The sequence below is a fragment of the Petromyzon marinus genome, unplaced genomic scaffold (genome assembly GCF_048934315.1).
Source record: "Petromyzon marinus isolate PM22_M1 ecotype Great Lakes invasive population unplaced genomic scaffold, UKy_Petmar_22M1.pri1.0 PM_G_Scaffold_25, whole genome shotgun sequence".
NCBI classification, from domain to species: Eukaryota; Metazoa; Chordata; class Hyperoartia; order Petromyzontiformes; family Petromyzontidae; genus Petromyzon; species Petromyzon marinus.
Genome location: NW_027422817.1, coordinates 2,390,037 through 2,534,215, shown reverse-complemented (window position 1 = coordinate 2,534,215; position 144,179 = coordinate 2,390,037). Strand labels below are relative to the sequence as shown.

Below are 144,179 nucleotides of genomic sequence, written 5' to 3'. Positions count from 1 at the left end.
ATATAATCGCTCATTATTTGGTTGAAAAATCTTAATATATTGAGATCAGCAGAGCTTGGGCAATTTATGAATGCGCCCGCTCATCTCGCGCAGGCTGCTGTCTCTTCCAGCTCGTCTGTAGTTCCACGGCGATTGTGAGGCGTAATTTGCATGAACGACGCAGTATGTAAAACTAAACATTGATGGGTTTTTTATGAAATGCAGATGGCACAAACTCCCCAAAAAAATTATGAAATGCGCACACGTGTCGCTGAATGGTAAGATAAAGGAAATACATACCGATGGTGCATCGCGCACCCATGTATCCCTTGGAACAAGCACACCGGTTACTGTTCAAGCGGGTACCTCCATTGTAGCACGGTGGATAGCAGAGGGCTACACACAAAACAAAAGACAGAATTTGAAACATGTTTTTTTATATATATAATAACAATGATCATTTGAATCCCTTTTTCAATCCAGTGCTGGATGAAGGCATCCCCATGCATGTCGGTCATTAAGGTTATTTGACCATACTTCACCACGCTGGTCAGTGTGGGATGGTAAATGGGGGAAGTCCCAGCGACGATGAATAAATATGTAACTCTTCACTGATGTGAGTCACGGCTGCGAATTCAACTCAGATTTCTGGGTTCATGTGTATGTTCATCATTTTCATCAGCCATAATCCACTCTCAAAACCGTTGGCATCTCTCATGGTCCTGGGATGTAGCGATCCATTTAGCACCGCGTAAGAACAGGACGCCTTCTTGATTCGATAATTACTCGATACAAGACGTACACAAGCTGAAGAATCAGACTGGCGAACGAGAGGCACAATTGAAATAAATACATCGTGACACGGTTGGCATAGATGAGGTGAGAAGGAAAGGAGAGCACCCCATACCTCTGTAAAGGAGTTCCCGACGACTCACTCGGAGGCTAAGGTAAGGTAGGGGCTTCTACCAAGGTTTTATTACAAATCTTTAACAATACACAGGGGTGAACAACTCCCCAGGGGTTAGGGGTCCCGGGCTAGGTCCCGACACAGCCGGCTGCCCTGTGCTGTCTCCTCTGCCCCGGCCGTGGGATCAACCAACACGGCCGAGCGAGGAACATAGCCACGTCTAGCCTGGCACTGTGCTCTCCCCTATCCCTACCCTTTTGCCCCTGGCTCCCCGTTTCACCCTTCTCAGACCCTACTCTCCAGCTACGACCCCTCTTACGTCCCGGGGTCCCCTTTTTATCCTTCAGGAGCCGTGACGTCACTCTGCTGCCCCGAGCGCATGACGTCACGTCATCGCCCTGGACAGCACAAGTGATGCCACTTCCCCATTCTACTCCTCTACATTACCCCCCCCCCCCCTGTGAAAAAAACAGCCGACCCGGCTGCAAGAAAACCCCAACCTTAGGACAGCACGGCATCCCAGGCATCACAATAACAACAACCAAATGAACGGGAAAAAAAAAGTAAGACAGCTTCTTCCGGCCGGCAGTGCCGAGCGGGCGCCGGGGCTGGGTCCGACGAATGGCCGCCCAGGCCATCACTGGAGCCGCATCCCCCTTGAACGGGTATGCGCTGCTGGCCCGCTTCCCCGTGTGGCGTCCGCCGCCGGTGCAGGTGGGCTGTTCGCAGGCAACAGGCCCACCGCCGTAGCCTCCGGTGGCCGGGGGGTCCCCGCCGCCGCTACTTGGAAGGGCCCTGGGGGCACACAAACAAGGCGAACGCCGCCCCTGTCAACAGGACCCGGCCGGACAGGCACGACGGACGCATCACCCGCCGGCCGCCCCGGAGTTGGGGGTGGATCCCCCAGGGTAGATGGAATATAGCGTTTGAGCTGGGACGGGTGCACTATCTACTGCCGGCGTCCGAACCGAATCCGGACGCACTGCGGCCGGGGGACTTCCACGACCTCAACGGGACCCTGCCAAGGGCGGTGCAATTTGGCAGATGTGCCAACCGGGACCTGGGGACAATGCAGCCACGCTTTCTGGCTCGCTACCCACAGGAGGCCCGCTGCCTGGTGTTTGGGCAGCCGCTTATTAGCCGCCTGCCGGCCGGCGGAATTCTCGACAGCGGCCTGCCGTGCCTCGCGCAGCCGGTCAAAGGGACCGGCACAGCCGACCCCTTCCTGAAGGACCCCACGTCCAGTCGGACGTGCACCGGGGGCTCCGGCTCCCTCCCGTACATTAAATAAGAAGGCGAAAATCCCGTTGAGGCATGAGGAGCCAACCGATACGCTGCCAAGACCCACGGGACGAACAGGTCCCAGTCCGATTGAGACGTGTTTACATGGTGGCACAGCATGGAAGTGAGGGTGCGGTTCAAGCGCTCTACCATCCCGTCCGATTGGGGGTGGTAGGGCGAGGTGCGGATTTTCTTGGTGCCAAGGAGGTCACACACCTCCTTGAGCAGCTTAGATGAGAAATTCCGACGCGACCAACTGGGCCGCGACGTCCCCTGGGGCCTTGCAATGGCTAGAGCCCAGGGCGCAAGCACACCCGCCGCCTGCCGGCAATCTGGACAAACCGTCCGCATTTCCATGCAGTGCCCCCTTTCTGTGGATTACGTCAAAGGGGTAATCCTGGAGCACCTCGAGCCAGCGGGACAGCTGACCCGAGGGCTGACCAATCCTCAGCGAATATTGCAGGGCCGCGTGGTCGGTTCGGACTGTAAACCGCCTACCGTACAAGTAGGGCCTATACAATTGAACAAAAAAAGCTATGGCCAAAAGCTCCCTCCGAGTCACGCATTATCGCTGTTCCGTCGGAGACAGAACCCGACTGCCGTAGGCTACCACCCTCTCCACCCCGTCGACCACCTGGGCCAGGACTGCCCCAATGCCCATGTCGCTGGCATCGGTGTCAAGCAGAAAGGGCTTCGAGAAATCGGGGTACCCCAAGGGCGGCGCATCCGCCAAGGCCGTGCGAAGCGTCGCAAAAGCAGCCTCCTCCTCCGCGCCCCAGTAAAACCTTTGGCCTTTGGCAGAGAGGGCGTGCAGCGGCTTCGCAATCGTCGCAAAATCGCGGACAAACCGGCGATAGTACGATGCGAAGCCGACGAAGCTACGCACCTCCGCGACAGATATGGGAGTCGGCCACGTCCGGACACAAGCCGTTTTCTCCGGGTCCGTGGCGACACCTGACGCACTAACAATGTGTCCCAAATATTTCACCGATGGTTGTAGCAAATGGCATTTCTGGGGTTTAAATTTCAAGCCCGCAGCGCGCACTTTGGCGAACACAGCCTCGAGGCGTTGCAAGTGCTCGTCAAACGGACGCCCAAAAACAATAACGTCGTCCAAGTAGATTAAACAAGACTCCCACTGCAGCCCCGCCAAAACCATCTCCATGAGACGCTGGAAGGTGGCTGGGGCCGAATGAAAACCCATAGGAAGCTGATTGAACTCGAACAGCCCCTGGGGCGTGCGGAACGCTGTCTTGGGTCTAGAGGCTTCGTCCAGCGGCAATTGCCAGAAGCCGGAGAGCAAATCTAGAGTCGAAAAGAACCGCGCGCCCGAGAGGGCGTCCAGGGAATCATCCATGCGAGGCAATGGATATGCGTCAGCCACCGAGATCTTGTTCAATTTACGGAAATCAACACAGAACCGGAGACTCCCGTCCCGTTTCTTGACTAGCACAATGGGGACACCCCAAGGGCTAGTGGAAGGGGAGACGATGTCCGCCGCCAACATTTCGTCGACAGCCGAGCGGACATGCTCCTTTTCCGCAGGGCTAAAGCGGTGGGAATTAAGCCGAATAGGGGCTGAGTCGCCCGTATCTATGTGGTGTTCCAAAAGAGTAGTGCGACCCAGATCAAACTTACTTTGGCTAAACACATCGGTGAACCTCTCGATGAGTTCGCGGAGTTGCTGACGCTCCCCGGTGGACAACGAGGCATTCTCGTCGCACAACGTGGCGATCCACGATGCGTCAGAGTCCCCCGCACGCATCACGCCTGCCACGACTCCTCCATCCGGGGCAGCGCTCTCGGGTGGGGGAGCCGGGGTCGCGTGCGCCAGGACGGCACTGGCCGGGATTACGATCGGCGTGGGCTCCGAATTGAGGACCTGTAGAAAAAGGTCCTGGCCCCCCGACACGGCCGTCAAGGCGCCCACCAATTCCATCGTCCTTGAAAAGTAACTCGACGGGGACAGGAGGATACCTGTCTCCGTGGAGCCCCCTTTGAGCGGTCTGCGCAACCTAAGGGGTACGCTATAACTTGGCCCAATATGCCCAAACTGCTGCCGTTCGCGGCGACACAAGCCCCACGAACCGGCCCTAACGGACCGACGCTGTGGGGTAGGAGCTTGAAAATGGCCTCTGAAATAATGGTGGCAGACGCCCCCGTATCCACCAAGAGGCGAACTCGCACCCCCTGCATGCAACCCGCCAACGCTGAGGAGCCAGCAGCTGCCGCCACCATCCGATGTGCCAGCGTGTTCCAGTGGCGGGTCAGCCTGGGCCATCCAGTGGGTGACAATGGTGGTGCACCCGACCCCTTGAGGACACCCACCTGACGATGAACCCTAGCCCCGCTAGATGCATGAGGTGAGGGGGGCGGCCGCGCGGGTGATGCGTCGCGACTCGCCTGGGGCCCTGGGCTCGATGCCGATGAAGGTCCGGGAGGAGTTGGAGCCCCTTTGCTGAAGGCCCCCGGGGCATTCCTACACCCCCGCTCAATGTGGCCCTGCTGACCACAGCGGAAACAGGTCACCGTGGCAGTGTCCTGCGGGCGGGAAGGTCCCGGTTGCCCCCGCTGCTCCGGACGGCGACCACCCGCCCCCCTCCCGCGACGACCGGGCATCGCCAGGGCCGCGAGGGTGTCCACCCCCTGAGAGGCGGACTCCTCTTCTGGTGCCGGGATCCCCGCGCACACCACCATCCGGGGCTGTTGGCGGAGGGAGAGGTGCACCTGGATGTTTTCGGCCACCGCCAACGACGTGATCTGGTGATCGCTATTTATGGATAAAGCGATCCCCAGCTCACGTGCCAGGTCGAGTAGCCATTCCAGGACCATCGAGTCCAGCGTCCTGCCCTGTATATCAGGGTATGTGGCCTGTGCCAAGGCCAGGAGCGTGCAGCGGAAAACCAATGGAGATTCCCCCTCCTCCTGTCGCCGTAGTGAAAACTTCTGGCGTGTCCTGGACGGCGGCTCGAGTACATCGGCCATCCGGAGGTACACTGTCGGAAGCGTAGCCTTATCGGCCGGGGGAATAGACTTGAAGACCAGCATCGCCTTCTCATCCATCTCATCCATCAAGGTGCGGTGGCGCTGCGGCCCCCGTAGGCCACGCCGGAGACGCGGTGGTATAACACGGCCCCGCGGTGGCCCCTGTGGGCCACCCCGCAGGCGCGGCGACGGATCGATCTGCAGCCGCAGCCACAGCAACCTCCCGCGATGCGGCGAGGGGCGGCGGCGTTGCGGCCTCCCCGGGCCACGCCGTAGACGCGGCGAGGTGTGGAGGCGCCACAGCACCCGCGACCCACCTGTCCGCGGCGCCGTACGGAGCCGCTGTGCCGGCGTGCGTGCCTGCGCCGGCCTCCGCATCCGCGGCATCCTCCCGCGACGCGGCGTGGTGCGGCAGCGTTGCGGCCCCCGTGGGCCACGCCGGAGACGCGGCGAGCAGCGGCCGCATTGCGGCCCCCCCGGGCCACGCCGTAGACGCGGCGAGGTGCGGAGGTGCAGCAGCGGCCGCCGCCAACCCCGCCGGCGCGGCGGAATGCGGAGGCGCACTAGCGCCCGTGACCCACCTTGAAGGCGCGACGAGGTGTGGGCCCGCGGCATCGCCAACGGCCAGCCCAGCGGCCCCGCCCGCGAAGAGGGCCAGCGGCGCTGCGGCCTCCGAGGGCAAGCTCGCAGACACGGCGAGGCGCGGAGCCGCGGCGGCATCCGCAGCCGCATCCGCGGCCGCCACAGTCGCAACAATGGCAGCCGCTTCCGGCGTCGCAGCGGAAATGACGTCCGCTTGCGGCTCCCCCACCAACATGGCCGCCACTTCCGGCGGCGCATGAAAAATGGCGCCAACTTCCAAATTGGCGGGCGGCAAAGCGGCGGGAATCCGCCGGTGCCACGCGGAGTGTGGGCCGGGTGAGTGCGTCCGCGCTCCCACCTCTGTAAGGGCGGCGGTGAGCTGCTCGATCGCCCGCAGGAGCAGCTGCGACTGCTCCTCGGCATCGCCCCCCGCCACCGGCGGTGGTGCGCTGGGACCCCCAACCGCCGACACCACCTGCCCCGCCGAGTCCATCTCCATGGCGACGGACTGCCCCCGGGTCGCAGCCGGAGCCTCCCCGACATCGTCAGCACTCTCCCGGCGTCTCGCTGGTGGATTCTTACGCCGCCCGCCCGATTTAGGCATAGCGACGGCAGCGTAACCACTCCTGACACCAGTTGTAAAGGAGTTCCCGACAACTCACTCGGAGGCTAAGGTAAGGTAGGGGCTTCTGCCAAGGTTTTATTACAAATCTTTAACAATACACAGGGGTGAACAACTCCCCAGGGGTTAGGGGTCCCGGGCTAGGTCCCGACACAGCCGGCTGCCCTGTGCTGTCTCCTCTGCCCCGGCCGTGGGATCAACCAACACGGCCGAGCGAAGAGCACAGCCACGTCTAGCCTGGCACTGTGCTCTCCCCTATCCCTACCCTCTTGCCCTTGGCTCCCCGTTTCACCCTTCTCAGACCCTACTCTCCAGCTACGACCCCTCTTACGTCCCGGGGTCCCCTTTTTATCCTTCAGGAGCCGTGACGTCACTCTGCTGCCCCGAGCGCATGACGTCACGTCATCGCCCTGGACAGCACAAGTGATGCCACTTCCCCATTCTACTCCTCTACACCTCTGAAGAGTGGCATAACCTTTCCTATCATAGGGGCACAGCTGACAGTAATTCTAGAGGAATGGGATTATATTATTGCTGTCTCTGAGAATCGCACATCGTGTTTGATCGCTCTCATCGGATAGGGCGACCTGAAAAACTGGTGGTGTACTTTCTCACTCTCGCTTGTGTACAATTACGAGTCCTCCGGTTTTTCCCTCCCCATTCAGAAGCATGCGTTTGGAGTATTTGGCTGCTAGAAATTTTCACGCGATAAGCCACTTCGTTGAGCTATCATTTGTGGCCAGGTCGCTTCTAAAAAAAAGAGTTTTACAGCTCAGTGGGCCCTGGTAAAATAAAAAATAGTTTTAATTTTGTATGAGAGCGCAACATTCTCGTCGGCAATGGCATAAGACAGGAGGCGGCAGTGTATACGTGGTGCATCTGCGTTCGAGGCTTAGCCAATTTTCACAGCCTCAGATTAATCCACTGCTGGATGATGCCTTTCCCCATATTATATGGGTTGCTTGACCATACTGCACCACACTGGCCAATGCGGTTTGTTTGAAGGGGTCCAGATATCACTTCCAATTCATGTTATAGTCATTCCCTGTAATCGAACTTACAGTGAGGGAAAAAAGTATTTGATCCTCTGCTGATTTTGTACGTTTGCCCACTGACAAAGAAATGATCAGTCTATAATTTTCATGGTAGGTTTATTTGAACAGTGAGAGACAGAATAACAACAACAAAAATCCAGAAAAACGCATGTCAAAAATGTTATAAATTGATTTGCATTTTAATGAGGGAAATAAGTATTTGACCCCTCTGCAAAACATGACTTAGTACTTGGTGGCAAAACCCAGGAGTGTCCCACTTTTGTAGAGGAAACCTTTACAGCAAAATCATCAAACACCCACCACCCCCACCACACTACCGTTCCCAAAGTCCGCCGAGTGGAAGGTCATGGCAACGCAAGAAAGTCCACTGATCTTTCACGAGGCCAGGACTCCCCACGCCCGTGTCTGAGGGTTCTGTGGTCAACTGTAGTTTAGATTAAAAAAATATCTGAATGCAACCGCAACTCACAAAATAACAAAATTAACCCAGAATGCACCAAATCTCGTCAGATCTTTGAAGCTCAACCGGGGAAGAGCCTGGGTTTAGTGCTTAATTTGAAGACTGTCTGGGAAAAGCAGACGTTTTAGGCCTTGCGCTGCAAGTTGGCCAACAGATGTCGTATGCACAGGTAATCTCCGAGTTACTCCGGTTTCCTCTCACGAGCCAAACAAGTTACAAAAGAATTGGTCGAACATCTGAACGCTGGAACTTCATGAATACAAAATCTCAGAAACAGTCAGGATTTCCTGAGTAAATGAACGGGAAAAAAAAGATTCTGACAGTATTATTATTATCACCCACGGGTGCGCATGTGAGGAGCGGGGCTTTAATTTCAACCACATCCCACACACGGCACACCACGTCCAGTACGCACTTCTCACACTACGGCCGTGGCTAAACAAACAAAAAAAATCACGTGTGCCTCCTCTGGTCTACCAGCGACCCAGAAAATATTCCATGAGAAATGTAAGGCCTCCTCGTGTGCGGGCGCGCCACGCGTGAAGACTGAATGGACTGCGGGGGGCTCTGGTCCTCTGGTTGTACGTGGAATGTACGGGGGGTGTGGTGGTTCGCCCAACTGGATGCGGACCGCTATAAATTCCGTGCACTGCACAAACCCCCGGTATAAAACCACGGCCTCTGCCGGACCACTGGGGGCAACCAGCGAGCTAAAAAGAGGTCAGAGTTGGAAAAGGTCCACCCCCCCCCCCCCTTCTTTCTCTCCCCCTCACTTGTGAAAATGACTGAACAATTTGTTCGATACAATGCCATTGTTTCGAAGAGATCAACCGGATTATCTTTCGTCTTGGCTACACAGCCATACGTGTGCGTGTATACATCCCCCGTTTGTCAATCCACTGCTGGATAAGGGCTCACGCCACCCAGCAGTCGGTAGTGAGGGGTTATCTGACCACACGTCAGTGTGTCTTGATAAAGCTCAGGGGGAGTACAGACACAAAATGGATTTAGCTGCACTGCCCGGAACGCCCACTACTACTGCACCTGTGTTTTGTGCAAGGTGGTCGCCCATCCGAGCAGTATCCAGGCTCAAAACCTGCTCAGACGAGATAGGTGCGCGGTTAGGCCGCAGGCCATTAGGGGTCGCATGCAGACACTTCTAGAACACAAATCGCATGTCATTGTGGTTTGCGTTGACAACACTGCACGTCGGCGTCACGAGCGACTAGTCGCCATGCTGTGGACCCTGGGCAATAATCATTGGCAAATAAAACAGATAAGTAGCTGGATATAAGCACACCTGCTATAAGCACAGTTCTTATATGGCAACACATTCTTACGTTACACTGGTGGCCTTGCTCTGTAAAGGGTGTGCTTATATCCAGATTCTACTGCAACTGGCGGGCGTGTTAGGAAAACTTGATAACCCACACAAGCAGCACACCTTCGTGAGAGGTAGGGCTTTGTAAAAGAGAGTAAGGGGATGGAAGAGATGATGCGAGCGAATGTTTTAAGGCCACTGTGCGGAACATCTGTACGGGGAAAGTTGTATTGTCAAGCGCTTCAAAGAAGTCACACGTGGGGTTAGAGAGAAGAATAATAAGTGTGGGTTACCAGGTTATTCTGGGACACCCCTCGATTGTGGTGCAATTGCTAGAGACCCTACAACAGCACCGTCACATTTGATCATCAACCGCAACTAAATCATTATTAACATCTAAAGATTCCAGTAATAATAAGCGAATTAACATAACCATTCATGCCTACCCAATCTAATTACAGTGGCGAGTAAGTTCACCGAGCGAGCGATGTCAATTATAATGATGTTCTAAAGCGTTTGGAGAGCTTAAAATTTAAAGAACGACAGCAGAGTCTCGACATTTACGACTTGGAAAAATTGAAAAACCGCCATTTTAATGACAGGCCCCTCAAATGTAAGACCAAAACATTTTAGACTTGGGCGTCTTATTTTTTCACAAACTCAGACTTAATCAAGTTTGCATCTGGAGATGCTGAAGGGTGACACATTCCAAACATGACATCAGATTTTAAAATCCGAAAACTGCGATTTGCCCTCTTAAAAATTCCGTGGGCTAAAACTTGTGTGTGTGTGTTTGTCGTTTGCAAGCTTGGGTCCTGCGAAAGTATTGTCTGGAAGTGTTGAAGGATGTCAAATCCAAACATGACATCAGAATTTAAAAAATTCGGCATCCGCATTGTTGCTTAATTTCAGCCTAAGCCTGTTCAGGTTTGCGTGTGTACGTATAGACGGTGCTTTGAAGGGGGTTGGCATTCGAAACATGTCGCGTTTTTCAATAACTGAATTTTCGGGGGATTTCTTTTTGTAAGTGCGTGGCACACAGGGTGGTGCGCTGCTATGCAGGATTTTCAAATGGATACGCGCGACATTGACAGCATAATTGGAAATCACATCGACAAGCGCCATAGGGAATATCTTCTTTAACATTCATTTATATTTTTGTTATTTTTTCGATTTTTATATTTTACGTGCCGAAAGTTGTTTTTGCACCAATTTTTATTTTGCTTCTCACCTGCGCCAAAAAAAAATACACTTAACGTGAAATATATTCGGGGAGGGGGGCGGGGGGGGGCAGGAAACTAAAGCAACACGACACAATAGTTCAAAGCTAGGCACACGTTGCACGCTGCACTGAAACTCTGCGTGAACTACATGTGAACTACATGTGAACTGTGAACGCCGTTTTGTCAACAGCGCTGGATGCAGCAACAATACGTTCCTAACGCACGAGCAGCTATGGCAGGGAGCAATGTTGGGATTAACCACAGGTTGTCGCCCCAGGAGGTAGCCGTGCAGAGGAACGCAAGCATCGTTTCCGGAGGATAGCTCTCCGCAGCTGGGCCGCTCGCGTCTCTCCTGTTTTGTTAAAAAATAAAGGCACTTTTGAAGGCGGAAAACTGGCTACACGCGTTACGCCAGTACTATCCTGTGCGCGCAGGTTATGCATGTAGGTAAATATTAGGCATGTACGAATAAGACTACCCCCCCCCACCACCCAGCAGTTCGACGTATCGTCATCACTCGGGCGCTGCGATAGATTCAAGATTAAACAATTTGGTTTTAATTACCAAATGTGGTGAACGCGGCACCTCGAGTGCCTGCGGTGGATTAGGTGACCGGATCAATTAGGTGGATTGCACGGATGGAATGCAAGTGGTTTCCCACCATCCATCACAGAAGAATTCTCTCATCAAGACTCTGTATCATAGAGCCCAATGCATATCCGACCAGGAACACATAAGCAGTGAACTCAAGCACGTACACCAAGCTCTTAGGGCTAATGGTTACTCCGACTATACAATCCGCAAAGCTATCACTCAAACCATGAAGAAGAACCCTCTTGAGGAGCCTTTCAAAACCATCACTTTACCCTACATTGCTGGGATCACAAAAAAGATCTCCAAAATCTTGAATAAACACAAGATCCAGGTCCGTTTCAACACATTACATAAAATCCGTGATCTGGTTCCGTCTGTAAAAGATGTGATTCCGGACATACAATACCCTGGTGTCTACAAACTAAGTTGCCTCTGTGGTAGTAGTTACATTGGAGAAACCAAACGCCATATCTCGGACCGCATTCGTGAACATAAAGCAGACCTTAAACACGGTAGGACCAACACCTCGGCCGTAGCAGATCATTGTTCTAATTCAGTAGGCTCACATGCCATTGACTTTTCCAAGACGGAGGTTCTTTGTAAGCCATCTGGCTTCCATGAGAGATTCGTTCATGAGGCTATCCACATATACAAGCACAGAGACAATTTCAACCGAGAAGATGGATTATATCTTAGCAATCATTGGAAAGATTTGATAAATCATTTCAGTTCTTGATTGATTGTTCACGCTTACAGTGGCTTTCAGACAGCATACATAAAAACAAATTTCGTCTCCCCCCTCCTCTTTTCAAAAAATAGATGGACTAGTCCTGGGCAAACTGCCAATCGCTGCGCGTGACGCAAACGTTATTTGTTTGTATAAATAAATAAATAAATATGCCGTTTTCAAAATAAATTTATGCAAACCGACACACCTGATGATGACCGTTTGAGTTATGGTCGAAACGTCGTGAGAATTTTTTATTGTTTTATATATATTTTGTTATTTTGTTGTTTCTCTTCAACGTGACTTTACCGAAAAAACTAAGAATATAACCATTACAACAGTCTACATTATAGACTGTCAGTACACTCACCCAGCTTAATAACCAGGCTACAGTCTACATTATAGACTGTCAGTACACTCACCATACTTAATAACCAGTCTACATTATTATTCACAAATTAAATCGTTTGTATTTTGTCAATGGCCATAGCCTCAGCACTGTCCCATAGACTCAACACTGCCCCATAGACTCAGCACTGCCCCATAGACTCAGCACTGCCCCATAGACTCAACACTGTCCCATAGACTCAGCACTGTCCCATAGACTCAACACTGTCCCATAGACTCAGCACTGCCCCATAGACTCAGCACTGTCCTATAGACACAGCACTGTCCCATAGACTCAGCACTGTCTCATAGACTCAACACTGCCCATAGACTCAACACTGCCCCATAGACTCAGCACCGCCCCATAGACTCAGCACTGCCCCATAGACTCAGCACTGCCCCATAGACTCAGCAATAGACTCATCACTGCCCATAAATTCAACAGTGTATATTTAAACTATCTGCGAATCACGGGCTGGACATTTGAGGCCACTTTTTACCTCACGTTTTCCCTCACGAGAGGCGATCTCACACCCCTGGGGGGTCGTCATCGTCGTTAATTTCTGCTCTGAAATAAAAAAAAATTCAAATCCGCACCTCACGACTCTCAAAATGGCGCCTGGCCGAGGAGGAGTCTCAAAAATTTGGCGGGAAAAAAAATCCCGCGTCACGTGGCTATGGAGGAACCAAATCTGATTGGCTCCAAGTCGCCGCTTGGACCAATCAGAGAGCTCCAAGCGCCTCGCCTCACAGCAGCTCCGCTCCTGCACTGATAGATCACTGCAGAAGGTCTCTCGTCTATAGTTGAATAGTGTAATAGTGTGTGTGTGTATCTGTGTGTATGTAGCTGTGTGTATCTGTGTGTATGTGTGTGTCTCCGTGTGTATGTGTATGTGTGTGTATGTGTGTATCTGTGTGTGTATCTGTGTGTATGTATCTGTGTATCTGTATGTACGTGTGTATGTGTGTGTATGTACGTGTATCTGTGTGTATGTATCTGTGTGTACGTCTCTGTGTGTGTATCCGTGTGTGATGTGTGTGTCTCTTTGATCTTTGTGTCTGTGTGGGTGCACATAGCCTGGCACAAGCGTCGTGGTGACGTCACCGCCACTTAGTGGCGAATGACGGTTGTTGTTTGTGTGTGTCTCTGTGTCTCCGTGTGTGTACGTGTGTGTGGTGTGTGTCTCTGTGTGTGGTGTGTCTCCGTGTGTGTGTCTCTGTGTGTGTATCTCTGTTTGATGTGTGTGTGATGTGTGTGTGTCTCTGTGTGTTTCGTGTGTGTGTCTCTGTGTGTGTGATGTCTTTGTGTGTGTGTCTGTATGTGTGTGTCTCTGTGTGTAATGTGTGTGTGTCTTTGTGTGTCTCTGTGTGTCTCTGTGTGTGTCTCTGTGTGTCTCTGTGTGTGTTGTATTGCCTCGTTACGCGGTAAATGCTGCGGCACAACAGGAGGGCACTACAGGGATGAGGCTCTCCACTCTTGGTGCCGTGAATTAAAACAGCGCCAGGGTGGAGAATCCCGTCCCTACAGCTCGTAGCTGTGACGGAGCGAGAGTGATCAGCGGACAGCCACCATGGTTGCCAGGTAAGGGGAGACTTCACCCGGAACTCTCCTCCACACGTGTTCCCCTTGAACATTGTCGCAATAAACGTACGATCAGGAATCTTTAAAATATCAGATCTTTGTTGTTCCGCAAGAATATTAACGCTCAAACTCGTATCGAACTCTTCATGAATTCACTTGGTCAAACAGTTCAGGTACTCGGCAAAGCATTTCACCACCCGATATGCAACAGTTAAACAATCTACTCCAAATCAACACCGAAATGTCAAATCATCATCCACCATTGACTTCCACATCGATGGAAGCCATTTGCCATGACGTCCAAGCCATTAAACACCGGAACAACGAACGTGCCATTCAAGTACATCTTGAAACCCATTATCTGAAGTAGTTGGCATTAAACAACAATAACTAAATAATAGAAACACGTTTACAATACTGAGCGAAGTTATAGTCACGGACTCTTTCCAACTTGATCTCAACAGGACCACAAAAGCTCAGATGTGTTGCATAATAATGAATCAATCTGATTGAAATCATCAAACACTTTCCGATTTCAACATCACCTTATAAAAGAATAACATTTTAAATATAAGCGCACAACTTTATCTATCTGTGATGAGAGCTGCACTTTCCGTTGTTTTCATGCAGGGGGCACTGCAAACCTACGCACCCCCTGCATGGACGACGGAGGCGCAGGGACAGACATTCGATTACATTGGAATCGATCTGCAGACGGCGGTCTTCTCTCACGGCCAGCTCCGTGGCGCCTTATCTCGATCCCGCAATCCCAAACAGGTGAAAGTCCGCATCGAACCGAACCCCCGGCAAGGCCATCTACTTAACGACGAGAGAAAATTCACACGAAATGTCCTTTTCAATGAAGTCTTCCAGATGTAAATTGATACAAACTTTTAATGAAGAAATAAAATCATCTAATTCAAAACACAACACAATTCAAAGATGTTTCATTTTAAAACTTCAAAACGGAGCATGGGGTACTTGCGTGAATGCGTCCTTCGCGTGCAAATGTTGTGACTTTCCTGGCCTGAAGGCCGTCAATGTGTTGGACCATTATTGGTGCACAGCGTCTCAACAACAGCAGTGGGGTTTGCTTCAACCGATAGGTATGAACATCCAGACGTGAATCAGCAAGGTGCATTTCTAGTCCTAGTTAGACAAAATCTACGTCAACACGTAAGACAAAACTACAATTCGTGTTGTAGAGAATGTACCTCCTCCTATACGTGTAACTTTCAAGTGGTATGCCTTGTAACTGATGAATGATCCGAGTGTGCTACCTATTTCAAAGACAATGAGTTGCTCCAGATGCTTCGTGGAACACAAAAACACCGTTTGACCTGTATCACAAGAACAACGGGTCTCACCTGAGTTCTCTGTACAGGTTACTTCCAAACAGACACACACACTTTGTCCTAACATCACTTATTCAATGTTTGACCCTTACAGATCAAATGTTACAAGTATGCACAAAATCAGACAAGTATTCATTCTAAATTATTGACAGGCATATTAACAAATTGGATTACTGCAGTGAAATATACTGCATCACGTTACATCGTATTAACAAGAAGCTTTTTAAAAAATGCACAGTCTGCTTCACAGTGTATGTAAAACATACTATTGTGTCATTCAAAATGAGTTTGGCCATTGCATGCTGGCGTCTGAGTGAAAATGTAGCAAATTCTAAACATTACCTACAAACTACACAACTGAGATGACACATCAATCATCGCCCCCTACTGACAGGCTCTTGTCCACATGCAGGCCGGTGCAGGGCCACAACCTTGTACCACACAGGGGCAGCTGCTACTTGGGGATGCTCTTTGAGTGTTTCAGACGAGGTACGACACGAAACTCCGAGTTGCTGAGGGGATTAAGCAAGCACCATGTAAAAGCAATTATTATGATTACATAGTGAATGCTTGGGAGCTTATTGGCTCTTGCTCCTGGTTAGAGATTTACCCAACCCACGGGCCCACAAAGTGTTTAACTTCACATTCTTGTCATTAAAGGCCTGTGACAAAGGTGCATCTATTGGGGCAACATCGTCTCTGGCTTACATATCTACCGGGTCTCCACTTGACTTTGTATTGTCTAGGAGCAAGTCCACCCACACCTCCACCTCCACAAACTGCTGGGAGTTGCCTCACTCCGACTCACAGTCAGAATTCTCCTCCAGCTTTACGATGTGAAGGTCCCATTTTGGAGTTGAATCTTCATCTTCACATTTTACCTTCACTTCGTCGCTCATCGCTTCTTCACATTTCACCATCACCTCTTCATATTTCACCTTGATACCTTTAAAAGTGTCCAAGCTGGGATTTTCGTCCGGTTCTTGTTTCATGAGGGATGGGCTCATTGCGGCACTTTGACTTTCACAAGCTGATTTCAGACTCCGACTCCGCTCCTTGTGGATCTTCTGATGCTGTTGTGTTCTCTGGTGTCTTCGAAGAGTTGATGAATCTGCAAACGGCTTCCTGCACAGAGTACACTTGAAGGGTTTCTCTCCTGTGTGTGTTCTCTGGTGTTTTACAAGATCAGATGAATGTGCAAATGTCTTCCCACACACACTGCACCTGAAGGGTTTCTCTCCCGTGTGTGTTCTCTGGTGTACTTCAAGATTTGATGAACGTGCAAACGCCTGCCCGCACAGAGTGCACCTGAAGGGTTTCTCTCCCGTGTGTGTTCTCTGGTGTGTTACAAGATGACATGAATCCGAAAACGCCTTCGCACACACACTGCACTTGAAAGGTTTCTCTCCTGTGTGTGTTCTCAGGTGTTTTTTAAGAGCAGATGACCGTGAAAATGCCTTCCCATACACAGTGCACTTGAAGGGTTTCTCTCCCGTGTGTGTTCTCTGGTGTATTAAAAGATAACATGAATCTGAAAACGCCTTCCTGCACAGAGTACACTTGAAGGGTTTCTCTCCCGTGTGTGTTCTCTGGTGTTTTTTAAGAGCGGATGACCGTGAAAATGCCTTCCCACAAACACTGCACTTGAAGGGTTTCTCTCCCGTGTGTTCTCTGGTGTTTTTTAAGAGCGGATGACCGTGAAAATGCCTTCCCACACACACTGCACTTGAAGGGTTTCTCTCCCGTGTGTGTTCTCTGGTGTGTTACAAGATGACATGAATCTGAAAACGCCTTCCCGCACAGAGTAAACTTGAAGGGTTTCTCTCCCGTGTGTGTTCTCTGGTGTTTTTTAAGAGCAGATGACCGTGAAAATGCCTTCCCACAAACACTGCACTTGAAAGGTTTCTCTCCCGTGTGTGTTCTCTGGTGAATTACAAGATAACATGAATCTGAAAACGCCTTGCCGCACAGAGTACACTTGAAGGGTTTCTCTCCTGTGTGTGTTCTCTGGTGTTTTTTAAGAACAGATGACCATGAAAATGCCTTGTCACACACAGTACACTTGAAGGGTTTCTCTCCTGTGCGAGTTCTCTGATGCTGTGTTAAGATTCCAGTCCGGTGCGTGCTGTATGCACGCATTGTTCACTTGTCGTACCGAGCTGCTGCCTTTGCTCCATGAAACCAATTCTGCAGAGGAAGCGTCAGAGGAAGCGTCAGCTGCAGACAGAAAATAAGATTATCCACGCCATTTACAAGTCAGTTTCGAGGCACAGAGGAATGCATATATACACAGTGACTTACACATCTATACTTATTACTATATTCATGATGCAGTGAAAACGTTTTCCAAATTCATCACGAGAGGGCAAATGTCATAAATATGCCTGGAAGCCCTCATATCTTCAAAATGAATGTTAACCCAAAACTCCGAGCACACAATTTGGGCTGTCTGACTACAAAAGGAATATTTATGAAAGCTAAATTCGGCTGACATAGCAAAGGGTGTTGAAAACAATACCATTTCTGTTATGCAGAAATGCATTAATCAACGTTCAATCGCAACTCAGGTGTGAATCCAAGCTCATATGTCCATGCTGGGGATGAACAGTTCCGACTTCAGCTGCATGTGTGTGCTGTGTTCACATCCTGTTTCCATTCTTAGTAAGAGTTCCAGAGGAAAACAAAAATCAACTATTGTTTTGATATAACCTCCGTGTTCAACAGAGTTAATAGACTTTACTTCAAACACAAACTTGACACTGTCACACACTGCCATGAGTAAACAGGTGGCAGTGTGACCAGAACCATGCCTGGCCACCTTCATCAGCTCAGCATTAATTCTTCTTCACTCCACCAATGAATCGAGGATCATCAACATAGCCGAGGCTATCCGTGTCTCTGTCTCTCTCTCCCCGTGGTGAAGGTGTTCCCCTCCACACATTCAGAGTCAACAGCGGCACGCGCTTAGCGTCTTTGACCGATAGATACATTGACACACGTATTGTTGGTTCTTTCAGTAAAGTCACGTAGATAGAAAATAAAAATAACAGATTAAATTTAATAAGATAAAGACCACTTGTGTGGCGATCAAAACCTCGTGGGTTTTTTTTATTTATTTTCAATTATTCATTTAATTTTATTCTTATTTTATTTTCTATCTACGTGACTTTACCGAAAGAACCAAGAATATTAATTCCTGCAGTCACCAAAGTTTTAAGTCAAAACATTCACACACGTTGACAAAGCCTCACCTTGTGTTGTGGGCAGGTCGCTTCTGATAACAAGAGCGGTATAGGAGCTCAAGCGGGCTTGGCCTGGTAACAAAAGAAAATAAAAACTGCGTGAATATTTACAATAAAACAAAGTTACAAAGTGGCGAGCCGGGTGAAGACAAATTAAATTTAAGCGAGATAATTAAAGTGAATGCAATCAGGCGAGGGCAGGAGGCAAGGCCCCGCGTGGCTAGGCCCTGCGTTGTAAAGTTCCAACCTGGACATCGATTCCCATGCTCGCTGCTACTCAACTGACATCCCTACGAGAGAGAGGCTCTACCTTGGTAAACAACAACCACCACCACCACAACCATGAGAATTTCTCACCTCGGATTTCAGTGCAAGCGCGGATCGGCAGCCTCCTGTTACCTCGCGACGTTACGCTGGTAAGCAGGTAACATGACGTCACTTCTGGGGTAAGAGACACGCCCCTCCCATGAGCAGCTCTGTAACTGAATAAATTATGTTAATGTTAACTGGCCATATGTCGAGGGATGGGGCGTGGCTGCTTAACCCGACGGCTTCAACGGATACATTATGTTAATGAACCGCCGTCACTGGGCGTAGCTTTGCCCAAATAAGGATTGCCACTGGATTGATATCCGCAGTGACCCAAGGGGAGGTGACGTCACGCTCAAGAGCGCCGTGGATGGGGTTGGGGGAATGTGAATACCTTGGTGACATGACGTCACTAGCGAGGTACACCTCCCGCTGGCACTTCATGCCGATGAGGTCATGCTGAGTGGTGACGTCACAGAGCGGGGATGGAGTTTAAGTTGATTTAGATTCATTTTCCATTGCCCCCTCCCTTGGGTGCGTGAACTCAGCAACAACAACGTGGACATTATTGTGTGTGTACGTACACACACACACTGTGTGTGTACGTACACACACTGTGTGTGTGTGTACGTACACACACACACACACATTTGAGGCTGAGTCGACCTAGGGGAGGCCCAGAACCGGTTCAAATAATCGTCACTGGGTGTTGGCTGTGAGTGGGAATCAGTGCACTAACCGCTAGACTACCACCACACACGTTACATACACACACGTTATACACACACACACGTTACACACACACAGTACACACACACACGTTACACACACACAGTACACACACACACGCACGGTACACACACATGCACGTTACACACACACAGTACACACACGCACGGTACACACACACAGTACACACACAGTACACACACACACGGTACACACACACAGTACACACACACACAGTACACACATACAGTACACACACACGGTGCACACGCACGACACACACACACGCACAGTACACACACACGGTGCACACACACGCACAGTACACATACACGGTGCACACACACGCACGACACACACGCACAGTACACACACACACTCACAGTACACACGCACAGTACACACACACACACGGTACACACACACGCACAGTACACACACACAGTACACACACACAGTACACAAACACGCACAGTACACACACACACAGTACACACACACGCACGGTACACGCGCACAGTACACACACGCACAGTACACACACACACGCACGCAGTACACACACACACGGTGCACACACACGCACGGTACACATGCACGGTACACACACGCACAACACACACAGTACACACACACACACGGTGTACACACACACAGTACACACACACACACGCACAGTACACACACAGTACACACACACGCACAGTACACACACACAGTATACACACACGGTACACACACGCACGGGACACACACACACACGGTACACACACACATGCACGGTACACACACACACAGCACACACACAGTACACACACGTACGCACGGCACGCCCACACTCCTTCAGTCACGTGACTAAGGTTGACGCGCCGCCCCGTCTCCCGAGGTGACCTCTTGGCTCTCTCGTCTCTCCTCGACACGTAGATTCATTTCTTACTCTTACCTAGAAACGTCATTGTCTGTCTGTCTGTCTCTGTGGACGCAACTTGCGAGGAATTGTACCCACAAACTGTGGGGTTTACGTTTCAAATAAAGTGCCCAGATACCACGCGATAAGCCCCGTGGTGAGCCAGTGCTATTCCTATTTCCAATCCGTCAACATGAAAGTAGTTTAATTAACAATTTATTACTAATCTCCATATATCAAAGGCAAAGTTGTGAATGTATGTCTGTTCAAAATGTTTAGCGTACTTCCCGACACGCACCAAGCTTGAAATTTGCCATGTGAGTAATTTCCAGACTGTACACCATGCAAACATAAAAATACACTTTTGTATATTTTTTTGGGGGGGCGCGCAATAATGGATAAGCATGAAAACACCACGATACATAGGACTTACTTTGATTAGAATGTTGGAATTGATTGTGTACATGTTGCAATTGTTAAATGAGCATTTTGAGCACACTGCTGTTTTAATAAATGTTCATGATTCTGAGAATATAAGTGTAATTCTGAGCATCATAATGACCACATTGGAATTGTCATCATGAATGGGGGGTACAATTATTTTTATAACAATAGGAATGCGGTTTTGAGCATGACTATTGATATTTTGGACTCATTTATGACAATAGATTCACGATTAAATTGCGATTTTGTTTTGCTCATCAATCAGGACACTGTTAATGATGCGCATGCCCATAAATTGTTGAAATGACTAGAAATGCAAGTTGTGTATACTCTCCAACCCCATTCCTCTACCTACCCATTCCCTTGACGGGCTCCGTGCCCACTTAAACCCATGACGATGGCGGTGACGATTCCACCTCTCGCTGTAACAATCAAAGCACCTCCAACTTCTGAATGCAAAGGTGCTGGTTGGTGTAACGCCAAAACACATCGTCAACGCCGCTCCCAAGCCCGCCCTACGTTAGTTACATCGTTAGGATCAACAAAATAAAAAGTTCCACAGAGGAAACTAAAATGACATTACGCAATCCCCAAAGTGGCACGCGGTAGGCTACACGACTCGGAGAACAACGTCAGACTTCAAGACTTGCATTGCCATCATCATCGTTCTTCCTCTCCACAAGTCATCGCACGTCAATATTCAACAAACTGCACACACGTGCAAGTCACCTCTCGACCCGCCACCTGCACAGTTAACGCGATCAGACCCGGGGGTCAAATTAAAATTGTGTCGTCTTTGGTGACGTATTGCAATCGGTGTAATTTTAATGATGTACGTACAGCAACTGCTGTACGTACATCAAATTATATAATTGACAACGGGGTCCGCTTTTGCGACGTCTGCGTGCGGTCTTTTAATTATATAGATACGTAGTCAGTTCATTAGTATGGGGTTCCTCTATAAGGAATTGTAATTGTAAAATGTATTACTTAATAATACGATTCCAGGCCGCACTTAGCTTGTAGCAGTCAGAGGAGTTAAAATGACTGTACATGTGTAGGTATTAAATAAAATAAATTTAATTTAAATAAAATACATTTTAGTTATTAAAACATTTAATTTAACGTAGATATAAAATAAATTTAAATTAAATAAATGTACTAAAAAATGTAATTTAACATAGGTATAAAATAAATGTAAATAAATGTAATTAAATTTTTTTTTTATTTAACGTAGGTATAAAAGAAATGTAATTTAAATAAATGTAATTTATTAAAAATTTAATTTAACGTAGGTATAAAAGAAATGTAATTTAAATAAATGTAATTTATTAAAAATTTAAATTAAACGTAGGTATAAAAGAAATTAAATTTATACAAAAATTCAATTTAATTTAACGTATGTATGAAATAAAATGTTATTTATTACACATTTAAATTAAATTTAACGTAGGTATAAAATAAAATGAATTTAAATTATAAAAAAATATTCATTTATAAAAACAATTACGTAGGTATAAAATACATTTCATTTAAATAAACATTTTAAATTAAATTTAACGTAGGTATAAAATAAAATGTAATTAAATTAAATAATAAATAAATTTTATTTTCTACCTCCGTGACTTTACCGAAAGACGCAAAGAGTGTGGACCCACGTGACATCAAGGCTGTCCTAGTCTAGGCAAGGCCTCAGGGTGTACCGGGCCTTTCACAACAACAGCCGCAGCAACAGCAACAACGGTTCTCTTGAGAAAATGCTTTAAAAAAGTCAACGTAGCTTACCTTGACACTCGCGAACTTTAATGATTAAAATAATTAAAACAAAACTAAACACTCACACGCACATGGGCGCGCGGCGTTCAGCGTGTAGGGCATTAAAAATGGTAGCGACCTCCCGCGATCTGATTGGTCGCCGCGTGCCAAAGTGGGGAGGGGGGCAGGGCCAGCGATCCGATTGGTCGAGAGGCAAACCTGGGCGCGTCTCCGGCGATGGTGCGCAGCGATTGGTCAAAGGTTATCCTATGCTAATTTTGGTATGCTAATTAATTTTAATCTGTGTGTGGGATGAGATCATCTCGGGAGCACGTGGACTCGTGATGAGCACGCCGTGATGAGTAATTTGACAAACAACAAGATCTATAAAAGGGCCCTCCGCTGACACTGCGGGGGTGTGGATTCCACTGCCTGCCTGCCCGCCTGCCTACCTGCCCGCCCACCTGCCTGCCTACCCGCCTGCCTGCCTGGCCCACCTGCCTGCCTGCCTGCCTACCCGCCTGCCTGCCTGCCCCACCTGCCTGCCCTGCCTTCCTGCCTGCCTGCCAGCCTACCTACCTGCCTGCCAGGCTGTGTACCTGCCTGTGCACCTGCCAGGTGAGACTGCCGACGACGGGGAAACTCGTCCACGGCCCGTGGAGCACGTCCCAAAGTGTCGCACCGTTTGCAATCGGCGTCTATTTAATTCGGAATGGCGCCACATTGCGGGCGAGTTTTTTTCGTCTTCACGCGAAAGGATTTCGCTCCTTAGCCGCTTCGCCCGAAGGGAGCGAGCGAGTGGTCAAACTTCCGGCCTTAAAAATATAAATCTAACGAACGTAGGTGGGGTCAATTCTTGACCCGATTTCAGTTCCCTCGCTCACGGCCAACGCCAGTGACGATTATCTGAACCGGTCCTGGGCCTCCCCTAGGTATACTCGGCCTCAAATGCGCACACCTGGTGCGATGGGTAGACCTCGCCACAGGGGAGACAAAGGCGGCCGAGCGTGGCGCCGCTACTCGCTAACGGCACTTGCCTCGATGGTCTAAGGCTTGCACGGGGGACCTTTGTCTTTGTGTGTGTGTGCAAGTGTTTCACGGTGGGGAGCATGAAACTCCCCGGCCCATCGCGCTCTTCAGACGATACCGGGGAGTCTCATCATCCTCACATGCCCTCACCCCCCTCCACCAGCAGCCACGCTCCATTGAGACTACCGTAGTTTCAAGCATGTCACCCGCAGAAATTCAGATAGCCCGCACCTCCATATACCCCGCATGCATTCATAGATTTAACGTCGTTACCGCAGCTTTATTCCATCGTACTAATACGAAGTTTACATTTGTAATACTTTCCACTGTCAATTGTTAACATTAAAATCATAACGTGCACAAAGACGACAAACTAACCGCAAACGAGTGAACTTTAAACGGTAAACAAGTAACAAAAGTAAATATCCAATAAATAAGTAACACATAACTGGTAGATAAGCAAGTACAGTTATTTGTGATAGCCACGTCGCTTGTGAACAAAAACATCTCTAGCTCTGTGGGCCTTGCCTGGTAAGAACTCTAAAGTTTATATTCTTGGTTCTTTCGGTAAAGTCACCACGTAGAAGGGAAACAATAAAATACTACAAATATAAAACAATTAAATTCTCACGACATTTCGACTGCAACACAAGAAGCAATCATTACCAAGAATGTGAATCCCTGCAGTCACGAAAGCTTGAAATCAAACTCTAAAGTTTTTATCTTTAGAGGGTGATATCTGAAGCACGCCTGTTTCACCTCCCCACGTTTATGAACAAGCACTGACCAGCGTGGTGAAGTATGGTCAAACAACCTCTGACTGACGCAACATGGGGGAGGGAGGCCTTCATCCGTTGTGTGTGCTGCTCACTCTGCAAGTCGATGTTCTTACAAAGCGCCCTCTTTAAAAAGGACATTAACTGTACTGTGTATTAACCTAATCGCATTTTGTTTATTATTAACAACGCTCACGAACGGTGCTGGATGGCATCTGGTTATACGTTTACAAATGTGAACGCGGTGAAATGTAACCATATATTAGTGTCGGTAAGACATGTGCTGAAACATTGAGATATTTAATTTAAAAAATGTAAAAAATATTCATGTTAACGTATTTTGCATGTGCCTGCCTTTATAAATACTAATTTGACTTGACATAGAATTTCTTCAAAAGTCGTTCTGTTCTATGAAAATCCAATGCTATCGAGAAAATGTAATTTTAATAAAATAAATGCGACAAAGATGTGTGTGTGTGGGGTATCATCTTACAAGGTTATATTTGGCAATCGGATGTTTCACTCTATTAACAATGATTTAACAATATTCTGCACAGAGTTATTACATTATATATAAACACATTATCATGCCGTAATAGACTAAAGCGCAGCCCCAACGATGACTACATTGCATTTTATTAAAACTCCTCTCAAATGTGACTTTATATACGAATGCGTTGAACGTACTTGATCGTCATCGTTGTGTTTGATGAAACAATTAAAATTACGATCACGTGGTCATTTACCTACAAGCATCTTGGCAACACTAATCCGGGGGGGGGGGTGGGATATATTCAATGTAATGGACCTGGAAACACTGCTTTCAATCTGAGTAAAGTGCAATCGCTTTGCACCAAGGGCTCCTTCATGCACTGTCGAGGCTTGCAAGGCGTGTGCTCGTGTGTGCTCGTGTGTGCTCGCCTACCACTTACGGGGTTTGAGAATTAATTGGCCACCAATAAAGGAAATCATCTTTCCCACCCTCACCCCTGGCTGAGAATGAGACGCCTCTGGATGAGCAGTTTGGACACAAACAAAAAACATCATCCAGTATGAAACGGGCAAGACATTTGAATAAAATCCCACAAATGTAATCGGAGGAGTCCAAAAATGTTTTACCATCCAGGAGAAAAGCCCCAGAGCTAAGAAAAAATGTTCAATGACTTGGGCAGCAGACAACATCACAGCATTCCACAATTACAGATTTAAAAAAACAACAACACTCATGTTGCACACTCATATGATGCAGAATTGCAGTGATGGGTCACTTGCAAAATGCGTCCTCATCCCTGCCGTCGCAATCTGAGCGAGCGTTTTGGAACCTCACAGATACAAAAAATAAATGTTACTTTTCCATTTTACATCGCAAAGATTGAGACACCGCAGGGGATTTACCGACTGACTGCACGCAGCCCTCTCGTTGACCCTTACCTCTGTGACCTTTAAACGGGTCACTCCTCTTCCTCCTCCTCCCTTTTCCGTTCATTCTTCCGCATGCCTTCTGACACCAACCCCTCCCAAACCCCATCTCAGACTCTCTCGCAAATCCCACAAGCAGATGAAACGGCAGCAGCAGCACAGCCATGCAGACCGTTTGGGATTTGCAGGGTTAAGACGGATTGTTTGAGAACTGAGAGGTTTTTTTTTAAGCCCCCCACCTGGTATATAACACATTGTCAATGTGTGTATAACACTTTCTGTGTGTGTATATATAACACTTTGTGTGTGTGTGTATATAACACTTTGTGTGTGTGTATATAACACTTTGTGTGTGTGTATAACACTTTGTCTGTGTGTGTATAACACTTTGTGTGTGTATAACACTTTGTGTGTGTGTAACATTGTGTGTAACACTTTGTGTGTGTAACATTGGGTATAACACTTTGTCTGTGTGTGTATAACACTTTGTCTGTGTGTGTAACACATTGCCGGTGTTGCAGGCAGGAGGGGTCTCTACCCGACTGGATACATTCACTGCACGACGTGGTTATGAGGTTGGTCGGCTGCAGAGCCCACCAGAGTGATGGCAGTCGAGTTGGTCACGATCACGGTGGCTAGGAGATGTTAACTCCCTCGCCTGGTACGCAAGCGGTCGTGGGTTCGATCATCTCCCAGCCACCGTGGTGATGATGATGATGAGCGAGACGTGAAAACTCAAAACATACGGCAGCGGGCATCGTCAGGGTCTAACCCACGACCTCTTGCGTACCAGGCGAGGGAGTTAACATCGTCACCACCGGGCCGCTTCTCTTCTGCGCAGCGCCGCTGACCACGAGGATTGCGATGGGTCCCCTGCGACGTGTGGGCTGGTTCCCGCTGGGGCTCTGCGCCTTGGCACAGCTGTGGGCAGTCGCCAGCGCCTCTTTGTGGTGACTGCAAGCCGCCGCCACCGCTGCTGTCTTCGTCCTCACTGCTGCGATGAGAGCTCACAAGTTTCGACGTCGATTTGAGCAACCTTCTTACCTTGCCTCTATTTTGCACACCCCATACGGTTGTTGTACGGGATTTTTTTTTATCGTGTGCGTGTATATACATCACATATACAGTATCTAGCGCGGTATATTGGGGCACCATGGCGGCTAGGAGATGTTGACGACCTCGGCTGTTATGCAGGAGGTCGTGGGTTCAATCGCGACCTTGACACATGCCGTATATTTGGAGTTGCTATGTTTTCCCCGTGGTCGTCTTAAGAATTTTTATTCCGGGGTCCTCCGATTATTCCCTCCACATTTAGAAGCACGCGTTGAGAGTGTTTGCCTACTGCTGTGTCAGCGTGATGATCGCCAGGTCGCCGCTGAGGAAAGAGCCACTTGGCTCGGCCGGGGTCTTGCGCGCTAAAAGACAATCGCTTGTTTCCCATCCTGCGCCCATGTAGCATCCTCCTCCGCCGTGCGGCACGCACACGCACAGTCGGAGACGATGCAGTCGCAGGAGGCACCGTCTCTTATTTCCGTTACACCAACTCCGGCCTCTCTCTCGACCACGCTGCCGTACAGCCGCGGCCCAGACACGACCCTGAACCGCGTTGCGTCGACCGAGACGACCAACCGCTGTCCGGCCGCACAATTACCGGTGAAGGCGACAATGAGAAGAAGAGTCCATTCCCAGTACCGGCAGCCCGGAGCGCTCTCACCGCTGCTTTTATATTGCCCCTTGCCCCGCCCTGGCCCCGTCCCTGGCCTCACCTCCCTTCTCAAACCAACCAGAGGGTTCCAGGGGCCTCCCTCCCTGTGAGGTCTTCCATGACCCTTGCCCCGGTTCCTCCGCCCTGCCGGCACGCAGCGGCCGTGTGTAGACTCTCGACGGCGTGAGTGCACTCGCTGTCCACAGCAGTTGCCGCCGCTGGACAGCGGTCGGCGCTGTGTCACTACACAACTTCAGAGAAGAATAACTCGTGTGTGTGTGTGTGTACATCGCGTAATATTCAAATTTACAAACCTGTAGAAATTCCACAGATATTTGCTCTATTTAACTTTTTATCATGTAGCACTTTTTCAGGAGAGGCCTGGCTATCGCACTTTATAGCTCAAGCAAGTGGCCGATATCATCATCACGTGGTGATTTATAGCAGCAGCCAAATCACTCCAAACGCGTAGAGATGTTGATTCTAAAACCAGAGGGACCTGGAGATAAATCCACGCAACCACGGGGAGAGACATGCAAACTCAAAACGTACATGCAGCAGCAGGCATTTTTTAAGGGGTTGGGATCGAACCCACAACTGCCTGCGTACCAGGCGAGGTAGTCAACATCCCCCGTCCACCGTGACTTCCGCCCCCATCCCTCTGCAGGTCGCTCGCACTGTGGGCCCCCAACTTTGACCCCTCCGAGTATCGGCCGCTGTGCATTTGGGTGCCGGGGCTGTCCCCCGCACAGCGCAGAATATGCCTGCGGCACCAGGACCACATGGCGCACGTGGCCGAGGGCGTCCACCTGGCGCTGTCCGAGTGCCGGCACCAGTTCCAGGGCAAACGGTGGAACTGCACCGTGCCTGGCGCGGAGGACACGCTGGACCCCGTGGCCAAGTCGGGTGAGGGGTCAGAGCGAGCCCGCCACATCCACTCGCACTTAAGGTCCCCGACCGGTTCCCCGAGACACGCACACAGAAGCTTTTTTGGGGGGGGGAAAGGGGGGGGGGAAAGGGGGGGGTCGCCCACCTCCCTCCCCTACGCGACTCTGCTTCGGAGTTCCCGCGTTCCTCCTCCAGGGGTTTCCCCCTCCCCTACGCGACTCTGCTTCGCAGAGTTCCCGTCCTCGGGCAGCGGGAGATGTCCACGGGCGGCCCAAGCGGCCGCCCCGTTAACCCGATGACAACCGCCTTCGCTCTGGGCCAGTGCCGGGCTGCGGCTCGCTCGCTTCACTGCTCTTGACGCTCCTGGCACGCCTCTTGGGGGTCCCGGACGTCCCACCGGCCCTGGTTCGCTCCCCAGGTCGGCCGCTATAAACGCAGCAATCGTAATACCCGTCACCTGATCGTTTCCCTGTCCCGAGATCTATTCCACGGAGTTGGAGACGGCGTTCGGCTCCTACCCGCGGCGACGATCCCCCTGGTCCACACTCGTGTCGGTCCTTGAGGGTGGGAGCTCTCCCCAGCCGCTCGTGCTGCTGCCGCTTCTGAGCTGCACGCCCCCACGCCGCCGATTCGGGGGCTCTCCTTTCGCAGGGCCGCGGAGCCCATTGTTCGGTCCCCGGGCAAATCCCGTGAGAGGGGTCTGTCTCTAAATAGGCGACGTTTTCCCTACCACCTGCTTGGCGTGTTCTCCCCCAAAACCCCTTCCCACACCGGCCTGGCCGCATTGTCTCCAGCTGACGGGGCGGGCTTCACGCACGACGCCCCCCCGGGAGTCTCCCCAGGCTCGCGCGAGGCCGCGTTCGTCTCCGCCGTCACCGCCGCCGGAGTGGCCCACGCGGTGGCGCGCGCCTGCCGCCAGGGGGCCCTGCAGGGCGGTTGCTCCTGGGTCGTTCCCCACGCCATGAAGCTACCGCCGGGTGCTCGGCGGGGCGGCTCCGGAGACGACGTCGAATGCGGATACCAATTCGCCAAGTGGTTCGTGGATGCGGGCGATCGCAATCGTGGCAGCGGGCAAGGAGGGGAGTCTTTGGCGTTGAATTTGCACAACAACGAGGCCGGCCGGCTGGTGAGTGGGTGAACGGGTGGGTTGTGCATGTGTATGTATTGTCATTAAAAAAACAAATGTAATGGAAAAAGGTTATTTTTTGCGATCAATGCAAATTAGGTTCGGCTTCGTCGGCTCGGGTTGTATTACCAATCGTGATTGATGCAATGATTCTCGCTTTAACTTTCACCGGTTATATTCTTGGTTCTTTCGGTGAAGTCACGTAGAAGGGAAACAATAAAATAATAAAAAATAAAAATATGAACATTAAAATTCTCACGACGTTTCGACTGCAACACAAACAATCATCATCAAAATTTGAAGAAAAAAAACACAACTTTTTCCAAATTTTCTTGCTGTGGTTTTCACACCTGATGATTGCTTGTGTTGCAGTCGAAACGTCGTGAGAATTTTATTGGTTATATATTTATTAATTATTTTATTGTTTCCCTTCGTGACTTTACCGAAAGAACCAAGAATATGAATCCTTGCAATCACGAAAGCTTTAAATCAAAATTTTACCGGTTTATGTTTCAAGTACAATAACGTCTGGTCGCAGGATACAGTTCTTACATTTAAGATTATTGTTATGCATGAATCTTGATTTGAAGCTTTCGCGACTGCAGGAATCCACACCCCTTTGGGTTCTTTCGGTAAAGTCATCACGGAGGTAGAAAAAATAAAACGTCCACGCCGTTTTGATCGCAACACCACAAAGCGGTCGTCTTTAGGGCGAAAAAACATAACCCAGCAGTTGAACTGCTGGAGCAGCGAGAGAGCCGTTACACACAGCAAGAGGTGATGTTTGTGGCGAAGGGCACGCTGGGTCTGAGCTGGAAAGGAATTCCATCCCCGGACGCAGGCACAGGTGCCGTCGTGACGTCACCGCCACTTGTTAGCGAACGGCGGTTGGTAGTGGCGATTATGATGGTGGCGGTGAGTGTGGTGGTGGTGGTGACGATGATGACGGTGCTAGTGGTGGTGCTGCAGGCGGTGTACAATCTGGCGTACATGGGCTGCAAGTGCCACGAGTTATTTGGCACCTGCATGCTGAAAATCTGCTGGCAGCAGCTCGCCGACTTTCGCAGCGTTGGGAACTTTCTGAAGGTGAGCTCACGGCTGCAGGTGATGAGACTGCACCCAGAGGAGGTGAGTGTGGGGTGGGAGTGACGAGGATGAAGCCTTCTAGATTTGAAGTTTCATGACCGCAAGGATCTTTCGGTAAAGTCACGGAGGTAAAGAAAATAAAAAATACAAATATTTAAAAAATCACGACGTTTCAATTGCAACACAAGCAATCGTCATCAGGTGTGACAACCACAGCAAGAAATTTTACTGAAGTGGGAAAGAAGCCGGAGTCAAGGGGTTTATACTGGGCATGGTGGGGGTGGGGGAACCATCACGTTACCATACATAGCAGGCGTTACCAAAAATATTTCCAAAATCTTAAAAACAAGCACAAGATCCAGGTCCGATTCAGTACAGTACACAATCCCTGATCTAATCCCATCTGTGAAGGATGTCATTCCTGACATGCAATACCCTGGAGTTTACAAACTGAGTTGCATTTGTTTCGATTGTTACATTGGGGAAACGAAATGTCATGTCTCAGACCGTATCCGCGAGATTTGAAACACGGCTCGAACTAACTTTTCCGCCGTGGCTTATCACTGCTACAACGCCGTGGGCTCCCATGATATTGTTTTCTCCGAGACCAAAGTGCTCTGCAAGCCGTCTGGCTACCATCAAAGATTTGTTCATGAAGCCATCCAGATATACAAACACAGACATAACTTCAACCCAGAGGACAGATACAAACTGAGCAATCATTAAAATGTGTTATTAACCAAGTAAAATTTAACAGTTCATAGTTGTTCCCTCTTATTTACCGGATGCTAGTTTATTTTACAGAGTTAATTACATCGTCAGCGCTTGGCAGTGCGGCTATTTTGTTGCGAGTGCCACCATCCGTGTTGGCGGCAATCGTTGTAGATGCGTGGCTCTCTCCCCACTGGCCCCTCCTCCCGCACCTACAGCCCCGCCCACTCCCCCCCCCCCACCATGGCCAGTATAAACCCCTTGACTCCGGTTTCTCTCCCACTTCAGTAAAATGTTCTTGCTGTGGTTGTCACACCTGTTGATAATTCCTTGTGTTGCAATCGAAACGTCGTGATTACATTTTTTATCTTTTATTTTCTTTACCTACGTGACTTTACCGAAAGAACCAAGAGTGAGGATGAATCCATAGGAGGGTTACAGACGGGGGGGGGTGGGGGAGGGGGGGGGAGGGGGGGTCCCTCACAGCTAAGGGAGCTCCCCGCATTCACTCAACAACCACCACATCCCCTGATGACGACGATGATGGTTGCTGCAGGAAAAGTACGACAAAAGTTCCGCCGTGCAGCTGGTGAGCCACAACGGTGGGGGTGGTGCCGGAGGCGCCAACGGCAGCAGGGGCGGCGCCGCCCGCTGGCCCCGCCGGCGTCTGGAGGCGGTGAACGAGTGGTTGACGGTGCCCACGGTGAGCGACCTGGTTCACGTGAACGCCAGCCCGGAGTATTGCGAGCGCGACGAGACTGACGGCGTCCCCGGCACAGTGGGGCCGCAGTGCAGCGTCACCTCGGAGGGGGCCACCGAGGGACGCTGTGTCACGTGCTGTGACAGAGGATACGACACCTCTCAAGGTGCGCATCTCACCCCACCCACCCCCCCCTCCCCTCCCCGAAAATAAACTAAAACTATTCATTAAAAAGCGGCAACTATTTCATATTACACAAAATCCGTGATCTAATCCCATCTGTGAAGGATGTCATTCCTGACCTGCAATACCCTGGAGTCTACAAACGAAGTTGCACATTTGGTGATTGTTACGTTGGGTAAACGAAACGTCATGTCTCTGACCAGATCCGCGAGCACAAGGCAGATCTGAAACGCTCCAAACATACAGCAGCGGTCATTGTCAGAGTTGGGATTGAACCCACGACCCCTGCATATCAGGCGAGATAGTTAACATCTACTAGCCACCGTGATGATGATGAGACGCAGACTCCAAATATGCAGCAGCAGGGGCCGGCATCGAACCCACAACCTCTGCTGTCTCTCTCTCTACATGTGTGTCACATTTCAGTGAAAGGACATTTTCTGAATTTTTCTAATCTGGTATCGAGCAAAAATGTACAACTCAAACGTAGCAGCATTTATCGTTGAAATTACGGACGGCCGAAACACGGAATTGGGAGCCCGCGATCTGAAACGGAGTCAGCCATTTTGATTCCGCTCAGCCACTCGGCTTTACACAAATAAACCACGGTAAAAAAAAATGATCTCGTCCAGGAGCATGAACCGTTGGAACAAACTCCGGTCATCTTGGTAGCAGCGGCTTTTTGGCTCGGCCATCGAACAAAGGCGGTGGTCACTGCATCATTGCGCAGCGCTCTCGGATGTGCTTCTGCGGCCGTCTGGAATGCTCTTCCGATATTAGAAGGCGCTTAGATTTAAAGCTCTTCTTTAGAAGCACTTTTAGTGTTTGCCCTTCCCCCGCACCTCCTGAGCATGGTTAGCTACGTACGGTGTGAAGAAGTTCAGCATGCACACTATACACTGCAATGCACGACTACACTATACATCACACACTATACACTACGCTGCATGCTACACTATACAACTATACACCACTCTACACTATTCTACACTACTGTAATGTCCCTCGGAAAACTTGCCTTCGTTCTTTTTTTTATTAGGGCGCATCGTGCAGATAACATACTTTCATATCCTATGGTACTTCGCTATGACCAGCATATACAGCGCTTGGGCTAGGATAGAAACAAAAACTTGGGCTAGGATAGAAACAAAAACTTGGGCTAGGATAGAAACAAAAACCTGGGCTAGGATAGAAACAAAAACCTGGGCTAGGAGAGAAACAAAAACTTGGGCTAGGATAGAAACAAAAACTTGGGCTAGGATAGAAACAAAAACTTGGGCTAGGATAGAAACAAAAACTTGGGCTAGGATAGAAACAAAAACTTGGGCTAGGATAGAAACAAAAACTTGGGCTAGGATAGAAACAAAAACCTGGGCTAGGAGAGAAACAAAAACTTGGGCTAGGATAGAAACAAAAACTTGGGCTAGGATAGAAACAAAAACTTGGGCTAGGATAGAAACAAAAACTTGGGCTAGGATAGAAACAAAAACTTGGGCTAGGACAGCCACCCAAGCAACGCCGGCACGGAGACGGCGGCGTCAACGGCGATCGCAAAATTGCGATCAAAAAAATCTCGCGGTCAAAATGACGACGTGGACCGATCAATTCTTGTGCAAGTAGCCTCAAACCGCAGCCTAGGGGTGGCCTCGGCTGAAATCGGACTCCATCTGGTTTCAGCCCCGGGTCCTGCGGGTGTTTGGTGACCCCCACGAAGTTTGTTTGGGGCACCACGGCATCCAGCATGCCCATCGCTACGAGCCACGTTACACTATACATTACACTACTACAAACGCTACACTTTGATACGCTACACTTCACTGTCCTACTATACACTTGCCAACATCCGCACGTGGTGAATTTCCACAATGCAGAAGCACCGTTGTTTTTGACCGTCACCACTTGAATGCGGTTAGTGACTAAGTGGCCTTGTTGTTCCTTTTAACTCCGTTCTTGTTAACGCCGCGTTTTGCCAAATGTTAGAAACATTCACTCGGCACACTGAGGATTCACAGTGCGGTTCGGTGACCCCTACAAAGTTGTTTAGGGAGCCGCCCCTGCAGCATCCGTCATACCCTTCACTGAGCAGCGTTGCACTGTATACACTTCACGCTACACTTGTAGACAACCTTGCCTATAAAAGTAATTTTCTGTGTGTCTATCTGTGTGTGTGTGTGGACGTCGGGGATGCGTTCCTGAGTATCGAAACGGCGTTATACCGAAGCGATTGATAGTGTGATGGTGGTGGTGGTGGTAGTGGTAGTAGTAGGTGGTGGTGGTGGTAGTGGTGGTAGTAGTAAGTGGTGATGGTGGTAGTAGGTGGTGGTGGAGGCGAAGGGGCTGAGAGGCGATGGATAACGAGAGAGGACGAACGGTGATGCTGTCAGCGACGTGAGTGTGGGGGTTGAGGCGACGCAAATCGGGTGGCGATGTTAATAAAGTGACGACCTAATTTGCGAAGCGACGTTAAATCAGAGTATCACTGTAATTTCTGTGCGTTTTGGATCTCGATTAAGTCGGCTGTAGTGTTCATGATGGCGTATAGTGGTGCACTAGTTCTGCATCGATTGCAAATGATAACCAAGGGGGGGGGAGGGAGTGGGCGTACTCATGGATCCCGTAACGCTCTCCAGCAATGCCTTATCCCACTGGAACAGTTTCATTATTGATAAACTAGAATCGCGCAACATTCGCGAGTTTCCCCTCCATCTGTCCATACGCGCAGGGGCGGAGCCAGGATTTTTACTTTGGTGGGTTGCTGACTTCAACATTCTGAGATATCCAGTTTATGTTTTCCAATGGGCGCCACAAATGTATGAAACACATTTTATTGGATTTGAACGCGGAGTTTATTAATAGGTCGTAGCCGCTGACGTGGCTAATAAGTTCGATAAGTTCGAATGGCTGCCGCTCAAGCAGCCTGCAGGGCAGCACAAGGTGACATCACAAGGTGGCAGCCTGCAGGGCAGCACAAGGTGGCAGCCTGCACCCTTTTGCAGCAGCCGCATATCCAGTTACCCCGATGACCGACTTTCCCAAACTTTCAGGGGGGGCTAGGCCCCCCCCAGCCCCCCCCCCCCCCCGTGGCTCTGCCCCTGCACGCGCATGATGCCTCCCCAAATCGGTACGTCAGACGACAGCAAAAAAAAAACCAACTGGGTCCGGAGTGTAAATAATGATAATTAAATTATCCAGGAAGTTACGCAGTGTCACGGGGACTCTCCACTCAGTAGGGCACCTTCGACATTTGGGTGTTTTTTATTTATTTTTAATCGCAGGATATTGTCAGCCAATGAGTGAGTCGTGTGAACAAGCGTAGGAGGAAACCTGAGCACCCGGAGAAAAGCCGCTCCTTGTGCGAGGGGAGAAACACTCCACCCACGCCTCTGATTTTGCACAGTTGGCTACGTACGGTGCGATCAAAAGCTCAACGCGCGCAGCATTTTTATACGAACGAATAGCAACCGAAACGCATGGCGGTTAATCCACGATTGCTGCACCGCCTTCTGCTGGCGAGCCGGGGGTTATGGGCACCTCCTCGACGCTCACGGGCGAGGGAGTTTCGCAGCATTCGTGCGGTGATCCACCTCCCCATCGCTGCCGCCCACACGCGGCCCGCATCACGGGTCACGTGCACATCGGCCGCCGCCGAACGATCCTGAAAGCGCTCGCACACGTGACACCTGCGTCTGTGTGGCTGTGGGTGGGGGGGTTTTTACGATGTCAATTTTGGAGGGTTCATCGTCATTAAGTGACCTCGCCCAAACATCGATTATGAATCATCTTCATTAACTCCTCATCATCATCATCGTCGTCGGCAGCAGCAGAAACAGCAACTTTAACTCTCAATGCCATCATTATCACGGACACCGATTGTGCTCACTTGTTTTGACTTGGGTCGTAGGTCGTAGGTCAGATATAGCCCATCAATAGTACCGGTCAGAATGTGCCCTTGGCTCTGTATGACCAACATGACGACCAACACTGACTCGCAGACACACGGGCAATCAACGCTACCAATGATGTCGTGTAAAATTATGCCCACAATGATGAGGCCGAGTTGCCCATGGCTGGAATGTGAACTCACGAATTATTGATTGATTTGGAGACACGCAGCTCAAACGGCCAAGTTGAGTCCCTAGCCCCGGTGAGAGTGAGCGGTGTATCTTGTTGACTCCTGTCCATTTTAATTGATACAAATACGACACGGTTCCTAATCTCTCTGGCTTGCGTGCCACCATGGGAGATGGAAAATTCGGATTTAGTAGGACTCTCCTCCTCCCTCCCACTCCCCCTCCTACCCTCCCTGCCTCCCTTGACCTTCCGGCCATGGACAGTTCTGAAGTCAGAATAATAAATTGGTTCCCGAGTAAAGGTCACAGAGCTATACTCTTTAGTTTTTTCGGTAAAGTCATGTATGTAAAAAATAAATAAAATATATGATAACTAAATTTAGTTTGTAAATAAATAAAATAAAATAAATGAAAATTACATTTAGTTTTATTTTATTTATTTTGAAAATAAAACTAAATTTAGTTTTCATTTATTTTATTTATTTTTCACCTACGTGACTTTACCGAAAAAACCAAAGAGTATGAATCCTTTCAGTGATGAAAGCTTCAAATCTGAAGAGTCATTGAGCTAATTTGTTTTAAAGGGTGCTGCGACTCTGCCCGCAGGCAACATCAAATCCATTTCAAGGTTACATACACAACATTCAAATAAACTCAATTCAACATCACGCGCCTTGTCCTCTGATGACGAGAGATGTAACAATAAGTTATTTAGCGATGTTGTTTTATGGGTTTATGTTATTTACCAGTGCGGTGGGGGGGGGACCCTGCATGCGTTACCGTCCAGTCGACCTTCCTGGCAAGGGGGCTGCCCAGTGGAGAGAGAAAAACCCCGCGGGATTTCCACCCCCGGGGGATCCGCAAGCCTCGCGTCCTCGGGGGGATGGAACGCGAAAATCCGCGAGGCAACAAACTCCCAGAGCCCCCCCCCCCACTGCCCCCCCGTGGTGGGGGGACCACTGCCACTTTGCGAGCACCAAATAGTGGCGGTGGAGCCTGCAGAGAAGACCTCGGTGAGTCCCAGGACCGGTTACACAGAAACACAGAGACACACAGAGACACTACACACACAGACAGAGACACACACCACACAGAGACACTACACACACACCACACACACAGACACGCCACACACACACAGACACGACACACATACCACACACAGATACACACAGACACAGACACACACAGATACACACACAGAGACACTACACACCACACACACAGACACGCCACACACACCACACACAGACACGCCACACACTACACACAGAGACACTGCACACACACAGACACGCCACACGCACTACACAGACTACATACACACACTACACACACACATACACGCCACAGACCACACACAGACACACCACACACACACATACACGCCACAAACACCCCACACACAGACACACAGATACACACAGATACACACACAGACACACACACAGACACAACAACAACAACCGCCATTCGCCACTAAGTGGCGGTGACGTCACCACGACGCTTGTGCCAGACCATGTGCACCTTGAGGCCACGTGAACTGTCGAACGCCCGCGGGCAGGAGGTCACGGGGCAGACCCAGGTGCCACGGGTCGACTGACTGAGATGACTGGCTGGTGCACCACCTGTGCCCCCTACTGTGTCAACCTGCTGTGCTTTAGCCACCCGGCGCTCCGCTCATTGTTGTGAGCATCGCTCCTCCGCCCTCCGTTGTTGTTAGAGGGCGACTGCCTCCAACTGCCCAATAGCATCCTTCACGAGCCTCCTGCACAGAGGCCGATCTTGACACCGCTCGTACCAGTCATCGGCAAGTCCACTCAACTCCACGTCCTCCTGTACCACATCACTCCATCTCTTCTCTAGCCCGTGCCGCGCCCGTTTAGCCCCCTCGATCCGGCCGAACAAAAGCTGTTTCGGCATGCGGTGGCTGGGCATGCGGGATACATGACCCAGCCAACGTTGCCTTGCCTGCCGGAGGAGCTCACCGATGGGACTTTGCCCAGATCTTTCAAGGATTTTTGAGCTCCTCACACAATCCAGCCTGGTTAAACCCAGGATGGATCGTAGGCAGGCCAGCCTAAATGTTTCCAACCAGCGAAGATGCTTCATTAAGGGGGTCCACGTTTCGCAAGCGTAGAGAAGGGAGGGAATGACCGTGGCCGAGAAGACCTGAAGCTTAGTGCGGAGCGACAAACCAGGTAGCTTCCACACAGCGTTACGCAACCGATGAAAAGATATTGCCGCTCGACTGATTCGGAGTGAGACCTCTGCTGTTAAACTGGAGCCTGTCATAAGCACACTGCCCAGGTATGGGAAACTCTCCACTCTCTCCACAACTGCCCCATCACCGAATGGGAGTTGTGGGGGTGGAGTGTCCGATGGTACAAAATATCCAGGCAGGTGCTTAGTTTTGGTGGGGCTGATGGTAAAGTCTCAGCAGCAGCGTCTCCAACTCCTCCTCTGAATGAGCAGCTATTACCAAATCATCAGCATACATAACGTGGTTGAGCAATAGGGAGCCATCACTTGACCGCACCCGGGCATCAATCAGCCTCCATTATATCTGTACCAAATGGAGATTCCCCCGGTACAGCTATTGAAGGCTTCATGAACTACGTGGTCAAAATAGATGTTAAATAATGTGGGAGCCAGAGGGCATCCCTGTCGCACCCCAAGGTGTACAGGGAATGGCTCTGACTCCCGGCCACGTAGTTTTACCCGGGCCCGCTCACCATCATGAAGGTCCTTAATGATCGTGAGCAGAGGGTCAGGGACTCCAAAAGCACGAAGAACAAACCCAGAGCCCAGGCCTACTGATGGTATCATAGGCCTTGACCAGGTCAATAAAGCAGAGATGTAGGTCTTGTTGGAATTCCCTACACCTCTGCTGTAGTAGACGGACAGAAAATATGGCATCTGTGCAGGACCGCCCTTTCCTGAAACCGCATTGGGGCTCTGCAAGCCTCTCCTCAGCGTGCCTGGCAAGGCGATGTTGAATAATCCTTGCCAGGACCTTTCCTGGCACACTGAGGAGTGAGATGCCCCTGTGGAACCGTCCAGTGGTCCAGATTGTTGTTATGATGTCATATAGGGCAGTCTGTGCACAAACGCCACCCTCACACACACAGACACAGGCACACGCACACACACAGACACAGACACACACACAGAGACAGGCGCACACACAGTGTGTACACACACACAGTGTGCACATACACAGTGTACACACATAGTCTGTACACAATTTTGTACACAATTCTAGATTTATTGCCTGTCAATACCGAATAGAACCAAAGAGTATAGTCTGTATACACACACACACAGTGTACACACAGAAACAGTGTGTACACACAGAAACAGTGTGTATACACAGTAATGTCCACGTTGTAGTTGCTGAGCTCACGCACTCAAGGGGTCTCTGTTCAAGAGATGGAGCAATGGAAAATGAATCTAAATCAACTTAAACTCCATCCCCGCACTGTGACGTCACCACTCAGAATGACGTCATCGGCGTGAAACGCTGGGGGGAGGTGTGCCTCGCTAGTGACGTCATGTCACCTAGGTATTCACCCCACCCCCGTCCACCGCGCCCTTGAGCGTGACGTAACTGAAGTAGGCGCCTACTTCAGTTTCGTCTTCTTGCTGTGCTTGTCCCACCTGATGACGATTGCTTGTGTTGCCATCGAAGCGCCCTCATCTATTATTTGTAGATAATGTTTAGAATTTGCTACATTTTGACCCAGACGCCTGCATGCAACGACCTACTCGTCTTGAATGACGCAACAATAGTACGGTGTACATACACTGTTGATTTAAAGCTTTCGTGACTGCAGGGATTCATATTCTTGGTTCTTTTGGTAAAGTCACGTAGAAGGGAAACAATAAAATAATAAAAATATAAAACAATAGAATTCTCATGACGTTTCGACTGCAGTGAGAATTTTATTGTTTTATATTTTTATTATTTTATTGTTTCCCTTCTACGTGACTTTACCGAAAGAACCAAGATTATGAACATACACTGTTAAGCAGGCGGTGCGTATTTTTAAAAATAGCTTCTTGTTAATACGATGTAACCTGATGCAGGATATTTCACTGCAGTAATTAAATTTTGTTAATATGCCTGTCAATAATTAAGAATGAATACTTGTCTGATTGTGCGTGTACATGTAACATTTTTTCTATGAGTGTCAAACATTGATTAAGTGTTCAAATCTAGCTTAAGTGATGTTAGGACAAAGTGTGTGTGTGTGTTTGGAAGTAACCATAACTCGGGTGAGACCCGTTGTTCTTGTGATACAGGTCAAAGGGTATTTTTTGTGTTTCACGAAGCATCTGCCTCTGCAGCAACTCATCGTCTTTGATATAGGGAGCACGCTCGGATCATTCATCAGTTACAAGGCATACCACTTGAAAGTTACACGTATAGGAGGAGGTACATTCTCTACAACACGAATTGTAGTTTTGTCTTACGTGTTGACGTAGATTTTGTCTAACTGGGACTAGAAATGCTCCTTGCTGATTGACGTCTGGATGTTCGTACCTATCGGTTGAAGCAAACCCCACTGCTGTTGTTGAGACGCTGTGCACCAATAAGGGTCCAACACATCGACGGCCTTCAGGCCAGGAAAGTCACAACATTTGCACACGAAGGACGCATTCACGCAAGTACCCCATGCTCCGTTTTGAAGTTTTAAAATGAAACATCTTTGAATTGTGTTGTGTTTTGGTTTACATTATTTCTTCATTAAAAGTTCATTTTACATCTGGAAGACTTCGTTGAAAAGGACATTTCGCGTGAATTTTCTCTCCTCGTTAAGTAGACGGCCTTGCCGGGGGTTCGGTTCGATGCGGACTTTCACCTGGTAGGGGATCGCGGGATCGAGATATGGCGACACGGAGCTGCTGGCCATCTGCAGATCGATTCCAACGTAATCGAACGTCTGTCCCTGCGCCTCCGTCGTTCGCATGCAGGGGGTGCGTGTAGGTTTACAGCGCCCCCTGCAGGAAGACGACAAAGTGCAGCGTTCATCAAGGATAAAGTTGTGCGCTTATATTTTAAATGTTATTCTTTTATAAGGTGATGTTGATATCGAAAACTGACACATAGCTGACATGCCATAAATAGGAAATTAACTCTGCTTATTCGAATCAATGTATTCATATATGTTGATGAACTGTTTTCAAGCAGATTTTGTGTCTCTAACGGCGACTACAGGGACCACGTGATTGTTTAAAAATGTCTTTGATTATAACTATAATTGCCTACAATTCGTCATGTGTAGCTTATTTAGACTATAATGTATTCACTACCCAAAATGTATTTACTTGAAAACATAGAGCTGATGTTTATTCTTGGTTCTTTCGGTAAAGTCACGTAGAAGGGAAACAATAAAATAATAAAATATATATAAAACAATAAAAATTCTCACGACGTTTCGACCATAACACAAACGGTCGTCATCAGGTGTGTCGGTTTGAAGGCCGGAACGGTACACGAGGGGGTGGGTGGCCAGCACCACGCCCGACCGCCTTTGTCTCCCTAGTGGCGATGTTTACACACCGCACCAGGTACTCATTTGAGGCTGAGTCGACCTAGGGGAGGCCCGGGACCGGTTCAGATAATCGTCACTGGTGTTGGCCGTGAGCAGGAGCAGCGTAGCGCTAATCACTACACTATCGCTCCCCACACACACGCCTGCACACACACAAACACATCAGTACACACACACACACGCCTGCACACACACACACCAGTACACACACACCAGTACACACACACCAGTACACACACACACCAGTACACACACACCAGTACACACACACACCAGTACACACACACACCAGTACACACACACACCAGTTCACACACCAGTACACACACACGCCTGCGCACACACACACACCAGTACACACACACACCAGTACACACACCAGTACACACACACACCAGTACACACACAAACCAGTACACACACACACACCAGTACACACACCAGTACACACAAACACCAGTACACACACACCAGCACACACACACACCAGTACACACTCACACCAGTAGACACACACTAGTACACACACACACCAGTACACACACACACATCAGTACACACACACACACCAGTACACACACACACCAGTACACACACACACACCTGTACACACACACACCAGTACACACACACCTGTACACACACACACACCAGTACACACACACACCTGTACACACACACACCTGTACACACACACACCTGTACACACACACACCTGTACACACACACACACCTGATGATGACCGTTTGTGTTATGGTCGAAACGTCGTGAGAATTTTTATTGTTTTATATATTTTTTATTATTTTATTGTTTCCCTTCAACGTGACTTTACCGAAAGAGCTAAGAATATGAATTATTGCAGTCACGAAAGCTTTAAATAAAAATTTAACTTGGAAGTTGACAAGTAGGAAGGAGAGCGATCTGTGTGTGTGTGTGCGCGTGTGTGCGTGTGTGCATGTGTGTGTGCGCGTGTGACACTTCACGTGGCCTCAAGGTGCACCTAGCCTGGCACAAGCGTCGTGGTGACGTCACCGCCACTTAGTGGCGAATGGCGGTTGTTGTTGCTGACAAAAACAACTCCCTACCTCCACGTGGTGCCGGACGGGCAACGTTGTCGTGGACAGTGCTGTGGGGTGGAGGGCCAATTCCAATCGGCCTCTTCTCTCAGGGCATTTGCGACCACCATAGCGGCTAATTAATTGAAGGTGGAGGGGCTGGTAACCCCTCCACCTTCATTTACTTAATTGAAGGTGGAGGGGTTACCCACTCACCCACCCACTCACCCGCCCACACACATCCACTCACCCAGTCGCCCACACACCCAGCCACTCACAACAATCGCCACTAATTGGCGGTGACGTCACCACGACGCATGTGCCAGGCTCACGTGGTTAGCAGTAATTAATTAAGCCCCTCTCCACCTTCAATTAATTAACCCCTCCACCTTCAATTGATTACCACTAACCACGTGACCCTGGCACAAGCGTGGTGGTGACGTCACCGCCAATTAGTGGCGATTGTTGTGAGTGAGTAGCTGGGTGAGTGGCTGGGTGAGCGAGCAGGTGAGTGAGTGGGTGAGTGAGTGGGTGAGCGTGTGGGCAACTGGGTGAGTGGTTGGGTGAGTGGGTGGTGAGTGTGTGAGCGACTGGGTGAGTGAGTGTGTGGGTGAGTGGGTGAGTGAGTAAGTGTGTGAGGTGAGTGTGTGAGCGACTGGGTGAGCGACTAGGTGAGTGTGTGGGTGGATGAGTGGGTGGGTGACTGTGTGAGTGAGTGAGCAACTGGGTGAGCAACTGGGTGAGTGAGTGGGGTGTGAGTGTGTGTGCGACTGGGTGAGTGAGTGGGTGTGTGAGTGTGTGAGCGAATGGGTGAGTGTGTGAGTGAGGGAGCGACTGGGTGAGTGTGTGGGTGGGTGAGTGTGTAGATGAGTATGTGAGCGACTGGACGAGTGAGTGTATGAGTGGTTGGGTGAGTGTGTGGGTGGGTGAGTGGCTGAGTGAGTGGGTGAGTGAGTGGGTGAGCCAGCAGGTGAGTGATTGGGTGAGTGTCTGAGTGAGTGGGTGAGTAAATGGTTGGGTGAATGTGTGAGCGACTCGGTGAGTGAGTGGATGAGTGAGGAGGGGCACTGCGAGGTGGGGGGTGTACAGGGGGTGAGAGGTAATGATTATTATACAAGGCGGTCCAAAAGTCAGGACACAGTTTTTTGGGTTTCTCTTTAAGTTCATTGTGATTTTTCGAGTTTATAAAGTTTAACACGTAGGCTTTCGCGACCAATATTATTCATAATAAAGGTTTTTGGGTTAGATCGCGTTATTTATAAATGTGTTGTAACCCTCCACCACCCGACACGGCCAATCAGCAAAAAAAGTGTCACGTTGACAAAAGACAAATAGTTCACTACTTTAGCCCACCGGTGTGTTAAAGAGTGAATCCACAACATTTACAGTTTGAGTAGTGTGACGTTTCGCTGGTAATTACATCCAGCATCATCGGGCAATTCGCCAGAATGGTAAAGCCCTCTCCACTTGCTCCCGGTCTTAAATAGAGCAGCAGCAGGGTGACGTCATCATTTAACTCATATCAGGTGCAGTGATTTGAGGCGGAGGGGGGGGGTATTGTAATTATATAAACGAATAGTAATCAGTCAATGGTTACGATTAGTAATGAGTTGTAGATTAGTAATTAGTTGTAATGTGTTAGTGATTATATGCTATGTTAGTAATCCGTTAATTAGTATGTGTTTCCCCTATAAGGAATTGTAATATGTATTATTTAATAATACGCTTCCAGGCCGCACTAAGCCTGTAGCTGTTAGAGCGATTAAAGTTATTTTTATTCCTCTCAATTTCAATGGATTCTCTAATTAGTCTTTGCCAGTAATAATTAGTTTTACACAACACTTCAACGTCATCAAAATGAATTGAGTGTTCTTGTTGACAAGCATGTTCTGCCACTGCCGACAGTTGTGTTTGAGATAATTTAATATTTTTCTGATGTTCTTTTAGTCTTACGCTGATGTTACGTCCCGTCTGTCCAATATAGCATCTGCTACATAAACAATCCAATATACACCTTCTGTTGATAATTTAGGTAATGCGTCTTTAGTGCAAGATACTAGTTTTTGAATTTTGTGTACTGTACCAAATCTTACTGTAATGTTTTGCTTTTGCAAAACACGGGTTAATTTGTCAGTTACTCCTGAGATATATGGAATTTTTATTGTTTTAACAATCTGATCGCTTTCAGCAGTATTGCTTTGCGATCGTGATTTGGCATTCAGTGCTCTGTTGATTTGCGCATTATTGTAGCCATTCTGTCGTAGTGCGTCTTTAACATGTTTGATCTCTCTCACTAGACTCTCACCATCTGACACTGTTTTAGCCCGATGTATGAGCGTCTTGATAAGAGAGGATTTCTGAGCTGGATGATGATGATGTGAATCTGCATTCAGATAGGCATCAGTGTGCGTTTGCTTTCTGTCAACGCTGTGTGTTATTTTACCGTTTAGGCCATGTCCAAGCAAAATATCTAGGAATGGGAGTGTGTTATTCACCTCCATTGCCATGGTGAACTGGATGGCCGGGTTTTGTGCATTGAGATGACTTAGAAAATCATTAAGCGTATCTTTACCATGTGGTAAAGATACCAAAGTGTCATCCACATATCTAAACCAAAAAGATGGTTTTAATGTGAATTATTTGTCTTTTGTCAACGTGACACTTTTTTTTGCTGATTGGCCGTGTCGAGTGGTGGAGGGTTACGACACATTTATAAATAACACGATCTAACCCAAAAACCTTTATTATGAGTTTATATAGATAGCTCTGCTTAAACGCGTCTCTCTCTCTCTCTCCATCAATCTCTGTCTCCACTCTCTCCCTCTCTTCCTATCCCCTGTAGGTTCGGGCCCGAGCGAGTTCCTGCTGGGGATTTGGCTCTTCAGGGGTTGATTCCCCCCGTGGCTTTGTCGGCACGAGGCGACCGCGCAGAGCGCCAAGGGCTCCACCGGGCCCCAAGCCGCTGCCCCAGCACCACCGTAGTAGCCAAACCACCGGTGCTCGGCATGGCCTGCATGAAGAAAGTCCTACTGGACCTCATGTTGCGCACGGGGTACAACATCGTCCGGGAGAACAGACAGAGGAGGTTCGGACCGCCGCCCGACTGGCGGGGGCCCCCTCCCGCCCGTGGCTGCGATGTGTTTCTGGGGAGGATCCCGCGCGACCTCTACGAGGATGAGCTGGTGCCCGTGCTGGAGACGGTGGGGAAGCTCTACCAGCTCCACCTCATGATGGATTATAGCGGAGAGAACCGCGGCTACGCGTTCGCTACCTACGCGACGCTCGCCCAAGCCACGGATGCCGTCAAGAAACTCGACAAGGTAGAGATCCGTCCCGGACGCCGCATTGCAGTCTGCATCAGCGTGGACAATCGCCGCCTCTTCATTGGGGGGCTGCCAAAAGACAAGAAGCGAGTGGAGGTGATGATGGCGATGAGCGGTGCCACGGAGGGCCTGGCGGACGTCAAGATGAGCATCTGTTGCTGGGACAAAACCCTCAACCGAGGCTACGCGTTCATCGAGTACGGGAGCCATCGCGCGGCCGCCATGGCCCGGAAGAAGCTCCTTCGAATCGACTTCCGGCCGTGGGGCCGGACCATCAAGGTGGACTGGGCCATCCCAGAACGGGCGGCCGCCGCCACGGCGGCGGCGGCGGAAGACGAGGAGGAGACGGAGCCGGCGGTGCCAGACCTACTGCAGCCGGAGTGCACAGCCACCGGCAAGGCCGCCCACAGCCTGTTTGGGGGCTGCAGGTGTCACATTGTCATGTCAGCAGGTGTCACCCTGTCATGTCAGCAGGTGTCACCCTGTGATGTCAGCAGGTGTCACCCTGTGATGTCAGCAGGTGTCACCCTGTGATGTCAGCAGGTGTCACCCTGTGATGTCAGCAGGTGTCACCCTGTGATGTCAGCAGGTGTCACCCTGTGATGTCAGCAGGTGTCACCCTGTCAGCAGGTGTCACCCTGTGATGTCAGCAGGTGTCACCCTGTGATGTCAGCAGGTGTCACCCTGTCATTGCACTTTAATTAAAACCAACAACAGAATCCTTGAAGAAAAAAACGAATTCAGGTGTTTGACATGTCGACGCCATTTCGTTTTGAAAATGTAGCGGAGAAAAATATATATTGTTCACATCGCATTCTGTTTTGTCAATGATCTCTGTAACGTGCGACTGCTCTGCAAGCCATGCATTAACCCCTTTCTGTCTCAATTTAATTCCCAGCATGCAATTCTCCAAGCCTCAGATTTTATAACATATTTCGCACAACTTTAATCCTGGTAAATATATTATTTTCTTTAAAAACACGAGCATTATATTTAGTCTATTGCATGGCTAAAGTATTCTAAGTAAAAATATAAATTGTATTAAACCAATATTTGATCATCGCTATGATAAATATATTTCTACCCTACAATATACAAATCTACATTGTGCTAATGTTTCAATTCTACTTTTATTAACTTCCAAATATAGTGTCTAGGACACATTTTCAAAGAAATATTTTCATGTACCCAGACAATATTTGCACGTGCCCACATAAAAAACTTGCAGACTGCATACGTAACTACGACAACAGAATCCTTTAAAAAAAACGAATTCAGGTGTTTGACATGTCAACGCCATTTCGTTGTGAAAATGTAGGGGAGAAAAATATTTTGTTCACATCGCATTTTGATGTCAAAACATTTGATTCTTTATAAAATTGAAAAACCCTTGAACAACTTTGCTGCACACGGAGATGTCCGTGCACCGCCTCGTTTCCACAGCCTCTATCCCGGTGCCATTTGTATTTCATGCGCATACCGCTGTTAAGAGTTTGATGTTTTATTGATTTTCAATTTAGGTGTTTTTTTCCTGTAATGTTTTTTTGTTACTTTTTTAGTGGAAATAAAGTCCTGAAAAGCCTCTTCCTCTCTCTCCACTCTCTCGGCCGAGTCTCTGACACTTCTGGTTATGAGTGTCGCATGCTTGGGATCCTTCTTTCCCTCCTTTGTGGATTTAATTTGACATGCTAATTTACACGCCAACATATTTCAGACTTCCCTGTTTTGTTAGGGCATTTTCCTGATCATTACCAACGTTCCCATGGCCAGGCACTTTAGAGTAACTTATTACCTTTTCCCACAGCATCATAATATAATTTTCCTGGATCATCGCCTTAATAGCTTTGATCAATCACCAATGGTTTACTGGTTCGTTTTTGTATTTACTTATGCCACCCTCTTTCCCCGTGGGACCATGTGGCGTGAAGTTGTGTCGCACATAAACAGAATCGGTGCACATCACGATTTTCCGTACTCGACTGTCAGTTGCCATCCCCGGGGCAATGTGCACATTTGTCGACTCGGCGAATCGATTTGATTTCGGGGCCCCGTTGGGTCGCCCCTTTTGTGCTTTTGCGCGAGCCGGATTTCAACGCAATTCCCGATCCGTTGTGGTGCCACGGTCTCGGAGCAACTCTGCCATCGCCTCGACTCCCCCGTGCCCCCCCACACCGAGCACGCACCTGCAGCGCGCGCACGTAGCGTCCTGGCGGGGGATTGCCCGCCACGATGGGTTTTCATCCGAAGGGTCTCTAGGATGAAAGTCCCGCGGTTTCCCGGCGCCAGGAAAATGGCCGACCCTCGCGGAGCGAGTCACATTGCGGCGCCCCTGAGTTGGCTTCAAATTGTTTGGGCGCGCGAAGTTTCACCGGGTCGGCAGCGACGAGTCGCGCGCGACGCTCCCCGCCTTCTCGAGCCGCTCGCGGCATCCGTGCGACGCCGGCGAGCGCCGCTACGAGGCGGCAATAGGCAAAGTTCCCTTTCGTCTTCGTCCCTCCGACACTCACGGCGTCCGCGCGACGCCGTGAGCACGGCCGCGAGGTACGTGACGGGGCCTGCGAGCATTTGCGGACTTGGGTAGCGGTAGGCCTAGGGTCGGCTCGTAGAATATTCCCTCCGGGCGGTGCGGGGTTTGCGCCACGAATAAAAGTTAGCAGAGAGCATCGGTGTGGTGCGCGTGTAATTCCCGTGCGGAGCGGCTCCGTGGGCGGATGCGCGGCGAGAGCGAGGGCGGAGCCGCGGCCGGAGCTCGCGCGTTGAGATCATCGCCCGTCGGCGTGGACGCGAGTGGGCCGTCGCGTGCTGCGTCAGCGTCAGCCGTAGTGGGCGCGCGGCGTGCACGGACGTGCGTTGAGATAATCGCCCGCAGGTGCGAGACCGTTCGGGCCCCGTGTTAACGACGGCTGCGGTGCGCGCGGATGCTCGTTTGAGGTAATCGCTCGCCGGTGTAGGCGCTAGCGTGCCGCTGTCCGCTGCGTTAGCGATAGCCGCGGTGCGCGCGGGGGTGCGTGGGTTTACTCCGTGCGGCCGTGAGCCAGCAGCACGAGTCTGTCCCTCGAAGAGGGCGCTAGCGCGGGGGCCCCGATCGCTCGGTCGGCGGGGGCCCGGCGGGAGCCGACCGACGCGGTGGAGGAGGCGGCGGAAGGGGCGGACGTCGCGCCCCACCTGCCCAGCGAGGGCGGTGGGGTGGACGTCGGCCCCCACACCGCCATGGCCCTGTACACGTTAAGGTATTGAGCACAAACTCAAGGAGCAGGGAAAATGGTAATGTTGCTTGGATTTAATTTTAATATCATTGCAACTGTATAGTTTTGATATGTTTTATTGAAAAACATTCACGTGCATTGGCATGTCCCTCTGTCTCAAACATTAATAATGTATCATCTGCAAATGACCTTTAGCAATGTAAATGTTTGTTCAACATTGGTATGCAGCTTGAAGAATGACGGAGTCTTATGACTGTAGACACTTCGGATTTTCAATCAAAATTTACAAATAAACCACTCTACCATAAACATGCTACATTCCAGCTAAAGTATAGTAGTATATTACTGTAAAGTAGTATGGTGAATAGCACAGATATTTTGTACAAATCCGGTGAGATGGGAGTGCTGCTTTGATGCATTACGCTTGGATCCGATCTCATTGGTTCAATTCAGGCTAACCCCTAAGGGTACAATTTTATTTTTACAGTTTCAATCGGACCAAGTACCTGGGGAGGTTTATCCCAAGTCAACATGGCTTAAAATCTGCCATGCTGAAATAAAATAGCTGGACGTTATTGCTTCTGACGTGAGTGCAGGACTCGCTATCCATGCCAAGGTGCGGAGGCTCATTTGGGCGACCAAAGGAATTCCGAATGCATGTTACAATAACATTAATTTCAGATGACTGGATTCATTGGTAGAGTGCTCCAACTTGGGCAGAGATATCTGGCTGGAAAGTGATGTGGTTAAAACGTTTGTCTCGCAGTTTTAAAGGTTGCAATTTCAAAATACAGTTTGGGCATCAGAGCTCAATAAATTGAGTACTACTCTGTGTGAGGTTAACAGGAGTCATCCAATGGAGAGACTGGGCTACGCCATATAAATGTGGAATTTATATCAGTTGACAGGTCAAACGTAAAATTTAGATTTAAAGCTTTCGTGACTGCAGTAATTCATATTCTTAGTTCTTTCGGTAAAGTCACGTTGAAGGGAAACAATAAAATAATAATATATAACAATAAAAATTCTCACGACGTTTCGACCATAACACCTGAAGACGACCGTTTGTGTTATGGTCGAAACGTCGTGAGAATTTTTATTGTTTTATATATATTTTCTTATTTTATTGTTTCCCTTCAACGTGACTTTACCGAAAGAACTAAGAATAGGTCAAACGTACTCATTGTCCTTTTTGGTCACTTTATTATTATAGGCTAGTGGTGTTTGTGTGTTTTAATCACAGAGATGGGGGGGGGGCATTGCACCTCGCTACACCCATCCACTGCTGATGGTAGATGTGTCACACAGACACAGTGTAAACACACACAGTGTAAACACACACACAGTGTACACACACACAGATTGTACACACACAGAGTGTACACACACAGTGTACACACATACACACAGTGTACACACACAGTGTACACACACACATAGTGTACACACACAGTGTAAACACACACAGTGTACACAGACACAGTGTACACACACACAGTGTACACACACACATAGTGTACACAGACACAGTGTACACACACAGTGTACACACACACTGTACACAGACAGTGTACACACACACAGTGTAAACACACATAGAGTGTACACACGTAGTGTACACACACAGTGTACACACACACAGTGTACACACACAGTGTAAACACACAGTGTACACACACAGTGTAAACACACAGTATAAACACACACACAGAGTACACACACACACAGTGTAAACACACAGAGTGTACACACACAGTGTAAACACACACAGAGTAAACACACAGTGTAAACACAGTGTAGTGTACACACACAGTGTACACACACACGCATTGTGTACACACACAGTGTACACACACATTGTGTACACACACACATTATGTACACACACACACACCTTGTGTACACACACAGTGTACACACACACACACACAGTGTACACACTGTGCACACACAGTGTACACACACACAGTGTACACACACACACACAGAGTATACACACAGTGTACACACACACACAGTGTACACACACATACAGTGTACACACACAGTGTACACATACAGTGTACACTGTGTGTGTGTGTACACACACACAGTGTACACACACACAGTGTACACACACATACAGTGTACACACAGTGTACACACACACAGTGTAAACACACATAGAGTGTACACACGTAGTGTACACACACAGTGTACACACACACAGTGTACACACACAGTGTAAACACACAGTGTACACACACAGTGTAAACACACAGTATAAACACACACACAGAGTACACACACACACAGTGTAAACACACAGAGTGTACACACACAGTGTAAACACACACAGAGTAAACACACAGTGTAAACACAGTGTAGTGTACACACACAGTGTACACACACACGCATTGTGTACACACACAGTGTACACACACATTGTGTACACACACACATTATGTACACACACACACACCTTGTGTACACACACAGTGTACACACACACACACACAGTGTACACACTGTGCACACACAGTGTACACACACACAGTGTACACACACACACAGAGTATACACACAGTGTACACACACACACAGTGTACACACACATACAGTGTACACACACAGTGTACACATACAGTGTACACTGTGTGTGTGTGTACACACACACAGTGTACACACACACAGTGTACACACACATACAGTGTACACACAGTGTACACACACACAGTGTACACACACACAGTATATACACACAGTGTACACACACACAGTGTACACACAATAATGTCCACGTTGTTGCTGTAGCTGAGCTCACACACCAAAGGGAGGGAGCAATGGAAAATGAATCTAAATCAACTTAAACTCCAATCCCGCTCTGTGACGTCACTACTCAGCATTACTTCATCGGCGTGAAACGCCAGGGGGAGGTGTACCTTGCTAGTGACGTCATGTCACCAAGGTATTACACCGCGCTCTGGAACGTGACGTCACCTCCGCCTGTGTCACTGCCGATTGCGTTCCAGTGCCAATCCTTATTTGGGCAAAGCTACGCCCAGTGACGGGAACTCATTAACATAATTTATTTGTTAAAGCCGACGAGTTCATTGCCCACGACACATGGGACAAGTAACATTAATATAATCTATTCACTATTTTAGTTACGGAGCCGCTCATTGTGGGAGGAGCGTGTATCGTTCCCCGGATGTGACGTCATGTCACCTGCTGCCGCGTGACGTCACGAGGCAACACTGCACTGAAATCCGAGGTGAGAACTTCTCATTGCGATTGTGGTTGTTGTGGTGGTGGTTGTGGTGATGGTTGTTGTTTACCAAGGTAGAGCCTCGCTCTCTCTCGTAGGGATGTCAGTTGAGTAGCAGCGAGCATGGGAATCGATGTCCAGGTTGGAACTTTACAACGCGGGGCCTAGCCACGCGGGGCCTTGCCTCCTGCCCTCGCCTTATTGCGTTTACTTTAATTATCTCGCTTAAGTTTAATTTGTCTTCACCCGGCTCGCCACTTTGTAACTTTGTTTTATTGTAAATATTCACGCAGTTTTTATTTTTTTCACCAGGCCAAGCCCGCTTGAGCTGCTATACCGCTCTTGTTATCAGAAGCGACCTGCCCACAACAACAATAACAACAAGGTGGGACTTGATAATTGTTTTTTTACCCTTTTATCTGACAACAAAACTGACACCTTTTTTACAAGGAGTCATGTTTACATTGACCACAATACCTGCGGTCGGAACGCAAACACAAAACAACAACTCTGATAATGTATGTGGCACTGTCCTTGAAATTGATTGGTCCACCCCCGAGACGAGGCTCTAAAGAAAGCCGTCTCGGGTGTGGACCAATCAATTTCAAGGACAGTGCCACATACATTATCAGAGTTGTTGTCTTTTGTTTACGTTCTGACCGCAGGTATTGTGGTCAATGTAAACATGACTCCTTGTAAAAAAGGTGTCAGTTTTGTTGCCAGATAAAAGGGTAAAAAAACAATTATCATTTTGTTACTGGCAAATGAGGTTTCCAATGGTGTAAGGTGGGGCTTGTCAACAGCATGGTGGTGTTCACTCTAGACGCGTGGCGGTGTTCACTCTAGACACGTGGTGTTCACTCTAGATGCTTGGTGGTGTTCACTCTAGACACGTGGCGGTGTTCACTCTAGACACGTGGTGGTGTTCACTCTAGACGCATGGCGGTGTTCACTCTAGACGCGTGGCGGTGTTCACTCTAGATGCTTGGCGGTGTTCACTCTAGACGCTTGGCGGTGTTCATTCTCTACATGTAGAGGAGAGACCGGGGGATCGGGAAGGAAATCCACACGACCACGGGGAGAGAGAGAGAAACGCAGCCTCGGCTGTGTTGATTGATCCTCAATTAACTACTTGGTGGAGTGAGGAAGCATTAATACTGAGCAGGTGAAGGTGGCCAGGCGTGGGTCTGGACACACCACCACCTGTGAACCATGCCAGTGTGTGACAGTGGTGGAGCCAGTGGGGGTGGAGTGGGACGTGCCCCCCCAACGATCCGATAGAAATCCCTAATTTTGATAGGATCATTGGGGTTTATTAGAAACGAGCTTCACTACCCAGCTTCGCCCGGGACTTGGATTCTTGTCTTTGGTTAACTTCGCATTCCCTTCTATTTCACTGAAAAACCCTGGAAAAAGTTGATGCTTGCAAGAAAGAAAAAAGCCGAAACAAATCAATTTTAGATTTAAAGCTTTTGTGACTACTAGGATCCATACTCTTTGGTTCTATTGGGTAAAGTCACGTAGGGGAAAATAAATAACAAAAAATCACGATGTTTCGGCCACAACACAAGCGGCCTTCATCAGGTGAAGGGACGAGACTGTCTGGAGGACAGCGCTGGAGTGGAAGAAGCCACGCTTAGATCACGACCTTTAAGCTGTGTGAGAAGAAAAACACAAAGCGCCTTGACAAAGGAATTAGCATATAATTTAGCATTGAAATGGCTCATTGAAATAGCTAAGTTAAAGTATACACATCCGCAGAGGTACCCCTTGACAAAGGAATTAGCATAGAATTTAGCATTGAAATAGCTGAGTGATTAGCTTGTAACTGGTCACAGAAATAGCTATGTTAAAGTCAGAGCATAGGAAAGAGGTGGTGTACGTGCCGTTTGGCGCAGGGGGGAAGGGGGGGAGGGGGACTTTACCTATTGATGGTGTAAAAAGGGTATTTATAAGAGCTGCGAAAGTTTGGGGTACCACTACTTGAAAAATATACTGTACCATTGAAATTAGTTTAATGTTTAGTTCGGTTTAGAACATCTTTCCAATGGTTGCTTAATTTGAAACCATCCTCTCGGTTGAAATTGTGTCTGTGTTTGTAGATCTGAATTGCTTCATGAACAAATCTCTGATAAAAGCCCGTGGGTTTGCAAAGAACCTTGGTATCGGAGAAAATTATATCGTGATCCCCCACAGCGTTGTAACAGTGATCAGCCACGGCAGAAGAATTCGTTTTGCCGTGTTTCAAATCTGATTTGTGCTCGCGAATTCGGTCAGAGACATGTCGCTTTGTCTCAACAATATAGCAATCACCGCAGGTACAACTCAATTTGTAAAGTTTAACACGTAGGCTTTCGCGACCAATATTATTCATAATAAAGGTTTTTGGGTTAGATCGCGTTTATTTATAAATGTGTCGTAACCCTCCACCACCCGACACGGCCAATCAGCAAAGAAAAGTGTCACGTTGACAAAAGACAAATAATTCACTACTTCAGCCCACCGGTGTGTTGAAGAGTTAATCCACATTTACAGTTTGAGTACGACGTTTCGCTGGTAAATACTTCCAGCATCATCGGGCAATTCGCCAGAATGGTAAAGCCCTCGCTTGCTCCCGGTTTTATATAGAGCAGAAGAGTGACGTCATCACTTAACTCATCAGGTGCAGTGATTAGAGGCGGAGGGGGGGGTAATGTAATTATATAATCGATTAGTAATCAGTCATTGGTTATGATTAGTAATGAGTTGTAGATTAGTAATTCTTTAAATCAAAATGTAATGTGTATTATTTAATAATACGCTTCCAGGCCGCACTGAGCCGGTAGCTGTCAGAGCGATTAAAGTTATTCTTGTTCCTCTCAATTTCAATGGATTCTCTAATTAGTCTTTGCCAGTAATAATTAGTTTTACACACCACTGCAACATTGTCAAAATCAATTGAGTGTCCTTGTTGACAAGCATGTTCTGCCACTGCCGACAGTTGTGTTTGAGATAATTTAATATTTCTCTGATGTTCTTTTAGTCTTACGCTGATGTTACGTCCCGTCTGCCCAATGTAGCAGCTGCCACATGAACAATTAATCCGATATACACCTTCTGTTGATAGTTTAGGTAATGCGTCTTTAGTGCAAGATACTAGTTTTTGAATTTTGTGTACTGTACCAAATCTTACTGTAATGTTTTGCTTTTGCAAAACGCGGGCTAATTTGTCAGTTACTCCTGAGATATATGGAATTTTTATTGTTTTAACAATCTGGTCGCTTTCAGTAGTATTGCTTTGCGATCGTGATTTGGCATTCAGTGCTCTGTTAATTTGAGCATTATTGTAGCCATTCTGTCGTAGTGCGTCTTTAACGTGTTTAATCTCTCTCACTAGACTCTCACCATCTGACACTGTTTTCGCCCGATGCACGAGCGTCTTAATAAGAGAGGATTTTTGAGCTGGATGATGATGTGATTCTGCATTCAGATAGGCATCAGTGTGCGTTTGCTTTCTGTAAACGCTGTGTGTTATTTTACCGTTTAGGCCATGTCCAAGCAAAATATCTAGGAATGGGAGTGTATTATTCACCTCCATTTCCATGGTGAACTGGATGGCCGGGTTTTGTGCATTGAGATGATTTAGAAAATCATTAAGTGTATCTTTACCATGTGGCCAGACAACCAAAGTGTCATCCACATACCTAAACCAAAAGGATGGTTTTAATGTGCTCGAGGCAAGTGCTTTTATTTCAAAGTTTTCCATGTACAAATTTGCTATAGCAGGGGATAAAGGAGAACCCATTGCTGCTCCTTCCTTTTGTTTAAAGAAATCCCCTCTCCATAAGAAGTAAGTGTTATTTAAGCAATGGCCAGCAAGTTTCGGAATATCTTTTTGTAAACCGGTATTCTTTACTAGTGTATCAAGTAATTTAAGCGATTCGTCCACTGGAACCTTAGTGAATAGAGAAATCACATCAAAGCTTACCAGAATATCATCAGGAGTAAGTTTAATATCTTTAATCACATTCACAAGATGTTCTGAATTTTTTATGAATGAAGATGTCTTACCGATGTAGGGCTGTATTTGTTTGGTTATATATTTTGCCAATTGATATGTGGCAGAGCCAATTGTACTGACTATGGGTCGTAATGGGATGCCGATTTTATGAATCTTTGGTAGCCCATAGAGTCTAGGTGGTTTTGAGGCCCTTGGCTTAATTAGGTATTGCTCATTTTTAGGGATTAATGAGTTTGCAATTATTGCAGTGGTCTTACGTTCTAAAGTATTAGTTGGATCTCGTTTAATTTTAATGTAGGTACTTTCCTCTAGTAAATTTCTAATTTTATTATCATAATCGGCTCGTGACATCAGTACAGTAGTGCGGCCTTTATCAGCTGCTAGGATTTGGATATCCTTATTTACACGCAGCTCTCTTAAGGCTTTTGCCTCGTTAGAGCTAATATTTACTTTTGGAACTTTGCTATTCTCAATTATTTTAGCAACCTCATGTCTAGTCATCTCTGCCTCATTATGTGGAAGGAGTCTAACTGCTGATTCTACCTCAGCAATTATCTCATCCACTGGAATTGTGCGTGGGGTAACGGCAAAGTTAAGGCCTTTAGAAAGGATAGAGACCATGTCACCGGTTAATACAGTGTTGGTCAAGTTCAGTACAGTTTTGTTTTTACATTTTTGGTTTTCAGTAGGGATTTGTTTATTATGTAGTCTAGAAAATTTATTAATTTGGTTAGTTTTTGTTAGTTTAAACACATTATCAGCCGATTGTTGTGTTATGTTATCGATTATATTCCAATAATGCATAGATACACTATTGCTTATATCTAAGTGTAACTGCTTTAGCGATTCCGAAATGTAAGATAATTCACTCCTATTGTGCTGTATTCTCTCTATTAATAATAATTCGCTAGCTTTGTGTAGTATTTGGTTAGCTTTAGAAGACTTTATGTGATGTGTTATTTTAACTGCGTTTGGTATTACCTTTGAATCTCTGCACCTTTTGAGGAACGCCAGTGAAGATATCAATTTCATCCGCTTAATGCGAAGCTTCTCCAATTTTCTGGTTTTAAGAAAAGTATCCTCCCCATAGAGGTTAGTCAGTTTAACACGTAGGCTTTCGCGACCAATATTATTCATAATAAAGGTTTTTTGGGTTAGATCGCGTTTATTTATAAATATTTTATTTATAAATAAATAAACGCGATCTAACCCAAAAACCTTTATTATGAATAATATTGGTCGCGAAAGCCTACGTGTTAAACTGACTAACCTCTATGGGGAGGATACTTTTCTTAAAACCAGAAAATTGGAGAAGCTTCGCATTAAGCGGATGAAATTGATATCTTCACTGGCGTTCCTCAAAAGGTGCAGAGATTCAAAGGTAATACCAAACGCAGTTAAAATAACACATCACATAAAGTCTTCTAAAGCTAACCAAATACTACACAAAGCTAGCGAATTATTATTAATAGAGAGAATACAGCACAATAGGAGTGAATTATCTTACATTTCGGAATCGCTAAAGCAGTTACACTTAGATATAAGCAATAGTGTATCTATGCATTATTGGAATATAATCGATAACATAACACAACAATCGGCTGATAATGTGTTTAAACTAACAAAAACTAACCAAATTAATAAATTTTCTAGACTACATAATAAACAAATCCCTACTGAAAACCAAAAATGTAAAAACAAAACTGTACTGAACTTGACCAACACTGTATTAACCGGTGACATGGTCTCTATCCTTTCTAAAGGCCTTAACTTTGCCGTTACCCCACGCACAATTCCAGTGGATGAGATAATTGCTGAGGTAGAATCAGCAGTTAGACTCCTTCCACATAATGAGGCAGAGATGACTAGACATGAGGTTGCTAAAATAATTGAGAATAGCAAAGTTCCAAAAGTAAATATTAGCTCTAACGAGGCAAAAGCCTTAAGAGAGCTGCGTGTAAATAAGGATATCCAAATCCTAGCAGCTGATAAAGGCCGCACTACTGTACTGATGTCACGAGCCGATTATGATAATAAAATTAGAAATTTACTAGAGGAAAGTACCTACATTAAAATTAAACGAGATCCAACTAATACTTTAGAACGTAAGACCACTGCAATAATTGCAAACTCATTAATCCCTAAAAATGAGCAATACCTAATTAAGCCAAGGGCCTCAAAACCACCTAGACTCTATGGGCTACCAAAGATTCATAAAATCGGCATCCCATTACGACCCATAGTCAGTACAATTGGCTCTGCCACATATCAATTGGCAAAATATATAACCAAACAAATACAGCCCTACATCGGTAAGACATCTTCATTCATAAAAAATTCAGAACATCTTGTGAATGTGATTAAAGATATTAAACTTACTCCTGATGATATTCTGGTAAGCTTTGATGTGATTTCTCTATTCACTAAGGTTCCAGTGGACGAATCGCTTAAATTACTTGATACACTAGTAAAGAATACCGGTTTACAAAAAGATATTCCGAAACTTGCTGGCCATTGCTTAAATAACACTTACTTCTTATGGAGAGGGGATTTCTTTAAACAAAAGGAAGGAGCAGCAATGGGTTCTCCTTTATCCCCTGCTATAGCAAATTTGTACATGGAAAACTTTGAAATAAAAGCACTTGCCTCGAGCACATTAAAACCATCCTTTTGGTTTAGGTATGTGGATGACACTTTGGTTGTCTGGCCACATGGTAAAGATACACTTAATGATTTTCTAAATCATCTCAATGCACAAAACCCGGCCATCCAGTTCACCATGGAAATGGAGGTGAATAATACACTCCCATTCCTAGATATTTTGCTTGGACATGGCCTAAACGGTAAAATAACACACAGCGTTTACAGAAAGCAAACGCACACTGATGCCTATCTGAATGCAGAATCACATCATCATCCAGCTCAAAAATCCTCTCTTATTAAGACGCTCGTGCATCGGGCGAAAACAGTGTCAGATGGTGAGAGTCTAGTGAGAGAGATTAAACACGTTAAAGACGCACTACGACAGAATGGCTACAATAATGCTCAAATTAACAGAGCACTGAATGCCAAATCACGATCGCAAAGCAATACTACTGAAAGCGACCAGATTGTTAAAACAATAAAAATTCCATATATCTCAGGAGTAACTGACAAATTAGCCCGCGTTTTGCAAAAGCAAAACATTACAGTAAGATTTGGTACAGTACACAAAATTCAAAAACTAGTATCTTGCACTAAAGACGCATTACCTAAACTATCAACAGAAGGTGTATATCGGATTAATTGTTCATGTGGCAGCTGCTACATTGGGCAGACGGGACGTAACATCAGCGTAAGACTAAAAGAACATCAGAGAAATATTAAATTATCTCAAACACAACTGTCGGCAGTGGCAGAACATGCTTGTCAACAAGGACACTCAATTGATTTTGACAATGTTGCAGTGGTGTGTAAAACTAATTATTACTGGCAAAGACTAATTAGAGAATCCATTGAAATTGAGAGGAACAAGAATAACTTTAATCGCTCTGACAGCTACCGGCTCAGTGCGGCCTGGAAGCGTATTATTAAATAATACACATTACATTTTGATTTAAAGAATTACTAATCTACAACTCATTACTAATCATAACCAATGACTGATTACTAATCGATTATATAATTACATTACCCCCCCCTCCGCCTCTAATCACTGCACCTGATGAGTTAAGTGATGACGTCACTCTTCTGCTCTATATAAAACCGGGAGCAAGCGAGGGCTTTACCATTCTGGCGAATTGCCCGATGATGCTGGAAGTATTTACCAGCGAAACGTCGTACTCAAACTGTAAATGTGGATTAACTCTTCAACACACCGGTGGGCTGAAGTAGTGAATTATTTGTCTTTTGTCAACGTGACACTTTTCTTTGCTGATTGGCCGTGTCGGGTGGTGGAGGGTTACGACACATTTATAAATAAACGCGATCTAACCCAAAAACCTTTATTATCAATTTGTAAACCCCGGGGTACTGTAAATCAGGAATGACATCCTTCACGGATGGGATCAGATCACGAATTTTGTGTACTGTATTGAACCGGACCTGGATCTTGTGTTTGTTTAGAATTTTGGAAATCTTTTTAGTAACGCCTGCTATATATGGAAGTGTGATGGTTTTGACCGGAGTATCAAGTGGTTGTTTCTGTATGGAGGGAGAGACAGCTTGGTGGATGGTACGGTCAGAGTAACCATTCCTTTTGATGGCCAGGTGTACATGTTTTAATTCACTGGTCAGGTGGTGTTGGTCTGAAATGTAATGAGCCCTATGGTATAAAGTTTTGATGAGAGAATTCTTTTGGGCTGGGTGGTGGTGGGAATCAGGTTTCAAGTAGGAATCTGTGTGGGTGGGTTTCCTGTAGACAGAATGCCCCAATGAGCCATCAGGTCTCCTCTCAAACAGAACATCTAAGAATGGTAGCTTGCCATCTTTCTCCACTTCCATGGTGAATTTGATGGCGGGATGTCTCGAATTGATGTGGTGTAGGAAAAGGTTCAGAGCTGGGAGGCCATGTGGCCAAATGACGAAAGTGTCAACCACATATCTCTTCCACAGGAAGGGTCTGAGGGTGGAAGTCTGGATGGCGTCTGATTCAAATTTCTCCATGAAAATATTGGCTATCACTGGTGATAAGGGGGATCCCATGGGGGTACCCTCATTTTGTTTGTAGAAGGAGCCATTCCAAGTAAAGTAGGTATTGTTGAGGCAGTGCCTAACCAGTGCAGGTGTGTCGGGGTCTAGTCCATGTTGGACCAAATTTTCAATTATTTCAATGGTATCAGGTACTGGGACCTTGGTGAACAAAGAGACCACATCGAAGCTGACAAGGATATCGTCAGGGGACAGTACAACGTCTTTGACCATAGAGACCAATTGGGCTGAGTTAAGTACTGCTGAGGCGGTCTTGCCAGTGAAAGGCAGCAAGGTATCTGACAGAAAACGGGCTAGTCTATAGGTAGGGGAGTTGATCGTGGATACGATGGGTCGAAGTGGGGTGCCTTATTTATGAATCTTGGGAAGACTAAAGAATCTAGGGGGTCTTGCAGCAGAAGGTTTTAGGGAGGGACGTTTAGTTGGGTCGATTAGGGAGGTCGAACTTGTGATGATCTTGTTGGTTTTTATCGCTAGGCTATTAGTAGGGTCATTTTTTATTTTTGAGTAACTTCCATCGTTGAGCAGATTCTGGATTTTGTTGTTGTATGAATCTTTATCCATAATAACAGTAGCGTTGCCTTTATCGGCTGAGAGGATGACTATATGACTTATGTTTTTTAAATTCGCGAGTTCAGAGCGTTCATTTTTGCTGATGTTACTAATGGGTTTCTTAGCATTCTTAAGAATAGTGGCTATTTCAGCTCTCGCAACGTCTGCTTGGATGTGTCCTACGCCTTTGAGGGCTACATCGACCTGAGAGATGATATCATCTATTGGTATGTGTTTTGGGGTGACAGCAAAATTTAGTCCCCTAGCCAGTACTGTTTTCAGATTGTCCGAAATCGGGGTGCTACTCTGATTAATGACGATTTTGTTAACATCTAGTTTTGTTATATGTGGAACTGGGTTCTTCTTTGATAGGTGGTTGAATTTAGAAATCAGGTTAGCTTTACATTTGACTGACAGTGACTCAGCAGAAGAAGCAGTCATGTTGTCTACGTGATTCCAATCAGAAGGTGACATTTTTTGTGTTAACATTAAATGGGCTTGTAGGAGAGTCCTGTCTAAAGTATCGAGTTCAAATCGGAGTAGCCTTATCCTCTCTGAGATTAAAGATAGGCTCGCCTTAAGCAGAAACTGTTTAGAATTCGGAGAAGATACAGCAGCAGAAGTGAGTGTGAAAGCGATGGGTATTACCTTGTGATCGCGGCATCTTTTGAGGAAGGTCAGCGCCTCGATGAGTTGCGACTTCTTGTCCCGTTGTCTGTTAAAAGCTCTAACAGATAGGTGAAAGCCCTCCCCATAGAGGTTATCAATTCTAGATTTAAAGCTTTCGTGACTGCTAGGATCCATACTCTTTGGTTCTATTGGGTAAAGTCACGTAGGTGAAAATAAAATAACAAAAAATCACGACGTTTCGGCCACAACACAAGCGGCCTTCATCAGGTGAAGGGACGAGACTGTCTGGAGGACAGCGCTGGAGTGGGAGAAGCCACGCTTAGATCACGACCTTTAAGCTGTGTGAGAAGAAAAACACAAAACGCCTTGACAAAGGAATTAGCATATAATTTAGCATTGAAATGGCTCATTGAAATAGCTAAGTTAAAGTATACACATCCGCAGAGGTACCCCTTGACAAAGGAATTAGCATAGAATTTAGCATTGAAATAGCTGAGTGATTAGCTTGTAACTGGTCACAGAAATAGCTATGTTAAAGTCAGAGCATATACATTCACCGAGGCACCTAGTACTCATCAAACAGGAGAATTTAGCGAAACACAACCACGCTCAGACAGCGGACCTTTAAACTGTGTGCGAGCAAACAAGGTGTTCTGACAAAGAAATTTGCATAAAAATTAGCATTTGATTGGCGGATTTTAGGAAAGAGGTGGTGTACGTGCCGTTTGGCGCAGGAGGGAAGGGGGGGAGGGGGAGTTTACCTATTGATGGTGTGAAACGGGAATTTATAAGAGCTGCGAAAGTTTGGGGTACCACTACCTGAAAAATATACTGTACCATTGAAATTAGTTTAATGTTTAGTTCGGTTTAGAACATCTTTCCAATGGTTGCTTAATTTGAAACCATCCTCTTGGTTGAAATTGTGTCTGTGTTTGTAGATCTGAATTGCTTCATGAACAAATCTCTGATAAAAGCCCGTGGGTTTGCAAAGAGCCTTGGTATCGGAGAAAATTATATCGTGATCCCCCATAGCGTTGTAACAGTGATCAGCCACGGCAGAAGAATTCGTTTTGCCGTGTTTCAAATCTGATTTGTGCTCGCGAATTCGGTCAGAGACATGTCGCTTTGTCTCAACGATATAGCAATCACCGCAGGTACAACTCAATTTGTAAACCCCGGGGGTACTGTAAATCAGGAATGACATCCTTCACGGATGGGATCAGATCACGAATTTTGTGTACTGTATTGAACCGGACCTGGATCTTGTGTTTGTTTAGAATTTTGGAAATCTTTTTAGTAACGCCTGCTATATATGGAAGTGTGATGGTTTTGACCGGAGTATCAAGTGGTTGTTTCTGTATGGAGGGAGAGACAGCTTGGTGGATGGTACGGTCAGAGTAACCATTCCTTTTGATGGCCAGGTGTACATGTTTTAATTCACTGGTCAGGTGGTGTTGGTCCGAAATGTAATGAGCCCTATGGTATAAAGTTTTGATGAGAGAATTCTTTTGGGCTGGGTGGTGGTGGGAATCAGGTTTCAAGTAGGAATCTGTGTGGGTGGGTTTCCTGTAGACAGAATGCCCCAATGAGCCATCAGGTCTCCTCTCAAACAGAACATCTAAGAATGGTAGCTTGCCATCTTTCTCATCTTCCATGGTGAATTTGATAGCGGGATGTCTGGAATTGATGTGGTGTAGGAAAAGGTTCAGAGCTGGGAGGCCATGTGGCCAAATGACGAAAGTGTCATCCCGATATCTCTTCCACAGGGAGGGTCTGAGGGTGGAAGTCTGGATGGCGTCTGATTCAAATTTCTCCATGAAAATATTGGCTATCACTGGTGATAAGGGGGATCCCATGGGGGTACCCTCATTGTGTTTGTAGAAGGAGCCATTCCAAGTAAAGTAGGTATTGTTGAGGCAGTGCCTAACCAGTGCAGGTGTGTCGGGGTCTAGTCCATGTTGGACCAAATTTTCAATTATTTCAATGGTATCAGGTACTGGGACCTTGGTGAACAAAGAGACCACATCGAAGCTGACAAGGATATCGTCAGGGAACAGTACAACATCTTTGACCATAGAGACCAATTGGGCTGAGTTAAGTACTGCTGAGGCGGTCTTGCCAGTGAAAGGCAGCAAGGTATCTGACAGAAAACGGGCTAGTCTATAGGTAGGGGAGTTGATCGTGGATACGATGGGTCAAAGTGGGGTGCCTTCTTTATGAATCTTGGGAAGACCATAGAATCTAGGGGGTCTTGCAGCAGAAGGTTTTAGGGAGGGACGTTTAGTTGGGTCGATTAGGGAGGTCGAACTTGTGATGATCTTGTTGCTTTTTATCGCTAGGCTATTAGTAGGGTCATTTTTTTTTTTAGTAACTTCCATTGTTGAGCAGATTCTGGATTTTGTTGTTGTATGAATCTTTATCCATAATAACAGTAGCGTTGCCTTTATCGGCTGAGAGGATGACTATATCACTTCTGTTTTTTAAATTCGCGAGTTCAGAGCGTTCATTTTTGCTGATGTTACTAATGGGTTTCTTAGCATTCTTAAGAATAGTGGCTATTTCAGCTCTCGCAACGTCTGCTTGGATGTGTCCTACGCCTTTGAGGGCTACATCGACCTGAGAGATGATATCATCTATTGGTATGTGTTTTGGGGTGACAGCAAAATTTAGTCCCCTAGCCAGTACTGTTTTCAGATTGTCCGAAATCGGGGTGCTACTCTGATTAATGACGATTTTGTTAACATCTAGTTTTGTTATATGTGGAACTGGGTTCTTCTTTGATAGGTGGTTGAATTTAGAAATCAGGTTAGCTTTACATTTGACTGACAGTGACTCAGCAGAAGAAGCAGTCATGTTGTCTACGTGATTCCAATCAGAAGGTGACATTTTTTGTGTTAACATTAAATGGGCTTGTAGGAGAGTCCTGTCTAAAGTATCGAGTTCAAATCGGAGTAGCCTTATCCTCTCTGAGATTAAAGATAGGCTCGCCTTAAGCAGAAACTGTTTAGAATTCGGAGAAGATACAGCAGCAGAAGTGAGTGTGAAAGCGATGGGTATTACCTTGTGATCGCGGCATCTTTTGAGGAAGGTCAGCGCCTCGATGAGTTGCGACTTCTTGTCCCGTTGTCTGTTAAAAGCTCTAACAGATAGGTGAAAGCGCTCCCCATAGAGGTTATCAATTCTAGATTTAAAGCTTTCGTGACTGCTAGGATCCATACTCTTTGGTTCTATTGGGTAAAGTCACGTAGGTGAAAATAAAATAACAAAAAATCACGACGTTTCGGTCACAACACAAGCGGCCTTCATCAGGTGAAGGGACGAGACTGTCTGGAGGACAGCGCTGGAGTGGGAGAAGCCACGCTTAGATCACGACCTTTTAGCTGTCTGAGAAGAAAAACACAAAACGCCTTGACAAAGGAATTAGCATATAATTTAGCATTGAAATGGCTCATTGAAATAGCTAAGTTAAAGTATACACATCCGCAGAGGTACCCCTTGACAAAGGAATTAGCATAGAATTTAGCATTGAAATAGCTGAGTGATTAGCTTGTAACTGGTCACAGAAATAGCTATGTTAAAGTCAGAGCATATACATTCACCGAGGCACCTAGTACTCATCAAACAGGAGAATTTAGCGAAACACAACCACGCTCAGACAGCGGACCTTTAAACTGTGTGCGAGCAAACAAGGTGTTCTGATGAAGAAATTTGCATAAAAATTAGCATTTGATTGGCGGATTTTAGGAAAGAGGTGGTGTACGTGCCGTTTGGCGCAGGGGGGAAGGTGGGGAGGGGGAGTTTACCTATTGATGGTGTGAAACGGGAATTTATAAGAGCTGCGAAAGTTTGGGGTACCACTACTTGAAAAATATACTGTACCATTGAAATTAGTTTAATGTTTAGTTCGGTTTAGAACATCTTTCCAATGGTTGCTTAATTTGAAACCATCCTCTCGGTTGAAATTGTGTCTGTGTTTGTAGATCTGAATTGCTTCATGAACAAATCTCTGATAAAAGCCCGTGGGTTTGCAAAGAACCTTGGTATCGGAGAAAATTATATCGTGATCCCCCATAGCGTTGTAACAGTGATCAGCCACGGCAGAAGAATTCGTTTTGCCGTGTTTCAAATCTGATTTGTGCTCGCGAATTCGGTCAGAGACATGTCGCTTTGTCTCAACGATATAGCAATCACCGCAGGTACAACTCAATTTGTAAACCCCGGGGTACTTTAAATCAGGAATGACATCCTTCACGGATGGGATCAGATCACGAATTTTGTGTACTGTATTGAACCGGACCTGGATCTTGTGTTTGTTTAGAATTTTGGAAATCTTTTTAGTAACGCCTGCTATATATGGAAGTGTGATGGTTTTGACCGGAGTATCAAGTGGTTGTTTCTGTATGGAGGGAGAGACAGCTTGGTGGATGGTACGGTCAGAGTAACCATTCCTTTTGATGGCCAGGTGTACATGTTTTAATTCACTGGTCAGGTGGTGTTGGTCCGAAATGTAATGAGCCCTATGGTTTAAAGTTTTGATGAGATAATTCTTTTGGGCTGGGTGGTGGTGGGAATCAGGTTTCAAGTAGGAATCTGTGTGGGTGGGTTTCCTGTAGACAGAATGCCCCAATGAGCCATCAGGTCTCCTCTCAAACAGAACATCTAAGAATGGTAGCTTGCCATCTTTCTCCACTTCCATGGTGAATTTGATAGCGGGATGTCTGGAATTGATGTGGTGTAGGAAAAGGTTCAGAGCTGGGAGGCCATGTGGCCAAATGACGAAAGTGTCATCCCGATATCTCTTCCACAGGGAGGGTCTGAGGGTGGAAGTCTGGATGGCGTCTGATTCAAATTTCTCCATGAAAATATTGGCTATCACTGGTGATAAGGGGGATCCCATGGGGGTACCCTCATTTTGTTTGTAGAAGGAGCCATTCCAAGTAAAGTAGGTATTGTTGAGGCAGTGCCTAACCAGTGCAGGTGTGTCGGGGTCTAGTCCATGTTGGACCAAATTTTAAATTATTTCAATGGTATCAGGTACTTGGACCTTGGTGAACAAAGAGACCACATCGAAACTGACAAGGATATCGTCAGGGAACAGTACAACATCTTTGACCATAGAGACCAATTGGGCTGAGTTAAGTACTGCTGAGGCGGTCTTGCCAGTGAAAGGCAGCAAGGTATCTGACAGAAAACGGGCAAGTCTATAGGTAGGGGAGTTGATCGTGGATACGATGGGTCAAAGTGGGGTGCCTTCTTTATGAATCTTGGGAAGACCATAGAATCTAGGGGGTCTTGCAGCAGAAGGTTTTAGGGAGGGACGTTTAGTTGGGTCGATTAGGGAGGTCGAACTTGTGATGATCTTGTTGGTTTTCATCGCTAGGCTATTAGTAGGGTCATTTTTTTATTTTTGAGTAACTTCCATCGTTGAGCAGATTCTGGATTTTGTTGTTGTATGAATCTTTATCCATAATAACAGTAGCGTTGCCTTTATCGGCTGAGAGGATGACTATATCACTTCTGTTTTTTAAATTCGCGTGTTCAGAGCGTTCATTTTTGCTGATGTTACTAATGGGTTTCTTAGCATTCTTAAGAATAGTGGCTATTTCAGCTCTCGCAACGTCTGCTTGGATGTGTCCTACGCCTTTGAGGGCTACATCAACCTGAGAGATGATATCATCTATTGGTATGTGTTTTGGGGTGACAGCAAAATTTAGTCCCCTAGCCAGTACTGTTTTCAGATTGTCCGAAATCGGGGTGCTACTCTGATTAATGACGATTTTGTTAACATCTAGTTTTGTTATATGTGGAACTGGGTTCTTCTTTGATAGGTGGTTGAATTTAGAAATCAGGTTAGCTTTACATTTGACTGACAGTGACCCAGCAGAAGAAGCAGTCATGTTGTCTACGTGATTCCAATCAGAAGGTGACATTTTTTGTGTTAACATTAAATGGGCTTGTAGGAGAGTCCTGTCTAAAGTATCGAGTTCAAATCGGAGTAGCCTTATCCTCTCTGAGATTAAAGATAGGCTCGCCTTAAGCAGAAACTGTTTAGAATTCGGAGAAGATACAGCAGCAGAAGTGAGTGTGAAAGCGATGGGTATTACCTTGTGATCGCGGCATCTTTTGAGGAAGGTCAGCGTCTCGATGAGTTGCGACTTCTTGTCCCGTTGTCTGTTAAAAGCTCTAACAGATAGGTGAAAGCCCTCCCCATAGAGGTTATCAATTCTAGATGTAAAGCTTTCGTGACTGCTAGGATCCATACTCTTTGGTTCTATTGGGTAAAGTCACGTAGGTGAAAATAAAATAACAAAAAATCATGACGTTCGGCCACAACACAAGCGGCCTTCATCAGGTGAAGGGATGAGACTGTCTGGAGGACAGCGCTGGAGTGGGAGAAGCCACGCTTAGATCACGACCTTTAAGCTGTGTGAGAAGAAAAACACAAAGCGCCTTGACAAAGGAATTAGCATATAATTTAGCATTGAAATGGCTCATTGAAATAGCTAAGTTAAAGTATACACATCCGCAGAGGTACCCCTTGACAAAGGAATTCGCATAGAATTTAGTATTGAAATAGCTGAGTGATTAGCTTGTAACTGGTCACAGAAATAGCTATGTTAAAGTCAGAGCATATACATTCACCGAGGCACCTAGTACTCATCAAACAGGAGAATTTAGCGAAACACAACCACGCTCAGACAGCGGACCTTTAAACTGTGTGCGAGCAAACAAGGTGTTCTGACGAAGAAATTTGCATAAAAATTTGCATTTGATTGGCGGTTTTAGGAAAGAGGTGGTGTACGTGCCGTTTGGCGCGGGGGGGGGGGGGGGGAAGGGGGGGAGGGGGAGTTTACCTATTGATGGTGTGAAAATGGAATTTATAAGAGCTGCGAAAGTTTGGGGTACCACTACTTGAAAAATATACTGTACCATTGAAATTAGTTTAATGTTTAGTTCGGTTTAGAACATCTTTCCAATGGTTGCTTAATTTGAAACCATCCTCTCGGTTGAAATTGTGTCTGTGTTTGTAGATCTGAATTGCTTCATGAACAAATCTCTGATAAAAGCCCGTGGGTTTGCAAAGAACCTTGGTATCGGAGAAAATTATATCGTGATCCCCCACAGCATTGTAACAGTGATCAGCCACGGCAGAAGAATTCGTTTTGCCGTGTTTCAAATCTGATTTGTGCTCGCGAATTCGGTCAGAGACATGTCGCTTTGTCTCACCGATATAGCAATCACCGCTGGTACAGCTCAATTTGTAAACCCCGGGGTACTGTAAATCAGGAATGACATCCTTCACGGATGGGATCAGATCACGAATTTTGTGTACTGTATTGAACCGGACCTGGATCTTGTGTTTGTTTAGAATTTTGGAAATCTTTTTAGTAACGCCTGCTATATATGGAAGTGTGATGGTTTTGACCAGAGTATCAATGACGTGGCAAGCTGAAAATAGTCACGTTCACTTAGAAATTCCAGACAGCGTCAGCTGTGCAAATTTTCATGACGCCAGAGCTCAGCGTTGGAGAGGTTTTTGCTGCTTCGCACAAACAGATGGAATGTTCTGCTTCATATTTTAGATAGCAATTCTACCCGTTCTTCGCACGGAGGATATGTATTGAACTCCGAGAAGCCAATGGCTTCATCGGCCAGGAGCGAAGCGCCACCTAAAATCTCCCGGCACGCTGTTAACAGCTCTAAGCATTGCAGAGCGCTTAACTCAGAGGTGTTGCGGGTTGACGCCAGACACTTCATGGTCATTTCCCCCCCCCCCCCAAAAAAAATACAAAAGACTATATCTTTTACATTGTGTACAGTATGGAACATACCCACATGCCAAATTTCAAGTGTGTGGCACGTTGAGAAGTATGCTAAACATTTCGAACAGACACACGTATCCACACATTTCCCTTTCAAATATATTGATAAATCAGCATTTTGCGACCCCCACTGCCACCGTGTGGCATATTATTACGTGCCAGGGACTCTATGAGAGGACAACAGTCCGAGTCCATAATTGGCAATAAGTAACGGCAAAGCAGTTACAAGCGACTCACAGAATTTTGCGCAGTTGGCAAACACCTTCAGCGAGCGCAATGCCGATCACACGCGTCGAATAAAAAGCAAGGGACAAGTCATTACGTACTAACAACTCCTTACTAACAACTCCTTACTAACAACTCCTTACTTACTAACAACTCCTTACTAACAACTATCATTTCATTGCTGCAGGGGTTGCCCCCCCCTACCTGAAAATCCTGGCTCCGCCTCTGAGTGTGTGACATTGTCAAGTTTGTGTTTGCAGTAAAGTCTATTAACTCTATTGAGCACGGAGGTTATATCAAAACAGTAGTTTAGTTTTGTTTTCCTCTGCAACTCTTTATAAGAATGGAGTCAGGAAGTTAACACAGCACACACGTGCAGCTTAAGTCGGATCTGTTCATCCCAGCATTCAAGGACATCTGTGCCTGGCTTCACACCTCTAAGTTGCGATTGAACATTAATTCATGCATTTCTGCATAACACAAATAGTATTATTTTAAACACCCTTTGCTATGTCAGCTGAATTTAGCTTTCATAAATATTCCTTTTGAAGCCAGACAGCTAAATTGTGTGCTCGGAGTTTTTGGTGAACATTCATTTTGAAGATACGAGGGCTTCCAGGCATGTTTATGACCATTTGCCCTCTCATTGTGTGCCATAACAGCCCGTGTGATGAGTTTGGGACACTTTTCTACTATATCATGAATATGTGAATAAGTATAGACGTGTAAGTCACGTGTTACTGTGTGTATATGCTTTCCTCTGTGCGTCGATACTGACGTGTAGATGGTGTGGATATTATTTTTTTCTGTCTGCAGCTGACGCTTCCTCTGACGCTTCCTCTGCAGAATTGGTCTGATGGAGCAAATGCACTCAGCGCAGCTCGGTAGGACAAGGCTCCAATGCGACCGGTGTGCATACAGCACGGATCGGACTGGAGATTTCACACGGCACGAGAGAACTCACACAGGAGAGAAACCCTTCAAGTGCAGTGTGTGTGAGAAGGCGTTTGCACGTTCATCTGCTCTTGTAGAACACCAGAGAACACACACGGGAGAGAAACCCTTCAAGTGCAGTGTGTGTGGGAAGGCTTTTGCACATTCATCTACTCTTGTAAAACACCAGAGAACACACACGGGAGATAAACCCTTCAAGTGCAGTGTGTGTGGGAAGGCGTTTGCACATTCATCTGCTCTTGTAATACACCAGAGAACACACACGGGAGAGAAACCCTTCAAGTGCAGTGTGTGTGGGAAGGCGTTTGCACAGTCATCTAATCTTGTAGAACACCAGAGAACACACACGGGAGAGAAACCCTTCAAGTGCAGTGTGTGTGGGTATGCGTTTGCACATTCATCTACTCTTGTAGTACACAAGAGAACACACACGGGAGACAAACCCTTCAAGTGCACTGTGTGTGGGAAGGCGTTTGCACAGTCATCTAATCTTGTAGAACACCAGAGAACACACACGGGAGAGAAACCCTTCAAGTGCAGTGTGTGTGGAAAGATGTTTGCATATTCATCTGCTCTTGTAATACACCAGAGAAGACACACGGGAGAGAAACCCTTCAAGTGCAGTGTGTGCGTGAAGGCGTTTGCACGTTCATCTCTTCTTGTAAAACACCAGAGAACACACACGGGAGATAAACCCTTCAAGTGCAGTGTGTGTGGGAAGGCGTTTGCACATTCATCTGCTCTTGTAATACACCAGAGAACACACACGGGAGAGAAACCCTTCAAGTGCAGTGTGTGTGGGAAGGCGTTTGCACAGTCATCTAATCTTGTAGAACACCAGAGAACACACACGGGAGAGAAACCCTTCAAGTGCAGTGTGTGTGGGTATGCGTTTGCACATTCATCTGCTCTTGTAATACACAAGAGAACACACACGGGAGACAAACCCTTCAAGTGCACTGTGTGTGGGAAGGCGTTTGCACAGTCATCTAATCTTGTAGAACACCAGAGAACACACACGGGAGAGAAACCCTTCAAGTGCAGTGTGTGTGGAAAGGTGTTTGCATATTCATCTGCTCTTGTAATACACCAGAGAAGACACACGGGAGAGAAACCCTTCAAGTGCAGTGTGTGCGTGAAGGCGTTTGCACGTTCATCTCTTCTTGTAGAACACCAGAGAACTCACACAGGAGAGAAACCCTTCAAGTGCAGTGTGTGTGGGAAGGCATTTGCAGATTCATCAAATCTTCAAGTACACCAGAGAACACACACGGGAGAGAAACCCTTCAGGTGCACTCCGTGCGGGATAACGTTTGCACAGCAACCACATCTTCAAGTACACCAGAGAACACAGAAGCATCAGAAGATCCACAAGGAGTGGAGTCTGAAATCGGCTTGTGAAAGTCAAAGTGCCGCAATAAGCCCATCCCTCATGAAACACGAACCGGAAGAAAATCCCAGCTTGGACACTTTTAAAGGTATCGAGGTGAAATGTGAAGAGGTGATGGTAAAGAGGGAAGAAGTGATGGTGAAGAGCGAAGAAGTGAAGGTGAAATGTGAAGATGAAGATTCAACTCCAAAATGGGACCTTCACATTGATGGAGGCAACGTGAAGCAGGAGGAGAATTCTGACTGTGAGCCAGAGCGAGGCAACTCCCAGCAGTTTGTGGAAGTGGAGGTGTGGGTGGACTTCCTCCGAGACAATACAAAGTAAAGTGGAGACCCGGTAGATGTGTAAGCTTGAGGCGATGTCGCTACAATAGATGCACCTTTGTCACAGGCCTTTAATGACAAGAATGTGAAGTTGGACACTCAATTCCTATGTTCAACCTGCAGAGTAAGGGCGGCCAGTCTTTGTGGACCCTGTGGGTTGGGTCAATCTCTCACCAGGAGCGAGAGCCAATAAGCTCCCAAGCATTCACAATGTTCTCATGATAATTGCTTTTACGCTTTGCTCGCTTAATCGCCTCGGCAACTCGGAGTTTTGTGTCGTACCTCGTCTGAAGCGCTCGAAGAGCATCCCCAAGTAGCAGCTGCCCCTGTGTGGCACAAGGTGGTGGCCCTGCACCAGCCTGCATGTGGACAAGAGCCTGTCAGTAGGGGGCGATGATTGATGCGTAATCTCAGTTGTGTAGTTTGTAGGCAATCTTGATTCGAAGCTTTCGTGATTGCAGGAATCCACACTCTCGTTATTTCGGTAAAGTCACCACGTGGGTAGAAACATAACAGATCACGGCGTTTAGATCACAACACAAGCAATCGTCATCAGGTGGGACAACCACAGCAAGAGAAACTGCTGAAGTAGTAGGCGCCTACTCCAGCAGTTTCCTCTTATTGCTGCTGTGCTTGTCCCACCTGATGACGATTGCTTGTGTTGCCATCGAAACACCTTGATTTATTATTTGTAGCGTAATGTTTATAATTTGCTACATTTTGACCCAGACGCCAGCATGCAACGGCCTACTCGTTTTGAATGACGCAACAATCGTACGTTGTACATACACTGTTAAGCAGACGGTGCGTATTTTGCTCCGTTTCGAAGTTTTAAAATGAAACATCTTTGAATCGTGTTATGTTTTGATTTAGATTATTTTATTTCTTCATTAAAAGTTAATTTTACATCTGGAAGACTTCGTTGAGAAGGACATTTCGTGTGAATTTTCTCTCGTTAAGTAGACGATGGCCTTGCCGGGGGTTCGGTTCGATGCGGACTTTCACCTGGTAGGGGATCGCGGGATCGAGATAAGGCGACACGGAGCTGCTGGTCGTCTGCAGATCGATTCCAACGTAATCGAGCGTCTTTCCCTGCGCGTCCGTCGTTCGCATGCAGGGGGTGCGTGTAGGTTTACAGTGCCCCCTGCATGAAAACGACAAAGTGCAGCGTTCATCAAGGATAAAGTTGCGCGCTTATTTTTTAAATGTTATTCTTTTATAAGGTGATGTTGATATCGAAAACTGACACATAACTGGCATGCCATAAATAGGAAATTAGCTCTGCTTATTCGAATCAATGTATTCATATATGTTGATGAACTGTTTTCAAGCAGATTTTGTCTCTAACGGCGAATACAGGGACCACGTGATTGTTTAAAAATGTCTTTTGATTATACCTATAATTACCTACAATTCGTCATGTGTAGCTTCTTTAGACTATAATTTATTCACTACCCAAAATGTATTTACTTGAAAACATAGAGGTGATATTCATTCTTGGTTCTTTCGGTAAAGTCACGTAGAAGGGAAACAAAACAAAAATATAAAACAATTAAATTCTCACGACGTTTCGACTGCAACACAAGCAATCATCATCAGGTGTCACACACAGGCACACACACAGAGACTCAGGCACACACAGAGATACAGCCACACACAGTGTGTACACACACACAGTGTAGACACAGTGTATACACACAGTGTACACACAGTGCGTACACACAGAAACTGTGTACACACAGTAATGTCCACGTTGTAGTTGCTGAGCTCACGCACGCAAGGGGTCTCGGTTCAAGAGATGGAGCAATGGAAAATGAATCTAAATCAACAAACTCCATCCCCGCTCTGTGACGTCACCATTCAGCATGACCTCATTGGTGTGAAACGCCAGGGGGAGGTGTGCCTCGCTAGTGACGTCATGTCACCAAGGTATTCACCCCACCCCCGTCCACCGCGCCCTTGAGCGTGACGTCACCTCTGCTTGGTCACTGCCGATATCTGTCCCGGTACAATCCTTATTTGGGCAAAGCTACGCCCAGCGACTGGCGGCTCATTAACATAATGAGTTCGTGAAAGCCGTCGAGAGTTTATTGGGACGGGTTCAGCGCCCACGCCCCCATCCCTCGACATATGGCCCGGGTATTTGATACACCGTTTAAAAATAAATCTATGCAAACCAACACACCTGAAGACGACCGTTTGTGTTATGGTCGAAACGTCGTGAGAATTTTTATTGTTTTATATATATATTTTATTATTTTGTTGTTTCCCTTCAACGTGACTTTACCGAAAGAACTAAGATTTAATTTATTCAGTTACCTAGCCGCTCGTGGGAGGGAAGTGTCTTGTACCCCGGACGTGGCGTCATGTCACCTTCTGCTGCCACGTGACGTCACGAGGTAACAGGAAGCGATCGCTTTGCTCTTGCACTGAAATCCGAGGTGAGAAATTATCATCGTGTAGGTGGTCGTGGTTGTTGTTGTTGTTGTTTACCAAGGTAGAGCCTCGCTCTCTCTCTCGTCGGGATGTCAGTTGAGTAGCAGCGAGCATGGGAATCGATGTCCAGGTTGGAACTTTACAACGCGGGGCCTAGCCACGCGGGGCCTTGCCTCCTGCCCTCGCCTGATTGCACTCACTTTAATAATCTCGCTTAAGTTTAATTTGACTTCACCCGACTCGCCACTTTGTAACTTTGTTTTATTGTCAATATTCACGCAGTTTTTATTTTCTTTTGTTAGCAGGCCAAGCCCGCTTGAGCTGCTATACCGCTCTTGTTATCAGAAGCGACCTGCCCACAACAACACAAGGTGAGGCTTTGTCAACGTGTATGAATGTTTTGACTTAAAACTTTGGTGACTGCAGGAATTAATATTCTTGTTTTATTCGGTAAAGCCACGTAGATAGAAAATAAAATTAAAATAACAATAACAAAAAATTGAAAATAAAGGAAAAAACCCACGACGTTTCGATCGCAGCACAAGTGGTCTTTATCTTATTGAATTTAATCTTATTTTTATTTTCTATCTACGTGACTTTAGAGAGACAGAGACACGGATAGCCTCGGCTATGTTGATTGATCCTCGATTCATTACTTGGTGGAGTGAGGAAGAATTAATGCTGAGCAGATGAAGGTGGCCAGGCATGATTCTGGTCACACCACCACCTGTTTACTCATGGCAGTGTGTGACAGTGTCAAGTTTGTGTTTGCAGTAAAGTCTATTAACTCTGTTGAACACGGAGGTTATATCAAAACAATAGTTTATTTTAGTTTTCCTCTGGAACTTTATTCGAATGGAAACAGGAAGTTAACACAACACACACATGCAGCTGAAGTCGGATCTGTTCATCCCCAGCGTTTGTGGGGGCTCATGCCCCCTCCCACTCCCCATTACATGGGGGCTGATCTCCCTCTCACTCACCACGAGCGGGGGGGGGGGGCGCCACGTCTAATGGGTGGGGGCTAATGCCCCCCACCCACCCACTCGCGTGTGTCTCACCGTTAACACCGCGGTGCACACACAGACACTAGTGACACTCGCGTGTGTCTCACCGTTAACACCGCGGTGCACACACAGACACTAGTGACACTCGTGTGTCTCACCGTTAACACCGCGGTGCACACACAGACACTAGTGACACTCGTGTGTCTCACCGTTAACACCGCGGTGCACGTACAGACACACGTGACACTCGTGTGTCTCACCGTTAACACTGCGGTGCACGCACAGACACGCACCGGCGCGAGCAACCGTTGGTATTTTAATATGCGCGCGCGACACACCCACACTGATTTATAGTCACCCACACACCGTCGTACGCCGACCGCTGTCCCACCGCTCTTCACACGCACGCATGCACCACGCGTCACAACGTCAGTCTGTGCTAAGATTTATTTCCCGGAGCGAATAGGGACCCCTGTTTATGGCCCCCTCCAGCCAGCACCCTTCGGACAGCGCCTAACCTCCTGTCACCTGGCCGTCGCAGAGTGCGTCTATCCCCCAAGCTCGAGCTGACGGAATTGGCCCCCCTTCCCGTACCCACTCACCTCTTCGGCTGCCCAATGGGGGCTCGGGAAGATGCTCGCCTTGGGGACTTTTTCTGGCCGATCGTTTCCAGCTGCACCCTGCATGCGTCGCACGGACGCTGAGGACGGCTGGTCTCATCCGCCGCTCCAGAAGGACTCTGATTCATTCCGCCCCTCCGGCCCCCTTATGTCTCCAAAGCCCCCCTTAACCCCCGGGTCACATGACGTCATCCTGCGCATCCAATCGAATCCTCTTTTCGGACATTTCGAGCGCTCTGGCCGTTGGGGGGGTGGGGGGGTCGCGTCATCCCCCCCCCTTCCCATTGTCTCTGTGCCTGCGTTCCTCGCCGTTGACTCATCGATAATCCCCTCGCTCCCTCCAACTTAAGTCAACTCTTATCTGCCTAGGGGCTTTTCCCTCCCACCCCACTGTTTACCCTGCCGCTGGGTGCTGGCCTTGAGGTCCCACCCCACCCCCCCCCCCCCGTGTTGTGTATGCTTCATCAACACCCTTTGCTATGTCAGCTGAATTTACTTTTTTATTAATATTCCTTTTGTAGCCAGACAGCCGAAATTGTGTGTTCGGAGTTTTGGGTGAACATTCATTTTGAAGATCCGAGGGCTTCCAGGCATATTCATGACCATTTGCCCTCTCATTGTGTGCCATAACAGCCCGTGTGATGAATTTTTGAAGCTTTTTCACTATTTCATGAATATATGAATAAGTAAAGACGTGTAAGTCATATGTGACTGTGTATATATGCATTCCTCTGTGCCTCGATACTGACGTGTAGATGGTGTGGATATTCTTTTTTTCTGTCTGCAGCTGATGCTGGTCTGATGGAGCAAAGGCCCTCAGCACAGCAGCTCGGTACGACAAGTCAACAATGCGACCAGCGTGCATACAGCACGGATCGGACTGGAAATTTTACACAGCACCAGATAACTCGCACAGGAGAGAAACCCTTCAAGTGCACTGTGTGTGGGAAGGCATTTGCATGGCCATCAGTTCTTCAGAACCACCAGAGAACACACACGGGAGAGAAACCCTTCAAGTGCAGTATGTGTGTGAAGGCATTTGCACAGTCACAAAATCTTCAAGCACACCAAAGAACACACATGGGAGAGAAACCCTTCAAGTGCACTGTGTGTGGGAAGGCATTTTCACGGTCATCTGCTCTTAAAACACACCAGAGAACACACACGGGAGAGAAACCCTTCAAGTGCACTGTGTGTGGGAAGGCATTTTCAGATTCATCTGCTCTTATAAAACACCAGCGAACACACACAGGAGAGAAGCCCTTCAAGTGCAGTGTGTGTGGGAAGGCATTTCCAGATTCATCTACTCTTAAAACACACTGGAGAACACACACAGGAGAGAAGCCCTTCAAGTGCACTCTGTGTGAGAAGGCATTTGCACAGTCAGCAGTTCTTCAAAGACACCAGAGAACACACACGGGAGAGAAACCCTTCAAGTGCAGTGTGTGTGGGAAGGCATTTTCACAGTCATTTGCTCTTAAAACACACCAGAGAAGTCACACAGGCATCAGAAAATCCACAAGGAGCGGAGTCGGAGTCTGAAATCATCTTGTGAAAGTCAAAGTGCTGTAATCAGCCCATCCCTCATGAAACAAAAACCAGAATAAAATTCCAGCTTGGACACTTTTAAAGGTATCGAGGTGAAATATGAAGAGGCGGAGGTGAAATGTGAAGAAGTGATGAAGAACGAAGAAGTGAAGGTGAAATGTGGTGAAGTGATGGGGAAGAGCGAAAAAGTGACGGTAAAATGTGAAGATTCACCACCAAAATGGGACCTTCACATCGATGGAGGCAACGTGAAGCAGGAGGAGAATTCTGACTGTGAGGCAGTGCGAGGAAACTCCCAGCAGTTTCTGGAAGTGGAGGTGTGGGTTGACTTCCTAGACAATACGAAGTCAAATGGAGACCAGTTAGTCGATGTGTAAGCTTGAGACAATGAAGCTCCATTAGATTCACCTTTGTCAACTTGCAGAGTAAGAGCGGCCAGTATTTGTGGACCTGTGGGTTGGGTAGATCTCTAACCCGGAGCGAGAGTCAATAAGCTCCCAAGCATTCACTATGTTTTTATAATATTTGCATTTATACGGTGCTTGCTTAATTGCCTCAGCAATTCGGAGTTTTGTATCGTATCTCGTCTGAAACACTCGAAGAGCATCCCCAAGTAGCAGCTGCCCCTGTGTGGCACAGGGTGGTGGCCCTGCACCGGCCTACATGTGGACAAGAGCCTGTCAGTAGGGGGCGATGATTGATGTGTCATCTCAGTTGTGTAGTTTGTAGGTAATGTTTAGAATTTGCTACATTTTGACCCAGACGCCAGCATGCAATGGCCTACTCGTTTGGAATGACACAATAGTACGTTGTACATACACTGTTAAGCAGATGGTGCATATTCTTAGTTTTTTCGGTAAAGTCACGTTGAAGAGAAACAACAAAATAACAAAATATATATAAAACAATAAAAAAAATTCTCACGACGTTTCGACCATAACTCAAACGGTCATCATCAGGTGTGTCGGTTTGCATAAATTAATTTTGAAAACGGCATATTTATTTATTTATATATATAAAAATAACGTTTGCGTCACGCGCAACGATTGGCTGTTTGCCAGGACTAGTCCATCTATTTTTTGAAAAGAGGAGGGGGGAGACGAAATTTGTTTTTATGTATGCTGTCTGAAAGCCACTGTAAGCGTGAACAATCAATCAAGAACTGAAATGATTTATCAAATCTTTCCAATGATTGCTAAGATAGAATCCATCTTCTCGGTTGAAATTGTCTCTGTGTTTGTATATGTGGATAGCCTCATGAACGAATCTCTCATGGAAGCCAGATGGCTTACAAAGAACCTCCGTCTTGGAAAAGTCAATGGCATGTGAGCCTACTGAATTAGAACAATGATCTGCTACGGCCGAGGTGTTGGTCCTACCGTGTTTAAGGTCTGCTTTATGTTCACGAATGCGGTCCGAGATATGGCGTTTGGTTTCTCCAATGTAACTACTACCACAGAGGCAACTTAGTTTGTAGACACCAGGGTATTGTATGTCCGGAATCACATCTTTTACAGACGGAACCAGATCACGGATTTTATGTAATGTGTTGAAACGGACCTGGATCTTGTGTTTATTCAAGATTTTGGAGATCTTTTTTGTGATCCCAGCAATGTAGGGTAAAGTGATGGTTTTGAAAGGCTCCTCAAGAGGGTTCTTCTTCATGGTTTGAGTGATAGCTTTGCGGATTGTATAGTCGGAGTAACCATTAGCCCTAAGAGCTTGGTGTACGTGCTTGAGTTCACTGCTTATGTGTTCCTGGTCGGATATGCATTGGGCTCTATGATACAGAGTCTTGATGAGAGAATTCTTCTGTGATGGATGGTGGTGGGAATCCGGTTTCAGATAAGCATCCGTATGGGTAGCTTTCCTGTAGACAGAGTGGCTCATTGAACCATCAGGTCTCTTTTTAATTAGGACATCCAAAAAAGGTATCTTGCCATCTATTTCGACTTCCATGGTAAATCTGATGGCTGGGTGTATGGAATTGATGTGGTCGAAGAATTGGTCTAGAGCAGGCCGGCCATGTGGCCAGATGACAAAAGTGTCATCCACGTACCTCTTCCATAAGGTTGGGCGCAGAGTGGCAGTCTGGATGGCGTCAGTCTCAAATTTCTCCATGAAAATGTTAGCTATAACTGGAGAAAGGGGGGAGCCCATTGGGGTGCCCTCAGTTTGTTTGTAGAAAGTTCCATTCCAAGTGAAGTATGTATTGGTTAAACAGTGTCTCACCAGGGGGGGTACCTCAGTGTTTAGTCCTTGATTAACCAAGTCTTCAATGATTGCAATGGTGTCAGGTACAGGAACCTTGGTGAATAAGGAAACTACATCAAAACTGACAAGCAGGTCGTCTGGGGACAGGGAAATACCCTTGATTGTTGATACCAGGTGAGTAGAATTTTGTACCGCAGAGGTGGTCTTTCCAGTGAAAGGACGCAGGATTTCAGACAAAAAACGAGCTAGTTTGTAGGTGGGGGAGCTGATAGTAGAGACTATGGGACGAAGAGGTGTATCAACTTTATGTATTTTTGGTAAGCCGTATAATCTTGGTGGCCTGGCAGCAGAAGGTTTCAACGAAAACTGTTTAGATTGATCAATTAATGCGGTTGAATCAGAAATTATTTTGTTGGTTTGTGTGACGAGGCTGTTGGTGGGATCTCTTTTTATTTTTGTATAACTACCATCGTCGAGTAATTATTTAATTTTGTTGTTGTATTCTATTTTATCCATGATAACAGTAGCATTGCCTTTGTCAGCTGAGAGAACTACAATATCATTCCTCTTTTTTAATTTATATAATTCAAAACGCTCATCTTTGCTGAGGTTGCTAGCTGGCATCTTAGCGTTTTTGAGGGTTGCAGCGATTTCAGATCTTGCTACGTCTGCAGCGATGTGACCCAGGCCCCTGAGAGCAACGTCTACTTGGGCAATTATATCATTAACTGGTATGTGTTTAGGTGTGACTGCAAAGTTTAGACCTTTAGCTAAAACGGATTTCAGACCATCGGAAATAGAACTGTTACTGCGATTAATTACGACTTTATTAACGTCTAACTTTTTGGTGTGTGGGTCCGGTCTTTTGTTGAAGAGGAGGTTAAATTTGGAAATCAGGTTTTCCTTACATTTGGTCGACATAGTAGCAGCTGAAGAGGCAGTCATATTGTCTACATGTTCCCAATCCGATGTGGACATTATTGCCGTCAATGATAAGTGTGATTTGTAGAGTGTCTTGTCTAACTGATCTAGTTCTGTGCGTATAAGTCTGATTTTTTCTGAGATAAGAGCTAAGCTAGTTTTGAAAAGAATTCGTTTCGCATTAGAAGAAGTTACAGTAGCAGAGGTGAGTGTAAATGCGATTGGTATTACCCCAGAGTCGCGGCATCTCTTCAGGAAGGTGAGAGACTCGATCAGCTGAGCTTTCTTATCCCGGAGTTTGTTGAAGGATCTTAAAGTTATGTGAAAACCCTCCCCGTAGATGCGATTAAATTTTGATTTAAAGCTTTCGTGACTGCAGTAATTCATATTCTTAGTTTTTTCGGTAAAGTCACGTTGAAGAGAAACAACAAAATAACAAAATATATATAAAACAATAAAAAAAATTCTCACGACGTTTCGACCATAACTCAAACGGTCATCATCAGGTGTGTCGGTTTGCATAAATTAATTTTGAAAACGGCATATTTATTTATTTATATATATATAAATAACGTTTGCGTCACGCGCAACGATTGGCTGTTTGCCAGGACTAGTCCATCTATTTTTTGAAAAGAGGAGGGGGGAGACGAAATTTGTTTTTATGTATGCTGTCTGAAAGCCACTGTAAGCGTGAACAATCAATCAAGAACTGAAATGATTTATCAAATCTTTCCAATGATTGCTAAGATAGAATCCATCTTCTCGGTTGAAATTGTCTCTGTGTTTGTATATGTGGATAGCCTCATGAACGAATCTCTCATGGAAGCCAGATGGCTTACAAAGAACCTCCGTCTTGGAAAAGTCAATGGCATGTGAGCCTACTGAATTAGAACAATGATCTGCTACGGCCGAGGTGTTGGTCCTACCGTGTTTAAGGTCTGCTTTATGTTCACGAATGCGGTCCGAGATATGGCGTTTGGTTTCTCCAATGTAACTACTACCACAGAGGCAACTTAGTTTGTAGACACCAGGGTATTGTATGTCCGGAATCACATCTTTTACAGACGGAACCAGATCACGGATTTTATGTAATGTGTTGAAACGGACCTGGATCTTGTGTTTATTCAAGATTTTGGAGATCTTTTTTGTGATCCCAGCAATGTAGGGTAAAGTGATGGTTTTGAAAGGCTCCTCAAGAGGGTTCTTCTTCATGGTTTGAGTGATAGCTTTGCGGATTGTATAGTCGGAGTAACCATTAGCCCTAAGAGCTTGGTGTACGTGCTTGAGTTCACTGCTTATGTGTTCCTGGTCGGATATGCATTGGGCTCTATGATACAGAGTCTTGATGAGATAATTCTTCTGTGATGGATGGTGGTGGGAATCCGGTTTCAGATAAGCATCCGTATGGGTAGCTTTCCTGTAGACAGAGTGGCTCATTGAACCATCAGGTCTCTTTTAAATTAGGACATCCAAAAAAGGTATCTTGCCATCTATTTCGACTTCCATGGTAAATCTGATGGCTGGGTGTATGGAATTGATGTGGTCGAAGAATTGGTCTAGAGCAGGCCGGCCATGTGGCCAGATGACAAAAGTGTCATCCACGTACCTCTTCCATAAGGTTGGGCGCAGAGTGGCAGTCTGGATGGGGTCAGTCTCAAATTTCTCCATGAAAATATTAGCTATAACTGGAGAAAGGGGGGAGCCCATTGGGGTGCCCTCAGTTTGTTTGTAGAAAGTTCCATTCCAAGTGAAGTATGTATTGGTTAAACAGTGTCTCACCAGGGGGGGTACCTCAGTGTTTAGTCCTTGATTAACCAAGTCTTCAATGATTGCAATGGTGTCAGGTACAGGAACCTTGGTGAATAAGGAAACTACATCAAAACTGACAAGCAGGTCGTCTGGGGACAGGGAAATACCCTTGATTGTTGATACCAGGTGAGTAGAATTTTGTACCGCAGAGGTGGTCTTTCCAGTGAAAGGACGCAGGATTTCAGACAAAAAACGAGCTAGTTTGTAGGTGGGGGAGCTGATAGTAGAGACTATGGGACGAAGAGGTGTATCAACTTTATGTATTTTTGGTAAGCCGTATAATCTTGGTGGCCTGGCAGCAGAAGGTTTCAACGAAAACTGTTTAGATTGATCAATTAATGCGGTTGAATCAGAAATTATTTTGTTGGTTTGTGTGACGAGGCTGTTGGTGGGATCTCTTTTTATGTTTGTATAACTACCATCGTCGAGTAATTCTTTAATTTTGTTGTTGTATTCTATTTTATCCATGATAACAGTAGCATTGCCTTTGTCAGCTGAGAGAACTACAATATCATTCCTCTTTTTTAATTTATATAATTCAAAACGCTCATCTTTGCTGAGGTTGCTAGCTGGCATCTTAGCGTTTTTGAGGGTTGCAGCGATTTCAGATCTTGCTACGTCTGCAGCGATGTGACCCAGGCCCCTGAGAGCAACGTCTACTTGGGCAATTATATCATTAACTGGTATGTGTTTAGGTGTGACTGCAAAGTTTAGACCTTTAGCTAAAACGGATTTCAGACCATCGGAAATAGAACTGTTACTGCGATTAATTACGACTTTATTAACGTCTAACTTTTTGGTGTGTGGGTCCGGTCTTTTGTTGAAGAGGAGGTTAAATTTGGAAATCAGGTTTTCCTTACATTTGGTCGACATAGTAGCAGCTGAAGAGGCAGTCATATTGTCTACATGTTCCCAATCCGATGTGGACATTATTGCCGTCAATGATAAGTGTGATTTGTAGAGTGTCTTGTCTAACTGATCTAGTTCTGTGCGTATAAGTCTGATTTTTTCTGAGATAAGAGCTAAGCTAGTTTTGAAAAGAATTCGTTTCGCATTAGAAGAAGTTACAGTAGCAGAGGTGAGTGTAAATGCGATTGGTATTACCCCAGAGTCGCGGCATCTCTTCAGGAAGGTGAGAGACTCGATCAGCTGAGCTTTCTTATCCCGGAGTTTGTTGAAGGATCTTAAAGTTATGTGAAAACCCTCCCCGTAGATGCGATTAAATTTTGATTTAAAGCTTTCGTGACTGCAGTAATTCATATTCTTAGTTTTTTCGGTAAAGTCACGTTGAAGAGAAACAACAAAATAACAAAATATATATAAAACAATAAAAAAAATTCTCACGACGTTTCGACCATAACTCAAACGGTCATCATCAGGTGTGTCGGTTTGCATAAATTAATTTTGAAAACGGCATATTTATTTATTTATATATATATAAATAACGTTTGCGTCACGCGCAACGATTGGCTGTTTGCCAGGACTAGTCCATCTATTTTTTGAAAAGAGGAGGGGGGAGACGAAATTTGTTTTTATGTATGCTGTCTGAAAGCCACTGTAAGCGTGAACAATCAATCAAGAACTGAAATGATTTATCAAATCTTTCCAATGATTGCTAAGATAGAATCCATCTTCTCGGTTGAAATTGTCTCTGTGTTTGTATATGTGGATAGCCTCATGAACGAATCTCTCATGGAAGCCAGATGGCTTACAAAGAACCTCCGTCTTGGAAAAGTCAATGGCATGTGAGCCTACTGAATTAGAACAATGATCTGCTACGGCCGAGGTGTTGGTCCTACCGTGTTTAAGGTCTGCTTTATGTTCACGAATGCGGTCCGAGATATGGCGTTTGGTTTCTCCAATGTAACTACTACCACAGAGGCAACTTAGTTTGTAGACACCAGGGTATTGTATGTCCGGAATCACATCTTTTACAGACGGAACCAGATCACGGATTTTATGTAATGTGTTGAAACGGACTTGGATCTTGTGTTTATTCAAGATTTTGGAGATCTTTTTTGTGATCCCAGCAATGTAGGGTAAAGTGATGGTTTTGAAAGGCTCCTCAAAAGGGTTCTTCTTCATGGTTTAAGTGATAGCTTTGCGGATTGTATAGTCGGAGTAACCATTAGCCCTAAGAGCTTGGTGTACGTGCTTGAGTTCACTGCTTATGTGTTCCTGGTCGGATATGCATTGGGCTCTATGATACAGAGTCTTGATGAGAGAATTCTTCTGTGATGGATGGTGGTGGGAATCCGGTTTCAGATAAGCATCCGTATGGGTAGCTTTCCTGTAGACAGAGTGGCTCATTGAACCATCAGGTCTCTTTTTAATTAGGACATCCAAAAAAAAGGTATCTTGCCATCTATGTCGAAATACGGATGCTTATCTGAAACCGGATTCCCACCACCATCCATCACAGAAGAATTCTCTCATCAAGACTCTGTATCATAGAGCCCAATGCATATCCGACCAGGAACACATAAGCAGTGAACTCAAGCACGTACACCAAGCTCTTAGGGCTAATGGTTACTCCGACTATACAATCCGCAAAGCTATCACTCAAACCATGAAGAAGAACCCTCTTGAGGAGCCTTTCAAAACCATCACTTTACCCTACATTGCTGGGATCACAAAAAAGATCTCCAAAATCTTGAATAAACACAAGATCCAGGTCCGTTTCAACACATTACATAAAATCCGTGATCTGGTTCCGTCTGTAAAAGATGTGATTCCGGACATACAATACCCTGGTGTCTACAAACTAAGTTGCCTCTGTGGTAGTAGTTACATTGGAGAAACCAAACGCCATATCTCGGACCGCATTCGTGAACATAAAGCAGACCTTAAACACGGTAGGACCAACACCTCGGCCGTAGCAGATCATTGTTCTAATTCAGTAGGCTCACATGCCATTGACTTTTCCAAGACGGAGGTTCTTTGTAAGCCATCTGGCTTCCATGAGAGATTCGTTCATGAGGCTATCCACATATACAAACACAGAGACAATTTCAACCGAGAAGATGGATTCTATCTTAGCAATCATTGGAAAGATTTGATAAATCATTTCAGTTCTTGATTGATTGTTCACGCTTACAGTGGCTTTCAGACAGCATACATAAAAACAAATTTCGTCTCCCCCCTCCTCTTTTCAAAAAATAGATGGACTAGTCCTGGCAAACAGCCAATCGTTGCGCGTGACGCAAACGTTATTTTTATATATATAAATAAATAAATATGGCGTTTTCAAAATTAATTTATGCAAACCGACACACCTGATGATGACCGTTTGAGTTATGGTCGAAACGTCGTGAGAATTTTTTTATTGTTTTATATATATTTTGTTATTTTGTTGTTTCTCTTCAACGTGACTTTACCGAAAAAACTAAGAATATGAATTACTGCAGTCACGAAAGCTTTAAATCAAAATTTAATCGCCTCTACGGGGAGGGTTTTCACATAACTTTAAGATCCTTCAACAAACTCCGGGATAAGAAAGCTCAGCTGATCGAGTCTCTCACCTTCCTGAAGAGATGCCGCGACTCTGGGGTAATACCAATCGCATTTACACTCACCTCTGCTACTGTAACTTCTTCTAATGCGAAACGAATTCTTTTCAAAACTAGCTTAGCTCTTATCTCAGAAAAAATCAGACTTATACGCACAGAACTAGATCAGTTAGACAAGACACTCTACAAATCACACTTATCATTGACGGCAATAATGTCCACATCGGATTGGGAACATGTAGACAATATGACTGCCTCTTCAGCTGCTACTATGTCGACCAAATGTAAGGAAAACCTGATTTCCAAATTTAACCTCCTCTTCAACAAAAGACCGGACCCACACACCAAAAAGTTAGACGTTAATAAAGTCGTAATTAATCGCAGTAACAGTTCTATTTCCGATGGTCTGAAATCCGTTTTAGCTAAAGGTCTAAACTTTGCAGTCACACCTAAACACATACCAGTTAATGATATAATTGCCCAAGTAGACGTTGCTCTCAGGGGCCTGGGTCACATCGCTGCAGACGTAGCAGGATCTGAAATCGCTGCAACCCTCAAAAACGCTAAGATGCCAGCTAGCAACCTCAGCAAAGATGAGCGTTTTGAATTATATAAATTAAAAAAGAGGAATGATATTGTAGTTCTCTCAGCTGACAAAGGCAATGCTACTGTTATCATGGATAAAATAGAATACAACAACAAAATTAAAGAATTACTCGACGATGGTAGTTATACAAAAATAAAAAGAGATCCCACCAACAGCCTCGTCACACAAACCAACAAAATAATTTCTGATTCAACCGCATTAATTGATCAATCTAAACAGTTTTCGTTGAAACCTTCTGCTGCCAGGCCACCAAGATTATACGGCTTACCAAAAATACATAAAGTTGATACACCTCTTCGTCCCATAGTCTCTACTATCAGCTCCCCCACCTACAAACTAGCTCGTTTTTTGTCTGAAATCCTGCGTCCTTTCACTGGAAAGACCACCTCTGCGGTACAAAATTCTACTCACCTGGTATCAACAATCAAGGGTATTTCCCTGTCCCCAGACGACCTGCTTGTCAGTTTTGATGTAGTTTCCTTATTCACCAAGGTTCCTGTACCTGACACCATTGCAATCATTGAAGACTTGGTTAATCAAGGACTAAACACTGAGGTACCCCCCCTGGTGAGACACTGTTTAACCAATACATACTTCACTTGGAATGGAACTTTCTACAAACAAACTGAGGGCACCCCAATGGGCTCCCCCCTTTCTCCAGTTATAGCTAACATTTTCATGGAGAAATTTGAGACTGACGCCATCCAGACTGCCACTCTGCGCCCAACCTTATGGAAGAGGTACGTGGATGACACTTTTGTCATCTGGCCACATGGCCGGCCTGCTCTAGACCAATTCTTCGACCACATCAATTCCATACACCCAGCCATCAGATTTACCATGGAAGTCGAAATAGATGGCAAGATACCTTTTTTGGATGTCCTAATTAAAAAGAGACCTGATGGTTCAATGAGCCACTCTGTCTACAGGAAAGCTACCCATACAGATGCTTATCTGAAACCGGATTCCCACCACCATCCATCACAGAAGAATTCTCTCATCAAGACTCTGTATCATAGAGCCCAATGCATATCCGACCAGGAACACATAAGCAGTGAACTCAAGCACGTACACCAAGCTCTTAGGGCTAATGGTTACTCCGACTATACAATCCGCAAAGCTATCACTCAAACCATGAAGAAGAACCCTCTTGAGGAGCCTTTCAAAACCATCACTTTACCCTACATTGCTGGGATCACAAAAAAGATCTCCAAAATCTTGAATAAACACAAGATCCAGGTCCGTTTCAACACATTACATAAAATCCGTGATCTGGTTCCGTCTGTAAAAGATGTGATTCCGGACATACAATACCCTGGTGTCTACAAACTAAGTTGCCTCTGTGGTAGTAGTTACATTGGAGAAACCAAACGCCATATCTCGGACCGCATTCGTGAACATAAAGCAGACCTTAAACACGGTAGGACCAACACCTCGGCCGTAGCAGATCATTGTTCTAATTCAGTAGGCTCACATGCCATTGACTTTTCCAAGACGGAGGTTCTTTGTAAGCCATCTGGCTTCCATGAGAGATTCGTTCATGAGGCTATCCACATATACAAACACAGAGACAATTTCAACCGAGAAGATGGATTCTATCTTAGCAATCATTGGAAAGATTTGATAAATCATTTCAGTTCTTGATTGATTGTTCATGCTTACAGTGGCTTTCAGACAGCATACATAAAAACAAATTTCGTCTCCCCCCTCCTCTTTTCAAAAAATAGATGGACTAGTCCTGGCAAACAGCCAATCGTTGCGCGTGACGCAAACGTTATTTTTATATATATAAATAAATAAATATGCCGTTTTCAAAATACATTTATGCAAACCGACACACCTGATGATGACCGTTTGAGTTATGGTCGAAACGTCGTGAGAATTTTTTTATTGTTTTATATATATTTTGTTATTTTGTTGTTTCTCTTCAACGTGACTTTACCGAAAAAACTAAGAATATGAATTACTGCAGTCACGAAAGCTTTAAATCAAAATTTTATCGCCTCTACGGGGAGGGTTTTCACATAACTTTAAGATCCTTCAACAAACTCCGGGATAAGAAAGCTCAGCTGATCGAGTCTCTCACCTTCCTGAAGAGATGCCGCGACTCTGGGGTAATACCAATCGCATTTACACTCACCTCTGCTACTGTAACTTCTTCTAATGCGAAACGAATTCTTTTCAAAACTAGCTTAGCTCTTATCTCAGAAAAAATCAGACTTATACGCACAGAACTAGATCAGTTAGACAAGACACTCTACAAATCACACTTATCATTGACGGCAATAATGTCCACATCGGATTGGGAACATGTAGACAATATGACTGCCTCTTCAGCTGCTACTATGTCGACCAAATGTAAGGAAAACCTGATTTCCAAATTTAACCTCCTCTTCAACAAAAGACCGGACCCACACACCAAAAAGTTAGACGTTAATAAAGTCGTAATTAATCGCAGTAACAGTTCTATTTCCGATGGTCTGAAATCCGTTTTAGCTAAAGGTCTAAACTTTGCAGTCACACCTAAACACATACCAGTTAATGATATAATTGCCCAAGTAGACGTTGCTCTCAGGGGCCTGGGTCACATCGCTGCAGACGTAGCAAGATCTGAAATCGCTGCAACCCTCAAAAACGCTAAGATGCCAGCTAGCAACCTCAGCAAAGATGAGCGTTTTGAATTATATAAATTAAAAAAGAGGAATGATATTGTAGTTCTCTCAGCTGACAAAGGCAATGCTACTGTTATCATGGATAAAATAGAATACAACAACAAAATTAAAGAATTACTCGACGATGGTAGTTATACAAACATAAAAAGAGATCCCACCAACAGCCTCGTCACACAAACCAACAAAATAATTTCTGATTCAACCGCATTAATTGATCAATCTAAACAGTTTTCGTTGAAACCTTCTGCTGCCAGGCCACCAAGATTATACGGCTTACCAAAAATACATAAAGTTGATACACCTCTTCGTCCCATAGTCTCTACTATCAGCTCCCCCACCTACAAACTAGCTCGTTTTTTGTCTGAAATCCTGCGTCCTTTCACTGGAAAGACCACCTCTGCGGTACAAAATTCTACTCACCTGGTATCAACAATCAAGGGTATTTCCCTGTCCCCAGACGACCTGCTTGTCAGTTTTGATGTAGTTTCCTTATTCACCAAGGTTCCTGTACCTGACACCATTGCAATCATTGAAGACTTGGTTAATCAAGGACTAAACACTGAGGTACCCCCCCTGGTGAGACACTGTTTAACCAATACATACTTCACTTGGAATGGAACTTTCTACAAACAAACTGAGGGCACCCCAATGGGCTCCCCCCTTTCTCCAGTTATAGCTAACATTTTCATGGAGAAATTTGAGACTGACGCCATCCAGACTGCCACTCTGCGCCCAACCTTATGGAAGAGGTACGTGGATGACACTTTTGTCATCTGGCCACATGGCCGGCCTGCTCTAGACCAATTCTTCGACCACATCAATTCCATACACCCAGCCATCAGATTTACCATGGAAGTCGAAATAGATGGCAAGATACCTTTTTTGGATGTCCTAATTAAAAAGAGACCTGATGGTTCAATGAGCCACTCTGTCTACAGGAAAGCTACCCATACGGATGCTTATCTGAAACCGGATTCCCACCACCATCCATCACAGAAGAATTATCTCATCAAGACTCTGTATCATAGAGCCCAATGCATATCCGACCAGGAACACATAAGCAGTGAACTCAAGCACATACACCAAGCTCTTAGGGCTAATGGTTACTCCGACTATACAATCCGCAAAGCTATCACTCAAACCATGAAGAAGAACCCTCTTGAGGAGCCTTTCAAAACCATCACTTTACCCTACATTGCTGGGATCACAAAAAAGATCTCCAAAATCTTGAATAAACACAAGATCCAGGTCCGTTTCAACACATTACATAAAATCCGTGATCTGGTTCCGTCTGTAAAAGATGTGATTCCGGACATACAATACCCTGGTGTCTACAAACTAAGTTGCCTCTGTGGTAGTAGTTACATTGGAGAAACCAAACGCCATATCTCGGACCGCATTCGTGAACATAAAGCAGACCTTAAACACGGTAGGACCAACACCTCGGCCGTAGCAGATCATTGTTCTAATTCAGTAGGCTCACATGCCATTGACTTTTCCAAGACGGAGGTTCTTTGTAAGCCATCTGGCTTCCATGAGAGATTCGTTCATGAGGCTATCCACATATACAAACACAGAGACAATTTCAACCGAGAAGATGGATTCTATCTTAGCAATCATTGGAAAGATTTGATAAATCATTTCAGTTCTTGATTGATTGTTCACGCTTACAGTGCCTTTCAGACAGCATACATAAAAACAAATTTCGTCTCCCCCCTCCTCTTTTCAAAAAATAGATGGACTAGTCCTGGCAAACAGCCAATCGTTGCGCGTGACGCAAACGTTATTTATATATATATAAATAAATAAATATGCCGTTTTCAAAATAAATTTATGCAAACCGACACACCTGATGATGACCGTTTGAGTTATGGTCGAAACGTCGTGAGAATTTTTTTATTGTTTTATATATATTTTGTTATTTTGTTGTTTCTCTTCAACGTGACTTTACCGAAAAAACTAAGAATATGAATTACTGCAGTCACGAAAGCTTTAAATCAAAATTTTATCGCCTCTACGGGGAGGGTTTTCACATAACTTTAAGATCCTTCAACAAACTCCGGGATAAGAAAGCTCAGCTGATCGAGTCTCTCACCTTCCTGAAGAGATGCCGCGACTCTGGGGTAATACCAATCGCATTTACACTCACCTCTGCTACTGTAACTTCTTCTAATGCGAAACGAATTCTTTTCAAAACTAGCTTAGCTCTTATCTCAGAAAAAATCAGACTTATACGCACAGAACTAGATCAGTTAGACAAGACACTCTACAAATCACACTTATCATTGACGGCAATAATGTCCACATCGGATTGGGAACATGTAGACAATATGACTGCCTCTTCAGCTGCTACTATGTCGACCAAATGTAAGGAAAACCTGATTTCCAAATTTAACCTCCTCTTCAACAAAAGACCGGACCCACACACCAAAAAGTTAGACGTTAATAAAGTCGTAATTAATCGCAGTAACAGTTCTATTTCCGATGGTCTGAAATCCGTTTTAGCTAAAGGTCTAAACTTTGCAGTCACACCTAAACACATACCAGTTAATGATATAATTGCCCAAGTAGACGTTGCTCTCAGGGGCCTGGGTCACATCGCTGCAGACGTAGCAAGATCTGAAATCGCTGCAACCCTCAAAAACGCTAAGATGCCAGCTAGCAACCTCAGCAAAGATGAGCGTTTTGAATTATATAAATTAAAAAAGAGGAATGATATTGTAGTTCTCTCAGCTGACAAAGGCAATGCTACTGTTATCATGGATAAAATAGAATACAACAACAAAATTAAAGAATTACTCGACGATGGTAGTTATACAAACATAAAAAGAGATCCCACCAACAGCCTCGTCACACAAACCAACAAAATAATTTCTGATTCAACCGCATTAATTGATCAATCTAAACAGTTTTCGTTGAAACCTTCTGCTGCCAGGCCACCAAGATTATACGGCTTACCAAAAATACATAAAGTTGATACACCTCTTCGTCCCATAGTCTCTACTATCAGCTCCCCCACCTACAAACTAGCTCGTTTTTTGTCTGAAATCCTGCGTCCTTTCACTGGAAAGACCACCTCTGCGGTACAAAATTCTACTCACCTGGTATCAACAATCAAGGGTATTTCCCTGTCCCCAGACGACCTGCTTGTCAGTTTTGATGTAGTTTCCTTATTCACCAAGGTTCCTGTACCTGACACCATTGCAATCATTGAAGACTTGGTTAATCAAGGACTAAACACTGAGGTACCCCCCCTGGTGAGACACTGTTTAACCAATACATACTTCACTTGGAATGGAACTTTCTACAAACAAACTGAGGGCACCCCAATGGGCTCCCCCCTTTCTCCAGTTATAGCTAACATTTTCATGGAGAAATTTGAGACTGACGCCATCCAGACTGCCACTCTGCGCCCAACCTTATGGAAGAGGTACGTGGATGACACTTTTGTCATCTGGCCACATGGCCGGCCTGCTCTAGACCAATTCTTCGACCACATCAATTCCATACACCCAGCCATCAGATTTACCATGGAAGTCGAAATAGATGGCAAGATACCTTTTTTGGATGTCCTAATTAAAAAGAGACCTGATGGTTCAATGAGCCACTCTGTCTACAGGAAAGCTACCCATACGGATGCTTATCTGAAACCGGATTCCCACCACCATCCATCACAGAAGAATTCTCTCATCAAGACTCTGTATCATAGAGCCCAATGCATATCCGACCAGGAACACATAAGCAGTGAACTCAAGCACGTACACCAAGCTCTTAGGGCTAATGGTTACTCCGACTATACAATCCGCAAAGCTATCACTCAAACCATGAAGAAGAACCCTCTTGAGGAGCCTTTCAAAACCATCACTTTACCCTACATTGCTGGGATCACAAAAAAGATCTCCAAAATCTTGAATAAACACAAGATCCAGGTCCGTTTCAACACATTACATAAAATCCGTGATCTGGTTCCGTCTGTAAAAGATGTGATTCCGGACATACAATACCCTGGTGTCTACAAACTAAGTTGCCTCTGTGGTAGTAGTTACATTGGAGAAACCAAACGCCATATCTCGGACCGCATTCGTGAACATAAAGCAGACCTTAAACACGGTAGGACCAACACCTCGGCCGTAGCAGATCATTGTTCTAATTCAGTAGGCTCACATGCCATTGACTTTTCCAAGACGGCGGTTCTTTGTAAGCCATCTGGCTTCCATGAGAGATTCGTTCATGAGGCTATCCACATATACAAACACAGAGACAATTTCAACCGAGAAGATGGATTCTATCTTAGCAATCATTGGAAAGATTTGATAAATCATTTCAGTTCTTGATTGATTGTTCACGCTTACAGTGGCTTTCAGACAGCATACATAAAAACAAATTTCGTCTCCCCCCTCCTCTTTTCAAAAAATAGATGGACTAGTCCTGGCAAACAGCCAATCGTTGCGCGTGACGCAAACGTTATTTTTTTATATATATAAATAAATATGCCGTTTTCAAAATTAATTTATGCAAACCGACACACCTGATGATGACCGTTTGAGTTATGGTCGAAACGTCGTGAGAATTTTTTTTATTGTTTTATATATATTTTGTTATTTTGTTGTTTCTCTTCAACGTGACTTTACCGAAAAAACTAAGAATATGAATTACTGCAGTCACGAAAGCTTTAAATCAAAATTTAATCGCATCTACGGGGAGGGTTTTCACATAACTTTAAGATCCTTCAACAAACTCCGGGATAAGAAAGCTCAGCTGATCGAGTCTCTCACCTTCCTGAAGAGATGCCGCGACTCTGGGGTAATACCAATCGCATTTACACTCACCTCTGCTACTGTAACTTCTTCTAATGCGAAACGAATTCTTTTCAAAACTAGCTTAGCTCTTATCTCAGAAAAAATCAGACTTATACGCACAGAACTAGATCAGTTAGACAAGACACTCTACAAATCACACTTATCATTGACGGCAATAATGTCCACATCGGATTGGGAACATGTAGACAATATGACTGCCTCTTCAGCTGCTACTATGTCGACCAAATGTAAGGAAAACCTGATTTCCAAATTTAACCTCCTCTTCAACAAAAGACCGGACCCACACACCAAAAAGTTAGACGTTAATAAAGTCGTAATTAATCGCAGTAACAGTTCTATTTCCGATGGTCTGAAATCCGTTTTAGCTAAAGGTCTAAACTTTGCAGTCACACCTAAACACATACCAGTTAATGATATAATTGCCCAAGTAGACGTTGCTCTCAGGGGCCTGGGTCACATCGCTGCAGACGTAGCAAGATCTGAAATCGCTGCAACCCTCAAAAACGCTAAGATGCCAGCTAGCAACCTCAGCAAAGATGAGCGTTTTGAATTATATAAATTAAAAAAGAGGAATGATATTGTAGTTCTCTCAGCTGACAAAGGCAATGCTACTGTTATCATGGATAAAATAGAATACAACAACAAAATTAAAGAATTACTCGACGATGGTAGTTATACAAAAATAAAAAGAGATCCCACCAACAGCCTCGTCACACAAACCAACAAAATAATTTCTGATTCAACCGCATTAATTGATCAATCTAAACAGTTTTCGTTGAAACCTTCTGCTGCCAGGCCACCAAGATTATACGGCTTACCAAAAATACATAAAGTTGATACACCTCTTCGTCCCATAGTCTCTACTATCAGCTCCCCCACCTACAAACTAGCTCGTTTTTTGTCTGAAATCCTGCGTCCTTTCACTGGAAAGACCACCTCTGCGGTACAAAATTCTACTCACCTGGTATCAACAATCAAGGGTATTTCCCTGTCCCCAGACGACCTGCTTGTCAGTTTTGATGTAGTTTCCTTATTCACCAAGGTTCCTGTACCTGACACCATTGCAATCATTGAAGACTTGGTTAATCAAGGACTAAACACTGAGGTACCCCCCCTGGTGAGACACTGTTTAACCAATACATACTTCACTTGGAATGGAACTTTCTACAAACAAACTGAGGGCACCCCAATGGGCTCCCCCCTTTCTCCAGTTATAGCTAACATTTTCATGGAGAAATTTGAGACTGACCCCATCCAGACTGCCACTCTGCGCCCAACCTTATGGAAGAGGTACGTGGATGACACTTTTGTCATCTGGCCACATGGCCGGCCTGCTCTAGACCAATTCTTCGACCACATCAATTCCATACACCCAGCCATCAGATTTACCATGGAAGTCGAAATAGATGGCAAGATACCTTTTTTGGATGTCCTAATTTAAAAGAGACCTGATGGTTCAATGAGCCACTCTGTCTACAGGAAAGCTACCCATACGGATGCTTATCTGAAACCGGATTCCCACCACCATCCATCACAGAAGAATTATCTCATCAAGACTCTGTATCATAGAGCCCAATGCATATCCGACCAGGAACACATAAGCAGTGAACTCAAGCACGTACACCAAGCTCTTAGGGCTAATGGTTACTCCGACTATACAATCCGCAAAGCTATCACTCAAACCATGAAGAAGAACCCTCTTGAGGAGCCTTTCAAAACCATCACTTTACCCTACATTGCTGGGATCACAAAAAAGATCTCCAAAATCTTGAATAAACACAAGATCCAGGTCCGTTTCAACACATTACATAAAATCCGTGATCTGGTTCCGTCTGTAAAAGATGTGATTCCGGACATACAATACCCTGGTGTCTACAAATTAAGTTGCCTCTGTGGTAGTAGTTACATTGGAGAAACCAAACGCCATATCTCGGACCGCATTCGTGAACATAAAGCAGACCTTAAACACGGTAGGACCAACACCTCGGCCGTAGCAGATCATTGTTCTAATTCAGTAGGCTCACATGCCATTGACTTTTCCAAGACGGAGGTTCTTTGTAAGCCATCTGGCTTCCATGAGAGATTCGTTCATGAGGCTATCCACATATACAAACACAGAGACAATTTCAACCGAGAAGATGGATTCTATCTTAGCAATCATTGGAAAGATTTGATAAATCATTTCAGTTCTTGATTGATTGTTCACGCTTACAGTGGCTTTCAGACAGCATACATAAAAACAAATTTCGTCTCCCCCCTCCTCTTTTCAAAAAATAGATGGACTAGTCCTGGCAAACAGCCAATCGTTGCGCGTGACGCAAACGTTATTTATATATATATAAATAAATAAATATGCCGTTTTCAAAATAAATTTATGCAAACCGACACACCTGATGATGACCGTTTGAGTTATGGTCGAAACGTCGTGAGAATTTTTTTTATTGTTTTATATATATTTTGTTATTTTGTTGTTTCTCTTCAACGTGACTTTACCGAAAAAACTAAGAATATGAATTACTGCAGTCACGAAAGCTTTAAATCAAAATTTTATCGCCTCTACGGGGAGGGTTTTCACATAACTTTAAGATCCTTCAACAAACTCCGGGATAAGAAAGCTCAGCTGATCGAGTCTCTCACCTTCCTGAAGAGATGCCGCGACTCTGGGGTAATACCAATCGCATTTACACTCACCTCTGCTACTGTAACTTCTTCTAATGCGAAACGAATTCTTTTCAAAACTAGCTTAGCTCTTATCTCAGAAAAAATCAGACTTATACGCACAGAACTAGATCAGTTAGACAAGACACTCTACAAATCACACTTATCATTGACGGCAATAATGTCCACATCGGATTGGGAACATGTAGACAATATGACTGCCTCTTCAGCTGCTACTATGTCGACCAAATGTAAGGAAAACCTGATTTCCAAATTTAACCTCCTCTTCAACAAAAGACCGGACCCACACACCAAAAAGTTAGACGTTAATAAAGTCGTAATTAATCGCAGTAACAGTTCTATTTCCGATGGTCTGAAATCCGTTTTAGCTAAAGGTCTAAACTTTGCAGTCACACCTAAACACATACCAGTTAATGATATAATTGCCCAAGTAGACGTTGCTCTCAGGGGCCTGGGTCACATCGCTGCAGACGTAGCAAGATCTGAAATCGCTGCAACCCTCAAAAACGCTAAGATGCCAGCTAGCAACCTCAGCAAAGATGAGCGTTTTGAATTATATAAATTAAAAAAGAGGAATGATATTGTAGTTCTCTCAGCTGACAAAGGCAATGCTACTGTTATCATGGATAAAATAGAATACAACAACAAAATTAAAGAATTACTCGACGATGGTAGTTATACAAAAATAAAAAGAGATCCCACCAACAGCCTCGTCACACAAACCAACAAAATAATTTCTGATTCAACCGCATTAATTGATCAATCTAAACAGTTTTCGTTGAAACCTTCTGCTGCCAGGCCACCAAGATTATACGGCTTACCAAAAATACATAAAGTTGATACACCTCTTCGTCCCATAGTCTCTACTATCAGCTCCCCCACCTACAAACTAGCTCGTTTTTTGTCTGAAATCCTGCGTCCTTTCACTGGAAAGACCACCTCTGCGGTACAAAATTCTACTCACCTGGTATCAACAATCAAGGGTATTTCCCTGTCCCCAGACGACCTGCTTGTCAGTTTTGATGTAGTTTCCTTATTCACCAAGGTTCCTGTACCTGACACCATTGCAATCATTGAAGACTTGGTTAATCAAGGACTAAACACTGAGGTACCCCCCCTGGTGAGACACTGTTTAACCAATACATACTTCACTTGGAATGGAACTTTCTACAAACAAACTGAGGGCACCCCAATGGGCTCCCCCCTTTCTCCAGTTATAGCTAACATTTTCATGGAGAAATTTGAGACTGACGCCATCCAGACTGCCACTCTGCGCCCAACCTTATGGAAGAGGTACGTGGATGACACTTTTGTCATCTGGCCACATGGCCGGCCTGCTCTAGACCAATTCTTCGACCACATCAATTCCATACACCCAGCCATCAGATTTACCATGGAAGTCGAAATAGATGGCAAGATACCTTTTTTGGATGTCCTAATTAAAAAGAGACCTGATGGTTCAATGAGCCACTCTGTCTACAGGAAAGCTACCCATACGGATGCTTATCTGAAACCGGATTCCCACCACCATCCATCACAGAAGAATTCTCTCATCAAGACTCTGTATCATAGAGCCCAATGCATATCTGACCAGGAACACATAAGCAGTGAACTCAAGCACGTACACCAAGCTCTTAGGGCTAATGGTTACTCCGACTATACAATCCGCAAAGCTATCACTCAAACCATGAAGAAGAACCCTCTTGAGGAGCCTTTCAAAACCATCACTTTACCCTACATTGCTGGGATCACAAAAAAGATCTCCAAAATCTTGAATAAACACAAGATCCAGGTCCGTTTCAACACATTACATAAAATCCGTGATCTGGTTCCGTCTGTAAAAGATGTGATTCCGGACATACAATACCCTGGTGTCTACAAACTAAGTTGCCTCTGTGGTAGTAGTTACATTGGAGAAACCAAACGCCATATCTCGGACCGCATTCGTGAACATAAAGCAGACCTTAAACACGGTAGGACCAACACCTCGGCCGTAGCAGATCATTGTTCTAATTCAGTAGGCTCACATGCCATTGACTTTTCCAAGACGGAGGTTCTTTGTAAGCCATCTGGCTTCCATGAGAGATTCGTTCATGAGGCTATCCACATATACAAACACAGAGACAATTTCAACCGAGAAGATGGATTCTATCTTGGCAATCATTGGAAAGATTTGATAAATCATTTCAGTTCTTGATTGATTGTTCACGCTTACAGTGGCTTTCAGACAGCATACATAAAAACAAATTTCGTCTCCCCCCTCTTTTCAAAAAATAGATGGACTAGTCCTGGCAAACAGCCAATCGTTGCGCGTGACGCAAACGTTATTTTTATATATATAAATAAATATGCCGTTTTCAAAATAAATTTATGCAAACCGACACACCTGATGATGACCGTTTGAGTTATGGTCGAAACGTCGTGAGAATTTTTTATTGTTTTATATATATTTTGTTATTTTGTTGTTTCTCTTCAACGTGACTTTACCGAAAAAACTAAGAATATGAATTACTGCAGTCACGAAAGCTTTAAATCAAAATTTAGATGGTGCATATTTTTAAAAATAACTTCTTGTTAATGCGATGTAACGTGATGCAGTATATTTCGCTGCAGTAATTCAATGTTGTTAACATGCCTGTCAATAATTTAGAATGAATACTTGTCTGACTGTGCGCGTACATGTAACATTTTGTCTGTGAGGGTCACACATTGAATAAGTGATGTTAGGACAAAGTGTGTGTGTTTGGAAGTAACCTGTACAGATAACTCGGGTGAGATCCGTTGTTCTTGTGATACAGGTCAAAGCTACTTTTCTGTTTCACGAAGCGTTTGCCTCTGCAGCAACTCATCATCTTTGAAATAGGGAGCACGCTCGGATCATTCATCAGTTACAAGGCATACCACTTAAAAGTTACACGTAACGGAGATGCATTCTCTACAACACGAATTGTCATTTTGTGTTACGTGTTGACGTAGATTTTGTCTAACTAGGGCTATAAATGCCCTTTGCTGATTCACGTCTGGATGTTCCTACCTATCGGTTGAAGAAAGCCCCACTGTTGCAGTTGAGTCGCTGTGCACCAATGAGGGTCCAAGCATTTTAGGGCCTTCGGCCAGTAAAGTCACAACATTTACGGCACACAAAGGACGCATTCACGCAAGCGCCCCGTGCTCCGTTTTGAAGATTTTAAATGAAACATCTTTGAATCGTGTTGTGTTTTGAATTAGATGATTGTTATTTCTTCATTAAAAGCTTATTTCATTTTACATCCGGAAGAATTCGTTGAAAAGGACATTTCGTGTGAATTTTCTCTCGTCGGTAAGTAGACAATGGCCTTGCCGGGGGTTCGGTTTGATGCGGACTTTCACCTGGTTGGGATTACGGGATCGAGATGAGGCGACACGGAGCTGCTGGCCGTCTGCAGATCGATTCCAACGTAATCGAACGTCTGTCCCTGCGCCTCCGTCGTTGGTACAGGGGGTGCGTGTCTCCGTTGTGTAGTTTCTGGATAATGTTTGGAATTACCCCAATTTTGACCGTGACACCAACATGCAATGACCTGATAATTGTTTTTTTACCCTTTTATCTGGCAACAAAACTGACACCTTTTTTACAAGGAGTCATGTTTACATTGACCACAATACCTGCGGTCGGAATGCAAATAAAACAACAACTCTGATAATGTATGTGGCACTGTCCTTGAAATTGATTGGTCCACACCCGAGACAGCTTTCTTTAGAGCCTCGTCTCACGTTGGTGTTGGACCAGAAGACGCCAAAAAGAAAGTTGTCTCGGGTGTGGACCAATCAATTTCAAGGACAGTGCCACATACATTATCAGAGTTGTTGTTTTTGTTTGCGTTCCGACCGCAGGTATTGTAGTCAATGTAAACATGACTCCTTGTAAAAAAGGTGTCAGTTTTGTTGCCAGATAAAAGGGTCAAACCAATTATCATATTTTGTTACTGGCAAATGAGGTTTCCAATGATGCAATGACCTGTGTGTTGTGAATGACGCAACGTTATGTTTTACATCTGCCGTTTAGCAGACTGCGCATATTGTGGTGAATGTTACTGGGGTAGCCAGGTGTGCCTGTCGGATTTTAACCTTGAACCTCTGCAACAAATAGAGAATGCGCTACCACATTCTTGGTTCTTTCGGTAAAGTTACGTAAATAGAAAACAAAAATAAATAAATGCGTTTAATTTTTTATTATTTAAATCGTCATTATATTTTTTCCTTCAATGTAACATTTTTTTAATTTACGTGACTTGACGGAAAGAACCAAGAACGTTAATTCCTGCAGTCGCGAACGTTTTGAGTCAAAATAGAATGCGCCACCACTCGGCTCGCCTCAATCTGCGTGGAGGCGTGGGGTGGGGGTCAGCTTGAGAGAGTTTCTCACCGGCGGCGCAGAACTTCCACGCAGAGGCTCCACGCAGCTTCGTGCGGAGCGACAGGCCAGGCAGCTCCCACACAGCATGGCGCAGCTCGTTAACATTTATGGTCTTGCTTCTTTCGGTAAAGTCACGTAGATAGAAAATAACAAAAACAAGAAAGTTTGAAAATAATGAATTGATGACAGATGCCCATTGGTCGACTGAGATGACTGTGCCCCCCACAGTGTACACACACACAGTGTACACACAGATTGTACACACACACAGTGTACACACACAAACACAGTGCACACACACATACACTGTGTACGTGTACACACACACAGTGTACACACACACACAGTGTACACACACACAGTTCACACACACAGTGTACGTGTACACACAGACTGTGTACACACACACACAGTATACACACAGACAGTGTACACACACAGAGTGTACACAATAATTTCAGTTTATATTTTTTGGTATACCCCTGTGAGCCATTCGGCTCTTGAATCAAGTGCAACCACAACAAACACGAACAAGAAACTCATCTTAAAGTGACTACTTTGTGTGACTGCAAACAGAAAAACCATGAATAAAAAACAGCAAAATATTCCTGAAAAAAGCACCGTACACCAACGCTGTGTGCTAAAAATCCCAGTGGGATGCAATGTCCACGTTGTTGTTGCTGAGTTCAAGGGAGGGAGCAATGGAAAATGAATCTAAATCAACTTAAACTCCAATCCCGCTCTGTGACGTCACTACTCAGCATCACCTCATCTGTGTGAAACGCCAGGGGGAGGTGTCCCTCGCTAGTGACGTCATGTCATCAAGGTATTCACCCCACCCGTCTACCGCGCCCTTGAGCGTGACGCCACCTTTGCCTGGGTCACTGCCGTTATCTGTACAATCCTTATTTGGGCAAAGCTACGCCCGGTGACTGGCGGCTCATTAACATAATATATTCGTGTCGACTGTCGCGAGTTTATTGCGACGGGTTCAGCACCCACGCCCCATCCCTCCACGTATGGACCGGGCTCATTAACATAATTTATTTAAATTAAGACCCGCTCAAATTTTGATTTAAAGCTTTCGTGACTGCAGTAATTCATATTCTTAGTTTTTTCGGTAAAGTCACGTTGAAGAGAAACAACAAAATAACAAAATATATATAAAACAATAAAAAATTATCACGACGTTTCGACCATAACTCAAACGGTCATCATCAGGTGTGTTGGTTTGCATAAATTTATTTTTAAACTGCACATTTATTTATTTATTTAAAAAAAAACCGTTGCCGTCACGCGCAGCGATTTGGCAGTTTGCCCAGGACTAGTCCATCTATTTTTTTTTTGAAAAGAGGAGGGGGGAGACAAAATTTTTTTTATAATGTATGCTGTCTGAAAGCCACTGTAAGCGTGAACAATCAATTAAGAACTGAAATGGTTTATCAAATCTTTCCAATGATTGCTAAGATAGAATCCATCTTCTCGGTTGAAATTGTCTCTGTGCTTGTATATGTGGATAGCCTCATGAACGAATCTCTCATGGAAGCCAGATGGCTTACAAAGAACCTCCGTCTTGGAAAAGTCAATGGCATGTGAGCCTACTGAATTAGAACAATGATCTGCTACGGCCGAGGTGTTGGTCCTACCGTGTTTAAGGTCTGCTTTATGTTCACGAATGCGGTCCGAGACATGGCGTTTGGTTTCTCCAATGTAACTACTACCACAGAGGCAACTTAGTTTGTAGACACCAGGGTATTGTATGTCCGGAATCACATCTTTTACAGACGGAACCAGATCACGGATTTTATGTAATGTGTTGAAACGGACCTGGATCTTGTGTTTATTCAAGATTTTGGAGATCTTTTTTGTGATCCCAGCAATGTAGGGTAAAGTGATGGTTTTGAAAGGCTCCTCAAGAGGGTTCTTCTTCATGGTTTGAGTGATAGCTTTGCGGATTGTATAGTCGGAGTAACCATTAGCCCTAAGAGCTTGGTGTACGTGCTTGAGTTCACTGCTTATGTGTTCCTGGTCGGATATGCATTGGGCTCTATGATACAGAGTCTTGATGAGAGAATTCTTCTGTGATGGATGGTGGTGGGAATCCGGTTTCAGATAAGCATCCGTATGGGTAGCTTTCCTGTAGACAGAGTGGCTCATTGAACCATCAGGTCTCTTTTTAATTAGGACATCCAAAAAAAAGATCTCCAAAATCTTGAATAAACACAAGATCCAGGTCCGTTTCAACACATTACATAAAATCCGTGATCTGGTTCCGTCTGTAAAAGATGTGATTCCGGACATACAATACCCTGGTGTCTACAAACTAAGTTGCCTCTGTGGTAGTAGTTACATTGGAGAAACCAAACGCCATGTCTCGGACCGCATTCGTGAACATAAAGTAGACCTTAAACACGGCAGGACCAACACCTCGGCCGTAGCAGATCATTGTTCTAATTCAGTAGGCTCATATGCCATTGACTTTTCCAAGACGGAGGTTCTTTGTAAGCCATCTGGCTTCCATGAGAGATTCGTTCATGAGGCTATCCACATATACAAGCACAGAGACAATTTCAACCGAGAAGATGGATTCTATCTTAGCAATCATTGGAAAGATTTGATAAACCATTTCAGTTCTTAATTGATTGTTCACGCTTACAGTGGCTTTCAGACAGCATACATTATAAAAAAATTTCGTCTCCCCCCTCCTCTTTAAAAAAAAAAATAGATGGACTAGTCCTGGGCAAACTGCCAAATCGCTGCGCGTGACGCCAACGTTTTTTTTAAATAAATAAATAAATGTGCCGTTTAAAAATACATTTATGCAAACCAACACACCTGAAGACGACCGTTTGAGTTATGGTCGAAACGTCGTGAGAATTTTTTATTGTTTTATATATATTTTATTATTTTGTTGTTTCCCTTCAACGGGACTTTACTGAAAAAACTAAGAGTTTGAAGGCCCAGTTCAGTTTTCAGTTTCAGTTTATTTTGGTTATAGCCCTGTGAGCCATTCGGCTCTTGAATCGGGGTGCAACCACAACAAACACAAAAAAAACAAAAACACGAACAAGAAAAATATCTTAAAGTGACTATGTGTGACTGTGCAAACAGAAAATCCATGAAAAAAAACAGCAAAATATTCCTGAAAAAAGCGCCGTACACCAACACTGTGTGCAAAAAATCCCAGTGGGATGCAAGTCAAACAACAACAACCACAAGAACTTAGATTAAGGCAATCAGTCTAACTCTGTACTACAACAAAACAAACATGTCCAAACCTAAAAACGTTTTCAAAATCACCAAAAAATAAAGCCATAATTGCAACGTAACAGTGATCACAGGGACTGTGGCCGAATTTTTACAATAAACTACATAAATAACATGTACCACCAAATCCTAGAGCCATAGTTGGCTGCATGAGTTACTCCACAACAACAGAAGCATCGGTCTGAGTATCAAATTATTCAATGTACCTTTAAGATCAGCACGGTAAATCAAAATACAGATAATACTTTGCAGCATCATCAGGAGCAAAACATTTTATTTTATTTTATGCCAATGAATAGCAGTGGCAGCTAGGGGTGTACAACTCCTCGAGAGCAGTTTTGAGAGAAGATCTAATTGGTAGCGATTCAAGTTTCAGTTTATTGGCAATAGCATTCCAGACTCTGGGGGCATCAATAGCAAAGGCCCTTCCTACGGCAATAGGGAATGTGAAGCTGGTAAATGAGCGAAGACCTGAGGTCAAATTTGTTATTTGAAACAGAGTGGAGATCCAGCAGGTAGTCTGCAGATTTTTTTGTAAGTACATCGTGAATAAATAAGATCCGGTGCACAAGCCGTCGAACATTAAGATACGTTAAGTTTGACCCAATGTAGAGATCACAGTGGTGAGTCCTATATGTGCAGTTCAATGTAAATCTTAAGGCCGAGTGATAGATGGAATCAAGCTTCTTCAGTACAGTACTTGGGGCTGATTTATACACGATGTCACAGTAGTCAAGTAGAAGCAGTATGGTAGCTTTTATCAATTCCAAACGGAACATTGGGGGGAAGCAGTGCTTGTGTCGATACAGAAAACCAATTTTTATTTTTGTCTTTTTACCAATATAATCAATGTGATCTTCAAAATTCAGTTTTGAATCCAGGATGACCCCAAGATACTTATAGATCTTGACTTGCTTTATTTTATAATTATTTAAGGAATGTAATTGGGGAAACATAACTTCATGCTTTAGTCCTGGTGAGAAGCATAGCACCTTGGTTTTGTAGGTATTCAGGACTAGTTTAAGAGCAACTAGCTGATGTTGTAGTTTGTTGAAATCACCCTGTAGCTTAGCAATCACGTCATCTGGAGAGCGGCCAGCAGTAATCAGTATTGTGTCATCTGCAAAAAGATTTACCCTGGAATGATCCAGGTCAGTGCCCAAGTCATTGACATAAAGAGAGAACAAAGGGGGCCGAGGATGGAACCCTGTGGAACCCCTTTTGTTATCTTCACACTGTTTGACCTCCAACCATCTGTGAATACAGTTTGGGTGCGAGAAAAGAGGTAATTTTGTAACCATTTTACTGTGTTTTCGGAAAAACCGAAAACACAGTAAGGAGGGTGTTGTGGTCTACTGTATCAAAAGCTTTGGACAGGTCTAGAAAAAGACAGGTACAATACTGCTTATTATCAAGGCTACTGTAAATGTGATTCAGGGAGTCTAATGCAGCAGATGTGGTACTGTATTTTTTTCCGAACCCAGATTGTTTTAGATGTAGCAGATTATTGGTGGACAGGAAACTGCTAATTTGGTAGGTCAATAATTTTTCAAAAAATTTCATCAACGGGGACAAAATTGAGATAGGTCAGTAGTTATTTGGATCATCTTTAGGGCCCCCTTTGTGAAGTGGACGGACATAGGAATGTTTCCATTCTAGAGGAACTGATGCTTCTTTGATGGACAGGTTGAAAATATGGGCTATAGGTTTGTATATTAGGTGACCAACCGGTAGAGGAAGACCCTTTGAGGTAAGACAGCTGTTTCAGAACATTACTTTCATGGATTGTCTGGAAAATAAATTCGTTTAATGTTTGGACAGGGGTGTAGGAATTTGCATGAGCAGAGGTGACTCCCAATACATTATAAAAAAGATTGCCAGCTTCAGAAAAATGAAGGTTAAAATTGTCAACTATTTTTTGGGGATCTGAAAAATATTCCCCATTTCGGTTAAGCTCAACAGGCAGATTGTCTGTTTTGGATGCCTTTTCGATATATTTGTTTTCCAGAAAATCCTGGCATTTCCATGTGATTCCAGGAGAGTGGAGGAAAAGTAGGCATTTTTTGCATGCCGCATTTTTTTGATGCATCTATACCTTAAAATCCTGTATTCTAGCCAGTCATTGACCAAATTACTTTTCTGAGCACATGCCCAAGCCTTGTCCCTAGTTTTCATTAGCTTTGTAATCAAATGATCAAACCATGGTGGGCGGTTGCATTTAGTTTTAAATCTACCCAACGGAGCATGTTTGTTAAGAATTTGGGGAAACGTGTACCTGAAGGTCTCCCAAGCCGTAATCAGGTTGGGGATATCACAGACCTTATCAATATCCGAGTGAAGCACATCATTAGCAAATACCTGAGTGCTGAAGTGTCTCATAGAGTGCTTCTCAACCAATTTAGGGGGGCTTTGGGTCTGGCTGATGATCTCACTCCAAAAATTAAGGAGTGATCGCTAAGGCTATTACCCAGAACACCAGTCAGTGTGAAATTGTGAGGGGCATTTGTCAATAGGACGTCAAGCAGAGTTGACTGTCCCGGATGTTTTAGGTTGCGTCTTGTGGGGACATTTATTAATTGCAACAGATTAAATTCATCTGCAAAATTTGTGGCCACGGCAGGCGGGTTTAGCCAATTTCAATTTAGATCAGCCACTAAAACTATTTCACCTTTAGGGAGGCCCCCAAAAAGCTCTCTCAGTGCAGACGCAGCTTCAACATCCTTCCCACTAGGCGGTCGATAGCAGCGCACTACCAATATCTGTTGATTATTTGGCAGAGTTATTTTGAGAGCGAGACCTTCAAAGCAACATTTTTTAAACAAGGAGTGAGCTAGTGAACAAGCTCCTCAGCCGCCACCATTTCAGTCTCCGACCGCCAGCGCTTCCTCTGCGTCTTCGCCATCAACAACTCCAAGTCCTTCGAGGACATCCACCAGTACAGGTGGGTCGGTGTGTGTGTGTGTGTGTCGGACTTAACGCATCCACAAGTACAGGTGGATGTGTGTCGGACTTAGTGCATCCACAAGTACAGGTGGGTCGGTGTGTGAGTGTGTCGGACTTAGTGCATCCACCAGTACAGGTGGGTGTGTGTGTGTGTCGGACTTAGTGCATCCACAAGTACAGGTGTGTGTGTGTGTGTGTCGGACTTAACGCATCCACAAGTACAGGTGTGTGTGTGTCGGACTTAACGCATCCACAAGTACAGGTGGGTCGGTGTTTGAGTGTGTCGGACTTAGTGCATCCACAAGTACAGGTGGATGTGTGTGTCGGACTTAGTGCATCCACAAGTACAGATGGGTCGGTGTGTGTGTGTGTCGGACTTAGTGTATCCACAAGTACAGGTGTGTGTGTGTGTGTGTCAGACTTAGTGCATTCACAAGTACAGGTGGATGTGTGTCGGACTTAGTGCATCCACAAGTACAGGTGGGTCGGTGTGTGAGTGTGTCGGACTTAGTGCATCCACAAGTACAGGTGTGTGTGTGTGTGTGTCGGACTTAGTGCATCCACAAGTACAGGCGTGTGTGTGTGTGTCAGACTTAGTGTATCCACAAGTACAGGTGGGTCGGTGTGTATGTGTGTGTCGGACTTAGTGTATCCACCAGTACAGGTGGGTGTGTGTCGGACTTAGTGCATCCACAAGTACAGGTGTGTGTGTGTCAGACTTAGTGTATCCACCAGTACAGATGGGTCGGTGTGTGTGTCAGACTTAGTGCATCCACAAGTACAGGTGTGTGTTTGTGTGTTGGACTTAGTGCATCCACAAGTGCAGGTGTGTGTGTGGGTGTCGGACTTAGTGCATCCACAAGTACAGGTGTGTGTGTGTCAGACTTAGTGTATCCACCAGTACAGATGGGTCGGTGTGTGTGTCAGACTTAGTGCATCCACAAGTGCAGGTGTGTGTGTGGGTGTCGGACTTAGTGCATCCACAAGTACAGGTGTGTGTGTGTCGGACTTAGTGCATCCACAAGTACAGGTGTTTGTGTGTCGGACTTAGTGCATTCACAAGTACAGGTGTGTGTGTGTGTCGGACTTAGTGCATTCACAAATACACGTGGGTGTGTGTCGGACTTAGTGCATCCACAAATACACGTGGGTGTGTGTGTGTCGGCGGTGGGTGGCTTACTGCAGCTACCATATCATGTGTCTTGTGCTGGAAGAAATAAAGCCTCCAGTTAAATTTTTGACTTGTTACACTGGTCTACAGCCAAAATGCTTTCGAGAAATATACATTTAGTCCAACTTTACTAATTCTGCGTCACTGAGCTGTCCACTTGACACTGATGTTCCGCTGTGTCTGTTCCACCTGAAGGAGACTTGTGTTGCCTCCGAAACGTCGTGATTTAATTGTTTTCTTTTGTTTTATTTTATTTTACCTCCGTGACTCCACCGTACAAATTGATTCTCATTATTTCGTGAGTCGACTCCTTTTTAATCGCATTCAGAATCGACTCCCATTGACTTGCACAGGGAATCGGATTGTAGAGTTGTATTAGAAATCGATTGCTCATTGAATTGCATGAGGAATCGACTTAGCGTCTGCATCAATTCCTTGTCGACTTGTGTTTGGAACCGGTTCGTCGTGTGGAGTTGGATCCGGGTCTGGGGAGTTCAGCATTGCCTGGTGAGTTTACACTCAACACTCACCACTAGTACACTCACCACTAGTACACTCACCACTAGTACACTCACCATTCACCACTACTCACCACTAGTACACTCACCACTCGTACACTCACCACTCACCACTAGTACACTTACCACTACTCACCACTAGTGCACTCACCACTACTCACCACTCACCACTACTCACCACTAGTACACTCACCACTAGTACACTCACCACTACTCACCACTCACCACTAGTACACTCACCACTAGTACACTCACCACTACTCACCACTTGTACACTCACCACTCACCATTAGTACACTCACCACTACTCACCACTACTCACCACTAGTACACTCATCACTCACCACTAGTACACTCACCACTAGTACACTCAACACTCACCACTACTCACCACTCACCACTACTCACCACTAGTACACTCACCACTAGTACACTCACCACTACTCTCCACTCACCACTAGTACACTCACCACTACTCACCACTAGTACACTCACCACTCACCACTAGTACACTCACCACTAGTACACTCACCACTAGTACACTCACCACTAGTACACCCACCACTCACCACTAGTACACTCACCACTACTCACCACTAGTACACTCACCACTCACCACTAGTACACTCACCACTCACCACTAGTACACTCACCACTAGTACACTCACCACTCCCCCACTCCCCCTCCCTCCCCCCCAGGACGAGGGACTTTGTCACCACCATGGCCAACGCGGCCTTCCTGTCTCACGTTCCGCACCCTGCCCCTGCTGTTGCTGCCCCTGCTGTCCCTGCTGCCCCTGCTGCTGCCCCTGCTGTTGCTGCCCCTGCTGTCCCTGCTGCTGTCCCTGCTGCCCCTGCTGCTGTCCCTGCTGCTGCCCCTGCTGCTGTCCCTGCTGCTGCTGCCCCTGCTGCTGTTGCTGCCCCTGCTGTCCCTGCTGCTGCTGCCCCTGCTGTCCCTGCTGCCCCTGCTGCTGCTGCTGCTGTCCCTGCTGCTGCCCCTGCTGCTGTTGCTGCCCCTGCTGTCCCTGCTGCTGCTGCCCCTGCTGTCCCTGCTGCCCCTGCTGCTGCTGCTGCTGTCCCTGCTGCTGCTGCCCCTGCTGCTGCTGCTGTCCCTGCTGCTGCTGCTGCCCCTGCTGCTGTTGCTGCCCCTGCTGTCCCTGCTGCTGTCCCTGCTGCTGCTGCCCCTGCTGCCCCTGCTGCCCCCGCTGTCCCTGCTGTTGCTGTCCCTGCTGCTGCTGCCCCTGCTGTCCCTGCTGCTGTCCCTGCTGCTGCTGTCCCTGCTGTCCCTGTTGCTGTCCCTGCTGTTGCTGTCCCTGCTGCTGCTGCTGTCCCTGCTGTTGCTGTCCCTGCTGCTGCTGCCCCTGCTGTCCCTGCTGCTGTCCCTGCTGCTGCTGTCCCTGCTGTCCCTGCTGCTGTCCCTGCTGTTGCTGTCCCTGCTGTTGCTGTCCCTGCTGCTGCCCCTGCTGTCCCTGCTGCTGCTGTCCCTGCTGTCCCTGCTGCTGCCCCTGCTGCTGCTGCCCCTGCTGTCCCTGCTGCCCTTGCCGCCGCTGCCCCTGCTGCTGCTGCTCGTACTGCTGCTGCTGCTGTCCCTGCTGCTGTCCCTGCTGTCCCCGCTGCCCCTGCTGCTGCTGCCGCACTGCCGCTTGGCTCCCTGCTGTGCCGCTGGTGGCTCGGCTTCCTGGGCGCTCTCAGACGCTGCTGCTGCTTCTGCTGCACCACCACCAACACCACCACCGCTGGCTGTGGTGTTGGTGGCGGTGGTGGCGGTGGTGTTGGTGGTGTTGGTGGGGGTGGTGGTGGTGTTGGTGGTGTTGGTGGTGGTGGTGTTGTCGGTGGTGGTGTTGGTGGCGGTGGTGGTGTTGGTGGTGGTGGGGGTAGTGGTGTTGGTGGTGGTGTTGGTGGTGGTGGTGTTGGTGGTGGTGGGGGTGGTGGTGTTGGTGGTGGTGTTGGTGGTGGTGGGGGTGGTGGTGGTGGCGGTAGTGGTGGTGTTGGTGGTGGTGGTTGCGGTGGTGGTGGCGGTGGTGGTGGTGGCGGTGGTGGTGGTGGCGGTGGTGGTTGCGAGCAACCCGAGAAGTGGGCGGTGGCGGTGGTGAGGGCGGCCGGGACGCTGCGCTCACTCCTCACGCTGCTCACTGACCGTGAAGACGACGACCAGGTGAGACCACGGGTGGGGCGCACAAGGATATGTGTCTGTGTGTGTGTAGGTTGACTCAGCCTCAAATGAGTACCTGGAGCGATGTGTAAACATTGCCGCTAGGGAGACAAAGGCGGCCGGGCATGGTGCTGGCCACCCACCCCCTCGTGTGCCGTGCCGGCCTTTAAAGGCGCTCGCTAACAGCACTTACCCCTACAGTCTGTTAAGGCTATACGGGGGATCTTTGTCTGTGCGCGGCACGGGCTAGAGAAGAGACGTGGTACAAGAGGATGTGGAGCTGAGTGGACTTGCCGATGACTGGTACCAGCGGTGTCAAGATCGGCCTCTGTGGAGTAGGCTCGTGAAGGACGCTACTGGGCAGTTGGATGCAGTCGCCCTCCAGCAACAACGGAGGGCGGAGGAGCGACACTCACAACAATGAGCGGAGCGCCGGGTTGCTAAAGCACAGCAAGTTGGCACAGTAGGGGGCACGCGTGGTGCATCAGCCAGTCGTCTCGGTCATATCAGTCATTCGATCCGTGGCACCTGGGTCTGCCTCGTGACCTCCTGCCAGCGGGCGTTCGACACTTCACGTGGCCTCAAGGTGCACATGGCCTGGCACAAGCGTCGTGGTGACGTCACCGCCACTTAGTGGTGAATGGCGGTTGTTGTTGTTGTTGCGTCTCTTCCAGAAACAACACAAAGCCACTACGGATGGCCATGTGTAATTTTCGAATGCTCACTGCGGAGGAGAGGCTGCCACTTCTCTGTCGGGAGCTGGACCGGTACCGCCTGGATCTCTGTGGTATTCAGGAGGTCCGGTGGACTGGCTCTGGCTCCTGCCACCATGAGGGGTGGACAGTCCTATACTCGGGGCAGGAGACTGCCAAACAACAGGGAGTGGCTCTTCTTCTGAAGAAAAGAATGAAGGGGACGTGGGAGCGTGGCGGTGAGGTGTGGGAAGCTGTAAGCCCCAGGCTACTTTGGGCTCGCCTTTCCATTAACCGGAGGTGAGGAGTGGTGGTCATGGTTACTTATGCCTCTACTGAAGACGAACATCCGTGGAGGGATGCAGGCAAGGCTGATGAGTCAGGTGCCTTCTATGACCTGTCACAGGTGCTAGCTAATGTGGCCCCTCAGGATAGAGTCATCTTGTTGGGTGACTTTAATGCCCGAGTTGGTCATGATGCTGGTACCTGGTCTGGAGTGATTGGAAGGCATGGGCCAGATCATGTCAATAACAACGGTAGGAGGCTGCTAGATTTTTGTGCAGCCCATGGGCTTGTAATTACCAGCACGCTGTTCCGGCATCGGCGCATCCATACAACATCATGGATGAATGCCGGGTCAAAGCAAGAACATCTGCTGAACTACGCAGTGACGGAACAGTGGATGCAGGCCCATGTCCTTGACACCAGCTGATCTACCCTCTGACCATCGACTAGTCATCTGTAAGATGCGTCTGCCATTCTTACACACCGACGGTGGGTGTACAGTCAGGACACCATTCAAACCTAAGGTAGCCTGGTCTCAGCTAGCTGATGAACGTTGCAAGCAAGAATTTCATCATCGCTTGCGGCTGGGGTTGGCATCGTCCCCCACTCCTCCAGATGTCGAGGGTAAATGGGTCAGGTTTAGGACTGTGACTCAGGCAGCTGCAATGGCTGCTTTGGGGACGCGGTCCAGACTTCCCCAGAGACCCTAGCTGACCGAGGAGGTGTTCAAGCTGGCTGAGAAAAAGTGACAGGCCCACTCTCATCGGATACAGCATCCCAAGTCGGAGAATGAGGAGGCTTACCGCAGCCTTCGCTTGGAGGTTCGGAGAGCCGTGAGGCGCTGCAAGGATGGGTGATGGTGGTGGGTTGCTGAGGAGATGGAATCTGCCTCAATGGCCCGCGATCACAAATCCCTATTTAATTCCATCAAAAAAGTAACCTGCATCGCCACACCTATTACCATCATTAGGGGAAAAAAGGGTGATACAATTTCCGATCCCCAGGAACAGGTTTGCAGATTTGCTGAGCATTTCTGTGAATTCCTGGGGGAGGGGAAATCCCTCCACATGGAAAACATCGTGGGACAAAGTGGGGATGACCCTGCTGAGGCTGCTGTGCCTCAAATATTGAAAGAGGAAGTCACCCCCTGTGAGTGGTTGTCTGAGGTGCCATCTGTTGAGGAAGTACTGAAGGCGATCCAGAGTCTGAGACCAGGAAAGGCACCGGGCAGAGATGATCTCCCAAGCGAAATGCTGAGGGAGGGTGGCGTTTGTGCACAGACTGCCCTACATGACATAACAACAGTCTGGACCATTGGACCGGTTCCGCAGGACTGGAAGGATGCCCTGGTGGTCCCCATCTTTAAGAAGGGAGACTGCACAGACTGTAACAACTACAGGGGCATCGCATTCCTCAGTGTGCCGGGAAAGGTCCTGGCAAGGATTATTCAACATCGCCTTGCCAGGCACTCTGAGGAGAGGCTTGCGGAGCCCCAATGCGGTTTCAGGAAGGGGCAGTCCTGCAGAGATAACATTTTCTGTCCGTTTGCTACAGCAGAGGTGTAGGGAATTCCAACAAGACCTACATCTCTGCTTTATTGACCTGATCAAGGCCTATGATACCATCAGTAGGCCTGGGCTCTGGGTTGTTCTTCGTGCTTTCGGAGTCCCTGACCCGCTGCTCACGATCATTAAGGACCTTCATGATGGTGAGCGGGCCCGGGTAAAACTACGTGGCTGGGAGTCGGAGCCATTCCCTGTTCACCTTGGGGTGCGACAGGGATTTCCTCTGGCTCCCACATTATTTAACATCTATTTCGACCACGTAGTTCGTGAAGCCTTCATTAGCTGTACCGGAGGAATTTCCATCTGGTACAGATACAATGGGAGACTGATCAATGCCCGGGTGCGGTCAAGGGATGGCTCCCTATTGGTCAACCACATTATGTATGCCAATGACCTGGTAATTGCGGCTCATTTTGTACCATCGGGCATTCCAACCCCACAACTCCCAATCGGTGATGGGGCAGTTGTGGAGAGAGTGGAGAGTTTCCCATACCTGGGCAGTGTGCTCATGGCCGGCTCCGGTTTAACAGCAAAGGTCTCACTCCGAATCAGTCGAGTGGCATCTTTTCATTGGTTGCGTAATGCTGTGTGGAAACTACCTGGTCTGTCACTCCGCACGAAGCTTCGGGTCTTCTCGGCCACAGTCATTCCCTCCCTTCTCTACGCTTGCGAAACGTGGACCCCCCTAATTGGAAATCTTCGCCGGTTAGAAATATTTAGGCTAGCCTGCCTACGATTAATCCTGGGTTTTACCAGGCTGGATTGTGTGAGGAGCTCACAAATCCTCGAAAGATCTGGACAAAGTCCCATCGGTGAGCTCCTCCGGCAGGCAAGGCTGCGTCGGCTGGGCCATGTAGCCCGCATGCCCAATCACCGCATGCCCAAACAGCCTTTAATTGGCCGGATCGAGGGGGCTAAATGGGCGCGGCACGGGCTAGAGAAGAGATGAAGTGATGTGGTACAGGAGGATGTGGAGCTGAGTGGACTTCCCGATGACTGGTACCAGCGGTGTAAAAATCGGCCTCTGTGGAGGAGGCTCGTGAAGGACACTATGGGCAGTTGGAGGCAGTCGCCCTCCAACAACAACGGAGGGCGGAGGAGCGACGCTCACAACAACGAGCGGAGCGCCGGGTGGCTAAAGTACAGCAGGTTGGCACAGGAGGGGGCACAGGCGGTGCATCAGCCAGTCATCTCAGTCAGTCGACCCGTGGCACCTGGGTCTGTCCCTTGACCTTCTGCCAGCGGGTGTTCGACACTTCACGTGGCCTCAAGGTGCACATAGCCTGGCACAAGCGTCGTGGTGACATCTCCGCCACTTGATGGCGTATGGCGGTTGTTGTTGTTTGTGCATCTCCTCATCTCCCCGTGCCCCCACAGGTGCGTGCGTATGCATGCGAGGTGTTGCAAGTCCTCAGCTCCAACCATGTTGGCGCATTGGCCCTTTGCAACAATGGAGGCATCGCGGCCTTCGCCAGCCTGCTGGGACGCACTCACAACCCTCACACCCTGGAGAAGATCACCGGTAGCAACCCACCCACACTCACCACCCACTCTCGCCACCCGCACTCACCACCCACGCTCACCACCCACTCTCGCCACCCACACTCACCACTCACCACCCACGCTCACCACCCACACTCACCACTCACACTCACCACCCACCCACCCTCGCCACCCCTACCCCAGGCACGCTGTGGAACCTGTCGTGCCACGAGCCTCTGAGGGCTGCGCTGGTGGAGCTCTGCCTCCCGGCGCTGGTGGAGCTCGTGCTGGTGCCAGAGAGCGGCTGGAGGAGCAACGTTGGAGACAAACCCTCCTCCCCGTCCTCACCCAGCTCTCCCGTCTCACCCTCCTCACTCAGCTCGCCCGCCTCGCCTTCCGCGGCGTTCTGCAACGCCTTGGCGTGCCTGCGGTAAGGCGCGCCGAGGCAGACGTGACGGGGACGTCGTGGTGGACGCGACGGAAATGTTGCGGTTGACGTGACGGGGACGTCAGGGTTCACGTCACGGCGGTGACGTTGCAGGGAGTTGAGCTCGGCAGACCCGGACAGGCGGCTGAGCATGCGGCAGTGCGAGGGGCTGGTGGACTGCGTGCTGCACTTCATCCGCTCGGCACTCAAAGGGCACAACATCGAGACTCAGGTGACCCCCACACCAAGATGGGTAGTGGTAAAGTAGTGGTTAGCGCTACGAACCCGGCGACCCGTGTCCAATTCCCGCTCGTGGCCAACACCGGTGAAGATTATCTGAAATGGTCCTGGGCCTCCCCTAGGTGTACTCAGCCTCAATTGAGTACCTGGTGTGGTGTGTAAACATCGCCACTGGGCAGACAAAGGTGGTCGGGCGTTGTGCTTGCCACCAACCCCCTCGTGTGCCGTTCCGGCCTCTTCATAGGTGCTCGCTAACAGCACTTGCCCCTACAGTCTGTTGAGGCTATATGGAGGGTCTTTGTTTATGTATGTGTATGTATGTACACGTGTGTGGATGTATGTGTGTGTGTATGTATGTCCGTGTGTGTGTATTGTCCGGCAAAAACAACCCCCTACCTCCTCGAGGTGCCGGACGGCAATGTTGTGGTGGGCAGTGCCGTGGGGGGAGGGCAAATTTAGATTGGCCTTTCCCTTCATGGCATTTGTTACCACCACAGCGGCCAAAAAGGGGCTTTGGACCGGTGCGAGGGACTGGTAACCCCTCCACTTTCAATTAACTACCACTAAAATACGAGGTAATGCATTTATTAAGTTTGTGCCGGAGGCACCAGGGGTACGGGCGTCTATGACGTCTCCTGGCCAAACCCCATTTGGCGGAGCGAGGAGATTGAATCTTTATCCTCGGGGCTTCTCCAGGAACAACAAAAAGCCTCTACGGATGGCCACGTGGAATGTTCGAACGCTCACTGCGGAGGAGAGGCTTCCATTCTTTTGTTGGGAGCTGGACCGGTACCGCCTGCATCTCTATGGTATTCAGGAGGTCCAGGGGACCGGCTCTGGCTCCTGCCACCATGAGGGGTGGACAGTCCTTTACTCGGGGCAGGAGACTGCCAAACAACAGGGAGTGGCTCTTCTTCTGAACAAAAGAATGAAGGGGGCGTGGGAGTGTGGCGGTCAGGTGTGGGATGCTGTAATCCCCAGGCTACTTTGGGCTCGCCTTCCCATCAACCAGAGGCAAGGAGTGGTGGTCGTGGTTATGTATGCCCCCACTGAAGACGAACATCTGGAAGGATGCAGGCAAGGCCGATGAGTCAGATGGCTTCTATGACCTCCTGTCAAAGATACTGGCTAAAGTGGCCCCTCGGGATAGAGTCATCTTGTTGGGTGACTTCAATGCCCGAGTTGGTCATGATCCTAGCACCTGGTCTGGAGTGATTGGAGGGCATGGGCCAGATCAGCTCAATAACAACGGTAAGAGGCTGATAGATTTTTGTGCAGCCCATGGGCTTGTAATTACCAACACGCTGTTCCGGCATCGGCACATCCACACAACATCATGGATGCATGCCAGGTCCAAGTGTAACGAGTTCAACTGAGTCGCAGACGTTGTCTTGGGAGCAACACTTTATTTAGAAACTCAACGTAACATAACACAACCTACACTTGGGTGTTGAATGCTCATCAAGCCACGCTACGGCAGAACTAGACAAGGTTCGCTATCCCGGCCCAGACCACAAGCTGGGTCCCGGACCACGTGGCTAGAGGCTTCTTCAACCCGACGTGGATCTTCATCACCAGTAACACGAAGAACCCCGAGCCCCTCCCGGTGCCCCCGTTATATCGGCCTGGGCTGGGGTTGGCTCCGCCCCTCACCCCGCCCACCTTCCAGATCTCTCCGGCTCTTTCCCGAAGGCTCCCCGAGAGCTCTGCTATACCACGTGACCGCCCAGCGGCCCCCGTCCACCGGAGGCCCCCCTCCAATATCATCCGGTTACGTGTCGGCAGGCCAACCAGCGTATCATGCCCCAACGTAACCCTGGCTGGCTGACACTCCCTCTCGCTCCCTCACCGGGAGCCCGCACCGCACACCGCACATGGTGCCTCCACGCTGCACAGCGCTCACCCAAGCCCCATGAGGGCTGGTACTTTGCCCAGTAAGCGGACTACACATAATGCCAAGACATTATCCGCTGCGGTTTCGTAAGCCCGGCACCACACAGTGACAATCACAGTCACTACACAAGCAAGACCATCTGCTGGACTACATTGTGATGGAACAGTGGATGCGGGCCCATGTCCTTGACACCAGGAGCTGATCTGCCCACTGACCATCGACTTGGCATCTTTAAGATGCGCCTGCCATTCTTCCACTCCGGTGGTGGGTGTACACCCAGGACCCCATTCAAACCCATAGTGGCATGGTCTCAGCTAGCTGATTAAAATTTCAAGCGAGAATTTAATCATCGCTTGCAGCTGGGGTTGGCATCATCCCAAACCTCCTCATGTCGAGGGGAAATGGGCGAGGTTTAGGACTGTGGCTTATGCAGCTGCAATGGCTTCTTTGGGTACACAGTCCAGACCTCTTCAGAGACCCTGGCTGACAAAGGAGGTGTTCAGGCTGGCTGAGAAAAAGCGACAGGCCCACTCTCATCATCTACAACATCCCATGTCAGAGAATGAGGAGGCTTACCGCAGCCTTCGCTCGGAGGTTCGTAGAGCCGTGAGGCGCCTTAAGGATGGTTGGTGGTTGCAGGTTGCTGAGGAGATGGAGTCTGCCCCAATGGCCTGTGATCACAAATTCCTATTTAACTCCATCAAAAAAGTAACCTGCAGCGCCACACCTATTACCATCATTAGGAGAAAGAACGGTGATCCAATCTCCGACCCCCAGGAACAGGTTTGCAGATTTGCTGAGCATTTTTGGGAGGTCCTGGGGGAGGGGAAATCCCCCAACCTGGAAAACATCATGGCACAAAGTGAGGATGACCCTGCTGAGGCTGCGGTGCCTCATAGAAGAGGAAGTCACCCCCTGTGAGTGGCTGGCTGAGGTGCCATCTGTTGATTAAGTACTGAAGGCGATCCGGAGTCTGAGACCAGGAAAGGCACTGGGTAGAGATGATCTCCCAAGCAAAATGCTGAGGGAGGGTGGCGTTTGTGCACAGACTGCCCTATATGACATCATAACAGCAGTCTGGACCACTGGACGGGTTCCGCAGGATTGGAAGGATGCCCTAGTGGTCCCCCTCTTTAAGAAGGGGGAACGCACAGACTGTAACAACTACAGGGGCATCTCATGCCTCAGTGTGCCGGGAAAGGTCCTGGCAAGGATTATTCAACATCGCCTTGCCAGGCACGCTGAGGCGAGGCTTGCAGAGCCCCATTGCGGTTTCAGGAAAGGGCGGTCCTGCAAAGATGCCATATTTTCTATCGGTCTGCTACAGCAGAAGTGTAGGTAATTCCACATCTCCGCTTTTTTGACCTGCTCAAGGCCTATGATACCATCAGTAGGCCTGGGCTCTGGGTTGTTCTTAGTGCTTTCGGAGTCCCTACCCTCTGCTCATGATCATTAAGGACCTTCATGATGGTGAGCGGGCCCGGGTAGAACTTCGTGGCCGGGGTGCGACAGTGATGTCCTCTGGCTCCCACATTATTTAACATCTATTTTGACCACGTAGTTCGTGAAGCCTTCAATAGCTGTACCGGGGGAATCTCCATTTGGTACAGATATAAGGGAGGCTGATCGATGCCCAGGTGCGGTCAAGGGATGGCTCCCTATTGCTCAACCACGTTATGTATGCCGATGATTTGGTAATTGCTGCTCATTCAGAGGAGGAATTGGAGATGCTGGCTGCTGAGACTGGAGCGTGCCACTAAGAGATGGGGCCTTACCATCACCCCCACCAAAACTAAGCACCTGCCTGGGTATTTTGTACCATCGGACACTCCACCCCCACAACTCCCAATCGGTGATGGGGCAGTTGTGGAGAGAGTGGAGAGATTCCCATATTTATTTTTTACCTACGTGACTTTACCGAATAGAACCAAAGAGTATGAGTTTCCCATACCTGGGCAGTGTGCTTATGACCGGCTCCAGTTTAACAGCAGAGGTCTCACTCCGAATCAGTCGAGCAGCAATATCTTTTCATCGGTTGCGTGACGGTGTGTGGAAGCTACTTGGTCTATCGCTCCGCACTAAGCTTCAGGTCTTCTCGGCCACGGTCATTCCCTCCCTTCTCTACGCTTGCGAAACGTGGACCCCCCTAATGGAACATCTTCACCGGTTAGAAACAGTTAGGCTGGCCTGCCTACGATCCATCCTGGGTTTAACCAGACTGGATTGTGTGAGGAGCTCACAAATCCTTGAAAGATCTGGGCAAGGTCCCATCGGTGAGCTCCTCCGGCGGGCAAGGCTGCGATGGCTGGGTCATGTAGCCCGCATGCCCAGCCACCGCATGCCGAAACAGCTTTTGTTCTGCCGGATCGAGGGGACTAAACGGGCGCGGCACGGGCTAGAGAAGAGATGGAGTGATGTGGTACAGAAGGACGTGGAGCTGAGTGGACTTGTCGATGACTGGTACCAGCGGTGTCAAGGTCGGTATCTGTGGAGGAGGCTCGTGAAGGACGCTACTGGGCAGTTGGAGGTAGTCGCCCTCCAACAACAACGGAGGGCGGAGGAGCGACGCCAGTCATCTCAGTCAGTTGACCCGTGGCACCTGGGTCTGCCCCGTGACCTCCTGCCAGCGATAGTGTAGCGGTTAGCGCGCTGCGCTATGAACCTGGCGACCCGAGTTCGATTCCCGCTCACGGCCAACACCAGTGACGATTATCTGAACCGGTCCCGGGCCTCCCCTAGGTCGACTCAGCCTCAAATGAGTACCTTGTGTGGTGTGTAAACATTGCCACTAGGGAGACAAATGCGGTCGGGCGTGGTGCTGGCCACCCACCCCCTCGTGTACCGTTCCAGCCTTCATAGGTGCTGCTCGCTGACAGCACTTGCCCCTACAGTCTGTTAAGGCTATATGGGGGATCTTTGTATGTGTGTGTATGTGTGTGTATGTATGTGTGTATGTATGTGTGTATGTGTTTGTATGTTCGTGTGTATGTGTGTGTGTATTTGTGTGTATGTGTGTGTATGTATGTTTGTATGTGTTTGTATGTATGTGTGTATGTATGTTCGTGTGTATGTGTGTACGTATTTGTGTGTATGTGTGTATGTGTGTGTGTATGTATGCGTGCGGGGAGCAGCGGTGTAGTGGTTAGCGCTATGCCACAAACCCGGCGACCCGAGGACTCCCGCTCACATCCAACCCCGGTGGCGAAAATCTGAACCGGTCCCTGGGCTTCCCCTAGGTCGACTCGGCCTCAAATGAGTACCCGGTGCGGTGCGTAGTAAACATCGCCACCGGGGAGACAAAGGCGGCCGGGCGCGGTGCCGGCCACCCACCCCCTCTTGCGCAACTAACGACACTCGCCCCTACTGTCCGTCACGGGCTACACGGGGGATCTTTGTCTTCGTCTGCCACGGGCTGTCTGTGTGCGCAGGCGGTCGAGGATGCAGTCTGCCTCCTCCAGCAGCTGAGCGTGCACATCCTGTACCACATCCCGGACGTGAAGGGCTCCAGGGTGGGCAGGGTGGGGGGGGGCTGGGGAGAAGCTGCCAGCCGCAGCTTCACCATGAAGAGAGGTGACCCCCCCCTCCACTCCCTCCCCCTCACTCCCTCCCCCCTCACTCCCTCCCCCCTCACTCCCTCCCCCCTCACTCCCCCCCCTCACTCCCTCCCCCCTCACTCCCCCCCCCTCACTCCCCCCCCCTCACTCCCTCCCCCCTCACTCCCTCCCCCCTCACTCCCTCCCCCCTCACTCCCTCCCCCCTTACTCCCTCCCCCCTCACTCCCCCCCCCTTACTCCCTCCCCCTCACTCCCTCCCCCCTCACTCCCCCCCCCTTACTCCCTCCCCCTCACTCCCTCCCCCCCTCACTCCCTCCCCCTCACTCCCTCCCCCCTCACTCCCCCCTCACTCCCTCCCCCCTCACTCCCTCCCCCCTTACTCCCTCCCCCCCTCACTCCCTCCCCCCTATACACGACACTAGTAGTGTATAGGGTAGTGTAGAGTGTAGTAGTGTATAGTAGTGTATAGTGTAGTGTAGTTTGTGATAGTGTAGTGTATAGTGTAGTGTAGTTTGTAGTACACTGTATATTGTACGGTATAGTAGTACGGTATAGTAGTGTAGTGTATAGTTGTGTAGTGTATAGTAGTGTAGTGTATAGTAGTGTAGTGTATAGTAGTGTAGTGTATAGTAGTGTAGTGTATAGTAGTGTAGTGTATAGTGTAGTGTATAGTAGTGTAGTGTATAGTAGTGTATAGTGTACGGTAGTGTAGTGTATAGTGGTGTAGTGTATGGTAGTGTAGTGTATGGTAGTGTAGTGTATAGTAGTGTAGTGTATAGTAGTGTATAGTGGTGTAGTGTATAGTGGTGTAGTGTATGGTAGTGTATTGTATAGTAGTGTAGTGTATAGTAGTGTAGTGTATAGTGGTGTAGTGTATGGTAGTGTAGTGTATAGTAGTGTAGTGTATAGTAGTGTAGTGTATAGTAGTGTAGTGTATAGTAGTGTAGTGTATAGTAGTGTAGTGTATAGTATAGTGTAGTGTATAGTATAGTGTAGTCTATGGTAGTGTAGTTTGTGATAGTTTAGTGTATAGTGTAGTGTAGTTTGTGATAGTGTAGTGTAGTATAGTGTAGTGTAGTTTGTGATAGTGTAGTGTAGTTTGTTATAGTGTAGTGTAGTTTGTGATAGTGTATAGTATAGTGTATAGTAGTGTAGTGTATAGTGTAGTGTAGTTTGTGATAGTGTGTAGTATAGTGTATAGTAGTGTAGTGTATGGTGTAGTTTTTGATAGTGTGTGGTGTAGTTTTTTATAGTGTGTAGTGTAGTGTATAGTGTATGGTATAGTTTGTGATAGTGTGTAGTGTAGTGTGGTTTGTGATAGTGTATAGTATAGTGTATAGTAGTGTAGTGTATAGTATATGGTGTAGTTTGTGATAGTGTATAGTATAGTGTATAGTAGTGTGGTGTATAGTGTATGGTGTAGTTTGTGATAGTGTGTAGTGTATAGTAGTGTATGGTAGTGTAGTTTGTGATAGTGTAGGGTATAGTAATGTAGTGTGTAGTAGTGTATAGTAGTGTAGTGTATAGTGTAGTGTATAGTATAGTGTAGTCTATGGTAGTGTAGTTTGTGATAGTGTAGTGTATAGTGTAGTGTAGTTTGTGATAGTGTAGTGTATTATAGTGTAGTGTAGTTTGTAATAGTGTAGTGTAGTTTGTTATAGTGTTGTGTAGTTTGTGATAGTGTATAGTATAGTGTATAGTAGTGTAGTGTATAGTGTAGTGTAGTTTGTGATAGTGTGTAGTGTAGTTTGTGATAGTGTATAGTATAGTGTATAGTAGTGTAGTGTATAGTGTATGGTGTAGTTTTTGATAGTGTGTAGTGTAGTGTATAGTGTATGGTGTAGTTTGTGATAGTGTGTAGTGTAGTGTGGTTTGTGATAGTGTATAGTATAGTGTATAGTAGTGTAGTGTATAGTGTATGGTGTAGTTTGTGATAGTGTATAGTATAGTGTATAGTAGTGTGGTGTATAGTGTATGGTGTAGTTTGTGATAGTGTGTAGTGTATGGTAGTGTATGGTAGTATAGTTTGTGATAGTGTAGGGTATAGTAATGTAGTGTGTAGTAGTGTATAGTAGTGTAGTGTATGGTAGTGTAGTGTAGTTTGTGATAGTGTAGTGTATAGTGTAGTGTAGTTTGTGATAGTGTATAGTAGTATAGTGTAGTGTAGTTTGTGATAGTGTAGTGTAGTTTGTGATAGTGTATAGTATAGTGTATAGTATTGTAGTGTATAGTGTATGGTGTAGTTTGTGATAGTGTGTAGTGTAGTTTGTGATAGTGTATAGTATAGTGTTTTGTAGTGTAGTGTATAGTGTATGGTGTAGTTTGTGATAGTCTGTAGTGTAGTGTATAGTGTATGGTGTAGTTTGTGATAGTGTGTAGTGTAGTGTAGTTTGTGATAGTGTATAGTATTGTAGTGTATGGTGTAGTTTGTGATAGTGTGTAGTGTAGTGTAGTTTGTGATAGTGTATAGTATAGTGTATAGTAGTGTAGTGTATAGTGTATGGTGTAGTTTGTGATAGTGTGTAGTGTAGTGTATAGTAGTGTAGTGTATAGTGTTTGGTGTAGTTTGTGATAGTGTAGTGTAGTTTGTGATAGTCTAGTGCAGTGGTTCTTAACCTTGTTGGAGGTACCGAACCCCACCAGTTTCATTTGCGCATTCACCGAACCCCTCTTTAGTGAAAAATAAAATGTGATTTTTTTCAAATTCAAGACATAGATATGTTTTTTACTGGTACACAAAATGAGCCGTGCATGAACATTACCTTGTTCAAAGAATAAAACCAACACAATGCATAAACTCACAACAAATTACATACCCGGAAATCAATGTGACTTCTGCTGTTGCCTTTGAGAGATCAGTTCAGATATGCGTGGCTTCACCTTGGCAAGTGCCACTCTCATGTCATTTTCACAGCAAAGTCTGTTCCTTTTCTTCGTTTTTATGTCCAGCATCCTCGAAAAGGATTGCTCACAAAGATGCGTTGTAACAAATGGTATAAAAAAATCCAGGGCTTTCTTAGCAATAACTGGATACTTGTTCATTTGTTGACACCAAAACGTTGAGAGCGTTGTTGTTCTGAAGAGTTGCTGTTGAACCTGGCTCTGCTGAATTTCAATGATTTCGTCGAGGAATTCATCATTGACATCTGCTGTTTCAACAGCAAACGTGAACGGCTGTCTCACCCATGCTGGATATGACTCTCTTGTAGGGAAATATCCGTCGAGAGACTTTGCAAGCTCATCTAAGTGCGTGGCAATTGTTTGCTTCAGTTCCGTGGATACAGAAATATCTCCGATTCCAGACACATCTTCGATCTTACTTGCACAGTCGTCCAGAAGCGGGAAGTTTGCGAAGTTATTGTTCTCTGTTCGTCGTTTCCATGACGGTAGCTTTTTTTGAAAAGCCTTCAGGTGTTCTTCCGCTTCCATGATATTGACTCCACCACCCTGCATCTGCTGATTGAGATGATTGAGAGCTGCGAATATATCAGCCATGTACGCTAAAATGAGAATGAACTCAGGATTTTTGAAGCAATCTGCATGGCAGTGTTGGTGCTCTTGCAAAAACAGGGCTAATTCCACACGCATGGCAAAAACACGATTCAGCACCTGTCCCCGGGATAACCAGCGAATATTAGAATGGAGCAGAAGTACCTCAAATTCAGAGCCCATTTCTTTACACAGCTCACTGAAGATGCGGTGCCTCAGAGCACTTTTTCGCACATAGTTCACACATTCCACCACAGTTTTTAATACTTCTGCCATTTTTGGAGGTAAGGTTTTTGTTGCCAACGCATGCCTGTGCAGAATACAATGCGTCACAATGATGTGTGGTGCATCGGCCTTTACTAGCGCACCAAAACCAGACTTTCTTCCCAGCATGACTGGAGCTCCGTCCGTACAAACTGCAGAAACCATATCCCATGAAAGATTGTTGTCTCTGAAGAAGTCATCCACAAGCTTCTTCACATCGGCTGCCTTCGTTGTTGTTGTAAGAGGCTTACAAAATAAAAACTCTTCTTTTATCATGTCGTCTTTCACATAGCGTACAAAAACAGCAAGCTGGCTTAGATCAGAAACGTCTGTGGTTTCTTCGAGTTGAAGGCTGAATTTTGCCGGGCTTGAAATCAGATCCGCGACTACTTGAGCCAAGATGTCTTTACTCATGTCTTCTATTCTGTCACTGACGGTGTCATTTGAAAGGGAAATTTGGGATAATTTACCTTCGGCCGCTGTTCCGAGTATCAGATTCACCATCTTTAATGCAGCTGGTTTCACAAGTGTTTCACCAATGGTGTGTGGCTTGCCCTGCTTTGCGATCAGGTAAGCAACTTCGTACGATGCTGTCAGGATCGGTTTGTTAACAGGTACAAATCCAAGAGCAGGCAGAGTGGCCCTTTCATCGAATCTGGCTCTCTTCACCCTGAATTCAGCAAGTGTTGTGTTCTTGTATTCCCCGTCTCCATGCAGCTTCAAGAAGTGTTCCTTTAGTTTTGCCGGTGCAAGACTAGAGTTGCTCAACTTGGCGTTGCAAATCATGCAGATAGGACGCTCACTCCCATCACGTTCCGTGATACATGAGAATCCATGTTGTACATATTCGTCCGACCACTTTCTTCTTTTGCCCGACATAGTTAGTATGGATAAAATATTAAAGAAATCACACGACGTACGACAACAACAGTCACACGTTGACTACTGAGTACGCACTAAATTCCCCGCAGCGCTGATTGGCCAAGCAGTGTAGCATGATCATCTGCAGCCAGTGATGGCCAAGCGGGCCGTGTGTGTCATCACAAATTTACACAATAATTCAAGTGTGTCCGGACCTCCGTGGCGGGGGCTCTGCCGAACCCCTGAGATCGACTCACCGAACCCCTGGGGTTCGATCGAACCCAGGTTAAGAACCACTGGTCTAGTGTATAGTAGTATAGTGTAGTGCAGGGGTGGGCACATTTTTTGACTCGCGGGCCACAATGGTTTCTAAAATTTGACAGAGGGGCCGGGCCAGGAACAGATGGATGGAGTGTCTGTGTGAACTAAATATAAATGACGTGTTAAAAATCATTACGTGAAAGGATTTGGCCTTTAACAGGTAGCAAAGCATTTATTTGCAAGGCAGTTTAACAAATCGCACGAATATGAACAATACAAAAACACGTCGTAGCGTGACTGATCAAACATCATGAAAACATCTGAGCCATATACACCACACTCCCGGTCAAAGTGCGCCATCTAATGGGGAAATGGCGGCATTAAAGGGGAAAGGGAAAATTTAATTTAATAATAATATTTGGACAAGTTCGGCGGGCCGGATTCAAAAGCCCAACGAGCCGTATACGGCCCGGGCGCCGTACTTTGCCCATGTCTGGTGTAGTGTATAGTGTAGTGTATAGTGGTGTAGTGTATAGTAGTGTAGTGTATAGTGTAGTGTATAGTAGTGTAGTGTATAGTAGTGTAGTTTATAGTAGTGTAGTGTATAGTAGTGTAGTGTATAGTGTAGTGTATAGTGTAGTGTATAGTGTAGTGTATAGTAGTGTAGTGTATAGTAGTGTAGTGTATAGTAGTGTAGTGTATAGTGGTGTAGTGTATAGTGGTGTAGTGTATAGTAGTGTAGTGTATAGTAGTGTAGTGTATAGTAGTGTAGTGTATAGTGTATGGTAGTGTAGGGTATAGTTTAACACGTAGGCTTTCGCGACCAATATTATTCATAATAACGGTTTTTGGGTTAGATCGCGTTTATTTATAAATGTGTCGTAACCCTCCACCACCCGACACGGCCAATCAGCAAAAAAGTGTCACGTTGACAAAAGACAAATAATTCACTACTTTAGCCCACCGGTGTGTTGAAGAGTGAATCCACATTTACAGTTTGAGTACGACGTTTCGCCAATTGCCCGATGATGCTGGAAGTACTTACCAGCGAAACGTCGTACTCAAACTGTAAATGTGGATTCACTCTTCAACACACCGGTGGGCTAAAGTAATGAATTATTTGTCTTTTGTCAACGTGACACTTTTTTGCTGATTGGCCGTGTCGGGTAGTGGAGGGTTACGACACATTTATAAATAAACGCGATCTAACCCAAAAACCGTTATTATGAGTGTAGGGTATAGTAATGTAGTGTGTAGTAGTGTATAGTAGTGTAGTGTATAGTAGTGTAGTGTATAGTAGTGTAGTGTATAGTAGTGTAGTGTATAGTAGTGTATGGTAGTGTAGGGTATAGTAATGTAGTGTGTATTAGTGTATAGTAGTGTAGTGTATGGTAGTGTAGTGTATAGTGTAGTGTATAATGTAGTGTATAGTAGTATAGTGTAGTCTATGGTAGTGTAGTTTGTGATAGTGTAGTGTATAGTGTAGTGTAGTTTGTGATAGTGTAGTGTAGTTTGTGATAGTGTAGTGTAGTTTGTTATAGTGTAGTGTAGTTTGTGATAGTGTGTAGTGTAGTGTAGTTTGTGATTGTGTATAGTATAGTGTATAGTATTGTAGTGTATAGTGTATGGTTTAGTTTGTGATAGTGTGTAGTGTAGTTTGTGATAGTGTATAGTATAGTGTATAGTAGTGTAGTGTAGTTTGTGATAGTGTGTAGTGTAGTTTGTGATAGTGTATAGTATAGTGTATAGTAGTGTAGTGTATAGTGTATGGTGTAGTTTTTGATAGTGTGTAGTGTAGTTTGTGATAGTGTATAGTATAGTGTATAGTAGTATAGTGTATAGTGTTTGGTGTAGTTTGTGATAGTGTGTAGTGTAGTGTAGAGTAGTGTAGTGTATAGTGTATGGTGTAGTTTGTGATAGTCTGTAGTGTAGTGTATAGTGTATGGTGTAGTTTGTGATAGTGTCTAGTGTAGTGTAGTTTGTGATAGTGTATAGTATTGTAGTGTATGGTGTAGTTTGTGATAGTGTGTAGTGTAGTTTGTGATAGTGTATAGTATAGTGTATAGTAGTGTAGTGTATAGTGTATGGTGTAGTTTGTGATAGTGTGTAGTGTAGTGTATAGTAGTGTAGTGTATAGTGTTTGGTGTAGTTTGTGATAGTGTGTAGTGTAGTGTAGTTTGTGATAGTGTATAGTATAGTGTATAGTAGTGTAGCGTATAGTGTATGGTGTAGTTTGTGATAGTGTGTAGTGTAGTTTGTGATAGTGTATAGTATAGTGTATAGTAGTGTATAGTGTATGGTGTAGTTTGTGATAGTGTGTAGTGTAGTTTATGATAGTGTATAGTATAGTGTATAGTAGTGTAGTGTATGGTGTAGTTTGTGATAGTGTGTAGTGTAGTGTAGTTTGTGATAGTGTATAGTATAGTGTATAGTAGTGTATAGTGTATGTTGTCGTTTGTGATAGTGTGTAGTGTAGTGTATAGTAGTGTATAGTGTATGGTGTAGTTTGTGATAGTGTGTAGTGTAGTGTAGTTTGTTATAGTGTATAGTATAGTGTATAGTAGTGTATAGTGTATGGTGTGGTTTGTGATAGTGTATAGTGTAGTGTAGTTTGTGATAGTGTGTAGTATAGTGTATAGTAGTGTAGTGTATGGTGTAGTTTGTGACAGTGTATAGTATAGTGTATAGTAGTATAGTGTATGGTGTAGTTTGTGATAGTGTGTAGTGTAGTTTATGATAGTGTATAGTATAGTGTATAGTAGTGTAGTGTATGGTGTAGTTTGTGATAGTGTGTAGTGTAGTGTAGTTTGTGATAGTGTATAGTATAGTGTATAGTAGTGTATAGTGTATGTTGTCGTTTGTGATAGTGTGTAGTGTAGTGTATAGTAGTGTATAGTGTATGGTGTAGTTTGTGATAGTGTGTAGTGTAGTGTAGTTTGTTATAGTGTATAGTATAGTGTATAGTAGTGTATAGTGTATGGTGTGGTTTGTGATAGTGTATAGTATAGTGTATGGTGTAGTTTGTGATAGTGTATAGTATAGTAGTATAGTGTATGGTGTAGTTTGTGATAGTGTATAGTATAGTGTATGGTGTAGTTTGTGATAGTGTATAGTATAGTGTGTAGTGTAGTGTAGTTTGTGATAGTGTATAGTATAGTGTATGGTAGTGTATAGTGTATGGTGTAGTTTGTGATAGTGTGTAGTGTAGTGTATAGTAGTATAGTGTATAGTGTAGTTTGTGATAGTGTATAGTATAGTATATAGTAGTATAGTGTATGGTGTAGTTTGTGATAGTGTGTAGTGTATGGTGTAGTTTGTGATAGTGTATAGTAGTATAGTGTATGGTGTAGTTTGTGATAGTGTGTAGTGTATGGTGTAGTTTGTGATAGTGTATAGTATAGTGTATAGTAGTATAGTAGTGTGTAGTGTATGGTGTAGTTTGTGATAGTGTGTAGTGTATGGTGTAGTTTGTGATAGTGTATAGTATAGTGTATAGTAGTATAGTGTAGTTTGTGATAGTGTGCAGTGTATGGTGTAGTTTGTGATAGTGTATAGTATAGTGTATAGTAGTATAGTGTATGGTGTAGTTTGTGATAGTTTGATGTACGGGCGTTGTGCAGGCAGTGAGCTGCTGTACCAACCCGACACGGTCAGCTGCTACGTGTCTCTGCTGCAGCAGTCACACAACACGGTCATCCTGCAAGCAGCAACCAGCACCATCTACAGCCTGGCCAGCGGAGACACCGAGGTGGGTGGGGGGGGGGTGACGTCACTGCACCACAAAACAAATGGCCGCTACTCAGCGACGGTGACGTCACTGCACCACAAAACAAATGGCCGCCACTCAGCGACGGTGACGTCACCGCGGTGCTCCTGCTCCCGGCCGCGTGTGCGTTGTGGGCCACGAGAAGCAAGATGACCGACGTTCCCTAGCAACGCTCCTTAGCAACGCTCCCTAGCAACGCTCCCTTGCAACGTTCCCTAGCAACGCTCCTTAGCAACGCTCCCTAGCAACGTTCCCTAGCAAGGTTCCCTAGCAACGCTCCCTAGCAACGTTCCTTAGCAACGCTCCTTTGCAACGCTCCCTAGCAACGTTCCCTAGCAACGCTCCCTTGCAACGCTCTCTAGCAACGCTCGCTAGCAACGTTCCCTAGCAACGCTCCTTAGCAACACTCCCTAGCAACGCTCTCTAGCAATGCTCGCTAGCAACGTTCCCTAGCAACGCTCCCTAGCAACGCTCCCTAGCAACGCTCTTTAGCAACGCTCCCTAGCAACGCTCCCTAGCACCGCTCTTTAGCAACGCTCGTTAGCAATGCTCACTAGCAACGCTCCCTAGCAACGCTCTTTAGCAACGCTCCCTAGCAACGCTCCCTAGCACCGCTCTTTAGCAACGCTCCCTAGCAACGTTCCCTAGCAATGCTCCCTAGCAACGCTCCCTAGCACCACTCTTTAGCAACGCTTCCTAGCAACGCTCGCTAGCAATGCTCGCTGGCAACGCTCCCGAGCAACGCTCCCTAGCAACGCTCGCTACCAACGCTCCCTAGCAACACTCCCTAGCAACGTTCGCTACCAACGCTATCTAGCAACGCTCTCTAGCAACGCTATCTGGCAATGCTCCCTAGCAACGCTCCCTGGCAACGCTCCCTAGCAACGCTATCTAGCAACGCTCTCTAGCAACGCTCCCTAGCAACGCTCGCTACCAATGTTCACTGTTTGATGTGCCGTCTGCTTGGTGGTGTCGCGTTGCCGTGCGTCGTCGCGAGCAGTGGTCGGCGTTGGCCCGCACGGTCGTCGCCCACAACGGGGGGCTGCTCTGCCTCGTGGAGCAGCTGCGGAGCGATCACCAGCTGCTGGCATTCACCTCGGTGCACGCTCTGCGAGTCCTCGCTCGGAATGACCCCAACAACCAGCGCCTCATCGGTGGGATGCGGGTGGGGGGGTGGGGGTGGGGAGGTAGTGATGGGGGGATGGAGGTGGTGATGGAGTTGATGATTGAGGTGGTGATGGGGGGATGGAGGTGGTGATGGAGGTGGTCATGGGGGGATGGAGGTGGAGATGGAGTTGATGATTGAGGTGGTGATGGGAGTGGTGATTGAGGTGGTGATGGGAGTGATGATTGAGGTGGTGATGGGAGTGGTGATTGAGGTGGTGATGGGAGTGATGATTCAGGTGGTGATGGGAGTGGTGATTGAGGTGGTGATGGAGTTGATGATTGAGGTGGTTATGGGAGTGATGATTGAGGTGGTGATGGGAGTGGTGATGGAGGTGGTGATGGGAGTGATGATTGAGGTGGTGATGGGAGTGATGATTGAGGTGGTGATGGGAGTGGTGATGGAGGCCGCTTACCACCATCTCTCCGCACTCCCCAGGGCTGTACAACGGCGTGAGGATCCTCACCGTGATGCTGCCTGATGTTGGTGAGGGTGGTGAGGGTGGCGACGCCTCCCGGCTGGGTGAAAACGGGGTGTCGGCGGTGCTCTGGGCGCTCACTGCGCTGGTGTCCGGCAGCGCCGCCAACGCTCAGCGCCTGCAGGGCAGCGGTGGCATTGGGCGCGTCGTGGCCATCCGCACCAGCCGGTGAGCAGGGGGGGGGGGGGGTACACACTCACCACCACCACTCACCACTCTCACCGCACACACTCACCACCACCACTCACCAGGCGTGGTGCTGACTACCCACCTCGTGGTATGCCACAGCGCCGGCCTCCATGGGCGCTGCTGCTCGCTACTAACAGCACTTGCCCCTACAATCTGCTGAGGCTACACGGTTGGGGACCTTTGTCTTTGTGTGTATGTGTGTGTGTGTCTGTGTGTGTGTGTCTGTGTGTATCTGTGTGTGTGTATCTGTGTGTGTATCTGTATCTGTGTGTGTGTGTGTCTGTGTATCTGTGTGTGTGTGTCTGTGTGTATCTGTGTGCGTGTGTCTGTGTGTGTGTGTCTGTGTGTGTATCTGTGTGTGTGTGTCTGTGTATCTGTATGTGTGTCTGTGTGTATCTGTGTGTGTGTGTCTGTGTGTGTGTCTGTGTGTATCTGTGTGTCTGTGTGTGTGTCTGTGTGTATCTGTGTGTGTGTATCTGTGTGTGTGTGTCTGTGTGTATCTGTGTCTGTGTGTGTGTGTCTGTGTGTATCTGTGTGTGTATCTGTGTGTATTTGTGTGTATCTGTGTATCTGTGTGTGTCTGTTTATCTGTATGTGTGTCTGTGTGTACCTGTGTGTGTGTCTGTGTGTGTATATCTGTGTCTGTGTGTGGGGAGCGGTAGTGTAGCAGTTAGCGCACTGCGTTACGAACCTACATCTCTGCTTTATTGACCTGGTCAAGGCCTATGATACCATCAGTAGGCCTGGGCTCTGGGTCGTTCTTCGTGCTTTTGGAGTACCTGACCCTCTGCTCACGATCATTAAGGACCTTCATGATGGTGAGCGGGCCCGGGTAAAACTACGTGGCCAGGAGTCAGAGCCATTCCCTGTACACCTTGGGGTGCGACAGGGATGTCCTCTGGCTCCCACATTATTTAACATCTATTTTGACCACGTAGTTCGTGAAGCCTTCAATAGCTGTACCGGGGGAATCTCCATATGGTACAGATATAATGGGAGGCTAATCGATGCCCGGGTGCGGTCAAGGGATGGCTCCCTATTGCTCAACCACGTTATGTATGCTGATGATTTGGTAATAGCTGCTCAGTCAGAGGAGGAGTTGGAGATGCTGCTGTTGAGACTGGAGCGTGCCACTAAGAGGTGGGGCCTTACCATCAGCCCCACCAAAACTAAGCACCTGCCTGGGTATTTTGTACCATCGGACACTCCACCCCCACAACTCCCAATCGGTGATGGGGCAGTTGTGGAGAGAGTGGAGAGTTTCCCATACCTGGGCAGTGTGCTTATGACTGGCTCCAGTTTAACAGCAGAGGTCTCACTCCGAATCAGTCGAGCGGCAATATCTTTTCATCGGTTGCGTAACGCTGTGTGGAAGCTACCTGGTCTGTCGCTCCGCACTAAGCTTCAGGTCTTCTCGGCCACGGTCATTCCCTCCCTTCTCTACGCTTGCGAAACGTGGACCCCCCTAATGGAACATCTTCGCCAGTTAGAAACATTTAGGCTGGCCTGCCTACGATCCATCATGGGTTTAACCAGACTGGATTGTGTGAGGAGCTCACAAATCCTTGAAAGATCTGGGCAGGGTCCCATCGGTGAGCTCCTCCGGCAGGCAAGGCTGCGATGGCTGGGTCATGTAGCCCGCATGCCCAGCCACCGCATGCCGAAACAGCTTTTGTTCGGCCGGATTGAGGGGGCTAAGCGGGCGCGGCACGGGCTAGAGAAGAGATGGAGTGATGTGGTACAGGAGGACGTGGAGCTGAGTGGACTTGCCGATGACTGGTACCAGCGGTGTCAAGATCGGCCTCTGTGGAGGAGGCTCGTGAAGGATGCTACTGGGCAGTTGGAGGCAGTCGCCCTCCAACAACAACGGAGGACGGAGGAGCGACGCTCAGATCAACGAGCGGAGCGCCGGGTGGCTAAAGCACAGCAGGTTGGCACAGTAGGGGGCACAGGTGGTGCATCAGCCAGTCATCTCAGTCAGTCGACCCGTGGCACCTGGGTCTGCCCCGTGACCTCCTGCCAGCGGGCGTTCGACACTTCACGTGGCCTCAGGGTGCACATAGCCTGGCACAAGCGTCGTGGTGACGTCACCACCACTTAGTGGCGAATGGCGGTTGTTGTTGTTGTCTGTGTGTGTGTCTGTGTGTGTGTGTCTGTGTGTGTCTGTGTGTGTGTGTCTGTGTGTGTGTGTCTGTGTGTGTCTGTGTATCTCTGTGTGTGTCTGTGTGTGTCTGTGTGTATCTGTGTGTGTCTGTGTGTATCTGTGTGTGTCTGTCTGTCTGTGTGTGTCTGTGTGTTTCTGTGTGTCTGTGTGTATCTGTGTGTCCGTGTGTGTCTGTGTGTCTGTGTGTGTCTGTGTGTGTCTGTGTGTCTGTGTGTATCTGTGTGTGTCTGTGTGTATCTGTGTGTGTATATATCTGTGTGTGTGTCTGTGTGTGTATCTGTGTGTGTATCTGTATGTGTGTCTGTGTATGTGTGTGTGTCTGTGTGTCTGTATGTGTGTGTCTGTGTGTATCTGTATGTGTGTCTGTGTGTATGTGTGTGTATGTGTGTGTGTCTGTGTGTGTGTCTGGGGAGCGGTAGTGTAGTGGTTAGCGCTACGCTGCGCTACGAACCCGGCGACTCGATTCCCGCTCACGGCCAACACCGGTGACGATTATTTGAACCGGTCCCGGTCCTGGGCCTCTCCTAGGTCGACTCAGCCTCAAATGAGTACCTGGTGCTGTGTGTAAACATCGCCACTGGGGAGACAAAGGCGGCCGGGCGTGGTGCTGGCCACCCACCCCCTCGTGTACTGTGCCGGCCTTCATAGGTGCTCGCTAACAGCACTCGCCCCTACAGTCTGTTAAGGCTACACGGGGGATCTTTGTCTTTACCTTTGTGCATCTGTGTGTGTGTGCTGCATCAGGACGGCATGGAGCCAGGATGTATTTGCAGCGAGGGCTTTGCTCACCGCTCTCTGGGCTCACCGCAAGCTCCACGCCAGCTACAAGAATGACGGCTGGGACAGGGAGCACTTCCTGTCACAAAGATTCCTCGAGCAGCAGCGGCGTCAGCGTCAGCGGCAGCTGTGGCAGCAGTGGCAGCTGTGGCAGCAGTGGCAGCTGTGGCAGCAGTGGCAGCAGTGGCGTCTGTCGCAGCGGCCGCAGTAGCAGTAGGAGCAGTCGTGGCTGTGGCGTTGTTGTTGATTTTGTTGTTGATGTTTATGATGTTGTTGTTGATGATGTTGATGATGTTGATTTTGTTGTTAAAGATGTTGATGTCGTTCGACTGGTGGGCTATGGGAACGAGGTAACGACGGTAGAATCTGCCGGTGGAGCGAGCCTCTGGAACAAGCGAGACCGTTCAGGAATTGGGGAGATGCGTGGGAGAATCGGGGCTGTTGCAGTGGAGGTCTCCGCCTGTTTGAGTGAACGCGTCTCTACAGTAAAGAAACCATCTCAAGATAAGTGTGACAAGTCTTCATCGCACATGCAATGAATGCACTTGGCACACGCCACACACTCAGAATGCAATTTGACTCGACGCAATCCATTCCTAGAATGAAATTGTTCCGCCGTCCACCTGGTCACCAAATAGTCCAGTGGGTTTATGAACAAACACATTCTCTTGCGGAGGGAGCTGGTAGGAACGTTGGGTTGCTCGGTCAATGGCCAGGGTCAACGGCGGCACCACGTGGTGTATTCCGCAAATATGCCCGACTGTGAGGGCGGGCACTAGCTGGCGTGAGTAGGTTACACGTTGAGTTTTATAAGGGCACCACGGGGTGACCAGCCCCTCCCCACCCAGCCCCACCCCTCCCACCCAGCCCCACCCCTCCCACCCCTCACCCAGCCCCTCCCCACCCTCCCCACCCAGCCCCTCCCCACCCTCCCCTCTCCACCCAGCCCCACCCCTCCCATTTTTGGATGCACGACGGACGGACGGACACAATAATCCCCTGTGGGCTGGTGGTGTAACCAGGAGGTTCCTACCAGTATCATTGAGCTTCAAATCTAATTGATGCGTAGATTCGAATCGCAACCCTTGCAGTCACTAATCTACATAGTCAACACAGTTTGATTGTTTTTTTTTTATATGCCAATTAGGACATAGTTTCATGATGTTTAAGTCTCAGTGCGAGTGATATACGCTCGTCATTGCCTTGCTGCTGCTGCTTGAACGAGCGGTGGGGAGCGGTAGTTGTAGTAGCGGTCAGCACTGTGCCGCGCTACGAACCCCCGGACACCCGAGTTCGATTCCTTCCCACGGCCAACACCCAGTGACCAATAAAAAAAAACGTCTGCAATTCTGTTTAACGTCCAGTAGTAGTAGGCTTCTTTAATAACGAGGAATAACAACGTGAACAATAAACAACATCTACATTAACATTCAGAAGTTGTAGGCTTCCGTGACCAATGTTGACCATAATAGACGTTGTTTTTTGGTTAGATCGTGTCGTATTATTGCTCTTTGGTGTTGGCCCCACTTTTGTATGCTCTCGTGGTGTGTGACGTTACGGTGTTGTAATTAAATAAACATTGACGACAATGTAAAATAAAGCAGTTTGTTTCGTGTTGTTTCTTTGCTGGTGGGTTGGGGAATTGAGAACATTCCACACATGGAGTTATTTCCTTGACGGTGGCTTTCATAAATAGGTGGGATAGCAAGATGAGTAATTTTATTATCACTTTCATGTGATCACACGACCAGGTTTCACATGTCTGCATGAAGTCTAGGGCAGTAAGACTGTTTTTAGAGTGCTCGACATACAATTTTAAGGTTGGTACCGTATTTTCCCGCATATAGCCCGCAGACGCATATACCCCGCAAAAATAGCATTTTGTGTAAAACAAATTTCAGATATTCTACCGACACTTCTTTCAAATGTTTCTTGCCGTTGGTTTTTCACACCTGATGATAACCGTTTGTGTTATGGCCGAAACGTCGTGAGAATTTTTATTGTTTTATATATATTTTATTATTTTGTTGTTTCCCTTTAACGTGACTTTACCGAAAGAGCTAAGAATATGAATTACTGCAGTCACGAAAGCTTTGAATCAAAATTTCAGACAGCCCGCACCTCCATATACCCCGCACGCATTCATAGATTTAACGTCGTTACCGCAGCTTAATTCCATCATTAAAACGAAGTTTACATTTGTAATACATTACACTATCAATTGTTAACATTAAAATCATAACTTGCACAAAGAAAACAAATTAACCAGAAACGAATGAACTTAAAACAGTAAATAAGTAAGTAAAGTAAATATCCACTAAATAAATAACACGTAACTGGTAGATAAGTAAGTAGTTTTACCACTGGTAGATTGCGCACTGCGCAGACAATAGCGGCACTACAGTAACGCCGTGGCCTCGCCCACCCCCCACCTCTCCCCCAGCTCCCGTCGCCGGTAAACAAAGTACGCCCACTTCAAACATCATTTCATTGTACAAACAATTCGAATCATTTAAAACCTGATAATGTGCAATATTAGTGTGAGTGGTTTATTCAGCAGTGCTTTAGTCAAAGGTAAGTGTTGCATAGTGGACAGTCCTACCATTAAAAACTGTAAACGAGTCATGACTTGTCACACGTGTAAAATATTTTTGGGATAGCCAGCACCTCCATATACCCCGCAGGGTCTTGTTTGTTTGTAAAAAGTTGTATACCCCGTGGGTTATATGCGGGAAAATACGGTAGTGTATATACTGATTGGATATCTATTATTTTTTTTAAATTAGTATCACTTTCAAAAACCTAATAGTTGGTTGTTTAAATCGAGACGATTGGCATCCCTTTCTTGAATAAAGAGGGAAACAGGTTAATGACATAACAGTGCACTACACAAATTAATGGTTGTAGAGGATTACTTTATTGTTACAGCTCATTTGAAAGCAGGTCTTGTTCCTTCTGTACTCGGAAACATTTAGCATCCAGTGCCAGTGAATGGCCATTAAAATTAATGGGACCTAGTGTCTGTGACTGCGTTATAAAAGTCCTAATGTGTTCACCGTAATTTTCAGCCACGCTCCACGGTAAACCGCCTACTGGACAAAGGACTTCCCAATGCGGCGCTTTCTCTCGTGATTCTGCAATACAATAATTCACCTGGCACCTACACAACAGAACGATTTCATTGCCTGATCTTCATTATTAATCACTGAAATTGTATCTCTAATTATTAAATTAATATGTTCACATGCTGGTGAACACTGTAAGACTTTGGTGGAAATCCACAGTGGTTCTCCGATGGAGAATGGCCCCCGTCACAGACGTTGGGATTTTCCTCTCCATTGCCAAGGTCACCAGCATGTGATTGTTGCCCATGCTCGGTTGAACAGCACATTACTTGCCATGTTTTTTTAAGATCTTGGGACACAACGATGCTTCATAGTAAATTGTCACTTGTCCGCTATAGAAGATTACAAAAAGACCAACATTTACAGCTTACTCAGGCTATGCCATGACTAACACCTCCACTATACAACTGGGTCCAGCAACCTTTAAATCTGCATGAAAGTATGAATCCTCGTTTGATGAGTCACGGATTCAAAATAGTTTTTTGGCAGCAATTTAGTACAAATACCTTTTTGAGAAATAATTATAACAAAAAATGCAATAGACCCATTTATAAGTACAGCAATCTTCATTTGAAGCTTTCGTGACTGCAGCAATCCATACCCTTTGGTTCTTTCGGTAAAGTCGTCACGTAGTAGGTAGAAAATAAATAGATCACGTGACATTTCAATGGCAACCCAAGCGACCGTCTTCAGGTGAGACAAACGCAGCAGGAGAACTGCTGACGCACCCACCACCCCCCATCGTCAGACCACAAGCTGGGTCTGATGAAGAACTTTGTCAAAGCCATGGACAAAACACAAGCAACTTCCAAGTACCTCCGTGGAATGATTCTCAAAGTGAAGCGAAGATAAAGGAAGGTGTCTTTGTTGGTCCTCAGATTCGTGAACTTTTTCGGGATGACGCATTTGACAGTGCGCTGCGTGGCAAAGGAAAAGACGGCATGGAAAGCCTTCCGGTTAGTGGCAACATTTTCTCGGAAACAACAAGGCAGGCAACTACAGGGGAGTCGGTGGAAAACCTCAAGGCATACAAAAGCCTTGGTTTGCACCATGTCACTAAAGATACACTTTTTGCACTCTCATCATCTAGATTTTTTCTCACCGAATTGCGGAGCAGCGAGCAACGAGCATCGCGAGCGATTTCACCCAGGACATTGCAATAATGGAGAAACGCTATCGGGGTCAATGGAGCCCCATCAATGCTTGCAGACTATTGCTTGACGGTGTCAAGAGATGCTCCATTTTTTATGAATAAAAGAGACAAGCCAAGAAGCGCCGAGTAGACACTGAACAAGGACTAAACTATGTACTTACTAGCGGTAAGTACCCGGCGTTGCCCGGGTGAAAAAGATAGACACACACATCAAGTTACACACAGACATCGACCCACACACGTAGAAACACATCGACTTACACGCGCACACACATACATATATAGACTCACACAGACAGACATCGACTTACACACACATATGAACTTACACACACATAGACATCCACTTTAGATACACACACATGGAGTTACACACACATATCGACATACACACATATAGCGACTCACACACACACATCGACTCACACACAGACAAAGGTGAACTCACACACACATTGACGTAAAAACACATGTCATTACACACACACACATATCGAGTAAGACACACACACACGGACGTATATACACACACATGGACCCACGCACACATATCGATTTACACACACACACATAGACTCGCACACACGTAAATAGACTGACACACACATTGCCCTACACACATATGGACTCTGACACACAGAGATCTACTTTAGATACACACACATGTGTATCTAAAGTAGATGTATGGACTTACACACACACACATGTGGATAAACAGAGACATATGGACTGACACACACATGGACGTACACACACACATCGACACACAAACGCACATTGACTTACACACTGACATGGAGCCATGCACACACATTGACTAACACACACACACATCAACTAACATACACACAGCGACTGATACACGCACACATGGACTGACACGCACCCTTGGACTGACACACACACAGACACATCGACCTACACATACACACAGCGACTGATACACACACATGGACTGACGATATCTGTTCCGGTACAATCCTTATTTGAGCAAAGCTACGCCCAGTGACTGGCGGGTCATTAACATAATGAGTTCGTGAAAGCCGTCGCGAGTTGATTGGGACGGGTTCAGCACCCACGCCCCCATCCCTCGACATATGGCCCGAGCTCATTAACATAATTTTATTCAGTTACGGAGCCGCTCGTGGGAGGGGAGTGTCTTGTACCCCGGACGTGACGTCATGTCACCTGCAGCTGCCGCGTGACGTCACGAGATAACAGGAAGCGATCGCTTCGCTCTTGCACTGAAATCCGAGGTGAGAAATTATCATCGTGTTGGTGGTCGTGGTTGTTGTGGTGGTTGTTGTTGTTTACCAAGGTAGAGCCTCGCTCTCTCGTAGGGATGTCAGTTGAGTAGCAGCGAGCATGGGAATCGATGTCCAGGTTGGAACTTTACAACGCGGGGCCCAGCCATGCGGGGCCTTGCCTCCTGCCCTCGCCTGATTGCATTTACTTTAATTATCTCGCTTAAGTTTAATTTGTCTTCACCCGGCTCGCCACTTTGTAACTTTGTTTTATTGTAAATATTCACGCATCTCTCAGAGACATGATCTAACCCACGACCTCCTGTACACCAGGCGAGGTAGTTCACATCTCTCAGGGACATGATCTAACCCACGACCTCCTGTACACCAGGCGAGGTAGTTAACATCTCTCAGGGACATGATCTAACCCACGACCTCCTGTATACCAGGCGAGGTAGTTAACATCTCTCAGGGACATGATCTAACCCACGACCTCCTGTACACCAGGCGAGGTAGTTAACATCTCTCAGGGACATGATCTAACCCACGAACTCCTGTAGACCAGGCGAGGTAGTTAACATCTCTCAGAGACATGATCTAACCCACGACCTCCTGTAGACCAGGCGAGGTAGTTAACATCTCTCAGAGACATGATCTAACCCACGACCTCCTGTACACCAGGCGAGGTAGTTAACATCTCTCAGGGACATGATCGAACCCACGACCTCCTGTACACCAGGCGAGGTAGTTAACATCTCCCAGCCACCACTGCGCCTACTACTGACGGTGCTCGTGTGAGTCTCAATGCGTGACGCGTGATTTACCGACGGCGATGTAAAGTGGGGGGTGGGTGGTGGCCTCCGTCCATTGCTGCATTGAGAATGACCGCGGTGGATATCCAAACCCTTTGTTCTGACTGCTGCAACGTCCCTGCTGCATTGTGGGAGCGGCGGTGGCGGTGCAGCGATTTGGTGGCGTGGAGCTGCAGCCTCCAGAGGGGTCCTGCTCCCCAAGGGTGAGGGCACGAGCTGGATTGGCTCTTGACCATCACCCCGCTCGTGACCTTGACCCTGATGCTCCTGACTTTGACCTTTACCCCGTGCCTGACCTTGACCCTGCCCCCCCCCCGAGGGCGGTGCCGCCGTAGGTGCTGCTGCTCGCTACTAGCACCACTTGCCCCTACAACCTGTTACAGTCTACATGGGGATGGGGAGATAGTTGTCTTGGCATTGACATTTTGAGTTTAAGTTTCGAGATACAAAAAAAATAATGAAAGTGAACACAGACATTGGGATGATGTTTGTATTTTATTTTTCTTTGCAACTAATTTTTCTTCGTGAGAATTGTAAAATGCAAAGGGGGGGTGGGGGGTGGTGGGGGGTGCAGTAATGAACAGTCACGTGGCAACTCAGTGGCGGTCGATGTTGTCGGAGAGCCCCTGACGTGAAATGAACCAAACGGAAGTAAAAATCGAAATTCGTTAATTTTGGGCGACTCCGTCCCCACCGCGCACGTAAACGCCGTGACCCACCTGGCGCTGAGATAATTCTGTCCTCGTCGTGCGTCGTCCAAGCACAGCAGCGAGGACGAATGCGCAGACTGAACAAAACTTTGATTAGCGCATCGTGTAAAGCTCGTCGAGAGGAATAGTTCGCCTTCAACAGATATGCAATGGCGTTGCAACGCAGTTCGTGCGAGAGCCGGGGGCTTACGGGACCCCGAGGTCCCACCATGAGGTTTGAATGTGTGAAGGTCTTACCAGATTCAGAGGGCACGGGGTCCACCCAGTGGAAATGGACGGTGGAGTCTTCCGGACTAGAGACACGAGGCAGAGTGCCCAATGAGATGAGAGAGAGACAACCACGCTGAGAGGTGTCACAGCAACAACAACAACAGCAGCAGCAACAACAACGGCAAGAACAGCATTAGAGGCACGGTTCCACGTCTACACGGACATCGGTGCCTCGCCGACCACGAGTTTGGGCCTAGTGGGTCGCCCACGAGGAAGAGCCTGGGTCGGGCCTAGTAATGCACGGTGTTGTGTCTGCTGCTATATTAACCAACTATTCGACCAAAACCATAAAAACACACAAACTACAGTTATAGCAGTGGTTCTTAACCTTGTTGGAGGTACCGAACCCCACCAGTTTCATATGCGCATTCACCGAACCCCTCTTTAGTGAAAAATAAAATGTGATTTTTTTCAAATTCAAGACATAGATATGTTTTTTACTGGTACACAAAATGAGCCGTGCATGAACATTACCTTGTTCAAAGAATAAAACCAACACAATGCATAAACTCACAACAAATTACATACCTGGAAATCAATGTGACTTCTGCTGTTGCCTTTGAGAGATCAGTTCAGATATGCGTGGCTTCACCTTGGCAAGTGCCACTCTCATGTCATTTTCACAGCAAAGTCTGTTCCTTTTCTTCGTTTTTATGTCCAGCATCCTCGAAAAGGATTGCTCACAAAGATATGTTGTAACAAATGGTATAAAAAAATCCAGGGCTTTCTTAGCAATAACTGGATACTTGTTCATTTGTCGACACCAAAACGTTGAGAGCGTTGTTGTTCTGAAGAGTTGCTGTTGAACCTGGCTCTGCTCAATTTCAATGATTTCGTCGAGGAATTCATCATTGACATCTGCTGTTTCAACAGCAAACGTGAACGGCTGTCTCACCCATGCTGGATAT

The 144,179-nt window shown here is 46.7% G+C and overlaps 1 protein-coding gene across 1 annotated transcript; it reads left to right on the top strand.

Annotated features, from left to right (window-relative positions):
* The first annotated feature begins 26,534 nt into the window (after positions 1-26,534).
* On the top strand, positions 26,535-137,557 carry LOC142913407 (uncharacterized). The gene is made up of 15 exons (XM_076060948.1): positions 26,535-26,620; positions 28,043-28,281; positions 28,586-28,681; positions 28,827-29,389; positions 30,359-30,475; positions 31,743-32,015; positions 112,315-112,407; positions 116,324-116,468; positions 116,633-116,858; positions 116,970-117,087; positions 122,418-122,559; positions 131,039-131,166; positions 132,185-132,338; positions 132,788-132,995; positions 135,925-137,557. Exons 1-15 carry the CDS (start codon positions 26,535-26,537, stop codon positions 136,166-136,168), a joined length of 2,832 nt encoding a protein of 943 aa, XP_075917063.1. The 3' UTR covers positions 136,169-137,557.
* Positions 137,558-144,179: the final 6,622 nt, after the last annotated feature.

Bases quoted from the DNA above. Each gene is read 5' to 3' on its own strand.
- LOC142913407 (XM_076060948.1), top strand. From the start codon at position 26,535: ATGGGTCCCCTGCGACGTGTGGGCTGGTTCCCGCTGGGGCTCTGCGCC. The intron at 117,088-122,417 runs GTGACCCCCACA...CTGTGTGCGCAG, and splicing joins GGCACAACATCGAGACTCAG to GCGGTCGAGGATGCAGTCTG. The intron at 132,339-132,787 runs GTGGGATGCGGG...CGCACTCCCCAG, and splicing joins CAACAACCAGCGCCTCATCG to GGCTGTACAACGGCGTGAGG.